This window comes from Eschrichtius robustus, chromosome 2 (genome assembly GCF_028021215.1).
Source record: "Eschrichtius robustus isolate mEscRob2 chromosome 2, mEscRob2.pri, whole genome shotgun sequence".
Classification (NCBI taxonomy): domain Eukaryota; kingdom Metazoa; phylum Chordata; class Mammalia; order Artiodactyla; family Eschrichtiidae; genus Eschrichtius; species Eschrichtius robustus.
Window position 1 is genome coordinate 62,260,438 of NC_090825.1, and position 101,608 is coordinate 62,362,045.

Sequence of the window (101,608 nt, forward strand, 5' to 3'; positions counted from 1 at the left end):
CTTGCCCTGTTCCTGATCTTAGTGGAAATGGTTTCAGTTTTTCACCATTGAGAACGATGTTGGCTGTGGGTTTGTCATATATGGCCTTCATTATGTTGAGGTAAGTTCCCTCTATGCCTACTTTCTGGAGAGTTTTTATCATAAATCGGTGTTGAATTTTGTCGAAAGCTTTTCCTGCATCTATTGGGATGATCATATGGTTTTTCTCCTTCAATTTGTTAATATGGTTTATCACATTGATTGATTTGCATATATTGAAGAATCCTTGCATTCCTGGGATAAACCCCACTTGATCATGGTGTATGATCCTTTTAATGTCCTGTAGGATTCTGTTTGCTAGTGTTTTGTTGAGGATTTTTGCATCTATGTTCATCAGTGATATTGGCCTGTAGTTTTCTTTCTTTGTAATGTTTGTCTGGTTTTGGTATCAGGGTGATGGTGGCCTCGTAGAATGAGTTTGGGAGTGTTCCTCCCTCTGCTATATTTTGAAAGAGTTTGAGAAGGATAGTTGTTAGCTGTTCTCTAAATGTTTGATAGAATTCACCTGTGAAGCCAGCTGGTCCTGGGCTTCTGTTTGTTGGAAGATTTTTAATCACAGTCTCAATTTCAATGCTTGTGATTAGTCTGTTTATATTTTCTATCTCTTCCTGGTTCAGTCTCGGAAGGTTGTGCTTTTCTAAGAATTTGTCCATTTTTCTTCCAGGTTGTCCAATTTATTGGCATATCGCTGCTTGTAGGAATCTCTCATGATCCTTTGTATTTCTGCAGTGTCAGTTGTTACTTCTCCTTTTTCATTTCTAATTCTATTGATTTGAGTCTTCTCCCTTTTTTTCTTGATGAGTCTGGCTAATGGTTTATCAATTTTGTTTATCTTCTCAAAGAACCAGATTTTAGTTTTATTGATCTTTGCTATTGTTTCCTTCATTTGTTCTTCATTTATTTCTGATCTGATCTTTAGTATTTCTTTCCTTCTGCTAACTTTGGGGGTTTTTTGTTCTTCTTTCTCTAATTGCTTTAGGTGTAAAGTTAGGTTGTTTATTTGAGATATTTCTTGTCTCGTGAGGTAGGCTTGTATTGCTATAAACTTCTCTCTTAGAACTGCTTTTGCCGCATCCCATAGGTTTTGGGTTGTTGTCTTTTCATTGTCATTTGTTTCTAGGTATTTTTTGATTTCCTCTTTGATTTCTTCAGTGATCTCTTGGTTATTTAGTAGTGTGTTGTTTAGCCTCCATGTGTTTGTATTTTTTACAGATTTTTTCCTGTAATTGATACCTAGTCTCATAGCATTGTGGTCGGAAAAGATACTTGATACAATTTCAATTTTCTTAAATTTACAAAGGCTTGATTTGTGACCCAAGATATGACCTATCCTGGGAATGTTCCATGAGCACTTGAGAAGAAAGTGTATTCTGTTGTTTTTGGATGGAATGTCCTATAAATATCAATTAAGTCCATCTTGTTTAATGTATCATTTAAAGCTTGTGTTTCCTTATTTATTTTCATTTTGGATAATCTGTCTATTGGTGAAAGTGGGGTGTTAAAGTCCCCTACTATTATTGTGTTACTGTCAATTTCCCCTTTTAAGGTTGTTAGTATTTGCCTTATGTATTGAGGTGCTCCTATGTTGGGTGCATAAATATTTACAATTGCTATATCTTGCTCTTGGATTGATCCCTTGATCATTATGAAGTGTCCTTCTTTGTCTCTTGTAATAGTCTTTATTTTAAAGTCTATTTTGTCTGATATGAGAATTGCTACTCCAGCTTTTTTTGATTTCCATTTTCATGGAATATCTTTTTCCATCCCCTCACTTTCAGTCTGTATGTGTCCCTAGGTCTGAAGTGGGTCTCTTGTAGACAGCATATATATGGGTCTTGTTTTTGTATCCATTCAGACAGTCTATGTCTTTTGGTTGGAGCATTTAATCCGTTTACATTTAAGGTAATTGTCAATATGTATGTTCCTATTCCCATTTTCTTAATTGTTTGGGGTTTGTTATTGTAGGTGTTTTCCTTCTCTTGTGTTTCCTGCCTAGAGAAGTTCCTTTAGCCTTTGTTGTAAAGCTGGTTTGGTGGTGCTGATTCTCTTAGCTTTTGCTTGTCTGTAAAGGTTTTAATTTCTCCATTGAATCTGAATGAGATCCTTGCTGGGTAGAGTAATCTTGGTTGTAGGTTTTTCCCTTTCATTGCTATAAATATGTCTTGCCCCTCCCTTCTGGCTTGCAGAGTTTCTGCTGAAAGATCAGCTGTTAACCTTGTGGGGATTCCCTTGTATATTATTTGTTGTTTTTCCCTTGCTGCTTTAAATTTTTTTTTTTTTGTATTTAATTTTTGATAGTTTGATTAATATGTGTCTTGGTGTGTTTCTTCTTGGATTTATCCTGTATGGGACTCTCTGTGCTTCCTGGACTTGATTGACTATTTCCTTTCCCATATTAGGGAAGTTTTCAACTATAATCTCTTCAAATATTTTCTCAGTCCCTTTCTTTTTCTCTTCTTCTGGGAACTCTATAATTCGAACGTTGTTGCGTTTAATGTTGTCCCAGAGGTCTCTAAGACTGTACTCTATTCTTTTCATTCTTTTTTCTTTATTCTGCTCTGCAGTAGTTATTTCCACTATTTTATTTTCCAGGTCACTTATCCGTTCTTCTGCCTCAGTTATTCTGCTATTGATTCCTTCTAGAGAATTTTTAATTTCATTTATTATGTTGTTCATCATTGTTTGCTCTTTAGTTCTTCTAGGTCCTTGTTAAACGTTTGTTGTATTTTTTCCATTCTATTTCCAAGATTTTGGATTATCTTTACTATCATTACTCTGAATTCTTTTTCAGGTAGACTGCCTACTTCATGTTCATTTGTTTGTTCTGGTGGGTTTTTACCTTGCTCCTTCATCTGCTGTGTGTTTCTCTGTATTCTCATTTTGCTTAACTTACTGTGTTTGGGGTCTCCTTTTTGCAGGCTGCAGGTTCGTAGTTCCTGTTGTTTCTGATGTCTGTCCCCAGTGGCTAAGGTTGGTTCAATGGGTTGTGTAGGCTTCCTGGTGGAAGGGACTAGTGCCTGTGTTCTGGTGGATGAGGCTGGATCTTGTCTTTCTGGTGGGCAGGACCGCGTCCAGTGTTGTGTTTTGAGGTGTTTGTGACCTTATTATGATTTTAGGCAGCCTCTCTGCTAATGGGTGGGGTTGTGCTCCTGTCTTGCTAGTTGTTTGGCATAGGGTGTCCAGCACTGTAGCTTGCTGGTTGTTGAGTGGAGCTCGGTCTTAGCGTTGAGATGGAAATGTCTGGGGGAGCTTTCGCCATTTGATATTAGGTGGAGCTGGGAGGTTTCTAGTGGATCAATGTCCTGAACTCAGCTCTCCCACCTCAGAGGCATAGGCCTGACACCCGGCCAGAGCACCAAGACCCTGTCAGCCACATGGCTCAAAAGAAAAGGGAGAAAAAAAGAAAGAAAGAAATAACATAAAAAGAAATAAAGTTATTAAAATGAAAATTTTTTTAATTATTAAAAATAAAAAAATTAAAAAGTAATAAAAAAAAGAAAAAAGAAAGAAAGAAAGAAGAGAGTAACCAAACCAAAAAACAAGTCCACCAATGAAAACAAGCACTAAAAACTATATTTAAAAAAAAAAACAAAAACGGACAGACAGAACCCTAGGACAAATGGTAAAAGCAAAGCTATACAGACAAAAATCACACAAAGAAGCATACACATACAGACTCACAAAAAGAGAAAAAGGAGAAAAACATATATCTTTTGGGAAGTCTGACGTCTTCTGCCAGTGTTTAGTAGGTGTTCTGTAGGAGTTGTTCCACATGTAGATGTATTTCTGATGTATTTGTGGGGAGGAAGGTGATCTCCATGTCTTACTCCTCCGCCATCTTGAAGGTCTCCCCCTGTACTTTTCTTGTTAAATTTATTCCTAAGTATTTTATCTTCTTTGTTGCTACTGAAATGGGGCTTTCTTTACCTTTTTCTCTATCTTTTAACTGGTTATTTTTTGTGGACATGATGGCTACTGATTTCTGTATGGTAATTTACATTCTGCCAAATACTTAATTATTTTATTGTTTTAGTTTAATCACTGATTTTTTTTTTAGAGTTTCCCCAGTACATAATCACATAAAATAAAATAAAAAGCATTCCAATCAGTTTGAAAATGCAAAAATTAGGACTGAAAGAAAGGGAGCTCACAACTCACAAGTAGGTATTAAAGTTAATTATTTGGTAGGTGGGGTGCTTGGAACTTGGGATATATGTTTTACATAGAAAAGATATTAGAAACACCTGATTTGCATTCTAACCCCCACAAAACCCATTTAACCTACAGTTAAAAATCTCTTAACTCCTAAAAATCAGTAAGAAAAAGACCAACAATCCCTTTTAAATAGGCAAAATATAGGAACATAATCATTTACAGAAAATGAAATATAAGTGGTTATTAAATATATGAACACATGTCAACGTCACTCAAGTGAGAAATACAGGTTGCAACTTCAATAACATACCACTGACACTCGTGAGAACTTACTGTTTGGGTCAAGTAAGCCCTCATACACTAACCACAAGTGAAATGTGGCACAACCTCTATGGGGAACAATTCTGCATATCTACCAAAACGCACATACACTTTAATCCTGCAGTTCCAGTTGTAGGAACTTATCCTTCAGATATAATCAGTGTCAGAAACATCATATGCATCAAGATATTCATTTTAGCCTTATTTTTTATTAGAAAAAGGTAAATAGTGGGGCCTGGTCAAAATAATTGTGGGATACTAAGCAATCATTTAAAAGGATGATATGGAATAATCTCCAAGATACACTGTTAATTTTTTTAAGTTAGGTAAAGAACATTATGCTTGGTATGTTTTCATTTGCTTAAAATTACATGTATAAATGTGTGTATATATACATATGTATGTACATATACACACATGTATTCGTATATTGAGAGAGAGAAATGCTTACATACTTATAGAGAATCTCAAGAAGGATACAGAAGAAATGATAACATTGGTTGTCTTTGGATAGGCTGGTTGACTGCAGACAGGGATAGGAGAGAAATTGACTTTCACAATATATCCCTTACACCTAAATTTTAAACTCTGAGCATATATTATCTGTTTCTAATAGTATTAACAATTTTGTAATAACATAATTTACATTTAAACAAAAAGTAAAATGAATTTTAAGTTAGTACAGAGTGCTAAGAATAAATATCCCCCAATGAACATGGTTGTAAAGCCTGAAGGCCATACACTGAGAAAATCACATGGATGCTTTTGCTGTACTTCTTTATTTCTCTGGTTTGCAGAGACTCGGGTTCTTGTCATGGTGCTAATTGGCTATAAGCTATGCTCAGAAGTCATGATACCTGTGTTTCAATGCTTGTCTCAACCTGTTTGATTTCAGTGCCTTTGAATATGATAAATTTTGTATACAAAGGCTGAACAATTTTAAACATATCTCTAAAGGTTTAACCGTTGGAGTAGAGATAAGAATGGCAAGAGGTCTTTCCTCAGAGAGAAAAACTGAAGTTTACTAACTAAATGTGGTTAATTATGGTTGGTGTTACTCATTGCCCCATCACTACCTTGAATAGTCCAGAAGGAGATAGACTTGAATATCAGAAAGAATAGCCATACTTTGTTATTTTAGATGTCAGCTATTAAATTATTTTCAAAATATATTTAGTTTTGAAAATTGATCTGGGATGGGTTTGTTTCTACCATATCTAAGTGAGGGGGTGAGAGTCTTCTTAAAGGCTTGTAAGGTCATATACTGGACTTAGAGATGAGTATATAAGTTGGCAGTAGTTACATGCATCAGTTATATGCATGAACTGCTATCAGTGCTAACTACTGCCAAGGCATTAAGAATCATCAAGCCTCCAAGCATGTAGGAAGGTCATTTTCTCTAAGAAGCACCTTCAGTTTATTGTTGGTTTTGTTTTGTGTGTTAGTGTATGTGTGTGTACTGAGAGGAAAAGGATCCATTTAAAAAAAGAAGAAAGATTTCTTTCAACTCTGAAAAATCTCCCAATTTCTGAAATTGAGAGTCTGGCTAAAAACAGCTTTGGCCAACTCAAATTGAAACTCCTTTGACCCCCTCATCTTGCCCGTTGCTTATCACCTCCTACCTCCTCAAAACCAACTAGATGAGAGTAGATAGTGGAAAATAGTACCATTTGTATAAAAAAGATTTTGGTATGGCATTTTCTGTGTGCTTAAGACAGTGCACAAAAGTGTACATAGGTCAATGAATTCTCACAAAGTGAACAGACTCATGTAACCACCATCCTGATCAAGAAACAGGATGTTGGTATTACATTTTGTCTTGTATCTTCTTTCCGTACCCTCAGCTTTCACCCAGCCTGAGCCTTAGTGTTCACACAATATTTATTATATACAACAACTGAATTGCATTCACTTTATCTGTATTGAATTTTTTTACATTGTATACCAATTTCTTAAGCGGTTCTAAGCCAACTCTTTCCAGCCATCCTTAAATATCTCAAACCAATGTGAATACTGTATTAAAAAATAGAGGGTCACATTACATGACCAAAAACTAAGAACCTACTTTTACTAGATAAGAAAGCACAATTAATATATATATGGTCTTTTAAAAAGTGAAACATGTACATAATTTAAATAAATCTAAAAAGGCACACAGTGAAAAGTAAATTTCAACCCCTCCCCAGAAATACTAGTGTTACTCTTCCAGAGGTAGTCTATAATATATAAATACAATTTAAATATTTACATTTTTTCCAATTTGAACCTAAATGATAGCATGTTGCGTATTGTAATACACCACGCTTTTAAAAAAAATTTATTTATTATTTATTTATTTTTTTGGCTGTGTTGGGTCTTCATTGCTGCGTGCAGGCTTTCTCTAGTTGCGGCGAGCGGGGGCTACTCTTCATTCCAGTTCACAGGCTTCTCATTGTGGTGGCTTCTCTTGTTGTGGAGCACAGGCTCTAGGTGTGCAGGCTTCAGTAGTTGTGGCACGTGGGCTCAGTAGCTGTGGCTCGCGGGCTCTAGAGTGCAGGCTCAGTAGTTCTGGCGCACGGGCTTAGTTGCTCCGTGGCATGTGGGATCTTCCCGGACCAGGGCTCAAACTCGTGTCCCCTGCATTGGCAGGTGGATTCTTAATCACTGCGCCATCAGGGAAGTCCATATACCATGCTTTTTAAAAATTATAATGTAAGTAGCCCTTTTAAATGTGTTAGCCCATCCCACGACCTCCTTCCATCCTAGTAGCCATGTTTGCACCTCTTGACCCTTTGGCCAGAGCTGAACAGAGTGTTGGTGTTGTATGCCAGTCATTGTCTTTTGCGATGCGATCCATTTCATGATCTTTCTTTTCCCTGCTCTGTATCATAGGTGGGCCAAACCCTACAAACTACATATCCCAGGCTCCTTTACCTACGTGGCTCCCAGCTAGGTCCATCCAGTGGGAGGCACTTGTGAGAGATTGGAAGGTGGAAGGAAGAAAGAAGCCAGGGTGTTTCTTCCCTTCTGTCTGCTTCAGGCAGCATCTTCACCGGTGTGGATATATCTCTTCTATGGTTCCTGCTCCCACTAGCAGGCCCTCCCTGTATGGTCCTAGTGTCAGCTTGGCAGCTGGCATCCCTCGCTCATTCTCCATGTTAAGTTCCCTCCTCTGAACTACCTGGCAAGTCAGTCACACAGTGAGGCCATATGGAGAGAGGTGCCCTGCCAGCCCCAGGTGTTGCCATCAACCTTAGTGAGGTGCCAGACTTGTGAGCAAAGAAGCTACCCTGGATGATCGTTTTTGAACGATTCTCTGCCCCTTTTACATGACAAAATTATTTTTAGCAATGATCACAAAATGAAATAATAACAACCAGAAAAGAAATGCGAAGAGTGAAAAGTTTCTATTAAACCTTGAATATATAGTCATGCCAGTAATAAATAAGAAAAATAGAAATAAAATAAATGTTATAGTATAAAAAAGCAAGGGGTTAATATTTTTAAATTATATTAAGTAGTTTTGAAAAAGGAAAATATTTATACCCACAAATTGGTCTATTGTAATAAAGTGGTCTGTTGCCTGTGAATAATAAACATTTTCTGTTTGTAAGCTTCGCAGTGACTTCACTGAATTTTTTTCTTTGCATATTAATATTTACCAGACAGTATAGCCAGATTTATCCAGTTATCTTTGCACAAAGTTGATAGAAGAACATTTTTTAAGCTTTTAATTTCAAAAGTTTCTTTTACATGAGCAACAGATGTAAAAAAAAACTAGGAAAGGGCTTTAACATAATGACAAGTTTGGCAGACATTCATAAAAATCTTTCACAACAAACTCCAGGAATTGCAATACTGCCTTTGGTTCTTTGGGAACAATTATAGTGGCTTTCAAACATGTCTATAGTTAAAAAGTTTCCACTAAAATATCTTCATCAGAAAATTCATCATACATTTCTATTACATACAGTAAAAACTTCTGAAGTTTCTCTTCATCTGCTAAAAATCAGAGAAAGTGGCTGAATGGTAACAAACTTTGACGTTATTTGATCTATTGCTTTAGAACAAGTGCCCAATTATTGGTAAAAAAGATGAAGGCATTCAAATACTGCTTTACTGATTTCTTCTAGCAATGTAAGATCAGCATCTTTTGTTGTTTCTCCTGGCATTCTTTAAAATTTGACTTTTTAAAATAAATGACCATTTCTTTAGATTTTGTTTTTGCATAGTCAATTGTCTTCTCCACAAGTTCTGAGTACTGTTCCTTTGATTAGAGTCTGCTATAATAATATTTTATGTAAATAATTTTCCAGTAACTAGTTACTGAAAAGTTACAACTTAGGTAACTATTAAATTGTGCCACTGATGTAGCGTTATATTTTCTCAATTCTTTCATTAGTTTTAACACAATTAACAATTGGGCTACAGAGAGGCAGAGAATGAAAAGCACCTATACCCTATACCAGAACTGGGAGAGAGGGTCTGGATAATATTCTAAATAATTAGCAAATGTTTGTTACCAAAAAGATTTCCTTCATTTCTCATGTAAGAGGAGATACCAAAGATAAATGAATGGCATGTTGAAGAGTTCTGATACATGATTACTTTTATAAAACATTTAAATGTAAATTTGGCATGTTTTCAAAACTTACAAGTTAAGAAATTATTTTAAAATCTATTCTAACTATAGAATCTTATTATGCTTCACATTCAGCTTCTTTAATACCTATTTACTGAACTTTTCCTAGGCAGCAAGTGTGTGTGTAGAACAAATGATAAATGACAAACTACCTTTTATGAAAAATTTGATTTATTCTATCAACTAAACACAAATAATTTCAAGAGGTACATCAAAGAATTATTCCTAAATGGCTTTTTTTTCTTGCTGTACACAATGTTAAGGGCAATCCTGTCAGCTCTTAAAGCTCTTGTTTGACCTGCTTTGTCAAATGCTTGTGAAATGATATTCAGAACGGCACAATGTGATGTCAACTTGCATTAATTCTTTCCCAAAGAGAAGCGTTCAGTATTCAGACTGTGTTTGTACTGGCACAGTTTATGTTTCGGCTTCATCTCAGAAGGTTTACAAGTACCATTTCCTTTGGAAGACTCTGTTCTTGTTTGCAATTTCTCTTCTAAAACAACCTTTGAAAGGACAATAATGACGTCCCATAAAACTGCTTTCAGGGAAGTCATTAAGGAAGTAAATATTTCAAGGAATTGAATAAAAATGTTACATATACCAATATTAAATTTTACTATTTTCTTCCTAGATATATTATGAAAAACTAAAATGATCCCTCATTCAACTAGTATTTTTCAATGAAGTAAATCCATCAACAATACTGCTTTTGTCTTTATGTAAAACATTATTTGTTTTCAGCTAACAAGAACCACATACAAATGTTCCTAAAATTATATAATGTTTTCTACTTCAGTTGTAATAATGATTGTATGTTAGCAAACACTTAAATGTTTCGCTGAGTTTCATAAACAACAATATAGAATAGTAAAAACATTAGCTTCAAATTTCTTCATCTGAAACCACAATGTAAATCACTCATCCATTATTCTATCTTGCTTAGAAAACAAGAGAACGGTTTTAAGATTCTGATGATTTTGAAATAAATTTTTTGGTTTCCCCTATTCCCCAGCAAATCAGTTATAATTTTCAGTGCAATCATATAGCAACCATAATTTAGTTGCCTGCTCAAAGTCTTTTCAAATTTTGTCCTTTCCACCTTTTTTCTGAAGCTGGTTTCTGATTGGTTCCGTCAACACCAAGGGTTCTTTTATGACGGTTGCTGAGTAATTTTTGCCTAATAGTTCAACTTCCACTTGTTGTCCCACTTTACTTAGCTCTACAGGGACGTACGCGAAAGCCAGACTCTTCTGGATGCTGTAACTGTAGCTTCCGGAGGTCGTGTTGCCAACCACCTGAAAAACAAGACCCTACCACCCTCAGCATCTTGGTCACAGCTTTGTATGCTTCCTCTTTAGATGAAAATTCTCAAAAGATACGTTCAACTTACAGAGTTTTATGATATGCTGTCTGTGAGGATAACACTAGGAGGAAAACTTCACTTTTTTGAGAAGCTTAATGAAAGTTTAAAACTTATGAAAAACAATTCTCAAAATACACATCCATGTTGCTCTGAAATGTCTCAGTTTTAAGTAATTACATCTAGTTTCTTAATACCTAGCACTATTTTGCTCAGTTTCATGCCAAGAGATCTGATAGGAAGAAGAATCAAATATTTTCATTTTGAACTTTAAAAAGTTCTCTTCCATCAAACTAGCATGGCAATAATAGATACAAAGGAGAAAAATCTAAAAATCCAAATGCAAATCTAGTCAACTGTTCCTGCTGGTATTTAGAAAATGGCCTGCCAGAATAGTGCTGAATTAAACTCTATTAATATATCAATAGTCAATGTGAAGTGAATCTTCTATATGAATATATACAGATTTAACAATTCCTGGTAATTGCTAGGCATTTAAATAAATGTTAACTTTACCCTCTCTAGCTCTACCATGTACAAAACATTTTGCTAGACATTCTGGAGAATGAGTAGAGGCCTGGTTCCTACCCTCATCAGCTTCTTGCCTAGTTGAGGAATTAACATACAGACACGAGAAACTGTAACCAGGAAGCCAAGGTAGGCAACATAAGTAAGCCAGGATTTGTTCTACATTTTGAAGGTCGGTGGAGTTAGGTGGGTAGAGAAGGGGGATAAAACTTTCCAACATGAGTGGAGACGTGGAGTTCGGTGTGAATGATCAAAATTAACAAGGATGAAATAGGATAACTTGGGATGGCAAACCAGAGAAAAATACTGAACAAGGAATCAAAATTTAGGAGATGAAAACAATAATTTTATGCTACCAAAAAAAAATCTATATAACAATCCTGATTAGAAGATTAGATCTGGTTTCCACAACTCCTCTTATCTGAAGGAAAAGATGCAAGAAAAGGAAAAACAGAGTAAAATGTAAAAAAATTACAATACTGGTTTAAACACCACTTTTTTTTTCTAACATCTTTATTGGAGTATAATTGCTTTACAATGGTGTTTTAGTTTCTGCTGTATAACAAAGTGAATCAGCTATACATATATCCCCACATCTCCTCCCTCTTGCGTCTCCCTCCCACCCTCCTTATCCCACCCCTCTAGGTGGTCACAAAGCACCGAGCTGATCTCCCTGTGGTATGCGGCTGCTTCCCACTAGCTATCTATTTTACATTTGGTAGTGTATATACGTCCATGCCACTCTCTCACTTTGTCCCAGCTTACACTTCCCCCTCCCCGTGTCCTCAAGTCCATTGTCTACATCTGCATCTTTATTCCTATCCTGCCCCTAGGTTCTTCAGAACCATTTTTTTTTTTTTTTAGATTCCATATATATGGAATATGTATGGAATTGTTATATAGATTTTATATAGACCTAATCTTCTAATCAGGATTGTTCCATATAACATATATATGGAATATATGTTACCATACGGTATTTATTTTTCTCTTTCTGACTTACTTCACTCTGTATGACAGACTCTAGGTCCATCCACCTCACTACAAATAACTTAATTTTGTTTCTTCTTATGGCTGGGTAATATTCCATTGTATATATGTAAACACCACATTTTTAAAAACTAAAAGGAAGACAACAAAAGCAAAATGATACATAGCCCGACTTAAAACTGCTTCTCCTGGCTACGCAACATCGCACTAATCCTTACAGCCTTACTGTCTAGCACAGCGGCTGCTTATAGCGGGTGCTCAAAAACATCCATGGACATGAATCAGCCTGGTGATGTTTCAGCTGCCTCAGCAAAGGGCTCACGACAGTCAACAGTCATATTATAGCATTTCTAGTCTCTTGTGCATTTATGACATTAAGTACAGACTACCTATCTCTGTAGCCCCAGTTTTTAATTATCTTGTTGAAACCCAAAATCAGAAGCTCTCCATATAATTTCTGAACTTGTTATGGTGATTTTAAAAAAGTGAATGCATTCATTAGTAAAAGTTTCTCTCTGGCAGATTATTAACTGCCAAGGTATTGCTGAGATAACACACGTTTCAAAATGGCTTTTCTCCTCTAGATCATATTTCCGTGATATAAAACTGGGATTTGGGTCAGGGCGGCTGGAGTTTTAATCATCGCTTTTTTGAAAGACCTTCTTGGTAACTTTGGTTTCACTTCTGAGTCTCTAAAACAGAGATTTGTGTTTGGAGCTCTGGGAAAGTTAACCTGGTTTTCTTGGGCATCTTAAGAAAACAGGAAGAATCCTGAACAAATCTCTTGGTCAGATCCCCTAACTCACTGGATAAAAAACCCACAATCACTCTTCAGAGACTGCGTGCCCCATCTCCTTGGGCCTTCCCATCTCTTAAAATCCCAGCAGTGATTCTTCTTGCAGTTATTTCTGCATTAGCAACTTTAAAGAAATAGCATGTTTATTTTGTGAGTGCTATCCTTAAAATATTTATTGAATGCTTTGCTTTCTGTTCAATTACTTTCATTTCTCCTTTAATTTCTCTCTAATCCAGGGGTTGTTAGTCCAAAGTATTTTAGAAAACTGGCCTTTCCTTTTATCTTATTACTAAGTCTCCAGGGAAAGGTTTTCCCTGGCATAAATTCTATATCATTCTACCTTAAAATCTTCCAGATTCAATTAAATCCATTGCTTCGTTTTGCTCAGTGAATCACAAGAACAAACCACCTCACCCTTTGCCTAGTAGATTCTCATATTCTTTGTGAAATCAGACAGCCTTCTTTTTACCAATGTAAACAATCCTCACTTATTTTTAGCCTTGTCTCATTCTTCTCTTAATTATGAGACTGAAAGACGCCTGTAACAGACTTAGAGAAGATAACATGGTAAATAACCTTTGAAAGCGGGAACATAATTTAAACTGGATGATATATTATGTTTCTTTGGCTGTCCCTGTGTGTTTTAGTTTATTAATAATGAAAAAGAAGACTTTCTAAACTCTTCAAACTTCTTTCCTCTAAAACCTTTTCTTCAAAACTTACTTCCCAGCAAAGCTGCTTTTATAACTAACTAAAGCCCCTCTCCTGCCCACACTTAAGCCTTGATTTTTTTATATAAAGCCTTACTTAAAATCATAATCCCTCCCTCTAGCACTGCCCATCTCCCAATTAGACTTTACTTTTCCCCAAAGTATTCATCGCCCTCTGACATGCTATTTATTTTATGTTCATTGTTTATCTCTCCCTCTCCTGGAATATAAGTTCCATAGGGGCAGAGATTCTTGTCTGTTTTGTTCACTGCTGCATCCTTAGTGCCTAGAATATTTCTGTCACATACCAGAACTCAGATCTGTTGAACAAATAAATTAACATGTACCCTATCGCTAGCATTGCAAATATCTGCATGAATAGAATACCAAATATAAAAGGTAGAACAAGTCCAAAGTCAGGAAATAAAAATAAAAAAATATTTCATATCATTCTAGAGATAAGGAAGATCAAAGAGTGTCATCTACATGATAAAATGATGATCCTACTAAGCATCAAAGAACAGACAAGCTGATATCAGGAAATTTAAGAGAAATATTACTAATAACTAAAATTACAATTGCATTAGCAGCTCTATAAACAGATGGCACGTATAGGAAAGATGAAAAATATAATGTGTAAACTCAGTGCACAAATGAGGCAAAGGGAATACAATTTAAAAATGGAACTTGGAGGGGATATATGTATACATATAGCTGATTCACTTCATTGTATAGCAGAAACTAACACAACATTGTAAAGCAATTATACTTCAATTAAAAAAAATGGTGCTTGGGTTTCCAGGGTTCTTCTTTTTTTCCAGCTTTGTTGAGATGCAATTGACATATAACATTGTATAAGTTTAAGGTACAGGTTTCCAGTTTTTTAACTTGGGTATGGTCGCATTTAAGATGACTAAAAATCTGTCAGTTCATCATGGTCGATGTGGGGTTGCATACAGAATGTTATGACAGAGCTTCTCGTTCATTCCATGGCCAAGTAAAACAGACTATCAGTAGAAGTATGAGTGCAGACCGTATTAGGAAGACTGAGATAGTTGGATGAGAATAGAGTGAAAAATGTAGAACAAAAAGATGAGGTGAGGGAAGTGTAACGACCACGGAAAAATTAATTAGAGGCGGAAAGAACCTTAGACATTATCTCACTCAGTGGCTTCATTTTGTAGATGAGAACACTGAGACCCAGAGAGGCTCAAGCAGTCAGTTAATGGCACAGGTGGTTATCAGTGGAAATTGTGGGCAAATCTTAAATCAGAGAAAGAACATATTAAGAAAAGAGGGCTGAACCAGAGATCTAGAACAGAAACAGGAAGTGGAGACTGTGAGGTAAGAGTGGGAACGGTTCAAACAGAAGAGCAAACAACACAATTAAAGGTGAGGCATTTGAGAAAGAGCTTCAGATCTGAGAAAAGATCTATTGGCTTCATAGAATCTAAAACTATAACATCCACCTGTTACTCTGATGTGCAAGAACTGTGGGTATATAATGAAGTGCTTAGGAGAATACAGTGGGCCATCAGAGACAAAGAAGAGAGCAAATGGGGGTATTCAGCATGGCTCAGAAGAAAGGATAAGAATTCAAAGTCCAACTGTACCTGGGTCAGAAATCAGCTTCGTCAATCACATGTCATAGCTGTGTAACCTCAAGCAAGTTACTTAATCTCTCTGAGCCCCAAAGCCTCATCTTTAAATGGGAATGATCATACATATCTGGGAGGGGTCTCGTAAAAGTAAACGAGAGAGGGACTTCCCTGGTGGTCCAGTGGTAAAGAATCCGCCTTCCAATGCAGGGGACATGAGTTCAATCCCTGTTCAGGGAACTAAGATGCCACATGCCACGGGGCAACTAAGCCCGTGAGCCATAACTACTGAGTTCACGCGCCTCAAGGAGAGAGCCCGTGTGCCACAAACTACAGAGCCCACGGGCCCTGGCGCCCGCGTGCCACAACTACAGAGCACATGAGCCCTGGAGCCTGCGCACAACTAGAGAGAAGCCTGAGCGATGCAATGAAAGATCCCGCGTGCCACAACAAAGAGCCCGCATGTCGCAGCTAAGACCCAATGCAACCAAAAAAATAAATAAAATAAATAAATATTTTTTAAAAAGTAAATGAGAGTACACAAAAATATCCAGCACTAGTAGGAACTCTGTAGATGTTAGTTCCATGTCAAACTGACCCCTGCCTCAGCTCAGATGGCCATATCTTTAGTAATCCAAAGGCTGAGATTGACACCACTGGCTCTCCTCTCCTCCAGTGCTCGTTTTGTCACTGAAGAGATGGGGAAAATGAAAACAAGTATTCAGTAGGCTGTAGTGCGTAAGGAAAAACAAAACCCAACCTGGGAATAGAATCTCTGAGTATTTGGGTGTTGACCAAGCAGACCCTGCTCAATACAGAACAGATGTTTAGATGAGTCTTGAAGGCCCTGTGGTTGCCACATGGTCTAAGCTGAGTGTCCCTGCCTGATAACACCAGCCAAAACACAGCAAAACATTGAGCCAAACTGGGTTTTACAAATAGTCATAAAAAGTGGAGGAAGTGAAATTCTATTGATAAGTTATCTAACTCTGGCTTCACTGAAGACCAAGAGAGACAGTGACATGCAGCATCCCAAAGGGAGAAGAAGGTAGTCTTACTCCCCTTGAAGAACCAAAGGATTTCCATTCCTCCCTTTATTTACTAAGGTTTAACCCTCTCTTGTCATAGATGTTTTCATTTGGAAATTGTTTTCTGCTAATGTGCTAAGGTACGAATTGCTTCCTCCTGAAAGATCCCTGAGAAGCTAAGTCAGAATACTAAATTCTCTATAAAATCTCTCTCTTGCATTCACAGATACAGATGTGGTGAGCCAAGAGGTCATTTTACCTTCTCAATCATACCTTCCTCATTGTCCAATGTATTTCAAGTCCTGCAGTTTATTTTCTTTCATTAAACCATATAGAATATTATGTTTTCCAAAATGAGCAGCATTTCATTATCCTTTCAGTTAAGTAATTTCTGTTTCTTGAATGTCACTTCAGAATTCAAAAGAGTGTCATCTCACCAATAGATAAATAACTAGCAAAAAACTGTAAACGGAAACAGAGGCAAGGAGTTTCTGCTGCAGAGACACTGCAGTGGCCCCTCGCTATGGGTCCTCAGCCCTCACCTTGCCATCATACCAGATGCTTTCATTTCCCTCCGGATCAACATCGTCCGTTGCCAAGGTGAGGCAGACCAGTCTCCGTTTCAGCCCCTTGGCTTTAATCTGTTTCAGTGCTTGCTTTCCTATGAAGTCTGCTGGCTGCAGAAATCCAAGATAATGATGATGAATGAATACTCAGACACTGTGACAAGGTTAGAGATGCAAGCATTTAAATTTGCCTTTGCTATTTTCTCGCCAATTACACATTAAATAAAAATACAGATTGGATCAAACATCTAGACAAATATTTCTTAGTCCCTGAATGACACCCATTCTTTCAGAAGAGGTTAGACTTAAGGGTAATAACTTGTGATAACAATTTTACCAGAACTACCTAGGCAGAAAAACGTAAGGCATGATATTGAGATGGTGGGTTACAAAAGGGACCCTTGTATCTACTGGTTCTGGACAGTGGGACCAGTGGGCAGTGATCAAGGCGTGACTCAGTTTCTACCTAAAGTAAGCCTTTCCTAAGAAGGAAATTCACTTTTTTGAAATGTGATGCCAAAGCAACTCCAAAATGCCTGCAGTTTTTCCTTCTTCAGAATAATGGTCCCCGGAATGCATTAACCTACTGGGTTACACCGTTAGTTCATTCAAGAAATTTATTGAGCCCCTACTGTGTGGGAGGTATCATGCCGGGCCCTGGGTTACAAAATTAGTCAAACACAGACATTCTGATCAAAAAGCTTATTCTGTAATGCTGCGCTTTTCAACATTTTTTTCCCCTCCTTCCCCACAACACATGACAGATGACATTCCTACTCCTAGTGCAGTCCCCTGGGCACAATCAGGGTTATTCCCAATGCAGCGCAAGTGAGTGAGAGTGACACTGTTATACAGAGGACGTTGAATCCATTCTTACACATTAAGAAAAGTAGGGAGCATGCAAACTTTCATGTTTATTAGTAACACACCTTACAACTGAGTAGGACAAACAGGTGAGCCATGACTCCTCAGTGGAGACACTTAGCTGATAAAGGAGACACCATTCTATCCAAGCAGAATGCCAGGGACACTTGACATGTATGAGAAACTAGTCAGAGGCTAAGAGCAGTGAGAGTGCAAAGGAGGGAAGGCTGACCCGGGGTGGGGTATTGGGGTAAGGCTTCTACATAAATGTGCCCATCTCTTTTCTTAAGGAGCCAAAGGAAGAATTTGTGATATCTAAATCACATCTCTGGTGAGTTAGATTTATAATGTGGAAGACAAAATTCTCAAAACAGTTCTCATAGACTATTCTCTGAAAGAAAAGGAAACAATAATTTTGATTTCTTCACTGGTCTCAGAAGAAAGGAAGCACTCTTTCATGCCAAACATGTCCTCTGCTACCAACATGTAGGATTTATACAGCTCTTTCTGTGCACATAACATTAAGGATTAGGTTCAGCAAGCCCCTTCACCTCTCAGTGAAGCAGCAGGAGGGGTCCTCACACACCCTCTGCCTGAGACCCTCCCCAGCTCACTCCCTTACTGACTCAAAGCTTCTAGGACAAGCCCAAAATGCAGTATGATTTCTATGGATATTGCAACTTTTGATTGCTGACTGCACAGGAAGCTAAAGAAAGTTTCCATTGGCCAAGGTTAAAATAATTGCAAAACAAAAGTCCAGTTCTTTCCCCTCTGCTGTGATCCAGATAGTGAGAACCAACTACAAGCTTTATTATGAAACCAGATAAAAATTCAAAGAAGACTGGAACCCATGTTATTTAAGACAGGACTACTGGGGGAAAACAAAACAACAAACACAGGAAGAGCTTGATTCATTTGAGTTCTTATGTAGGATAAATTCATGATAACACAAGTCATAACAAACCAAAGTTCATTATAGTTAAAACATGTTTATCTAAATACAGAAAGAATGCTACAACAGAATTTTTTTGCTATCTTGGTATATTTTTAAAAGAAGACTTGCTATCATGGATACATGATGACAAGGGATGCTTTCTAGTGTTCTTGTCTATATAGGAAGCCAATGATTGCAATGAAAAAAAAAACCCACTTTATCGTGTGGAAAAGCACACAATCCTGGAGTGGCCAAGCACTATATAGTGTGTTTTGTGGAGTGCTGGGAGATCCTGAATAACTTCCTCATCTCCTATTATGAAATCTGAATCTTTGCTGATAGAGATTCATTTAGATCTTGAAGGTTTGGGGTCCTCCTGAGTCCCTATTAAAGAATTTTCTTTCAATTATTTACTCAGCTGTTGTTGTGCCCCTGCTATGTATCAGGTACTAGATACAGGATATTCAGAGCTAAATACAACAGGGTCTTGTAGCCTCTGGGAGGTCCCTGAGGAGATGTGACCCTTTCCCTCCACATCACAATACGCCCAGCGCTGAAATTATTTTATCTCCTCAATGTTTTAACATATCAGAGGAAAAAAGAATGATTTGAGATTACTGGAAACATGGTAGAATATGACAGCGATAGTATACAAATCAGCTATACCAATTTGAAACACGATTCACTGCTGCTTCTGTGAGTTTTATGAGTGTGAAAATCACATTTTGGAAATTTAAAACAAGAAATGTCTAATGCATGTCTAAGGCAGAAATGCAAACAAACATTTGCTATGATGGAGGCATGTACAGTGGGACCTCAAGAAGGCGTATGATCAGTTCTATCTAGGGTGAGAGGGGGTCTGGGGCAGCATTCTGTCAGCAACAGTTTTATAGAGGAAGCAGCTTGAACCGAGTTTGAAAGATGAGGCTTCATGATAACTACTGTCTGCATACCCTTCTCCAAAAATCCTCACGCTTTTAAGTCGATCTTCCCAACAATCCATAGATGGTGGATCTGGGGTCTAAAAGAAGCGGGTTAATTTAGCCAAAGACACTCAACCAAGATCTCAGAAATCCCAGCCCCATTCTTTTCATCTATTTTGAGCTGTCTTCACTGAGCCTCTTAAGCCAATATCTGCCACACCTTCACAGGGACTGTGGTGAAAGCTGGCCGCATCCAAAGCTTTCAGAAATGGGCACTCTGGGGGGTGCTGGACGAGGACTGCTGGGGTGGATGCCATGGGGGTGCGGGGAATAAGATGTGCTGGAAGGGGAGTCTGCCAAATTCATAATTTTACCAAAGTCTAAGCAGGAACATAAGGTATCAGTTAATCATAAGAAATAGGAAAGATGGGCACCCCAGAAAACTTCCTTTAAAAGAGAAAAGTTATAGTAAAAAAATTCAAAAAATAATTTAATTCATTATCAATTTAATTAAGTTACTAATTTAATTCAAAAATTAAAGTAGTAAGTAAGTAATATTAATAATATTTACAATTTATTAGGCACTTGCTATGTGCCAGACGCTATGCTGAGGGCTTTACAATCGTGAGCTCATTTAATCCTCATTAAGATTCCTATAAGACAGATCATTTTATCCCCAGCTTATGAAGAGAAGGCCCAACAAAGTTAAGGGTCTTTCCTGAGGCTTGGTTATGTAAGTCAGCACCTTTAGATTTTATCCATACGCATTTTTTAAATGGCTGTGCCTGGAGTCTATCACTGGCAGGAACAGCTGATGTAAATACTCTAAAGAATGTTTCTTTTAAATTATTTTGAAACACAAATATCTGATATCACTTATATGTGGAATCTAAAAAAAATGATACAAATGAACTTATTTACAAAACAGAAACAGACTCACAGACATAGAAAACGAATTTATGGTTACCAAAGGGGAAGGGGGGAGGGAGGGATAAACTAGGAATTTGGGAGTAACATATACACGCTACTATATATAAAATAGATAAACAACAAGGACCTACTGTATAGCACAGGGAACTCTACTTAATATTCTGTAATAACCTATATGAGAAAAGAATCTGAAAAAGAATACATATATATGTATGTATTCTGAATCACTTTGCTGTACACCTGAAACTAACACAATACTGTAAATTAACTATGATTCAATAAAATAATTAATTAATTAAAAAATTATTTCTAGGTAGCCTGAACCTATCTTGAATGACATTCACTACACAATAATATTTTTGTACCATGTGAAAGGATTTGAAAACAACCTGAAGGTTAATATTAATGAAATTTAACCTCTATATCTGTATATCCCTGAAATAGGAAGTGACCTTGTCAGCAATATCATCCTTAGACATGAATGAAAACAATACTCAAACAACAACAACAACAAAAACCTAATTAAAAGTAAGGAACACATACTTAAAACACAGATAAGAGGTGACACCTGCCCCTTGAGACAATTCTCCCTTCCCAAGCTAACCTTGGACCTGACTTGGGAAGATTTAAAAGTGGGGTTATAGCATTTCATTCTCATTTTACTTGGCTTTCCTCCCAAGATTGTAGACTTTATTATATAGTTATTATTTATAAATGAGAGAGGAAAATGTGTCTGAAGGTTAAGTGCTGTGATTAAAATTGGTGCCTTCAGGATGACCTGAGAACAGAAATGTATTTCTTAATGAGTCACTACCAAATTAACTATATAAATAGCTGTTAATGTCTTTGAGAAACATTTCTGGGGCACTGAGATTATACCTTAAAATAATTTTGGCTTATATTTCTAATCTATTAATTTTTAAGAAGCAGTAAGAGCCATTAAAGCAGCCACCTGTGATGCATCCTAAATATAACATCCACATAGATGAAAACATTAAGTAGATTTTAAGTGAAATGTAACTCCTCATCTCTTACTAGCTTTATTAAAAGCACACATATTATCAAAAAGCACATGGAAATGAAATAAATTAAACCAGTATATTTTGGGTTGGGATTCTCAGAGCAGTGGAGAGTTTTCAGATGTGTAGCTAAAGCGAATTTGACAGCAGCAGTGGAAGGAAGGTTCTGATACGAACTCGGGGTGGTGGGCTCTTACAGACCAGGAGAGAAATGATAAAAACCTAGTTTTGGACCTCTTGTGTTCCATATTTAGAGTCAAAACCCATCAGAAAATTCAAAGCAGTCATCAGTTTGATTGAATTTTTGGCCAAAATCCTTTTAATCTAAATGTCAAAAGTTTCCAAAGGCATAAGAGAATCAATGTAACATCCTGGGTCCTAAGAAAGCCCCCCTTAGAAACCAGGCACAGCACTGGTTGTGGAATGACGCTCCTGCGTTTGCAGACCTGAAGAGAGCTGCAGAGAGACCCGGTGGTCACCAACTACTGTCAGTGGCAGAGCAGAGATGAAAATCTGGGTGATAGATTTCTGTCGCTGTCCCTCAACACATTCCTGAAAAGTTCCTTATTTAAAATGAGGCCAGGAATCATTCATTAAAAACAGTCCTCATGGGACTCCCTTTGGAAAGCACGTGCCCCTGACTAACCTGCGGTCCATGTGAACCTTAACTTTGTCTGGTCATTTGTCAAATACCAGGTGCATCTGTGTTTGTCTCGCAGTTAAACTGATGAAGCCATATACTGGATTCGTTCATTTGGGGCAATGGATCTGACCGGCCTACCACCCCATCAAGACAAATTATACCATCATTCATTTCATAGTCACACAGTTAGAATCACAGAAGTTTTTAAGCAGGAAGAAAACGTAGTCCAAGGTCATTTTTCATAATTTTTTTCATAATTTTTCAAAATTAAGGCCCAGAGTTAACGTTCTTGCCCAAAGTGACAAAGTGAGTTATTACCAAACCTCGAATCCAGGCTTCCCAATTCTTGCTTCCTTTTCCTCTATGCAGAACTTTGTAACATTCCATGTAAGTTTATAATAACCACAATTTCTCTATCTCTTTATTAGCAAAATATTAAATTATGAGTGTAGCAAGTCCAGTCTATTATTGACTGGAAATGAATACTCTCACATTCACAGTTTTTATTCTTTGCTCTTGGCAGTTTAAAACAAACAATTTATCTAGCATTTTTCTAACCAAAACCACTAATCAATTAAGTATTCCTTCTCAAAAAAGTCTTTAATATAACTAGAAAATGGACTCTATTAACCCAAAGAAAGGTGTGGATACACTGAAACCTGGAGAAAATATTTAAAATATGATTCCCAAGCCAGGCCAATAATTCGTTAATTAGCATCCAAACCAAACTAGATGTTTCAAAATGAAAATAGCCCCTATTGTGTTTTATGAATTTTACTAGATTCAATATTAAAGAAAATATTTACTTTTCAGTCTTTGAGTCTTATGATTCACAGGAAAACACTGGAATGGACTTGTGGCTTTGTCAGATGTACTTTTTTTTTTTAATTGGAACATAGTTGATTAACAATGTTGTGTTAGTTTCAGGTGTACAGCAAAGTGATTCAGATGTACTTTTATGCTTAACTGCATTAGCAACAATTAGAACATAGAGTTTTCATAATAGCTTTCATCTCTCTAGACTACAGTGAAGAACAATTGCCCATTTGGTGTTTTAAGTAGAGCACTCAAGCCTAAATGCAAAGTAAATAATTATTATTTATTTCTTAAAGGAAATAAGAAAAACACAAAGAAATGAAGCTGGAGTCTTCAAAAAATTGGAAGGTTTTTATCTATAGTTGGTTTTCCATAAAAGATTTGTTTTAGATTCCATTCAATAAGATGGAAGGGACCTAACATTTATTGAGGTATCAAATGTTCTTTAGCTCATCTAATATTTATAACAAACTTATAAGGTGGATATTTTCTTCATTTTACAGTTGATAAAACTGAAGTGCTTTTAGGTTAAGCAACTTTAGTTTTAGAATAGGTTAGTGGCAGAGCCATGGTTCAGACCGTTCAAATACTTACTAAACCTGTACGAATTATTGGACACAGAACCAGCCCTGAGGATTCTTGGCCTCTGTCCCCAAGGAGCTCAGAGTCTAGCTAAGGAGGCAGCCAGTATTATGGGGTGTAAAAATATCATGGTAGAGATAAGTACAGGGTGCTATAGAAGAGGGGTCCCAGCACTCCCCTGGCTTTAATTGCCACCTATATATCAATGATCCAAATCCATACTTTCAGAGCAGAGGTCTCCAAACCAATGTGCTCAGCTGCCACCGAGACTCTCCACTTGGCTGTTCCATAGCCCCCAACCTCGCAAGTCCTTCCAACCTCTGAATCACACCCCACCTGTGTTTCCTAGTTCATTAACAATATCCTAGATCCTACTTTCCACTCCCTTCACAAATAGTCCTTCATGTGGTCTCCAGCCTACCTTTTTATTATCACTCATACCTCTTTCTTCTCTATCCTATGGCCACTGCCTTAGTTGAAGCCCTCAACATCTCTCCACTAGATTTCTTCAATAATTGGGGAAAGTGATCTTCCAGTCACCAGGGTAATTCCCTTTTAACCTGTTTTTCCGTCACCAGAATGTCACTCCTTACTCAAAATCCTTCAAAGGCTTCTCAGTGTCTCCAGGATACACCCCAAATTCTCTAGCCTGGCAGATGAGACCCTTCCTGATGAGGTCCCAGTACTTCTCTGGCATTATCTGCATCTGCTATGTGCCAGCCCTGATAAGTGTTGGGGATAAAATGGTAAACAAGATGTATTTTGTATTGCCAGAACCTGTACTCAAGAAGTTTATGTCAAAAGATCAAGAAAAATGAACAAAATAATTGCAAGCTGTAACATATCCCATAAGGAGGATGTAGCCACAAAATTTCTTTTAAAAATTATCAAATAAAATCCAATAACATAGAAAAACATAATACATCATTACTAAGTGGGTTTTATGCCAAAATTAAAGTTGGGTTAACATTTGAGAATAAATGTAATTCATCATATAACAAGTAAAGAAGAAAAACCATATGATTATCTCAATGGATGCAGAAAAAGCACTTGCCAAAATCTAATATTCCTAATTCAAAAAACAAAAAACCCAAACTTTTAGTGCTAAGAACAGAAAGGAATGTCCTCAGCCTGATAAAGAGCATCTATGAAAAACCTACAGCTTACTCTATGAAAAACTTACAGCAAACATCATACTTAATGATGGAAGACTGATGATGAATGTTTTCCATCTAAAATCAGGAAACAAGATAAGCATGTCTGCTCTTACCACTTCTATTTAACTTTGTTGCAGTTTCAACCAGTAGAGGTTCTAACCAGTACAATAAGGCAAGAAAAAGAACTGAAAGGCATCCAGATTAGAAAAGAGACAAAGAAAAGCTTTATTTTCATACAACGCAATTGTCCATGTAGAAAATCCAATGGAATCTACAAAAAAAAAAAGAACTACACAAAAAAGTACTAGAACTACTAAGTGGGTTTAACAAAGTTGCAGAATGTGAGATCAATATACAAAACCCATTGCTTCCTACACACTAGCAGTAAACAACTGAAACTTGAAATTAAAAATGCCATTTACAATAGTATCAAAATACAAAATACTTAAGGATAGATCTGTAAAAAGATATGCAAGACCTATAAACTACAAAACATCTTTGGAATTAAAGATTACCTAAATAAACAGAGAGATATACCTCATTCATGAGTTAGAAGACTTGAACTGACCTATAGATACAATGCAATTCCAGTCAAAATCCCAGCAAGCTTTTTGATTCATGGAAATTCAAAGGATGTAGAATAACTAAAACAACATTGTAAAAGAACAGCAAAGTTGCGGGACTATCACAACCTGATTTAAGCTACAGCAATCAAGACAGTATGGTATCATTATCAAGAAAGATAAATAGGTCAATAGAACACAGGAGAGTCTGGAAACAGACCTAAACATATATGGACAACTGTTTTTTGAGAAAGGTACAAAAGCAATGCCACTTGAACATACAGCCTTTTTCAACAAATGGTGCTGTAAACAACTGGACATCTATATGCTAAAAAATAAACTTCAATCCATATCTTTTACCAGATAGAAAAATTAACTAAAAATAAATCACAGCTCTAAATGTAAAAAGATGATAAAACATCTAGGAGAAAACAGCAGAAAATCTTTGTGACTTTGGGTTAGGCAAAGATTTTTTACATACAACATGAAGAGTATGATCCACAAAAGAACAAATTGATAAGAACTTTAAAAATTCAAAAATTAAAAACTTCTGCTCTTTGAAAGTCACTATTAGACAGCTATATGTACACATATATCCCAAGTTCCATTTTTAAAGTTTATTCCCTTTGCTCCATTTGTGCACTGAGTTTACATGTTATATTTTTCATCTTTCCTATACGTGCCATCTGTTTATAGAGAGCTGCTAATGCAACTGTAATTTTAGTTGTTAATAATATTTCTCTTAAATTTCCTGATATCAGCTTGTCTGTTCTTTGATGCTTAGTAGGATCATCATTTTATCATGCAGATGACATTCTTTGATCTTCCTTATCTCTAGAATGATATGAAACATTTTTTAATTTTTATTTCCTGACTTTGGACTTGTTCTACCTTTTGTATTTGGTATTCTATTCATGCAGATATTTGCAATGCTAGCGATAGGGTACACGTTAATTTATTTGTTCTACAGATCTGAGTGTCTAGCTGGTATACTTTAAATGTCAATTTATTGCATGTTAAGCTGTTAAAATAATAACAATAAAATAAAAGCAATCTAAAGAATTACTTCAATTCATTCCTAGCCCAGGGTTTCCATAGACTTCCAAATTAGAAAGCAGTCAGCTAAATAGCACACTTAAGCTTTTAGGCTGGAAATAGAGTATTGTTTCATAACAGAAATTGGATATATATGAGGACAATGATTCAATGGTTGTTAGTTTAATGTGCTCTGACAGATGTTTCAAGAATGATAAACTAGATCTCAGACTAGATTTTACTTCCTTTTGTTCCTCCTTTTCTTTTTTTCCCCCTTTATCATTCAGCAACAGAAATGGGTAAGAGACTAAGGATGGCTTAATTAAAATAACACAATCGTGTGGCTCATATAGATAACATAGCAAGTGTCTTCGACCACTCTGCAAGGTGGTATTACATAGAATTTTAGACACGGAAGGGAGCCCTCATTTTACAGACTAGCAATCCCAGATGGAAAATGAAGTTAAATAGCTTTTCCAAGGTCACAGAGCTAGAATTTGGTGACATTTAAAAAAAATTCATTCAAAAAAAGAAAAAGAAAAAGATTTGGGGCAGAATATATTAACTGGTAGCCAATTGTCTGACCAGGCTGTTTTTCTGCTTTCCTGTTTATGCATAGGACCATAAGCAGGTATGAGGTTAAAATAACTAAGACAGTGGTTCTCAATCTTCATTGCATAATAAAAACAAGAAACCAGACCCTACCCCCAGGGTTGATCCAATTGGTTTGGGCAGGTCAGTGTTCTCAAACTTCAGCGTTCATCAGAATCACGTGGAGGGCCTGTTAAAACAGATTGCCAGCCCCACCCCCAGAGTTTGATTTTGGGGGTTGGAATGGTGCCCGATAACTTGCATTTCTCATAAATCCTGAAGTCACATTGATGCTGCTGGTCTGTGAACCACACTTTGAGAACCACTGGGGGTAAGGCATCAGGTAATTTTTCTTTAAGTTCCTCAAGATGGTAACGTTCAGCCAGTTGAAAATCACTGGCCTAAAAACAATCATTCTCAATCTTTTTTGGTATCACCTGGGGAATTAAAAAAAAATACTGCTGCCTGAGTCTCTACCCCAGCTCTTCTTTTTTAATTGATCTGGGATGCAGCCTGAGCCTTGGGATTTTTTAAAGGATTGCATGAATAAAGGACTCATACCTTCAGATGATTGTGACATGCAGCCAGGACTGAGTCACTGAAAATTTTTTGCCTCCTCAAATCTTATTACCATTTACCTAAAATTTCCCCAGAGCTGGGTACTTTCACCACCATCACATATTAGAAATTCCTTTCTAACTGGTTGTCTATGAACAATGATTTATTTCCACTTCGATGTTTTACTAATGCTAATATTTATTGAATACTTGGATGCAGTCGGCCTGGTGGTGAGGGTTTTGCCTCTTTACCATCCTTTTGTTTTGCTTTGCTTACTGAATGGTTATGCTTTAAATCATCTTTCCTTAAAGAGAGACCCTGTAATTTCTAGAATCAATACTGTCTTCTAAGTTGTGGTTAATATATATCACGTTTTATTCTGTTTCTGCTGGTTAGAAACTCAAGACAGGAAAAGAGAGGGAGAGAGAGAAAGGGTGGGGGGATCTTATAGAAAAAAAAAAATTCTTCTGATCTTAACACATTACCCTTAGTATTTGCTTCTCTGTGGCTCTTGGCTGGGGTTATCTGGAAATGGATAGATTCAGTAATTCCAGGAGGAAAATTCCAAGAATACTTATGACCGCAACCTAAGGCAGCTGATTTTCCTTTTGCTTTTAATTAATGCATTTCTTTCATTTCCAACTAAAAAAAAAAAGCCACTAATTTTTTCCCCCAAAAGTAACTTCCTCTGGAACAAATTATAATACTATTAAGCACAATGATATGACTTGTTTCAGGTAAAGGGGCTTTAGCTGAGAAGACTTAAAAGGAAATATTCAGTTATTTTTACCTGTTCCACAGCTGTGCTTAACGCTTCCTGTCAGGACCCTATGCTCACTCTTTACAAGACAGTACTGATACGTGCTACTACACAGCCCTCCTCATGCAGAATAGTATTTTCAGAATTAAGGTTAAGAATGCATCCTACAGCTTTAGTTCCCAAAGTTCCATTTGTTCCAAGCTTCATGAGATCTGAGAGCCGTCAGGAGCTGTATCTTTAACTTTTAGACCTGTGGCCTAGCGAGGTGATTAATAAATGGTACTTAATTAATGTTAACTAGATGAATGAATGTATACACATGTCTGTATTTGCTTCACATAAGCCCACACCATAGGGAGACCAAGGCTCAGACAACTCTAAGAGTTAAGGAAGGCAAATGCCACCTTTACGATCTAAGATGTCTTCAATACTCCATTTTTCTTTTCCCTACTTTTGTACCAGTTTTGATAAGAACACAGTTCAGCCTAATGAGATCAGATGGTCCATCTCCTCACCCACCCACTTTCCTTCTTAAAATGGCCAAAGCAGCTATTCTGATCCTACCACAAAACACAAAATTACTTATCACAAAAACATAACTGTGGGAGGTATTCATCGATGAAATGTAGCCATGCAGATTCTATGATACATGTTGCCAGAAAATTTGGGGGCAGTTTTTCAAGGCCGATAAGCCCCTTATGGGAAAGGACCTGGCTGGGAAAAGTGGTGGGTGAGAGAGAACTGCAGGGAGGTCAGAGTTCAACCTGGGCCAACACACAGGACAGCACCTAGGTCACTTCTCTGCGCTTCAGTTTCCTCATCCTCAAAGGAAGAGGTAGTGCTGAGTGACCTCCAGTGGTCCTCCTAACTCTGACACAGCCTGCATCTCTATATTTCTCTTCATATTATGGCTTACACAATCACTGTGGAAACACTTAAGGGCCGAGCAGGGAAGTCTACATATTTACTTTGAAGGATAAGAATTGATTTTAAACTATTGTAAAATGTCAGGATTTAGGGTTTTGTTTTGTTCTGATTGGTATTAAATACAAATATTCCCCTGTATTTGCTGCTTCAGTTTTCATATAACATCAATTTTCCAAAGCAATATGGACTTGCATTATATTATTCTTTAAAATGTTGTATGAAGCCAGGTTGGGTAACATTTTTGTTTTGAGGCACAGGACTTGAATTACCAAGGGACACAGTTCAGTTTATAATATAAATAAGTTTTCCAGGAACCTGTTTTACATTAGAGACTGCTACAAAACTAAGATAAAATTGTTGTGAGACCACCAAATAGGCTTGAAACAAAGTTGATCCAACCTATTCACCTGTCTTGGAAATTAGCAAGCATCGCTACAGTTAGGTTGATGCCCACTAACGACCTGAGTCATGGTAATTAAAGAAGACTGGCTTGATTAGGTCCAGGTCCTTGTGCTACATGGACCTTCACCCAATGAAAGCATTAGAAATTAACTTTATGACACCAAAATGAGAACCAACAATACAGAAATCATAAAAATATACCATAAATCAAAATCATTATCTATTAAATTACTTAGTTTTGAGCTGAGCTTTGGTTACTGAAATAATTTAAAGGAACTAATAAATATGCAATCCACACTACACCTGCTTATAATCATAAAGAGTTTTAAAAATCCATTTTAAACATGAAGAGATTGTTTGTGCCTTATTCCCAAACAATAATACCCAAACACTGAAGCAAAAAACCCAGCTATCTATTTACCTATTGGTGACCAACAACAGAACTTTAGTGCTTTCAGGAGTCAGGCCATTTTCACCCTTATTTTACAAAGCTAAACCAAGACTTCTGTTATCAGAAGGAGCAATCTGCTGCTAGGGTCTGCCCAAACTTCAAGCACCTGCTTTCTCTGGTCTGGAGACAGATGGTACATCATAAAAATAAAAGTCATGGGGAAAATGCACAGAAAGATATTCCCTTTAAAACCCTTTAGGAGGTTCTTTTTTCCTAAAATCTAATGCTATAAATATACATGTTTATGTTAATATCTTAGCTTAGAATATGGGAACTGATTCAGGGGCATTAAAAAAGTTTCCTTAGCCTGATTCATATTCATGTGTTCACATATTTCCATAGAGTGGGGAAACAGCCTTTACATTAGCTGATTAGCACCTAAGGCAGCTTAGGCCAGAACAGGAATTTTGGAATTCTAACAAATATCCTGAGCGAAAGCAGCTGCCATCCTTATCCTTCAATATTACTGCTAACTGTACCTCCATTAAGTTCTTTTATAATAATTAAGACACCGCTTAACAGGTGCCTGAATCAGCTCAGGCTGCTATAACAAAATAGCACAGCTGGAGTAGCTGAAACAACAGGAGTTTACTTCTCACAGTTCTGGAGGCTGGTGAGTCCAAGATCAAGGTGCTGGTCAATTTGGTTCCCCCATGAGTCTCCTCTTCCTGGCTGGCAGACAGTGCCTTCTCACTATGTCCTCAGATGGTAGAGAGACAGAAACCTCTGATCTCTCTTCTTCTTCCCATAAGAACATTGATCCCAACATGGAGGCCACACCTCATGATCTCATCTGAACTAATTTCCTCCCAAAGGCCCCGCCTCCAAATAGCATCACATGGGGCTTAGGGCTTCAGCGTATGAATTTTGGAGGGACACAAACATTCAGACCATAACAATGGAATAACCTCATTTACATTTGTGGGATTTGTATAGATGAGCTAGGGTGTAATAAATTGGCCTCATAATATGCTTTTCCACAATAATTATGTAGGGTGGTGTTTCTCAAACTTTAGGTGCATCGGAATCCCCTGAAGCTTGTTAAACACAGATCTCTTGGCCCGACCTCCAGGGATTCTGATTTAGTAGGTCTGTGCGGGGACCTGAGGATTTGCATTCGTAACAAGCTCCTAGGTGATGCTGACGCTGTTTGAGAACCACTGATGCAGGGGTTCCCTTTGGAATGTTAATATCAGTTATGATTCTTTGGGCCTGCATTGGCTTCTCAGTAATACCTGTTTTATGCTGAACATATTTGAAATGTGTCAGTTTGCTTATACGCAGATGTTGCAGTTACATACAAAGATGCTCAATAAGCAGATGGATAGATCTGCTGGGGTGAGGCTTCTTCGTGTTGTGAGCACCCAGGGAGAGTCAATTAATGCAGTACGTCTCATTTGCCAATTGTGACTTCACAAGTCACCAAGATTTACAAGAGTGTCCGCTGACACCTTATCCTTACTGATTTTTAATCTTAGAATTTAGATCTAGTCTTTAAAGTTGCTGGATTCTGCTATCTTACATCTACAAGCACGTTGCAATTGTTTGAACGAATATCAAATTTTGACAAATATTAATATGAAGCATTTGAGCAATGCTTACTATACATGTTCAACTCATTTGTCCTGTAATCATACTTGGCTAAATTTTAAAGCATGGCTCTGTCATGAAACAGCATAATTTTAAGATTTACTTCAAGTACGCTTTGGAATGTAAACATACCTTATTTAGTTTTACAAAATATTGCAGTCCAGCTTCCAAGGGATTTGTATCACAGTTCATCTAAAAGGGAAAACACGCATTTTAAGTCTTAGATGAGCGCAAATTGTTTTAATAACATCACTTTCATATATACTTTTTAGGGAAGAGAACACTTTTTCACTATGAATATAGATTCTGAAAAAGGAAAATTGTGGACTGGCCTCAAAGTAATTTTTTTAAATCTAAAATTCAAATGTAGCCTTTCAGCAAATACTGTTATTTCAATAGCAAATTAGAAACTAAAATTCACAGTTTGTTTCCAAGGCTCTCTTTGCATAACAAACATCTGAGGGATACCACAACAATGATGTCTTCCCAGAAACAAGACTTTCAGAAGCTTTTATCTAATAATTTTACATAAATAGGTTTTGAAAAGGTATTAAGTAATTTACTTATCTTACAATCATCCAGAAATTGGGATAAGTAGAGGAAAAAGCAAGTGGTAGGAAAATGGCTTCTACAGAGTTCAGGAGAGGGAAAAGAAAAAAATAGAGATTGAATCTCAATCTTTTCAAATTGGTTGAGTTATTACAATATAGTTCAAGGGGAACTAAAGCCACTATTTGGGACTAGACCTGATTTTTGTTTGCTTGTTTATTTTGTTGTCGTTGGTCTCTTTTGCTCCAGGAGAACTGGTCTAAACCTCATAAAAAGTAGCCAAACTTAAAAAAAAAGACAACACAGCCCTCGTATGAACTGGATGAGTAATATAAACTTGTTTTACATAACATAACATTTTGGCCTCATATTTCCTAATCCATTTGAGCACCTCTAAAATTATTTTTTACCTGCTCAAAGTTTCAGAATTCCAGGAAAAAAATGAAAACAAAGCCCAGATGCTTGATTGATGTATTAACACTAGAGGGCGTGCTGGCACTGCTGGGAAATCGGAGGGACAGGGGATGGAGAAAACCATTTCAGAGGAGGGCTCCCAGGGAAAAGGCAGGGAGGCGCAGAAACGCCTGACTGCACAGGCTGCTTCAGCTGCTTCATCCCTTGTGGAGTGTGGAGGCAGAGCCATCCTCTACTTTTCTCCCTGCAGCAGCCTCCGCTGAGAACCCCACCCACACCCGGCTTGTAGGCTGAGAATCCTTGTAACACAGCACCTCTCCTGTAAAACAGTGACTTGCCCCAGGGCCCTTGTCTTTCAGGGGCTCCAGGAGGCTGCCCTCTCTACCTCAAAGCCCACTTGCTTCTGCCCTTGGTCTAGCTGTCCAAGGAACCCTGCCTGCACTTTCAAACCCACTCTGCCCTCAAATTTATTGTTATATCCTAGGCACTTTTGTAGACTATCTAATCTCGACAATAACTCTGGAGGAGAAAGATTGGCCCTATCTTATAGAGAAGTAAACAGACTCTAGAGGGTTAAGGCCACACAGTTAGTATGTGGTGGAGGATACATCTGAACCCAAGAGACCCTACCCTGAAGTAAGTACATCTTTTACCACTGCCCCTTATCTCAACTCCCAGGCCTAAAACCTTAACGTCTTCCAAGGAAACAACTAGAAAATCTGAAAAAATTAAGGGGTCTAAAAATAGCCTGCCATATTGGAGATAAAACAGAGAATAGAGCCACTTTTGTGTAATCTGGACCAAGTTGTTTATTATTTCTTAGTGTGATTGTGTTTTGAACAGGGATTGTGCGTAGAACTGCCAACCCCTTGCCCAAGAATCACCAATAATACCTCCTTCAGGGAGAGTTGAGAAGGTAGATGAGATCATGCCTATGAAAGTGGTGTGTCACTACACAAATAGAAACCCTGAGTTCCCATTATTAATGGTGGGAGTGGGCTGGACCAACACATCCCAGACCACCAACCCCGCCCCCCCCCTCAGAAAGACCCCTTTGGTTGCTACTTCCCCAAAAGGTGCGGGATAAGAAAGAACTGAGGATGGGCAATGTGACAGAGGAGAAGGAAGAATTTGAAAGGTAGTCCTCAAGTCCCGTGCGGTAGGCAGGCTCCCTTGGGATAGCCACAGCTCCACACACAGTCAGAGACAGATGTCCAGGGCTCTCTGCTAAGCCGGAGGAATTAGGGCAGAATAAACATTATGTCATAATTCCACTGAATTTGCAACTGGGAAATTGAGGAGAAAAACCTCTTTCCCTAATTAAATAAAACTTTGGGGAATTCCCAGGTGGTCCAGTGGTTAGGGCTCTACGCTTCCACTGCAGGGGGCATGGGTTTGATCCCTGGTCTGGGGAACTGAGATCTCGCATGCTGCACGGCACGGCCAAAACAAAAAAATTTTTTTTTTATAATACATACTTTCTCTTACAGCCAGAGCCAATGTTAACGCAGTTAAAAATAACCCTTATACAAAAATCAGATACAATACACGTAAAATTTTAATAAAGATGCTAGCATGTCAAACCTCTGACCCCCAGGCTCTGAAAGCTTTCTCCAGTCTTAAGGCATTCATGGCATAGGTTCCAAAGTTGTCAATTCCCTCTTTCTGGCCTGCATTCATGATAATGTCATAAAGTGCCGCAGAATCTTCTCGTCTGTGGTACAGCTCCCAACCCAGCTCACCTGAAATACACCCACAAGTGCCCACCAGAGTAAGAATGATGATCATTGAGTCTAATGTGCATTAGCTAAAACACATCAATAAATGGAGAGATTCCATTTATGCAATATAGACATTGTTGAGTTTTAAAAGACCAGTTCAGAAAAAGGTTGCAACCAAACCCCACTGCAAAGGAGCCTGCCATATCACAGACGCTTTTGTGCCCAATCCTGTCCCCTGCACAGAGGGTAGCATCTAGGACATCTCCTGACACAGAAAGACTGTGATGCAGGAGTTACTCTTGCCCCTTGACCTCAGCTTCATAATGTTAAGTGAGGAATTAGCATGGCAGAGTTTATCAAGAAAAGGGGTTCAAGGTTTAGACACCTCAACCCCCAACTCCTTGGCCCCAAATCACAAGGCTTAAAGATAAAGGCAACTGATGACAATTAATCAAATGGTCTTCGCTGTGGGATAGCCATAGTCTCTAACGCCCCCCACTCCCCCCTTCTTCCCCATTTGGTCATTTCATTCACCATTAGAGCGGTGGGCAAAAAACAAAGAAAATGAAACCCAACCCAAAGAGTCTGCTTATTTTTTATTCTGCTTATGTTTTATTCTGGTCACCATTTTGCCAAGGTTGGGCAGAGGAAGGATGGTGAAAAGGGACAGCAGAAGCCCAGGGAAGAGCTATGGCCTTTATACCGTGTGTTTGCCTCACTCCTCATGTCAAGGGCTGATGGTGAGGTGTTTCTCCAGGACAAACACCAGAACGTGAGCAACACGTAATTGAGTGAATGCCTGGGCACCCAGTACGCCTTCTGTGAAGGGACAGGGAATCTAGAGGGAATTAGAAGTGAGCCCAGGGCACCAATGGGGAGCATTCATTCATCCCAGTTTCCAAATATCTACTATGTGCAATGTCAGCTGCAGAGCAAGTCTCCCCTAATGCACTTAGAGTCAGAAAGAAAGATGATCAGTGATAATGCTTTAAGAGAGGTGCCTGATACATTCACGCTGTTCTCTATGGGAGACTCTATCAATGGGAGACCATTTTGAATGTTCCCAAACAGAATCAGCTGGCCTGAATATTCTGTCAACCCTTCCAACTATTCCAACAGCCATCTTCTTCCCACTTTCTTACCTACCTTTCCAAATGGTAGACAGCTAGCTATGAGCCTGGAACAACAATTGGAAATCTGTGGAAGGACTCTCTCAGACTAGGAGTGAATAAACAGAATTGTCAGAAGAGTCAGGCAGGAGAAATCTTTCTCCAAAGTTAAAATGACCAAAATGAATGTGTGTGTGTGTGTGTGTGTGTGTGTGCTGTGTGTATGTGCATGCATGCACACATTTCTGGTAACTGCTTTTAAATTTTAGAGACTTATTTTAGGTTGTTTTCCAATTCTTACCAGTATAAGATATCCTGATAGCAGTGACAGGAATGTTGGAAACCTTTAAAGACTTGGTCTGAAGAAACTTGAAAATATCATCACTAAGATCTTCAGAGGTCAGTTTCTGAAGGACCTTTCTTGCATGTGGCCCTGCGACGCCAAGGACTCCAAGCTCATCGGTTATGTTTTTAATTTCAACATCATATCCACCTTTGACAGCCTCTTCTTCAATCCATCTGCATTTGAGATTCATAAACATCGTGTTAAATCTTGCTTGAATAATGCATGTTAGTAACAGATTATTTCTCGGAAGAAATGCTCTGTGTCTAGAATTGCCAGAAAGTCCCTAGAATGTCATTTCATATAATCACCTAATTTTTAAAGTTGAGGAAACTGAGTCCCAGAGATGTTAAATGATCCTCTTTAAACTACCCACTTAAATGTGTGGGTAATTTTTCACAGTACAGAAGGACCCTTCCGTTTAAACAAGCTCTGCCACACGATTCTTTTAAATAGTGACAGCCCTGTTGCATTTAAACTGATGATTCAATCTTGGGAGAATTTTCTCTAATACCTGTACACAGGAGGCATGCTTGTGCTGCTAAAGGTTAATAATGTGCCTGCCACCAGACACATACTTGCTTTGACAATGACAAGGAAAAGATTAAAACTCTAAAGACTGAGTCTTGATGAGTTATTGGAACCCAGTTATAGGGTTTGTTTATAATTTATTGAGCAGTCCCTGGAGCTACACAAGTCTATCATAAAATGATCATCTGGATTGACACAAAGCTAAGCTACTAAGATGGCTCCCAAAGCACCTTGGAGTGGAGGATATAATTTGCATCATTTTACAACTAGAGTGAGAATCTGTCAGAGTAAGATGTTTATTAAATAACAATATTCCAAATATTTTTGAAATACTGAAGATTATAGATTTTAGAGTACACTAAATAGTAGACTAAAGATTCGTGTGAAGGATTGACTTGGCAGGTCAATGATTTAGATGCAGCTTTGTGGCACAAAGCATGAAAAAGGAAGAAGAAAAACCAGGGAGGCAGTTCACTAAAGTGGACCAAATGTGGGCATCAGAATCAACAAGGCTGGCTTGAGCAGGTTACTTTAACCCAAACTTCACTTTCCTCACCTGAAATAGGGAATAATATATACCTTGTAGATATATCTGTTAAAAGAATTTATTGAGATAATGTGTAAAAATGGTTTTGACATATTGGTGATGCCTAACAAATGGGAGCTAATATTATTAAAACCAGTAAACCCCATGGATGGATTACCTTTGGGAGGGGGATGGTTATAGGGGCCCTTCAAATAATTTCCTCTAAGAGACATGAAGTTTATTTAAAACAATAAGATTTTAAGAATTAAAGTTGTACTTTCAATTACGGGTAAAACAAACAAACAAACGAAAAAAACCTCGGTGCAAGATTGGGTCAATATATAATCCATGTAAAATTTTCTTACTAGGTGTACACTTACCTAAGATCATGAAGTTCTGATCCAGAACCAGTTATTAATAGAAACTGCCCAGGAGACTGGTGAGAAACTGTCAACTCAGCATATACTTGACCTTTTGGTGTTAACATGTGACTTATATTTGTAAAACCCACCTACACAAAAGAATTTTAAATTACCTCAGGATGAAATAAAAATCTTATGTGTCCTTTTAACACCACATGGAAATAAAAATGTGGGTGTCAACAATGAAAAACATCTGAATGCTATCATTTATATCAATTGTGTGAACTATCTGTAAACTTAAACCCATTAATTTTGAAGTTTTCAGTTTAAATGACCATTATAATTACTTGTCATAAAAATTACACTTCAGCCAATTTGGGGGTTCCCATTTACACAACTAAACAAAGTCATAAGGTCCTTAGATGATAATTCATTTAACAAAAATTTAAATTTGAAAATTAGCTAGAATACCCTTGGTTAGTTGAAGGGTTCTGGTGTTCATACAGAAATCATTAGGTGAATTGAAATAACATATTGGTTTTTTTGAAAACGAGAGGTAGAGAATTAAGTAGGCCAGAATCCTGGACCTTGTACCCCTATAAGGTTATTTACCTTGGGAATGACATTTGCAAAGAGATGGTCCAACAATCTAATGGAGTCTTGGCCTTTGATATTAAACTTGCCAAATGGTGACAGGTCAATCACCCCTACTCTTTGCATAACCTGTTTATACTCAGAGCCCACAGGATCAAACCAGTTTGTGCGGTGAAAACTTGGCCTGAAACACAATGTTTGTCATAAAACAAGAGTTACTCATTTTCAAAAAATTACAGAATAAGGATATTTTAATACACCCTATTTGCCTAGAAAATTTCATTTGGGGGAAAAGTGCCACCTGTTCTACAAATCATACATATATACTGGAATCTGATTTTTTAAGTTACTCATCTATCCCTTGACCCATTTCATAGTGAATGAAGTATTAATTAACTAGAAAATAAGCTAGGCCATGTGGGTTCTCAGATCTGGAAAAGAGCTTAGAAGTTAACCAATCCTGTAGTTCTCAACCTTGGTTACATATTAGAATCACCAGGGGAAGCATTTTAAAAATACTAATTTGGGGGACATAATTAAACCAGAATATATGAGGGGTAGAGCTATCTTGTTTGTTGTTTCTCAAACATTTATGCAAATACATCACTTGTACTTGTTAAGATGCCGATTCTGATGCAGCAGGTCTGGGGAGGGGACCTAGATTCTGCACTCTAACAGGCTTCATGCTGGTCCACCTGGAGTAAGCAAGGATCTGGTCCAACATCTTCATTTTTTAGAGAAAAGGCACAAAGTGACTTCCAAAGTCTTTGCATTAGTTAATGACAGAGCTGGGCCTGGAACAAAGGTCTCCTAACTCATTATGCAGGGTCGTTTCTACTTTACAGAGCTGACTATTAATGTGGTATTTTAACTTCAGAGCAGGATGCTAAGTCTGCAAAAAGTTTTCAGTGGTTTAATTATTAAAATAGTAGAAGAAACAGGCCAGGTCCAAATAGCACAAGGTGAAGAATAGATCTGGCATTTATCTGAGCCATTTAGGAAAAACCAAACCAGTATTTTGCCCCCAGGTAATCGCCACTGGCTGACTACAGAGTCCAAATTCATTAATCAACAACTGGCCCTCTACTATACTTTGGACCTTTTAGATCTGATCTTAAAGTAGACATAAAAACCTGTTTAAATAAGCAAAATGACAGGTCAAAAAAAAAAGAGAGAGAGAGAGAATTGGACTTCCTGGTGGTGCAGTGGTTAAGAACCCACCTGCCAATGCAGGGGACACGGGTTCCGATCCCTGGTCTGGGAAGATCCCACATGCCGCGGAGCAACTAAGCCCGTGCACCACAACTACTGAGCCTGCACTCCAGAGCCCGTGAGCCACAACTACTGAAGCCCGCGTGTGTAGAGCCCGTGCCCCGCAACAAAAGACACCGCAATGAGAAGCCCGCGCGCTGCAAAGGAGAGTAGCCCCCGCTCGCCACAACCAGAGAAAGCCCATGTGCAGCAATGAAGACCCAACACAGCTGAGAAAGAAAAAGGAGAACTTAATGTGAAAAAGAAACTTTGTTTTCTCTTGGTTTATGGATTCTCATGAGAAAAAATATATAATCACTATTAATCCCAAGTACAACAATGGTATGCAATCCAAGTATAATGGCAACAACTTTAGAGGAATTCAGAGAATTGTTTTAGTGATATGCTTTACGTTTTAGCTCAAACTAAAATAGTAAGTAAATGACCTTTTCCCCTAATTTATTAGCAGTGCATATAATTTGCATGATTCAATGCACACACACTAGAAAGCAGTTGCTTTGAGCTATTCCTTGACAAATAGAAAATCCATATTTCCATACTGTTTCCATACTATGTGACTTGGCCAGGCATCCTAAACCAGGACAAACCTTTAGGAGCCAACTGAAGCCGTGTGGGGATTTGGAGAGGGTGGGGAAGGTTCTCTGAGCAACTGGAAAACGCCAAGCAGAGGCTTCATCTGGGCTGGTTATAGGTCTCGCGAGGCCACATGGGTCCTAGATGTGGGCCAATGTCACGTGGGATAAACTAAGGCCTGCACTGCACAAAAAGTGATTTTTGTGGGAAAAGGCTCAATGCTCTTTGGAATGGGGTGGAGTGATGCGGTGGGAGGGGGACACGGCACTTCTCTGGGGTCCCTCCATTCCACCCCCAAATTTCATTCTGCGGTGAGAGTGACAGGCAGGTTAAGTCACTCACTTACCTGTACCCAGTGTCCTGGCCTGGTTTATAGAACCAGTGTGGCTGCTCCCAGCCTGCATGGAACCCCATGGAACACTTAGGCTCCAGGGTTTTATAAAGCCCACTGACTCGCTGAGTTGGCCTCCCGGCAAACCGTTCTTCTTTAGGGTAACCAACTGAAAAAGGAAGATCGGTGCTCTGAGTAGCATAGAACCAAAACTATAAAATATTTTGAAGGGATTCAGAAAATGGAAAACACAGCACTTAAAGTCTAGAAGCATATATATATGTATATAAATATAATATATATAATATATGTATATATTATATGTATAATATATGTATATATTATATGTATAATATATATGTATAATATATATGTATATATAATATATATACGTATATATGCATTAAATTTATGTTTGAAAAAAACCCAAAGCTGTCATTTATATTGATCATCAAAGGGTAAAGTAAAAATAGATTTAAAAGTTAAAATCACTTATGCATTCCTCACATTAAAGATATATATTCATATAGATTCCTTTTTGTGTCTTAGAAGCACATGCTTTTTAGACTCCCTAACCATTCCCCCACGATACACAGAATAAAAAGCTTCTAAAGTCAGAAGTGATGTAAGTCAATTCTGAACACACTTCATAGACAACAGTAAATTTGCACTTTACCAATATTGTTGAATCCATATGACTCTCTTGCTTTGGCCTCGGTGTACTGAGTTGTTGTCCATTTGCCATAGCGATTGGGATCCAATTCTATCAGATCAAAAGGAGGTTCTCCATGCAGGATCCAGTCACTGAGATATTTCCCTACCCCACCAGCATGGATTATGCCATACCTTTCAAATACAGAAATAAATACCCTGTTACTAACACATATTGTTTTCCAACAGTGAAACATGTCCACATATTTAACAAGGCCTCAAAGCTACAGTGTTCTGTGCTATTGCTATTCAGAACACACAATCAACATAATCTTCATGCTATCATTTTTTTTCCTCAAAAAAAAAATGTTTCGGCATCCAAATTAAATGTGCCTGACTTAATAGCTAGTTTCTTTCCACAGTTTCAAGAGCTGTATATCTGCAAAATAGTCTATGACTCTTAGCTAGTAAGGATGCTTGCTTTAGGAAAAGGGAGGAGAGGAAGCACACAGGCAGATGTTGTTGGTACCTTATCAGCCCTCTTGAGCTATGATTATCCTCACTAATAGGAACTTTGCAGGAGAAATATGTACACTGTAGAGTGGCACACCCGTCTCTTCTCAGACTCAGTTTAGTTCAGGTTCCCATAGCGATGACCTCTGCACAAGGATCTTGGGCCATTATCATAGAAGCATTCAGACAAAGAGGCATTCACCCAAGGACTTGTGGGAAAGAAGAGGAAGAAACAATGGCTCCTGTATTTTGCAATTTGGGTCACTTGGTGGGGAGGGTTGGCTTGTTTTCTATTTCCACATGAGGATGCTTTAAAATCAAGAACATGACTGTGGCAAATAATTTAATACCAGATGGAGGGATCACAGTTTAACGTCGCCCATGGGCAGTCCTACCCATTCATTCTTGTGGATAAAGGAAAGTCTTGATGAAGGACTTTACTGTGGGTTCGTCTGTGGTTTAAGTCAAGAGAAGCTTCTGAGGAATTGGATGAGCAGGGAGTCACCGGCAGGGGACCAGGAAAAGGAGCTACACGAGCAGACTTCAAAATGCAAGAAATTCCAGTACCCCAGATGACAGCTACTTAGCCAGCATCGCAGCTTCTAAGAGCATGGGAGGACCTTAGCAAAGACTGGATATGTTAACTAACTTTTTCTACAAGATACCAGTTTTTCTACTTTATAAAAATGAATGCTTATATTTGCTATAAGGATATTTCTCAAGCAGAATAAAAAGACAGCAATTTATACTTCTCTGGATAGTTTTAAAAAGAGACGTGGATCATCCAAATCACCCACAAACAACCTCATTAAGTTTCAAGAAAGCAAAAAAAAAAAAAAAAAATTAAATACATGCTTAAATTAATTGTGAAATATATGCTTAAAATGTTTATTCACTTAAACAGTCCCAATGTATGATATACAACACTTGCCATTTTTGAGAGCTAGAGATACTGTTTATAAGACTTGAAACTATTTAAAGTTCTTCTGATATTCACTGAGTACTTACCATTTACCAAGCATTGTTTCCTTCTAACATGTACCGGCTGATTTATTCTTTAGCAACTCTATTTTACCAATGAGAAAACCAGCCTGCACTCAGGGGTTAAATAAGGTCACGCAGCAACAAAGTGCAGATTCAGGATACAAACTCAGTCTTCTGCCCCCAGTATACACTCCCTGTTATTGGACTTTACTTCTTCAATGCTTCTCAATCTTTTTTCAGCCAAGACACACATAACAGAATTTACATCCTTGGCAGACTCCTTGGGCATAGCTAGGGTTGTGCTTCGGTTTCCTGTGGTCTCACTGCTACACCATCATGTTCTTTCCAATAAATGAGGCAGAGTGCTGTTATTTGAGGATAATACTGAATCAAATCTATTTTTAAAAAGTAAATTTCTGCAAACTTCAGCTCTATAACCATTATTAAGTTATATGTAAAATCCCATACAACTGAATGCTATGAAACATCTATTGAGAGCCCCTGGTGTAGTGGTTGAAAGTGTAAAAGCATAGAGTAAGAGAGATCTGGGTAGGATTTTTGTTCTGCCACTACCAGCTGTGTGACCTTGGGCAAGCTGTGTAACCACCCTGAGCTTTAGTCTCCACATGTGCACACTTTATGGTGCTGGTGGAGAATTAATTGACATGGCATTTAAAAGCACATAGTAGGCAAGCAGTACATGGTGGCTGTGGGTCCTTGTATAACCAACAAGAATATGTCTCTTCCCAATGGATAAGATTTTCATAAGGAAGTAACGTGTGAAGTGGAAGTGAAAGGGAACTTGAAGAGGAAAGAAGAGTTAGGCTCTTCTTCTAGGTCTACCATTAATCTGTAGAGCCCACTTCTTCTGCATGGCCCAGCTGCTATGCTTTTTGAGGGTTGTATGCTTTTTTATGATAACTGTGAAACTGTCTCTCCTCTCTTTAAATTTGCTGTTTATAATCTGTTCTAAGCCAGGAGAACTAGATTCAATTCAATCCAACTCATTAAACATTTGGGGAGCATTGTGTTAGTCACCTAGAAGCAGAAGAACTTATTAGATCTGGTATAAAAGTAAAACAGCTTTGACTGAGGGTATTCTGTGAGTAAGGTAAATGAGCACTGGCATATATGTAGACAGTTTGCAAATACCTATTCTCTCGACTGGTTGGACTAGAATAACAGACAATGCTGAAATGCTGAACCCTGGGCCCCTCTCCAGACTACTGAATCAGAATCAATAGAAGGGGTGTCTGGGAATCTGTTTGCTTGTTGGTTTTCCAATTCCACACACCTCTTATGGATTCTAGTGATAACTAATAAGAATTTCACAGATAAGATGCAAAGGAGGATGAAACACATGTAAGTGACTAACCACAAAGTTGAGATTCTGCTTTTTAACAAGCCCTGGTGCTCAGCCAGATATGGAAATCACTGGCTTTCAGAACCATGGGATGGATCACTGATATAAACTGGGAGGGGTAGCTGATGTGAGGATTCCACCATGTTACATAAGAAATATCTTAGCAATCCCAACTTTTAAATAACAAGAAGGCCTTTTGGGGTCAGACCAAATTGGTCAGAGAGAGTGTGGCACTTTGTCCACCCCAACCTGTTATCTTCCCCATTCACCTCGCAATGTCTACAACCTGGGAAAATTACCCAGAGCAATCAAAGTAGGAGTCCAACATCAGCCCCATACAAGTAGATACAATTTCTAGGTGATAAGTAACTAGTGTTCTAAAGAAAGCAACTTCCTAATTTCCTTAGTGACAGGTGTTCTATTAAAATACAAATATCATGAGGCCAGGAATACTGTCTGCTCTTGTTCACAGATAAAGAGCAATGATCTGCAAATATGTGTTGACTAAATCAATAATTCAGTGATTAAGCTAATTGCAGAATCAAAAAGAATAAAATGTTTAGGAATAAATTTAGCAAAAGAAGTACAAAACTTACACTCTGATAACTACAAATCATTATTGAGAGAAATTTTAATTAAAAATCCTAAACAAATGGAAAGACATCCTTTGTTCATGAATCGGAAGACTCAGTATTAAGATGACAATACTCCCCAAGTTGATCTACAGATTCGATGCAATCCCTACCAAAATCCTAGGCGGCTTCTTTGAAAAAATTGACAAGCTGGTCCCAAATTTTACACAAAAATTTAAGAAGCCCAGAATAGCCAAAACAATACTGAAAAAGAACAAAGTTGGAGGATTCACACTTCCCAGTTTCAGAACTTACTGCAAAGCTACAGTAATCAAGACAGCATGATACTGGCATAAGGATAGACGTACAGATCAATGGAATAAAGTTGAGAGTCCAGGAATAAATCCATACATATATGATGAATTGATTTTGACAAGGATGCTGTGGTACAATAAAAAAAATAAATATTTGGTCTTTGTCCCCAGTTCCTGGCACAGAGCTCCTAAAACTTTTGGAATTTATATTATTTTGTATGCTAACAGATAGCTCCATGGAAGGGGGGGGCGGGCAGGGGAACTAGATAGCTTCAGAATAGGGGCTGGTCACCATAAGTTCAATCACCAATGGTCAATGATTTAATCAATTGTGCCTGTGTAATGAAACGTTCACAAAAACTCCTAAACAACAGTGTTCAAAGAGCCTTTGGGTTGGTGAACCCATTGATGTACTAGGAAGATGGTGCACCAAAGAGGGCATGGAGGCTCTGCACCAGACCCCTCCCTCCCATACCTTGCTCTATGCATCCCTTCCACTTGGATGTTCCTGAGTTGTATTCTATAGAATAAATAGGTAAAAGTAAGTAGGGTTTTCCTGAGTTTTGTGATTATTCTAGTGAATTATCAAACCTGAGGAGGGGGTTGCAGGAACCTCCAAATGTATAGCCATTCAGTCAGAATTACAGGTGATCCCTGGAAGCTGAAACTGGCATCTGAAGTGAGGACAGTTTTATGGGACTGAGTCCTTAACTAGTGGGGTCTGCACTAACTCTTGGAGTTAGCAGCAGAATTGAATTGAATTGTTGGATAGTCAGTTGGTGTCAGAGAATTGGAGAATTAAATGTCAGAAGTGGCATCAGAAAAAAGACATCATAGATGCCAACACATTTCAATGAGTAAAGAATAGTCTTTCAACAGTTGGTGCTGGGACAATTGGCTATCCTCAAATGAATCAAGCTGGGCACTTACCTCATAGCACGTACAAAAATTAACTCAGACTTGATTAAAGACCTAAACGTAAGAGTTAAAACTAGGGACTTCCCTGGTGGTCCAGTGGTTAAGACTTTGCCTTCCAATGCAGGGGGTGTGGGTTCAATCCCTGGTCAGTCAGGGAGCTAAGATCCCACATGCCTCAAGGCCAAAAACCCAAAACATAAAACTGAAGCAATATTGTAACAAATTCAATAAAGACTTTAAAAAAAATGATCCACATCAAAAAAATATACATTTAAAAGAAGAGTTAAAACTATAAAACTCTCAGAAGAAAACACAGGTATAAATCTTCATTAACTTGGATTAAACAATGGTTCCTTATATATGATATCAAAACTACATTCAAAAGAAGAAAAAAATTCACATTCTGGACTTCATCAAAATTAAAAACTTTTGTGTTTCAATGGCTACGATCAAGAAAATGAAAAACCCACAGAATGGGAAAAAATCGCAAATCATGTATGGGATAAGGGTCTTGTATCTAGAATATATAAAGAACTCCTACAACTTAACAATAAAAAGACAAATAATCCAATTTCTTAAATGGGCAAAGTATACAAATAGACTTTTCTCCAAAGAAGATATATAAGTGATGTACAAGAGAAACACTCCCACATGAACATGCCTACATATGGACTCTATAGGGGATTTCCTAAGCACTCAGTTACATTATACCTTCCAGCTTCCTATCTTCATCTGGTTTTCTCCCTCTGGATGTCCCAAAGACCTAAACTTAACACTGTCAAAAATGGAACTCATTATTTTTCCAATTATTTCTTCCTTTGGCCCCAGCATCCAACCAGGAGTCAAGTAAGAAAGGTTGCCATCATTTGCTATTTTTCTCTCTCCCTTAAGACCTAATGCAATCAATCACCAAATCTAAATAATTTTGTTTCCTATCTCTCAGTGCCCACTGCTGCTTCCTTAGTTCAGACCCCAGCCTCTCTACTGTATTGGAAGAACAGCACCCCAACCAGCCTTCTGCCTCTGATGAGACTTACTGCCTTGTTCTCAGCTGTAGCCCAGTGCCCAGAACTAGACCTGGTACAAAGCTGGCCAATCATCAAATATCAGTTGAATAAATGGCCAAATAAAATGGGGAAGAAAAGTAAAATATTAGAAACTGTGGTATGATAGTTAAGGTAGGCTTGACGTTAATATTCACCAAATTAATGGGACAAATATTAGAGATGAAACATCAAATGGGTAATGGAACCATAAATAGTAAGCAACCAGAGGAATCATAAAGAAACAAAAATCATGTTGAACAAACATGAATTATGGTGAAAACTGCATCAGACATATTACACATTTGATATTTGGTTTATCTTTGTCACATTGTGTTATGAAAACATCCTTGCAAAAGTGGGGCAAATTGACCCATCTGAACATTCACAACATGAAAGGAAACATAAATAATGGAAATGGCAGGAAATATGCAAAGAGAAAATTCTAGGAAATCATTGCCCTTCTGTGTACAAATCTTTTAAACCTATACAAGTCAAAGTTTTAAGACTAAAATTTTTTATTCCTCACATTTCATTGGTCATAAAAGGGAGAAGACTGTCTCTCTCCCATTTTCCATTCTCGGCCTGAGATAATGGGATAAGACTTCTCTAAACTACATAACTCTATAGTAAATGTTGAATTACATAGAGATACTCACCCAAAGCCTATAGCCACCCAGTAGTTTCTGACCCCCTGATGGGGCCCTACCATGGGCAGAATGTCAGGAGAATAGGTGATAGGACCATTGACGATATTGATGATGTCAGCCTTCTTCAAGACTGGAACCATTTCCATGGCAGCCTCAACGTGTTCCATGATTCGGTCTAGATCAGACTCAAAGAGCTCCTTTCCAAAACCTGAAGAGAAATGCCATTGTGGTCAGGATGCCACAGCTGCCCTGACGTGTGCTCCAAAGTGATTTAAATCTCTGAATCAGCTTACATTTAAAGATGGCCCGTTAGGAAGGTATTGTACTTTCTTTTTTAAGCCTAACCTTGATATTTACTATCAACAGATGAGTACCGTTATGTTAGTATACTATATTACTGAGAAGAATAATGTTATTTCCTGCAACAATAAATCATGAAAGTTAACCTTTTTAACAGAAAATTTTAATTTATGCATATTAGCAGTTTCCAGCATTTAGGCCAATCACCATTTTAAAAAAACAAACAATAATAATTTGGTTTGTCAAGAGAGGTCTTTTATCCTTCAGTTAACCATAGAAGTCTGCTTCATCCTCTCAGGTGAGGGCAAATGGGAGTTTGCAAAGTCATGTCAGGACACTGGGGATAAATGCAAAACCACTTTAGCATCTAGGATGACGAATTCTAGACACCTTTTAACTCTTAGCGGGGAAGGAATGGCAGGGAGGCTTCATTCCCCTAGCCCCCTTCTATACACATCCGAGGGCTGGAATTCTGTGAAGAGAGTCAGGGTCTTGGAGCACAGTCACCCTCTCAGTCATAAAAGGCACTGGGATTGAAGGCAGGGCCACAGATGAGCAGCTGAAAGAATATCGCCACCAATACCAGGGATGCTCCCGGATAGCAGCCAGCCAGCTCTTTCTTGTCCCTCCTGTGGACGGCATGTCAGGTCAGGGAGGCCTGCAGATCACTAGGGTTAGACCAGGGCATGTGGACGCCCAGGGCCAGCCAACAATCTGGCTCTTCCTCCAACTGGAATTATTTAAATATTTGTTCAATAAATATTATTAAATATTTGTTCAAGTATTTATTTGGAGGAGAGATTGCCAGCATGGGGGAAGAACAGAGAAGGAGACTCCCAGGTGGCAGATTAGCCCTCCCTCTGGGATCAGGAGCTATTCCCCTCAGGCCCGAATGTGCAGAGCCCACCCAGCAAAACCGAAGCCCTCAGTTGGCTGGCCCAACTTCTGTGGAAGGTGGTTTATCATTTGTAGTAATATGGGCACAGATGTCCTTTGAAGAGTAGGAGGGAGGGATTCATTCCCTAGCCCAAGTAGCTCATCAAAGTATAATTCTAGAAAGCACAATTACCTCCATTTCTTTATATTCCCTATAATATTTGTGTGCCAGTGACATTTAGCTCCTTTTATAGATTAAAACCTGAGATACCTCCTTAGGTGACCCAGCCCTTCACCTGGCTCTGAAGAAATGTTTCATGAAAAACAAAAACAGGTCCTTCTCTCCCTTACAGAACTTGAAAGAGAAACTATGGTACCTCCTGAGTTAGCACTGAGGCCTAAGACTTTTCCACATCCATTTATGCAGCACAGGAGGGCTTCAGTTCGCAGTACCAACTTATCCTGCTCTGCCATAGACTTTGAGGCTTTCATTCTTAACAGGCTGGATGTCCTATCTCTGCTACCTGTTGTTTTTCCAACTGTCAAAGCACAAGAGCAGCTATATCCAAATCTAGAAACTAGACCAAGTAAGCAGGGGAGTAAGGAGAAAAGGGGGATGCAGGAGGTTGGTGTGGGCAGGTAAAAATTACCTGGGGCCTTCCAAAGCAGCGGGGAGCATCTTTTTCAGCTTTTCCACCACCAATTCTCTTTCCTTATCCCCTGCTGTGATTGTTCAAAGGGATATGAGAACAGAATTTACCTCGAATCCCTCACTTCCAATGTCCCAGGTATCTGATAGTCTAGTATCATGGTGTCATCTTATTCTACAGCCAGCCCAGAGTTACAAGGAAGATAAAATAGATGTGTCTGCACACACTTCTATTTGCTGAACCCACCTGGAGGTACTCCACTGGTGACCCATGAGTCCTGAACTTTCATCTTCTCTTGACTTTCATATGGACCAAACAAAAGCCCATCCCTTTCCTGTCGGAGGTAATAAGATCCTTCCAGGTCACGGAGCACCGGGAGTTCTCGCTTTAAAGCTTTCACTTCAGGGATGGTCGATGTGACAACATACTGATGCTGAACCGGAATGAGAGGATGTTCTAGTCCAACCATCTTACCTACTTCACGAGCCCAAAACCCTGAAACAAAAAAAACATTAAAAAATGTCACCACATATAAAAACATACCACAGACGACATTGATACAGCAATTTCAATTAAAATAAAATATTTAGAATACTTCAGTGTTCATGGCAAAGTCTAAAGAATGTCCTAACAATGCAAATGAACTTATCTACAGCACAGAAACAGACTCACAGGCATAGAGAACAGACTTGTGGTTGCCAAGGGTGGGGTGGGGGAGGGATGTCCTGGGAGTTTGGGGTTAGCAGATGCAAACTCATATACATAGAATGGATACACAACAAGGTCTTACTGTATAGCACAGGGAACTATATCCAATATCCTGTGATAAACCATAATGGAAAAGAATATGGAAAAGAATGTATAATATATATCTGAATCGCTTTGCTGTACAGCAGAAATTAGCACAACATTGTAAATCAACTATACTTCACTAAACTAAATTTAAAAAAAAGAATGTCCATAAAAACTTTACATTTTTTTGTCATTGCAAAATTGAACGGGAGAAGAGAAGACAATATTTTACACTACCCCAGAGTTTTGAAGAATCTAAGGGAACTCCATTCCTGAAAAACAATTTTGCCCATAAGCAAAGGTGTGCAAAAAAGAAAATTATCTGAAGGAAAAAAATAAACAATCCAAATATATAGAATGTACAAATGTTGATAAGAAAGACAGTAATGGACTGACCTTACTTATAGAGCAGGGACAGTCAGGCAATGGAAGAGGCCCCAGGTCGATGTGGTCAACATAATAATCATGCATAATAAAGCCCTGCTAGTCAGTCCTCTATCCCCCAGACCCTCCTCTCCCCAAATTGTTGAAGCCTAAAATTCCACAAACACACAATGGTTCTGTTAACTTAAAATTTGAAAATGTATACACTTTGGGAGAGATAGCCTTTTAAGTTTTCTCTTCTTTTAAAAGTTTAGTGTGAGTATGTTTGGAAGATCCTTTCTTGCAAAGGCATGAAGGCACCTGGTGTCCAGAGCAGGGGGGAGGAGGTGCCACAGCAAAGAGGAGAGAGCTCATAGATAAGTGGGAGTTCCCACAACCTATGTTTCTCCCTTCATTGTACAAGGGGACTGTCTTCTTGGGGGAAATGAATATTATTTTTTTTCCTTTGCAAAAGATGGAACCAGATAATTTGTGACTGAAAGACCCTTGATTCTCCCCCTAGGTGACTCTTCAGGCTACAGATGTGGAGCTAAAGTCCAGAACGATAAAGAGACATGCCCAAGGTCACACTGGGAGACCCTGAAATGGTGGTCACATCTTATTGGTTTTTCTTGCTACAGAAAGACTATTTTAAAAATCCAAGACTCCTTCACTTGTATAAAGGTATTTGACAATCTAAAATGATAAAAATGATTAGTTGGCAGGGATGCAGGGTCACCTGACCCATCAATAAATTATTGGGGGGAAGGAGGGTTCTATTTGCTTGTTTGTTTGTTTCATAATAATTTTGAATAATCATTCAAATGATTAGGGAATCTTCCTTAAGTTATTTCTTTAGAGGCTGCATTCTCTAAATTTTTAACCATTTCTGTTTCTCCTTCTTTTGGCAATTTAATAAGGAGTTCTGAAGTCTCTGTCATTATGAAGTTCAGAGCTAGACACAAATCATCAATTATGAGTCTAGGAACCCTGACTACTGTACTCTTACATGGCATCTAAACATCACTCTTGCATTCTGTTGTTTTGTTTTGGCCTAACGGCTAAGTTGGTCACACTTGGATAACAGCCCCAGAAATGGGTGTCCATTTGCAAACCAAAAATCTTACCTGTGGACATTAGAGCTGTTTGCTGGTCTTTGAATAATTTAATGACTTAATTTATTCTTACCTAGGAAGATGTGAATGACCAATGTCAGGACTTTGTAGGATAATATAGTAAAGCCACATATTCTAGTTATATGCACTGGAGCAGTTTTAAAATATAAAATGCCAAAATATTTAGCCTAGCAATTCAAACTACTGCAGTGGTTAATATACTTGCTTCAATTAAAAACATAAATTGAAGAAAATAAATCCTGTCCTATTCAAATATATTTATAAATTTCTGAATCTAATTGCTTGCTTATTAATATACTTCATCATTAAAATAAAGTGGAAGTGTATACATAAATATCATATAACTATGTTACTCCAAACCCCATAGCAAGCTCGACACTGTTTTTCCCTATGTGGTGGTGTCTGTTGGCATTCTCTTCCTCTATATGTCAATCAAGTTAACATAAAACTTGCCAGGATTACACTTCAACCCTTGCTAGATCACCCACCCAGCAAGTTCAAAGGGAAGAGAAACAAATGTGGAGGAATCCTCTATAATCTACCATTATCACCTGAAAAAACACTGAAGAGAAGAGTCAATAAAAAAGTGATCATTAGAAATGGCTTCCAATTTTTAAAAATGCAGTGACTGACAGAAATGGAGTTAAAATGAACAGTACAGGTTGGTGGACAGGTTTACTTCTACTAGATGGTTTATACAGTGACAATGATGTTTATACAGTGACATTCTCTGATGCAAAGTATTGGTAAAATTAAGCAATTCTTTTTTGGCTGAACACTGGGCTTCATCTTGGCATGACCCAATCACATTTCTAATTTACCATATTAGGAAAATTCTTAAGTAAAGTTTACAAAGTTATCTCAGGCTTAATGAGTCAACTGTAAACAAGGTCAAGAGAAACATTCCTCACCATGCAAAGAAAAAGCTTGCATCACAGTGAATAGCTCCTGTCCTTGCCTTCGAGCTGCCTCTGGGGCTCAGGTTTGACCCAAGGTAGAGTGAAGCTGTGTTTAAAGCAGTACTGAAGGCAAGTTAGCCTATTGCATACCAAGAGGTCAGCAGGGTCAGAAACTCTTCCTCAGCTCTGCTTGCTCAAGAATAAGGTTTCTACATTCCCTCTTCTGTAGGAACACTGATATAGCAGTGTTTCTCAAAAGATATTTTACAGACTATCTGGTACAGACAGTACAGTACCTGGAGTACTTGTTTAAAATACAGCTTCCCTGGGCTTCCCTGGTGGCGCAGTGGTTGAGAATCTGCCTGCCAATGCAGAGGACACGGGTTCGAGCCCTGGTCTGGGAGGGTCCCACATGCCGCGGAGCAACTAGGCCCGTGAGCCACGACTACTGAGCCTGCGCGTCTGGAGCCTGTGCTCCGCAACAAGAGAGGCCGCGATAGTGAGAGGCCCGTGCACCGCGATGAAGAGTGGCCCCCGCTCGCCGCAACTGGAGAAAGCCCTCACACAGAAATGAAGACCCAACACAGCCAAAAATAAATAAATAAAAATTAAAAAAAAAAAATACAGCTTCCCAGCCAGACCACCTGGGAAACTTCCCACGGTGACTCTTACGCACCTAGGTTGAGAACCAAGCTCTTTGGGAAGTCAGTTTACCAGCAGAATGGATGCTGGATGACTGCAGAGCAAGTGAAAGGATCTGGGGAATCTTAAGGCTGGTACCAAGAAGCTGTGACACTTGACGCTAGTGTTTTCCAGACCAGGGCATAGACTTTCAAGGAAATAATTATAATAATCATAAAAATGATCATTATTATACTTAATTTGTTCAGTGCTTTCTATGTGGTAGGACTTTTCTGGGTACTTTACATCATTTACGGATCAGAATAACTTGTTCAGATGGCAATTATTATCTCCATTTTACAAATGAGTAATTTGCCCAAGTCACACAGTTGGCAATAATGTGTCTCTGGTCGAGATAGCCCCACTGCCCTGGACAGTGCTGGAGACACATCAGCAAACTGACAAATTTCTGCTTTTAGACTTCCCTTTCCATGGATATCCTGAAGATCCAGCAGCCTTCTGTTATGACCCCATGTAAAGAAACTTTTAGCAGGTTATGGTACAATTGAGTAGATAAGAGTGGCCTTTACATCATTTACGTTTCGGTTGTATTTCCAAGTCTATATCCTGGTTACTTTAATTAGGTTTCAGAGCTTCCTGAGGGCCTCACCTGAATTTATGAGACATCCTGGACTCACTGAGTAACTCTGGGAAACAGTCCATCAGACACACATTCTAAATCATGTTAGCACAATGCCTTCTGCAGATGGTTGCTTTTATTCGTAAAATTAATCTTTGTTAGCTTTAAAGTCTAGAAAGGGGCATATCCAAAACTTCACCCCCAATTACTGAGGTTTACTTTTTGGGGAACTTCTATACTTTAAATAAAGTTTTTTTTGAAAACAGACATAAATAACTAAACACACACCCCTCCACACCTTCCACGGACTATTTATATGTGATCAGTTAGATTTTCTCCAATAACTTTTGCCCAGTGGAAGAGAAGAGATGGAGAAGAAAAAGGAAAAAAAAGATATGGGCCAGAGATGTGATCTGAATGATGTAAAGAGCTGAGAATTGAGACAGTATAGTTCTTCATACAACTGTGAACAAGGAGCTGCCTGGAGTTACCAAGACCTGAGGATGGAACTCAGACGTGGCTGAGTTAAAGGCATCAGGAGCAAAGAATGAAGAAGGACGTCCTGAAGAACAGTTTTTCTGGTGCTGGTCTGGGATTTGTTTTCTGAGGGCAGCACCAGAAAAACTGTTCTCCAGGACCTCCTGCCATTGTCCTCCTCTGCCCTGATCACCCCACAAGATTGCACAGCTGCACAGAATATTTCATCTGGTAACCAATGTCCTGGGCTTAGGTCAGACCTCTTTGGAAATTATTCTTTCTCTTCAGAGATTCCTTATTCTTCACAGATTGTGCTTTAGAAAACAAAATATTACAATGGCAATGAATCGTGCAAATAAATATTTATCCATTTTAGGAAAACAATAGATAAATGTGTTAAATTAAGGTCTTCTATGTTACTTGTCAAAATATCAGTTGGGAGTGTGTGGCTGCCTGAAGCACTGTGTTAAGAAAAATCGTGGGGTTTGTCCAAGTCTCTCTGAAATGAGTGCAGTGATCAATTAGCAATGTCTGACACGGGTGCTGGATATGAAGTCAGAGCATGTTTATTTAGTATTTGCTATCACTATGAAAACAGTCAAATGTTTTTAGAGGCTGAATTCATGAAACCATAAGAAAGCTGCAAGATTACAAAGAATTTTTGCTACTTGTAAAAAAAAAGGATGAATGATTTCATTGCCTTAGATCTTCTAGCAGAATTTAGACCAGATGTACCCAAGGACAGTGGGGGATGGGGGGTGCCTGATGGGGATTTCCTTGGGGGCGGGGCAAGTGAAATTCAAAAACAAAGTAAAGTTTTATGCCTTTGCTCTTATTTATTAGGTAAGTCATTTTACATTATTTGGAATTTCAAATGATGTTAAAGAATGAATGAGATTTTATGCTTTTCAAATGGGGGGCATGGGTTAGAAAGATTCAGAAATACTAACTTAAACTCTTAAATACTGAAGACATGACTTTTTCCAGGGCCACTAAAAATGGTTTGTTAAAAAATAACATCAATCAGAAGTTACGATTTAGAGGAAAGAATCCTAAGGGTATTTGTTTCTGGCATGTCCTCATGGCGTATCATCTGATCTGATAAATAATAAAGATTGTTTTCATTTTGTAAATTTAAGCAATGACTCAAAGAGCAGAACATGAGAAAATCAGTAGCTGCCTCATGTTTATTTTAGGTTTTAAATTAACCATTATGAACTATAGATAAATATAAATTATTAGCCCAGTTTAGATTGCACAAGCAGTTTCATTTGCACGAGGATTTATTTTTATGTGTGATATTTGAAAATTACTTCATAGGCAAAGAACCTGATAGAAAGTATGTTAATTCAAGAATCAAAAGACCCAGGTTCAAGTTCTGGCTCTGACAAAACTGTCACTTTGCCAATTAGTATAACCTTCTTGGACCTTGGTCTCCACAAATGGAAAATGAGTGAGTTGTTAGATTATCTCAAATATCCCTTTTGGCTTCATTACTCTGAGTCTAAATTGTAACAGAGCAACCTAAAGAAAAGATTATGAAATATATTTAATAATGTGCTGAAAGGAAAAGGGTTAAAAGTTTTTTGAACAGAGTAAAGTAATCAAAATAGATGAGAAAGAACACAAATAATCAACTCTGCTCTAAAAAGCAAACTGAGAGCCAAGAGGATGCTCGTGAATTTGAACATTAGAAGTTGGTTATTATTATAAAGAAAGTGTGAACACAGGAAGGAAAAAGAAGCATAATTTGGCAAAACATTTTCCGGAGCAGAATAAAATGGAGCATGGAGAAGAAAACCAACTCGCTATGGATAACCAAGGACAGAGTTGTATCTCACACAACAAGAGAAAGGTGATGGAGGGAGAGCTTTGTAGCTCAGAAACAGACAAAATGTTCGCCATGGGAGTACCACGGTGTTTCATAACAATGTTCATGGTATAAAACATTACGTTATGACAAAATATCTTCTTTCTTTGCCACTTGAAAAAAAAAACAGTATTTTTTTTTTTTTTAAATGACGCTTACCTGCAGCATTCACAATTCTATTTGCTCTCATAGATCCCTGTGGTGTTTCAACATCCCATGTTCCATCTGACTTGGGTTTCAAAGAAGTCACCGGTGCAGGATATTTTAAAAGGGCACCATATTTCCTAGCCCCAGCAGCCAGGGCCATAGTTAGAGAGTAAGGATCAATGTGACCATCTCCAGGATTATACAGTCCAGCTAAAATCTAAATCGATCACAAAAGAGTCAATATTCAAATGAATACATATACTCACTCAGTGTAACTGTATCCTGCCAGCAAATGTTTAGCAAAACTGGACTTGAAAAATGCATCATGGCATCAGATTGATCAGTCTCCACTTTTTTTTTCCTATGTCCAAGCTCAGAGCTAGGCAGGACTCACATTGAGACTTAAGTAGACAGGCTATTTGACAGAGGCTTGCAATTGTCTCCAACATTTATTCTCCCCTCCCCCACAAAGCAATGGAAACCAAATGTTTATTTAGACACATAACCACTAAGAACAAAGAGTTTCCAATAGTTGGCAGCTACTAGTTCCAGATGGTAGCTAAAACTATGGTCAATGAAATGCAAATGAAAGTGTCAAATGAAAGTGTCATGGTCACATGAACCATTTTAAGGAGACAACTGGCATATGCCCTTTGTCCCTTCTTTGTCCCTTCCTCCATTCTGCTGTCTGGAATGCAGACATGATGGCTGGTGCTCTAGCTGCCATCTTGGAGTGAGAACAAAGGAGTCACATCCTAGGAATGACAAAGCAATGATCCAGAAGGCGACTGGATCCCTGAAGTCTTCATGGATAAGAGCCACCATTCAGCCCTGGACTGCCAAAATGAAAGAGAAATAAACGTCTATCTTGTTTAAGCATTATTATTTTGGTTTCTAACATTTGCAGTCAAATCTAATACTAATTGATTAATTATTTATATTTAATTGTTGAATACTGATAATAAATTCACATGTTAAATATATATCTGGTGTCAGGAAAATGTATACTTGATTCAGTCATCAACAACTAGTTCTTAAATACCTACTTTGTGCTAGGGCTTGAGGTACTGTGGGGGAAACAAAGAAGAATAAAACTCAGATGAAACAAGGAGGGAGCACTGAAATAGTACAGTTAGTTCTCACCCATTCAACAAAAATCTATTAAGCACCAAGTATGGTCAAGAGGATTTTGTCAATTTTTTTTCTGCATCTATTGAGATGATGATGTATTTTTGTCCTTCATTCTATTCATGCAATATTGCATTGATTGATTTTTAGATGTTAAACTAACCCTGCATAGCCAGGATAAATTCCACTTGGTTATGCTAAAAAAATCCTTATTATATGTTGCTGAATTCAGTTTGCTAGTATTTTGTTGAGGACTTTTGCATCAATATTCATAAGAGATACAGGTCTTTCTTTTCTTGTGATGTCTTTGTCTAGTTTTGGTATCACAGCAATACATTCTAGCCTCACAGAATAAGCTGGGAAGTGTTCAATTCTCTTCTATTTTGGAAGAGTTTGTGAAGAATTGTAGTAATTCTTCTTTAAACGTCTGGTAGAATTCACCAGCGAAACCATCTGGGCCCCAGCTTTTCTTTGTGGGAAGTTTTGGATTACTAATCCAATCTCTTGTTATAGGTTTAGTGCAAGAGACTTTTGGTTTTACTGGAATTTGTATTACTGTAGACTTCTAAACGTCACTTTGGTGTTTTATAATGGATATGTCCTTATGCAGTGACCCTAGATCTATTTGATTTGGCACCCTGCCCAGAGCCAGAGAATACTCTTCCCACATATTTCCATTGCCCAATGTCCTTGAGAAAAATCTGTGATGGTGAGAACTTCCAGCAGAGCATCCCAAGATTGACATATAAACAGATATAAGAATATCCTTCCTGGCAGTGGTGGCAGAATTTTAACGCAGACAATGCAATGCAACACCAATCTGCCACCACATTGGCATCACACAAAACTACTGAAAAGGGAGTGCCAGCAACCTGTCAAGACTCACAGGGGCTAACAACCCAGCTCCCAGAGCAACGCTATGAACCCTTAGGCGTCAGAGATACTACACTGGGGAGAAACACAAACCTCTGCTTCCCTGAACAGCTCCACCTTATACCCTTAGGTAGCATATGTACAAAGGAGTCAGAGAGCCTGGGTTCAAATCTCCTCCAGTTCTTCCTAGCTGGATGGGCTCGGGTTCACTATGTAAACTATCTAAGCTGCAATTTCCTGTTTGGTAATAATCTATACCTTCTATTATTATTGTGAAGAGTAAATGAGATTATACATGTAAATGGCTTTGCATAGTACCTAGTACATTAAGTATGTGCTGTAGTGTTAGGTAGTGCAGTATTAGTCATTGTTATTATTATTCAAATGGGATTATCACCCAGCAAAAAAACTAAATTCCCAAGTGGATTTTCTCAGCTAAATTTGGTTAGATTAATACCTGTCAGGGTAGTACAGCTATGAGTTAGGTGATATCTGTGTAGCAATATAACATGTATTTTTACCTTTGATTTTGTAAAAAAAATGTCAGTAACACAGTCTTTCTATACACACATTTGTCACACCTGGTTATTGTCTTCTCTGCATTTCTCAAACAGAAGGTTTATTATAGAAACCTCCAGATCTGGGGGACACAGTAATAGAGAGGTATTGAAAATGTTTCCTCAGTTGTAATAGGTAGAAAGCTAATAAGATTTTTCATTACCTTTACTGTATTTAGCAAACATAATAGCCCATCTTATAATTTACCCAAATTCCAGCATTAATCAGCTGATTTTGACATTCAAAATGTGTGCACAAAGTTTTTCTAATTAAGTTTCTAAAACAACATTTTCTGATCTTAATTAAAATCAACAAATGGTAAAAAAAAAAAATGCCCTTAGGATAAATACCTTATTCATGTTGAGTAAAGGAAACATCTCTTGTATTTTTTCAGGTTCAATAATATACTGTTCCGTTGCATGCCAGCCAGTCCGAGTCATTTGATATTTAAATTCATCTACCCTTACAGGAGTTGTAGCAATTCTGATACTACCTGGCTGATGGAATCCCACCACCTGTGACGATAATGCCAGTAAAAACTCATAAATAAATCATTATTTGGCACTCAAACATGGTTCTTCTCCAGCACAATGAAAATGAAGGTGTGTAAGAAAAGAGATTCACTATGCAGTGAAAGTGATAGCTATATACCATATTTACATCATATGAAAAGATGTTCATTTTGCAAATATTTACTAAGTGTCTCCTCTGTGCCAGGCACTATGCTAAGCCCCAGAGATGCTGTTGTGAACAAGAGAGATGAAGATCCTGCCTGGATGGAGCTTACAGTCTATAGGTGAAGATGGACAGCTAAATGCATAATTACAACATGAGATAGTGCTCACGTACAGAGTGGAAGAAAATTATGTGAAAAAAAGAAAGACAAAGGATTTGAAGAGGGAACATGAAGAATCAGAATGTTGCAGTGAGGAGATTAAGTGTGAATTGAAATAAACATTCATCTGGCATTCATTGAAGTCCTTTAGTTGGCCAAGCACTCAACAAGGCCCTGGGTGACGGCGATCAAAGATGCAGTCATTATCTTCAGGTTGCTTGGAATCTGTAGGGAAGACCAATCAGTAAAGCAACAATCACAATTGAGAGGGATTCGTATTATAAGAGGTATGTGCATACATGTTCTTAGAACCAAGAGATATGCCCTCAGCTCCACCTGACTGCTGGGTGAACAAAGTCAAGGATGGCTTCTCAAAGGAGACGCCCCCCGGGAAAGGGTGGAAGGTGAATGCTGAAATGGGGACCAGCGGGAATGCTGTCTCAGGCAGACAGCCCAGCTCATTCTAGAACTGTACGTAATTAAGAATAGCTGAAGCATCTGAGCATAGCAAAGAGTGGCAAGAAAAAACATTGGAAAGGCAGGCAGGGCTTAGCTAATGAAGGCCCTTCTTCTTCTTTGGCTTTTGTCCTGTAGACTGTGGGGAGCCATGTGATGGTTTTAGGCAAGGGAAATAGCATGAAAATTTTAAGTAGACTTCAGTCTTAGTCTGTGGATACTCTTTGCCTGCCACTTTACTTTGAAAGTACTAATACAAATGAGAAGAGATAAAAATAAAAGTGAGGGGCTTTTAGTGAAGTACTTTTCAAAGGCATGTGACAATCTGGCACGAACAGTTGTCAGATCCTTTGCAATCCAGTGCAGAAAGGCTGTGATATCTTAGTTTCTAGATATAGCAGCTGACTAAAGATACTTTTGAAAGCTGCTTTTTATTCTTTTCTCATTTAAAAAATCAGGAGCAGATAATTACATGGGTAATACACTTCAAGAAATTAAATTGATTGAAAAGCAAGCTCTAGAGGTTCTCATCTTAAACTCTCATCAGAATCTTCTACCACATTTCACATGCCATGGCTGTCACTACACACAGCGATACATGATGATATCAAAATCCTTCAGTAATCTTATGTATCTCTAAGAAACTGACCTAAAAGACAATTTCAAGCTAAATGCATTTACCTGTCCGGTTTCTTCTTCCAGTTTCTCATAAAGTTTGATGCTATCATAATGTATTTTCTTTAAGTTTATTCCAGGATGAAAGTAAGTTGTTAAACCTGCCTTAAAAGTGGGGAGGAAAGGAAATACCGAAAAAAATTAACATTCTCAAAATGTTGATAGTTTATCTGTTACGAAGTAATTTACTACTGGCAAGAAATTGACAAGCACCAGCCAGTCCTCTGGGATGAGAAGATATCAGCACCAGTTTGAATGCACACTGCATAAGGCTCGTGACAGTTATAAGAACCCACTTGAACCACATAAATAATGTGAGAGCCAGCCAACAAACATATATAGTAAGTCCCTAAAAGTTATTAGGGAAAGGACTGTTTGCAGATTCAGAAATGGGATGACTTAGATGGAATCACTTAGGTTAGGAATGTACGCTATTAGGAAGAATATGGGGGGACGGCATACAATGTGGATTCAAACCAACAAAGCGTGTGTTCCCTTAAGGAGAAGGAATATGAACAAGCAAGCAAAAAGTTTTCCTTGTCCCGATCCCCACCATTCCCTTGAATCGAGCGGCCCTCCTATTCTCTTTCTTGAAATTTCCAAAATTGAAGAAGTGGAACATTCCTAGGAATCAGAGCCTGTTGAGTGGTGAACAGACCTTTGCCGTAGCTTAACCAGTTGATGAATGAGCACATAGATTATACCCCGCAAACATTTCCTGAATAAATATTGAATCATCACTCTCAGGAAAATATCTAAATATTACCTGCCAAACCCATTTTATCAACTCTGGCGGATGCAACATAGTATCCAGACAAAGAATTCTAAGCAATGATATGAAGCAGGTTCTCTCAGTTAAGTGTCTGGGGCCCCATTCAGCAGCTAATTTATCCTGGAAAGCTCATCCGAATACAATCTGTTTAAAATAAAGTCTGTTTGGGAGTATTTACAAAGTTCTTCATGTTGGGCATTTGGTTCTCCTGATATCACTTATATGCAGAATCTTAAAAAAGTGATACAAATGAACTTATTTACAGCACAGACATAGACTCACAGACATAGAAAACAAACTAATGGTTACCAAAGGGGAAAGAGCCGGGGGAGGGATAAATTGGGAGTTTGGGATTAACAGATACATACTACTATATATAAAATATTGATAGATAAACAGTGAGGACCTACTATGTAGCACAGGTCTTGTAATGTCTTGTAATAACCTATAATAGAAAAGAATCTGAAAAAGAATATATATGTATAACTGAATCATTTTATTGTACACCTGAAACTAACACAACTTTGTAAATCAACTGCACTTCAATTAAAAAAAAAAAAACCCGCCATTAAAGTTCATCAGTGATCCTTTATGGACCAGAATCCTCCGTGCCTATCAAGTACTTGTTCAAGCATTTGGCTACTTTTCTGAGAAAAATGCTGGCCCAACGTCTTAGGTCCTCTCATAGCACAGCCCCATAATGAGGCAACTGTGAGTCAGGCTCCCTAACTTTCAGCCAAATATCACATCCTTCTTTACATGCTTGGTATCTAGTGTGATATGAAGTTTTCTAGTTCAATAATAGAGAATCTCTGGCCTTCAGGTATCTTCCAGAGAACTCAATTTTGTTTTCGATATATCTCATGTCAGTTGAGAAAATGGATATTCACAAGCCTGGGCTAGGGTTCTGTTCACCATTCACTCCTCAAGATTCTCTAAGTTTAACCTAGGTTAAGCCAGACCACCCAAAAATGATATATCTACACTACATCAATCTTCTTCCCCACCCTGGAAAGCTGTTTTCATAGAATGAGTTAATGATCTCTCTTCTGAAAGAGTCACATCGGTTTGTTTTGTAAAGCTCTTACTCAAAACATTTAGCTCAATATCCTTTTTTCAGGGAACAAATTCTTCTAGGAATTTCTGGTCAAGGAAAAATTGGTCTTTCTTCCTGAAATGCTGTAAATATTTCTACTGAACAATTCATACAACCCTAGTTTCCTTGCTGCCAGGACAGTCAGAAGCAAATCCTGAGCTCAAATTTTTATCAGGTATAAAATTACACACACACACACACACACACACACACACACACACATATATATGGTATAAAATTACACACACACATATATATATATATAATTTTTGTATTCCTTATATTTTTTATCAACCGGTTTTTGTCTTTTAATCTGTGTTTAAAATTTGGGGTCAACCGTATCTGTGCTTTTATTATGAGTTATTTGAATGTAATGTCCTGCATGGTATTTATTGTTAATTTGTGTGCCAGTCCTGTGGCATGGGGTGGAAGAAGGGTACAATGTTTTTCCTTTCTGGGCTTCAGCAAGGATATTTTAAGTGGGAAGTTTGAAGAAGAAGAACAACACTGTTCTTATCCTTCAAGTTTTATAGTCTGATTGGGGTCATGGAACGTTCATACATGAAACAATGAAATCAAGAGCATATGATTAAGTGCCAGAGCACAGAGAGAAAGACACAAGAACTAAGGGAACTAAGAGAAGAGAAGATGCTGGGAGGATCACAGAAGGCTTCATGGAGGACAGGCAGGGGCTTACTTTCGATTTGAAGAAAGAAAATGACTATAGTTGGTGGAGAAGATAAAAGAGGGAAGATGAAACACAGACAAGAATAATCATTAAGACAACAAGGTCCTATTGTATAGCACGGGGAACTATATTCAATATCCAGTGATAAACCATAATGGAAAAGAATATTAAAAAGAATATAAATATGTATAACTGAATCACCTTGCTGTACAGCAGAAATTACCACAACGTTTTAAATCAACTATACTTCAATTTAAAAAAAAGAATAATCATTAAGAACTATAACCCTTTGAATAAAATAAGAATTTATAAATCCTTGTTGATATAAATAAATAAGTAAGTAGGGAGAGTGGAAAGCTCTTCCTTCTAGCAGACTAACAATAAGTATGAAAGGAATGATGCAGTTAGAAAAATCATCCATAGATGCTAAAGCTAGTGATGTTCTCTCTCTCTTTAATAATCCTTCCCGCTCTGTCATGAGCCTCTACAGCCTCAAAAAGCCCAGTGACTGGCCTCAAGCCTTCCCATATCCCAGTGCTTCCATGCACTCGCATCCAATAAAAACATCTGAGCATACCCACTAAAATATGTGTATTTCTTTACTCCCACATGACATATAAATATGTATTACTATATTAGCAGAGATCATAAAACACACAAAAACAACTGGAAATGAATTAAATATTGTAAATAATTCCTACTTTATTGATTGTGCAGAAAGGTTTTTGAATTTTAAAAATTTATTGTGTAGAAAAGCTTTTGAATATTAAGCTTATTAATATTTTAGCAAGGGCTATGTAATATTTTATATTACTAAAATATATATGTTGGATTAATGTTGGTAAAACAGCGACTTGAAGGTCTAATTTCTTGGTGTGTTTTCTTTTGCGATGGTTTGAATGGCTGTGATAGCTGAAGAAGCTATCTGTCAATGATACAAAAATGTTAGTGGGAGAAGTGCCCCCTCTTGGCTGTACACTCTGTATCTTGACGCCACTTCTTCCATTCCCATCACTACCTACCAAAAGGTTTTTACTGAAATTTGACTATTAATGTTTCACGTTCTCTTGTCCATCAGCTGTTATAAGTTAACTGGGAGGTATTGCATTTTACATTTTAAAAAATGGGTACAAACCCACTGAAACTCCTCATTTGGGAAAATGTTAAATGGGTTTAAACTTAACTTTAAATTTATCTCTTGCATGTATGAGAGTTTTTTCTAGGTGATACATATCATTTTGGCCAGAAAAATCTAATAATGATACCAACATTTCCAAACACCCCTTCTCAAAATGCTTTCTTTCCAACAGGACTATTTTCCAAAAATTATTTTTCACTTATTGTGAGCATCACCTTGACTTTGAAGGAATAAACTGCATCTATTGTTTTGTATGTATCTACTACGTAGAATGACCGGCAGCCACTTCCATTACTACAAAGATCACCAAATTGGGGACACCTGTCTTTCTGTAAAAGAAAAACTTTGTTTTACAACTCTTTTGATTATTGTTATGGGATAACCAACAAACCTCTGTGTAGTACAACACTCTCAAGGTCATTCCCTCTCCCTTTCATCACAAATAATATTATTTAAAGCCTTGTTTCTATAAAATCGATCATAACATTGATATCCTATAGCATGTGATCTGCAATACGTCATGACAGACTGAAGACAAAAGAAAGAATGAGGACACTCCCATTGTACAGCACCAACCTCTCCCTTAGGCAGCATTGGTATCATACACAATATGTCACCCACATCAAAGGTGAGGGCTATTTATAAAGATTAGTAAAGCTTAATGTCTTTCTTATATTTTTAGATAAAAATAAATAGAAAGGTCTAACATTGTCTTCCTACGCCCCAAATGGATAATCTTGCATCTTTAGTCCTCAGCCCTCCAAAACATCCACTTTGGCAGCATTCCCAGGGGCAGCCTCTCCTGGGGACCCCATATGCCAAAACTGCTTCTTGCTCCATTCTCTCCCCTTTCCTTCCATCCTACAAGAAACGTTCTATATTAGCAGTAGTATTGGGTGCTGACAAAACAGTCTCGTTAAAATCCAGCAAAACCTCAAGACTATTGGATTTGTGATTCCATTTTGAATATTCACATTGCAAGCTGTGCCCTCCTCCCCAGCACATCTGATTCCTGCATGTTCCAGAAATGTTTAGCCTTGAGCACACGTTATTCTTCAGTGAGACTGCCTTTATTTTTGTAGTCTGCCCCTTCAGCTGGCCCCCCAAAACGTCCACATCCTCATATCTGCTCCAAAATTTCTCTGTGTTAAAAAATGAATGGATAAAGAAAATGTGGCGTATATATATATAATGGAATATTACTCAGTCATAAAAAAGAAGGAAATTCTGTCATTTGCAACAACACAGATGGAACTTGACAGCATTATGCTAAATAAAACAAGACAAAGAACTATAAATACCAAATACCATATGATCTCATTTACATGCAGAATCTAAAAACAAACAAACAAACAAAACAATGGAACTCAGAGATACAGAGGACAGATTGATGGTTGCTAGAGGCAGGGGTGGTGAGGGGGGTGAAATGGGTGGAGGGCGTCGAAAGGCACAAACTTCCAGTTATAAGATAAAGAAGTCCTGGGGATGGAACGTATGCCATGGTGACTACAGTTAACAATACTGTACTGTATATTTGAAAGTCGCTAAGAGAGTACATCTTAAAAGTTCTCATCACAAGAAAAAAATTTTGTAACTACGTGTGGCAGTGGATGTTAACCAGACTTATTGTGATCATTTTGCAATATATACAAATATCAAATCATTATGTTCTACACCTGAAACTATTATGTCAATTATACCTCAAAAAAATTCTAATCTGTGGCATTTCTTCAGGATGCTCTTTGGTGGGAGACCCCCTTGTTTGCAAGAAATCCTCTAATCAGCTTCCTAGGGCAATCCAGTTTTCTTTTCCTTTATTTGTAGAGGCCCAAATAACCTGGCTTCTGATGCCTGAGTCCATCTTGAGCTCACACTGCATTAATCTCATTTTGTGAACCAGAGCCTACTACTTTGTTCACAAAGCAGAAAAATGCCTTTTCCACTCATTCTGGTATCTCTCTGCTTAAGGGGAAATTATTTTGCACAGTTGACTTTTAAGAAGAAGCCATCACCTTAAAAACTTTGCCCACTTTTCTTAAAAGATCTTAGGTTAAGGATATGTTGCTTTATTGTTATTATTATTATTCATGGGATGTTTAAGAAGTAATATTCAGGGATTCTATTTATTCTAGTTATTCTAGTAACTAAATTGCATGTTACATCAAGTCAATCCACTATAAATGAACAAAAAAGTAATTAAAATATTAAAGTGTACACCCTCCTTAACAATCCGGAAGTGTTAAAAGGGTGTAAGCCCTCCCCCTCAGGATATTCCCACTTGCCAAAATTTCCCTCTGCTCACATGCTCTTACCTGGACAGCCTCATGGCCCCCTTGCTCCCTCACTCCTGCCCAGTCTCTGCTCAAGTGTCACCTTTTCGAAGTAGCCTCCAGGCTCCTCCACCCCCATCATTCTTCATCCCTTTACCCCGCTCGACTCTGCTGGCGCTGATTACTCTAGAGCATCATTTGTGTTTTTTCCATCTGCCCCACCAGAATGTGGCTCCATGAGGGCAGGGGCTTTGTTTTGCGCACTGCTGTGTCCTCACCTCCTAGAACAGTGCTGGCCTGACACAATATAGGCTCTTCATAAATATTTGTTGAAAGACTGACCGAATGTCCACTACAAAGAAGTCATAGGAGAGCTGTGGGAGAAATGCAGGCTTTCTGTTCCATGATAAAAGGAAATCTGCATAGAAAGTCTAGTTCAGGGAGGGGAGAAGAGCCAGAAGGGTCAGTAACTTCCTGGACCCCTCTCTGCAGGTAGCAGGAAGCAAGCTGAGGGAGAACCGGTGACACAAGAGACAAATGTGCCTATGGAGACTCAGAAAAGACACTCAGGGAGGACCAGATAGCTGGGCCTCTCTCCCAGACTGAGGGGTGAGGGGGCTGGCAGGAGAAGAAAGAAGGAAGAGGAGTAGGGCTTGATGCCGCTTTTCTAGAAGTCTCCATCCAATTGGTGGGTGTGGTCTGACTATGTGACCACAGGAACTCTGGGGTGAACTGGGCTTAAGTCTGGGCATCAATCTCCCCGAAACTCAGCTGGAGGCAGGAGATCCAACTCTATCCCTTACCATGAGCAGGTTCTGGGTGTCAAAAGGCCCCTAAAAGCAGGGTTCCCTCTTGTCTCAGTAGGGGAAAGCAAATGATGGAAAGGGGTGTTGAGCAGAAGCTAACACTGCCCAACTTTTTTTTAAATTGAAGTATAGTTGATTTACAATGTTATGTTAGCTTCTGGTATACAGCAAAATGATTCTGTTATACATATATATATTCTTTTTCATATTCTTTTCCATTATGGTTTATTACAGGATACTGAATATAGTTCCCTGTGCTATACTGTAGGACCCTGTTGTTTATCTCAACTCTTCCTCCAAACAAAAATGGCACCTGCAGTCATAAAATCTTCCTCTCCCATCTTAGCTGACTTCAGAAGTAATTGGTTTGGCAGTATGAAAGCAGTGTCAATCACCTCATTTACCTGAGCAGCTTTCGATGTAAGCCCAATTATTATACAGCACTGGAACAATTATGCATACCATTAAATAGGGGAGATTGACTTGGTCGTGTGTTTCATTTAACACAACATGAAAGCTGTGTTGTATGTTCTCAGCCCTCATAGTTAAGCCATCATGAAGCCAAGCTGTTGTCTCACAGCACTAGCTTAAAATCACAAATCAATAAACATAAAAGGATCACTAAAGCCAGGTGAGGGGACGTAGGTAAAGGTCTCAGGCCTGTATTCAGGATCACCGAGCCACTATCCTTTGGTACAAAAGCTAACATTTACTAACCACTTATCATAATAACTTTACACATATTAATTCAATCTTCATCACAACCCTATTAGGTAGGTACTATTAATATTCCCATTTTACACATCGGGAACTAGAAACTTAAGTAAGTTGCCAGAAGTCACATAAGTAGAAAATGACAGAGTCAGGATTTGAATCCAGAGTCATATGTTCAAGATTATCTTCTCATGATTATCAACATCATAAATGTTGATCACCCCCTTAAAGTATACCAGCTAAACTGCAATTGCACCTTCCAACGCTATGGAAAGGGAACTCACTCTAAAGAGCTCTCAGTGGGGAGCTGTGAATGGGAAAAAAATCAATTGCACAAGTGACAATTCAGTGCATATGACAGTGTTGAGATGGTTTTCTTACTGCGTGCCAGGTAGATCCAGCAGTGAGCTCCGATTTCTCCAGGAGGACCACATCTTTCATGCCTGCTTTGGCCAAGTGATAAGCCAGACTCACACCAACACAGCCACCTCCAATTATCACTGTTTCTGCTCCGTCTTTCCATCTTGTTTCTGCACGTAAGGGTGGGTTTTCTTCTCTGGAAGACATTTTTTTTTAATAGTAGCTTTACTAGGCTATAATAGTTACAGTTTTTTTGGTTTTTTTTCTGACTAGTGTGATTCTCCTTACTTATTCTTCCAGTACTTAACATCTAGTGCCTGTGAGAGTTACACGTGCTGACAATCATTTGGGAGCCTCAACCTGACTTAGGCAACCTGGTTGGGGGAGGGAGGAGGAGGCATCTGAACCCCATTCCCCTAATTCTGACCCATTGTAGATACTTAATAGAGCTAAAGAATTGAACAGATGACTTCTTTTTCTCCAAGAAATCTAGAGAATAATTTTTCTCAGTCTACTTTAAAAACACACTGATAAACATTTTATTCCATAAAAAAAAAACCCATAATCATCATGAAGTCCATTATCTATAAATCTTGGATCACCTCCTCCCTCCAGTGTTTTCCAGGCTGAAGAGAGCCAGATGGAGTACAATGCTCTTCCTCGCTCAACGTCCTCTCACCGTGCACCTGCTTCTCTAATTATAAAGATTGCTCAGTGGCTTGATATATTGATTTGCATGTCTGTCTTCCTAGCTAGATCATGAGCTTCTCCAAGACGCATTGTAAAAAGCAAGGTGTAAGTAAGTCAAAGAAGACCATATATACACCTGCGTTTGCCTCCCCATAGACCATCTCTGGATAGATACACAAGGCACTACTAACAGTTGACTGGGGAAGGGAATGGGGGTAGGAGAGTCTTTGCACGAGGAACCCTTTGATAGTCTCAGTTTGAACGGTTGTGCATGGAAAAGAACACACATAATTCGAGAAGAAAGCCGAATGCCCACTTCTCGGGGTCGGAAGCACCCCTAACCCGAAGACCGCCTCAGCCCTGCGCTCGCACCCCGCAGCTGCCCAGCCGCGGGCCTCCGCGCAGACCCGGCCCCACTCACCCTTCGCGGCCGCAGACGGAGCGTGGGCGGCCGAGCGAGCCCCGCAGCGGGAAGCCCCGCAGCCGCAGCGCGCCCGAGCGGAACATGGCGAGGTCGAGGCCATAGGGCGAGGGCGCGGGCACCTACTCCCAAGCCAGCAGACAGCCGGGGCGGCGGGGCCGGCGGGAGGCGGTGGGACCCTCCCCCCGGCGAGGGGCGGGCTTCTGGCTCCGTGCGCTGCCCGCCACTCAGCGCCCGCCACAGCCGCCGCGCGATGGCACTGGCCGGAAGCCCCCGAGCCAAGAAGGTGAGTTTCGGGGAACCCGGGAGGTACTCAGCCCTCCTGGCCGCGGGGCTTCACCTCAGCCCCTAATCAAGCTCTGCGGTCTGGGCGGGGCACCTGGACGGCTCTGAGCCTCGGTGTACCCGCTCGCGAATCACCTGGACGACGGTACTGCCTAGGTGTCAGGATGAGATAACAATATTGGGTAGCATTTATGGAGCCTTGACTCGCTGCCCTGCACTGCGCGAGCCCTTCATGCAAATTAGCTCCTCTTCACGTTTATTCCCATTTTACAGGTGAGGAAACTGAGGCTCAGAGTCCGTCAGCTAGCTCAGGGTCACCGATCTAGTCCAGGTGGAGCAAGGGTTTGAAGTCTAGCCTTCGGACTCAGGCCGCGCTCACATTTTCTGCCCTCCGCCCGCCCGCACCTACAGCTCTTCGACCCAGTGGCCCCAGTGCTCGTGCCCCTCGTGTGTTTGGGAAGGGCCGTTGCCTGGTCTCCCAAGCCTCGGACTGGCCTGAAACCGGTCCCGGGATACCCCTAGACCCGCGGCGGGGATGGAGGGTGGGGTGCGCGGAGCCGGGGGTGGGGTCTCCGCCTCATCTCACGCCGCAGTCTGGGTCTCCCGGCTCCCCTTTCCCGATCTGCTCGCCAGCTGTCGCCCTGTTCCCCCATTTTTACGCTGGATGTGTGCGTGGTGGGGAGAAGGGGTGACAAAACAAAATTAGGAAAAGGTCATGAACTTGGACGCGGGACATCTCCAAACTCCTCGAGGCAACCCACCTGTGCTCCCTAATTCAGAAGAGAGGGTGGGGAAGGAAGGGGGGATGTGCACCACCGTTTTATTTAGTAATACTAAAAAGATAGGAACAACCAAGATGCCCTGCAACAGTGGGCTCCGTCAATAAAGTGCATCCACTTAATAAGTTGTTAGGCAGCCAATTAAAAAGCTAAGTATGGGAACAGGCAAAGTGCTTTGCAATGTTAAGTTACAAAAGGAGGTATATCACAGACTGATCCCAACTACATAAAAATATTTATACACACACTGTAAGGAAGGACACAATAATGGTAGTAGTTACATAAGATGTGGAATATAGGTTTAAAAAACTTAACAAAAAAACATATTTTGGATATGTTTTTCTGATTATAAAGGTAAAATATGGGCATTGAAGCAAATGAGCATGATAAGAAGAAAAAGAAGTAAAGAACATTGTGCTGACTTCTTTCTCTGAACTTTCTCTAATACTATGTTCACTTTTACAGTTCATTTTTTTTAAAGGTTTTTTAAAAATATGCTGTCCCTGTTCTATTTTTCCTGGCCTCTGCTCTTTGCAACACCAAGATTATCATATGAGAATCCATGTTAATGTGTACCTGGGAGTTAAAATGTTAGTGGGGCAGAGCTAACCTCACCTCTCTGCTCAGCTAACAGGTGCATTTTAAGAATTCATTTAACTGCTACAGAGGACACCTCCAATTGCTTCTTTAATCCAAAAGAGCAGTCCTGGTGGCAATTTCAGGCAGATAGACCTCTGGCAGCTTCCTGCCCTAGGGTGAAGTTGGTCTACTCCTCTGTGTATGAATAGAGGTCCCCTGAAGCCAGATCTTAAATCCAAGAGGTCTAGATACTGTTATCTGCAAAAAGAGGACATAAATGCCTCTCAGAGATCACCGTCAGATCCAAGGCAGAGTCACTGCCACACTGAAAGGGAAGATGGAATGAAAATATAAATATACTGCAAATAATTTAGTGTTCTTTATTTTACACAGTCCTGTCATTCTAGAGCTGGCTTTAGATCATACAGGTGTAGCAGTTAACTGAGGTGGTAAGTCTAGCAGTGAAGGAGGGGCTAAAAGATGCTCTGAATTCAAATATTGATAATTTAGTTATTTTGCTAATGGCTGTTTAGAAAACTGGCAAAATTTAAAATGTTGGACAAACATCCAGATAACAGATCAAAATGCCTTACCTTTACTTGGTATCATGAAGGCAACAGTCAAAATTTGCACTGTCATTTTCTTAAAATCCTAGCTAATTTTCTGTTAAAGAGTATCATCTTTTTCCTCCTTGTCAGGACCAAGCTTATAGCATATGTGAGGTATGTGCCATTTTCAAAACAGTCCTGTCCATCTGCTAACTCTTGGCACATTTTATTAAGGGCCTACTCTTTGTTAGGTGCTGTATGAGGTGGTAGAGATAGAGCCTCAAGCATCTTACAGCCAAACAGAGGTGACAGGAAAGTAACCACGTACTGCAGCACAGGTGATGGATGCAGGAATAGAGGATGTATGAACTTAAGCAGGAGACAAAGGAGGATGTAATCACGAATAAGAGTAGGTCAGGCAAAGCTTTGCTCTGGCAGCAATGGGAGATAGTTTAGAGTGGGCTGGAGTGAATTGGAGACCATTTCAATAGCCCAGCGGCAGTGAGGATGGGGGGACATATGTGAGATGTGTTGAATAGATATGCTTGGTGTAACCCTATGACAGATTGGAGGTGGGAGGTAAGAGACTAACCTATAACACCCAAATTGTGTGTTAATGTTTTTCCCCTCTAGAATTGTTTGATGCGTAGTATTAAATCTGATGAAGTTAACCTGGTTAACTTCATTGAAATGTGTTAGATTTTCAAGATGCAATTTTAGAAAGATGACGATATCTCTGATTCTCTCTTCTATGTCCCTCTGCAACATTTATTTATTACACTGTGCTGTGATAATCTGTTGACCTAATGGCTTTCCCCAAGGTAGCCAGACTTGGAGCTTCTTGAGGGCAGGGACCATGTCTTATTCCAGCGTTTACCCCTCTTGCCTAGAACTGGACCTGGCATGTGGGAAGGTCTGAATGAAAGCTGAAAGTTTAAGTCATTTTCATATTTTGAAAGTCCAAAATGAAAAGAGCAAATTTCATTTTATGGAGGGAGTAGGGAGAGAGGTGAGAACCGTAGACTACATTAACATTTCTTCTACATTCAGCTAAAATTCATCTTTAGATATAAAGCATGGAAAAATAACCAGAGTCAGGAGCTCTCTCTGTCAAAATAGTGTTTATGGTTAACAGAGCTGGGCTCCACTCCACTTCCCTCCACAGGAAAATGGAGATGTGGTGGAGATGGTGGCCTGGTGCTTAGCCTCAGGGCAACCGCTTCTAATGTACCTTCCTGGGCTGCAGATATGACTGGTTAGAAGGGGCAGCGGGAGCCTTTCCTCCCCCATTTATGCACTGCTCTGTGTCCAGCTGTAGGCAGGGCTGAGAGGAACTGGCTGGTATTTTCAACAAAAGGCTGTATCTTCAACTAATGCAGTCTATACAAGAGGGATAGGGATCCCCATGGGGGTGTTTGCAGTTTTTATAAATCGCAGGGAAGTTCTCTCTGAAAGAATGACACTTGACCAAAGACCTGAAGAAAATCAGAGGGCGAGCCATTCAGGTATCTGGGGAAGCACTTTGTAGACAATGGAAACCATAGCCTTGGATAACTGCTCTAGATTCATCCTTGTATTCAGATTATGGGTGGGCTGACTAGAAAGGTGGTAAATAGAGACTAGGTTAGGAATTTAGAAGGTCTGATGTCTGCTTTTTCACTCACTGAGCTCTATGATCTTGAGCAAGTCACTTAGCCTCTCTGAACCTCAGTTTCCTCATTTATAAAGTGGGAATAAAAACTATCCACCTTGGGGCTTCCCTGGTGGCGCAGTGGTTGAGAATCTGCCTGCCAATGCAGGGGACACCGGTTCGAGCCCTGGTCTGGGAAGATCCCACATGCCATGGAGCAACTAGGCCCATGAGGCACAACTACTGAGCCTGCGCGTCTGGAGCCTGTGCTCCGCAACAAGAGAGGCCGCGACAGTGAGAGGCCCGTGCACCGCAATGAGGAGTGGCCCCTGCTTGCCACAACTAGAGAAAGCCCTCGCACAGAAACGAAGACCCAACACAGCCAAAAATAATAAATAAATAAATAAATAAAATTAAAAAAAAAAAAACTATCCGCCTTGCCTAGCTCCCAAAGTTGTTAAGAGTGCCAAATGATAACGTGTCTGTGAACATGCTGGAAAGTGTAGGGTATAATTATAAAACAATAGGATTATGTCCAGTGGTTCACACACAAAAGAGGTTTATTTTTCTCACCTAACGAGAGGTCACCTAACGGACGGTCACCGTCCACGGCCTCTGCAGCTACTCCAAGATGTCATTAAGACACCAGGCTGCGGTTATCAGCCTGCGTGTGGCTTTCAGTGGCATGGCTGCAAGATGATGGCTATACCTCCAGGGCTTAAGTTGACATTCCAGACAGGACAGAGAAAAAGTGACAAGAGGGAAGGGAGTGGGCATCTGTATCAGGAAAGCAAAACTTTTCTGGAAATCTTCAGCAGACTTTCACTTATTTCCCATTGGCCACCGCTGTGTCACATGGCCACCCCACCCCCTCAGCAAAGGAGCCTGAGGATTTTTTTTTTTTTTAAGCTGGGGACATTGTCTCCCCAAACAAAATATATTAGCAAAGAAGAGGAGAAAAAAATGCACATTAGGTGACTAGCAGTGTCTACCACAAACATCTTGAAAAACCAAAATAACCATTATGGAATCAGCACTTTAACTACAATTTGACTCAGATTAAATTGTATTTGAGAAAAAATAGTCACAGAACTTTGCACAAAACAAGTACCTGGACTGTCCAATAATAGAGTATTCTCAATTTTTCTGAAATACTATTAGGCACGGATGATTTCAACAGAACTGGAGCTGTGAGAGCATTGTACCACCTTTCCTAAAATTAGAAACTGCTTTAAGGAAAAAAAAAAGAGGGGTCTTAGGTGATTTTTCTTTCTCTTCTTCAGGGCATTTTGGAACGTCTGGATAGTGGGGAGGTTGTGATCGGAGACGGCAGCTTTCTCATAACTCTGGAGAAGAGGGGCTACGTGAAGGCCGGGCTCTGGACTTCAGAAGCCGTAGTAGAACATCCAAATGCAGGTCGGTGCCAGCATCACCCCTGAGTGTTTATCTGGGTGACATTTTGCTTAAATCTGACTGAGAGAAGATAAATAAAAGCGAGCATTTTCTTTTTTTTTAAAATAAATTTATTTATTTTATTTATTTATTTATTTTATTTATTTATTTTTGTCTGCACTGGGTTTTCGTTGCTGCATGCAGGCTTTCTCTAGTTGCGGCGAGCGGGGGCTACTCTTTGTTGTGGTGCTCGGGCTTCTCATTGCGGTGGCTTCTCTTGTTGCAGAGCACGGGCTCTAGGCATGCGGGTTTCAGTAGTTGTGGCATGCAGGCTCAGTAGTTGTGGCTCATGGGCTTTGTTGCTCCGTGGCATGTGGGATCTTCCCAGACCAGGAATTGAACCCATGACCCCTGCATTAGCAGATGGAGTCTTAATCACTGCACCACCAGGGAAGTTCCGTGAGCATTTTCTAAGGACTGTTTCACTTGCCAAAACTGCCAAGATGTGGAGACAGTGGCAGTACACGAGCTGAAGAAAGGGCTTCTCTCTCCTTCCCCCCCTCCTCTACACACACACACACACACACACACACACACACACACTTGCATCTTCATATTCAGGGAGTGCTAAAATATACATACCAATATTTGTTCCATGAATATTTACCTTGTGTATATTCAAGAGTTTCCTTAACATAGTAAAACTGTTATTGCTTCAGATTCATCCTTCTGGCTAATTTGCATACGATATTAAAACAGTACATTTGGTAGGGACGATTAATGGTAACCACCAGCTTAACAGAATATAGACAGTAGGCAGCCAAGTTCTGTTGGGCGGAGGGGAGGGACAAAGAAATAAACACAGTTATACCTCATCTTCCTAGCTGAAAAAAAAAGAGTTGGAGGTAGAAACTGTGATAGGATTGGTTAGTAACATCAAATTGGAACTTTATTTCTATGTTTGCTCTTTTTCGTATTTGCTGTTCTAAATGAAAGTGGGAAATAAAGCCAAAGAAGATATGGGTGAAACGGGATACAAGCTGGGAATGGAACTTTTGATTCACTCTGATTTTATTCATATATACACAGTGTATCACACAAACATGGGGTCATGTCTAGGTCCTTCTACTGACCAGCTGAGTGACCTTGGACAAGTCATTTGACCTCTGAGGATCAGTTTCTTCATCTGTCACACGGGGGCATGACATGGGCTGGTGGTGAGGACTTGTGAATTAACCCACATGAAATGCCCATATAAGTACCCACTGGCCATGATTACCGTTTCATCAGACACCCAGAGTTATACGGTAGGACAGAGTTTTGTCTTTCTGGTGTTAGCAGGAAGATTTCATCTGACCCAAGAAGAACTCATTCTTAATTTTAGAAAATCTTCTTTGCTCAACCAGGAAGAAAGTGTTGAAATAGCAAGGATAAAGACTGAGGTGGGGAGGAGATGAAGAGAGAGAGAGGAAGGAGTTTCTGATGGGCCAAGGAAAGCTCCTTGACTGCGTCTCCCCAGCTGCTTGCTATTGAATACACTTGATGGGGGCGCCACCCATATGCATTCTGCCCACTGTGAGAATTCCCTCATCCTACTTTGAGGGCTCCCCAGTGCTGACTGTAAGTAGACGAGCTACATCCTTCATGACACTGGCAAATGAATAAACCCTCTCTAGACCAAGAGACCAAGGGACAGTTGGCCAACTGGGCCTTAATGTCTGCATGTGACTGCACCAGGCCATGGGGCCCACTGGCAGGTCAACATGAGGCTACTCTAAACAGCCCCCATTTGGTATGGACTCTGCCTTGTCCCTAAATTCTGCTGACCTGAATCTGAATTTCTTTATAAGTACCAGGTTTGAAATTGTGTATGATTGAAAGAGATGTGAGTGGATGAGCTGCCGCTGAAAATGATAGCTTCTGTGATTTTTACTTTTTTAATTTCAATGGAAAAAACAACTCCTTTGTAGTTCATCAGCTTCACATGGAATTCTTGAGAGCGGGATCAAATGTCATGCAGACTTTCACCTTTTCTGCCAGTGAGGACAAAATGGAAAGTCAGGTAAATGATAATGGGGCAGGTGGGAGCGGGGAGGGGTGGGGAGAGGGATCATCTATAATAAAAATAACCTCTTGATGGGAATCCATGGAATTGACCTGATGTGTTACTACACTTTATTACAAACTCCTCCACATAAAATATCTATCCAGTAATTAATCATGATGTAAACATATATGTACTAAATAAATAAGCATTTTCTGTCTCTTTATCTAGAGGAGGGGGTAGGACTGGGAGAAAATATGCCATTAGAAGGGCATGGCCATCCTTCTGTGATATGTTCTTGTAGGGAAAGAACACTTTATAGATGCTCTTGTTACCTTCTCATTTCACATTCTTCTTTCCTGACTTGTCCATGTGGAGACAGGGCGGTCCTAGGGAACACAGCACTGGCCTAGGAATGAAGAGAATTGGGTTTTATACCCAACTTTGCCACCTATTGGTTGTGTGACTTTGTGTTAGACACTTAACGACATGGAGCACTGGTTTTCTCTGCCAAATGGAGGTAACTGATGCTTACATGCATAGGGTTGTTGAGAAAAGTGGGTGAGGATGTGGAAGTATTGTGAGATATCCTGCAAATATAAAGTATTAATACTTGTAAACGATAATGCCCATTTATTCATTCAACCAACCAACATTTATTGAGTACCTGTTATAGTCCATTCTCTATGCTAGATACAAAGATGATACAAAGGCATAGACACTATTCTGAAGTGGCTCACAGTCAAGTATGGGAGACAAACAAACGAGCATTTACTAAAATCCAGTGTGGTAAGTACAATATGGAAATACAAGCTCACTGGGAGTAGAGGAGATGATACCCAACTCTGCTGGTCTTCTTGAATTGCAGTTTAAACCAGTGACTTGTGCTCATGCTACTTGCTCATTGCCCCCTTTGATATCTGTTATATCTCACCTTTAAAATGCCAGGCTCACCATGTGTACTCTTGCTGTCTAACCTCAGTGGGAAGCTGTAAACACCGCTGCCTGTGACCTTGCCAGAGAAGTAGCCAACAAAGGTGATGCTTTGGTAGCAGGGGGGATCTGCCAGACATCGTTGTACAAACACCACAAGGATGAAGCTAGAATTAAAAAACTTTTTCGACTACAGCTAGAGGTTTTTGCCAGGAAAAATGTGGACTTCCTGATTGCAGAGGTAAGCCTAGCATTAAAGGGGCAGGGCTGGAAGGAGCTGTGGAGGGGGGGATAGAGGCTGTCGGGGAGTAAAGCCTAGAGGGTAGGCAGCTGCTCAGGCCTCACCATTAACACTCAGTGCCAAGTAGTAGTTTCCTTGCCCTCCTCCATCCCTGCCTTGCTCACTCCCATCTCTCTGCTTTCACTAAAGCTATAACATCTGAGCGATATTTTGAAGTTAGAATCAATAAGCATTTTCACTGACTGGATATGAAGGCCCGGAATATCCTCTTTCTCCCATCTCCCTATTTCCCATCATGATTACTACCATCTAGAGTCAAGGCCTCAACCCAGCTCTTCACCCCCAACAAGGACAATAGCCTCCCAACTGCTAGTTCCCCAATCGCCCTATCGAACTTACTGAAAACCTTGCTACGTCAACCTTCCCAAGGCTTAGGGCTACCCAAGCCTGGCTAACCCACCTGGAAAAAAATCATCTACAGAAATGAACACAAACTCTGCCCTATATGTTCTCCAGATGGATGAGAACACAAGTTTGTTTTTTAAGAACCTCTCTTTTGACTTTCTCTGCCATTCCTCACACACTGCTTCTGCAGAATATAAGTCAAAAAGGAAGAAACAGGGAGATTTCTGCTAGCTTTTCTCCACTTAATTAAATTAAGTTCAGCTGTTCAATTGTGGCACTTATGGGGTTTCCTGGGAAGCACCCCTGCAAATGGCCTGGGTTTACCAGACAAGGTGTCCTGTCTATCATTGGCAAAGACACTCAGTAGCTACCCCTCCCTTCTCTGTGACTCGATGTTCTCATCTGGGGAAATAATCATATTTCCCTTCTTACTTTAGGAGCACTTTAGAATATCTAACTAGAAGTGAATATAAAAGTATTTTGAATTGTAAAGCATGATAAACAATTATTCTGCAGAGATCACCCAAGTTCCATAAAAAATGAGTCCAAAATTTATTAGCAAAACTTTTGTTCCTTCAAAAGTATGATTTTAAATACTCAGTTACTTTAAAACCTTTTTTTAGTATGATATCTGAATGAAAACCTATATGTTATTGTTAAAGGAATTAAAATATTTACTCATAAAAGTATTCTTTAGTCAGTCTGATAGAGACACATTTCTTAGCACATTTTATCACATATATTTGGTAATTTTTATAACTGTTTTTGCAATATTTGCGGTCTACCATTCAAAATCTGCTTTATATTTGGACAAATAGAAGAACATGAAATTTCTCTTAGTATTTTGAACATGCTGAAGAAGCTGTGTGGGCTGTGGAAGTCTTAAAAGAAGCCAGAAAACCCGTGGCAGCCACCATGTGCATAGGCCCAGAGGGAGACATGCATGGTGTAACACCTGGAGAATGTGCTGTGAAGTTGGTGAAGGCAGGTAATGTGGACCCATGATGTGATAAGCAGTTCAGTTATTGTTTATGAAATGTTTCTTAACGTTGGGAGAGCAGTTCGGAAATAAAAACATTAATTGGAATCCATCTCTTTATCTGTAAAACTTAGGAGGTAGAGGGGGACAGCTAATTTCTAAGACACCTTCCAACTATTAAAAAAGAAAATAAAGATCTTTGTGTCTGTTTTTGTGCCAGTACCATACTGTTTTGATGACTGTAGCTTTGTGGTATAGTCTGAAGTCAGGGAGCATGATTCTGCCAGCTCTGTTCCTCTTTCTCAAGATTATTTTTGCTATTCAGGGTCTTTTGTGTTTCCATACAAATTTTAAAATTATTTATTCTAGTTATCTGAAAAATGCCATTGGTAATTTGGTAGGGATTGCACTGAATCTATAGATTGCCTTGGGTAGTATGGTCATTTAAAAATATTGATTCTTCCAATCCAAGAACACTGTATATCTTTCCATCTGTTTGTGTTGTCTTCAATTTCTTTCATCAGTGTCCTATAGGTCCTTTGCCTCCTTAGGTGGGTTTATTCCTAGGTATTTTATTCTTTTTGATGCAGTGGTAAATGCGATTCTTTCCTTAATTTCTTTTTCTGATGTTTTGTTGTTAGTGTATAGAAATGAAGTCAGACAGAGAAAGACAAATATCATATCACTTATATGTGGAATCTAATAAAATGATACAAATGAATTTATTTACCAAACGGAAATAGACTCACAGACACAGAAAACAAACTTATGGTTCCCAAAGGGAAACAGGGAGCGGGGAGGGAAAAATTAGGAGTTTGGGATTAACAGATACACACTCCTATATATAAAATAGATAAACAACAAGGACCTACTGAATAGCACAGGGAACTACATTCAATATCTTGTAATAACCTATAATGAAAAAGAATCTGAAAAGTATATATGTATAACTTGACTGTACATCTGAAATTAACACAACATTGTAAATCAACTATACTTCAATTTTAAAAAATAAACAAGTAAATAAATTATGAAACAAGTAAATAAATGTATTTTTTGCATAGGGGCTTCAATCATTGGTGTGAACTGCCGATTTGGGCCCTGGACCAGCCTGAAGACAATGAGACTCATGAAGGAAGGCCTATGGGCTGCAGGGCTGAAAGCACACTTGATGGTGCAGCCCCTGGGGTTCCACATGCCCGACTGTGGCAAAGGAGGGTTTGTGGATCTCCCCGAATATCCCTTCGGTAAGCTCAGGCACATATTAGAGACCTTGTGGTTTCTTGTGACAAAATGGAAATGGCTATAATGAACAACTACAGTACAGACTTACGATACAAGACTGTATAAGACAAAGACATTCATTGTTAATCAAAAATTAGCTATCTGAGGAATTCATACTCTAAAATTTATAGTTTCTTCATTGAAAAAAGAAAATACCCCTTGAGCATCGATTGTTTGAAAATAGAGATGGTAACAGAAGTGCCATAACTATTGTATTACAGCACTGGAGCCCAGAGTTGCAACCAGATGGGATATTCAAAAATATGCCAGAGAGGCCTACAACCTGGGGGTCAGGTACATAGGTGGGTGCTGTGGATTTGAGCCCTACCACATCAGGGCAATTGCAGAGGAGCTGGCCCCGGAAAGGGGATTTTTGCCTCCATCTTCTGACAAACATGGCAGCTGGGGAAGTGGTCTCAACACGCACACCAAACCCTGGATTAGAGCCAGGTAGGAATTTTTTAATTAACTTACTATTTTCCTCTAATCTCATTTTATTTATTGTTAGCATTATGCATGCACATGGTAACACAAATTCAAAAGTATAGAAGTATACAAAATGAAAGGTAAAAGCCGCCCATTTCTGACACCCATCCCATTCAAGGGGTAACCTGTTTGCCATTTATGTTTTGAAGTCTTATTTCTCTATTTCTTGTTTTATCAATTTTAAGTGGTAATTACCCTTTATGAAAGCTGAGGGATTTAAATCACATAATCTTCCCCCTTGCCCTGATCTCCTTTTCACAAATTTGACTTATTACATTTTTGCTTGTTCTGTTGGCGATCTTTACAAGTTTGAATTTCATATTTAACTACTTGTTTTTTAATCCATCAGTATGAGGCAGTATCTTTTGATTCCACTCTCTGTAAAATAAGAATTGCCTTCCTCCATTTCCCTCTACTTTTCCTCCCTCATCTACCTCTTGGTTTCTTTAAGGTATACAATTACTTTTACATCATCAAGGTTTATAACCAAACACAGTATAAGCAAACACAGTGGCAATTCAGTAATTAAGTGTTCAATTCCATGTGAAATCAAGACTTGGAACATGTTTCAAACTGAAAACCTCCTTTTTTCCAGCAGGAGATTTCAATATGCAGGAAACCAGGGAAGGCCAGTCTGATCTTTCTCTTTCTCTGTCTTATGCTTCCAACCCTCCTTTCCCGTATTGCTAATCATGGTTTCTGACCTCTTCAGATTCAAAGAGAGAGGAGAGCAGATGGAAAAGGGAGTAAACTTGTATTGCTTAATTGACACCCTATTAGGAAGACCACATTCTCTGGGCCTGGCACATCCTCATGAGTGTATTTATAGTTCTTCAGAGGCTGCCACTGGGAACTTTTGTCTATATTTCTCATGCCACAGGCATTGCATTTTTCTCTGAAAAATTTTCTCTGCTTCGCCCTCAGATCCGAACTTTCTCAGCAGGTCACTATAGATACACACTATTTTGGGGAGTCTCATTTTCCTTCCTGGTGTTTCTCTTGAGCCTGATTTTAAATATGCCCAGGCTGGCTCCCTCTCTCCTAATAGGCTCAAAACTGGCTAGAAGACTTTTCATCCTTCCTTTAAGGAGACAAACTGAGAGTGTGGTCTGATCCCAATTTAACCACACTCTCTTCATTCACAAAGTAGCTGACCCATTGGTCTCTGTGATCTAGATTTTCCAGTGTAGAGTCAAGTGAGTCATCTGACTGGCTCTTAGCCACCTACTTTGAAACTTCTGCAGAGTGTCTGTCTTGCTTTAATACCTGATATCTATCACATCTTGTGCCACCAATAAAATTTCCAATCTAATATCCTGGTACTCTGATCACTATTTTCTAAACATGATTCACTGCAGAACCAAGAGAAAGAGAAATAAACCTATTTTACAAAACCTGAGCCCCTTGTGAGAGAACGTTCCAAGCATCAAGGTCAAATTGATTCTCTCCCCTTAGATTTCATCCATAGTCCAAATTCAGGCCATACTTTAATTTGCTTCATAGTTGGACTTTCTTTGTACAACGTTTGGTTTTATAGGAATTTCTAATTAACTTTATTTTTTATTGTTGAAAGAAGAATAATAGACCTTCACCTTCTCTAAGGTATTCCAATATCTAAATTATACTGTTTGTTACAATCAGTCACTTTATTATTGAAGGTATTTTTCTGGGGGCTCCTTGAATTACTGTTCTGTTTTGAATCATTCTCTCTCTCTCTCTGTCGCTCTCTCTCTCACCTGTCAATCTTTTACATCTTTTAGAAACTAACCACAATTTCTGCTCTTCTCTAATCAGAGCTGTTATGTCTCTAATCCATTTTGTACTTCTTTATCCATTTCAGTAGAATTTAGAACAGTCTTCATTTTTGAACATCTAGGACAACGTTCCTAACGTAAATTAATTTAGATTGTAGAAGTAGGCAAGAAATCATTTAGGCAAACATTTCTTCTGGGAGGTATGGATATTTATCCAGGAAGATTTTTTTTACAGGTCTCATGCTTAGAAAAAAGAAGTACTAAATAGAAATATAGGGACTTCCCTGGTGGCATGGTGGTTAAGAATCCGCCTGCCAATGCAGGGTACACAGGTTCGAGCCCTTGTCTGGGGAGATCCCACATGCCGCGGAGCAACTAAGCCCGTGCGCCACAACTACTGAGCCCATGCGCTGTAGGGCCCGCATGCTGCAACTACTGAGCCTGCGCGCCTAGAGCCTATGCTGCACAACAAGAGACGCCACCGCAATGAGAAGCCCGTGCACCGCAACGAAGTGTAGTCCCCGCTCACCGCAACTAGAGAAAGCCCACATGCAGCAACGAAGACCCAACGCAGCCAAAAAATAAGTTAACTAATTAAATAAAATTATTTTAAAACAGAAATATAATTAAAAGGTGAGGAAAGCATACTTTGATGATGATTAAAATAGTTCAGATAAGTGAGAAATGGCTCATTTTAATAAACACTGTCTAGGGATCCTTAAAATTCATTAGCAATTTCAAATAAAACATTATTCTATAGAATAAAGCCAGACATTCCTTGTACCCTAAACTCCCAAACATACTGATGTTCACAAAAATTTGTGATTACCCAGAAACCTGTAGACACCCCAGATTTCTGACATTTTCATCATCCAAAAATATTGGTTTATTCATTGTTTCATAGGTAAAATGGAAAAAACTATTAAAATACATTTAACACAAAGGTCTGTGACCAGGAATCTTTGTGTTCTTTCTTTGTCTAAAAACAAGGCACAAATACTGACAAATTAATTTGTATTCTGTTTTTGGTTACTTTTTGAAGAATTATACTTTGTCTCATTACGTTTAAAACTGGTTTCATATACTTGTCATTATGTTAAAATATTGAGTAGAGCTAGAAGGACCCTGCTAGAAATTTCCGAATGAATATAATTCACAAAAACATGTAAAATTCAAACACGTTGTTTTTTTCTGAAAGGTGGTATGAAACCCAGTGATTGTTATTGAGGATAGAAATGTAGAAAGACTCCTGGAATTAATGGATATGGGCATGGTTTTTCCGTCTGTTTATTGAAACTGAAATTCTACTTTAGCCTGATCATCCACCAAACTTCTGAGTATTTAGCCAATATATATATAAAGTATTGGACTTATAAAATAGACATGAATCTTTTAATTGATTAACTATTTATTTTTTAAAACACAGGGCTAGAAGGGAGTATTGGGAGAATCTGCTGCCGGCTTCAGGCAGACCTTTCTGTCCTTCATTGTCAAAGCCAGACGCCTAAGGAGTAATGAAAGAAAACACTGAAATAGCAGAATGGAAAGAAATCCCCCTCAAGACCCATCTGGAACCCTTCCTCGCCTCTATCCTCAGGCCACCCTGATGTCTTCAGCTGCTGAACAGCTAATGTGCTGTCAATTCAACATAGGATGCGTATTGCATTCCTGCTGTGCGTAAGCTCCGAGCAGGATGCTGGGGGAAATGCAAAGCTGATGAGAAAGGCTTCTCGTCCTCCAGGCACTTACTGTCCAGTAATGCTGCAGGACATGCTTTTGAAGGGAATCAAGAATAGTGAAACTTGTCTTTTAGGGTGAATTTGAGATGTTAAAATAACCAAGTCTGTGCGCAACAAACCCAGTGATTAATTCCGGAGACTAAACTAGGCACAGTAGGAGGATAGAGCAGCATTCTAAACTAAAATGAAAGTAATGAGTCTGCCTTTCTTAAATGATTTGTATAATGACTCCAAAGGCAATCCCAAAGGAAAAGATGCAAAAAATGTTTTAGGATTTTTTGAAATCATCATATAACCTTCCAAAGTGATTACTTTCAGAGATGATTTTACTTAAAGGTGTTAGGTCCCAGAATTTTTTAAATGTGTCTATATAATCACAAATAGCTAGATTATAAACTACTAAGGACAAGGACAATGTGATATGCTTCTTATATTTTTCCTTAAAGTATTTATCATTGTGCCAGGCATACTAATAGATGCTCAATGAGATACTTATTGTTGATTGTTTAAAATAAATAAAAATAGATAAACAGTTTTGGAAGACCTTTTTAAAAGTCAGAGTTCAAATCTATCTTGGTCTAATATTTTCTTGACTTACGTTTGAGCTATTTGCTACGTGCCAATTTCTATTTTTCAAAACAATGTATCAATTTGTAACAATAAAATTAAAAATAATTTACCTTTTATAAAAGTGTTTGAATACTTTAAATTTTACGGACATTCTTTGGAATAGTAATAACAACAAGCATTTACTACTTATTATGTTCCAGGCTCTTGCTTCTCTCTCTCTCTCCTCTCTATCATATATATATATATATGACAAAAGCCAACCTAGATTTATGAAACACACAGGTTTCATTTTGGGTTAGTAAGTGCAATGCTCAGAATAGAATGTTGAGATGGAAGTTGATAAAACTTCCAAGAGACAAACAGGTAACAAATAAAGTCCTTAAAAAATAGATTTCCTAGATTGAAAGGTTCAAAATTTATATAGTAATTGGATCACATTTTATTATAGATAATAATAGAAACATATTGGGGAAAAGTATTTCAAACCATGTGGTTCTAACTCCAATTTAATAATTATGCCCCAAAATAAAGTCAGAAAAGTATGCTCAGTCCTCCACTGTTATTGCCTTGGTCTGACAAGACTAGAAAATGCATTTAGATAATTAAAAATAATGGAAAAGTGAAAATTATATTTTATGTAGATGAAATGGTTATATAGCTAGAAATCTCAAGAAGATCATCTGGAAAGCTCTTACAAACAACAGGAGAATTCAGTAAAGTGACTGGTTAAAAATTTTATATACAAAAGTCATTGCTTCTCTATGTACACTTGACAACGATTTTGAAAGTATAGTGGAAATAAAGATCTATTTTATTTTTTCAGCAAAATGATTAAATATCTAGGAATAATATTACAAAAAATGTGTAAGAGCTGTTGAAGGAAAGTTAAGGATGCAAAATAAGACGAATAAATCTACACACATACTCATAAAGAGAAAGACATTATTTTAAGATACAAAGTTGCTCTAAATTGATTAATAAATGTAATATAATCCCAAGGGGAAAAAATCATGAGTATTGAGGGGAAATAGACATGCAAACCCTCAAGTGCACATGGGGGTGGGGGGTATATTCTAGGGGTTATGAGAAAATTAGATAAAGAGAGATAGTGAGGAAGGTGTGGCCTTGCCAGATAACCACTATATATAACATAGTAATTAAAGCCACTGGATACTTGTATTAAAAAAAAGTTCAGTGGAACATATATGTATATATAAAAATGCTAATGTATAATAAAGGGGGTATTATTTCAGGTCAGTAAGGGAAAGCTGGATTGATAAAGGAGGTATTTCAGGTCAGTGAGGAAAGCTAGATTGTTTAATAATGTTGGACATTTGGTCAATCACCTAGGAAGAAAAAGTTGGATCTCTTAGAACAAGTTCAAGGTTGATCAAAGTTTTAAACATAAGTCCATAAGAGAAAAGCCATAAAAGAAAAAAAAAACATAAATTTCACCATATGAAAAATTTAAATGTGTGCACAAAACCCAAAATACTCTAAACAAAGGTAAAGTCAAATGGGAATAATGTGTAAGGCGGGTTAGTAACCACTATTCCAGTAAGGGGGTCTTGAGCTGTCTAAGTTCAACCATCCTCCCACCTATGTAGATGTTGTGAGGAGGGCTCTCCTATGTGATTGGCCTTCAGAACTCCACCCTGTTTTCTTGGGCTTATCGGTGTTTTGAGAGGGAGATGTACCCAGCTAGGGACCAAGCAAAGCCTTGGGGTCAGTACTAACATCATCACCCTTGCTTGACCATCACTCTTTCACTGTGGGATATGATGCTGTGAGTCAGGTGCCCCATGAAGCACAGGGCACCTGGTAGAGATGATGTGAGGTGCTGGGTAGTGAGTCTGCAGGCACTGACAGGGAGTTCAGGCAGCTTCTGAGCACTGATACATTATTCCTTAATGTGGTGCTTAAGGAACCACAGGCCCAACTTGACTCTTTCCTTCCCAGGCAGCAGGTCCTCTCCCTTCTTCGGAAACTTCTGGGGATCAATTCTCAGCTCCTGTGGCCCACATGCAGCTCATAGTGTCTCCCCTCTTCCCCCAATGCCCAAAACCTTTTAAGTTTTCTGAAAAACCTCTTTCCCTCTTGCTCTGTTGATATAACAGGATATTAGACCAAAAGTAATGGAGAAATGAGGTCCACTTTCCTAAAGGCACCCTTATTGGAGGTAGGGAAAATATTTGCTCTTTATCTTTCCAGTGCAGGAAAAAGAGGCGGAAAGAATAATAATTTATTCTTTCTTTTTAATCTGTAAATTATTATGCATAATAATAATTTACAGATTAAAGCAATCTGAATGCTAGTATCCTGCCACAAATATTTACATACATTTGATATACCAAGGGAGATTTTCCTTAACCTATAAATCAGAAAATAGATTTCCTTAACCTATTAAATATAGGAAAAGATATGCAACACATTCAAAATTAGGTAAATGCATGTGAAAACAAGAAGATACCTTTTTTCACCTATCATTAACAACAACAACAAAAATGATAATATCTTGTGTGGTTGAGAGTGTAAAGGAAAAGTCACTATCGTACATATGCTTTTTGGAGAAGTGTAAATTGTACAAGCTATTTGGAAAGCAATTTGGCCATATCTATCCAAATTTAGAATTCACACACCCTTGGATGAGCAATGTCATTTCTAGGAATGTAGCCTACAATTATTTTCATATCTGTGCAAAAGCACAAGTCTGGAAACTGCCAAAATATCCATCAGTGAAATACTAGTTAAGTGATTTATGGAATGTGTACAGGATGATAAACCATGGAGCAATTAAAAGGAATACATGCTATGATACCATATGCTATTGCTTACATGTGGAATCTAAAAAACAAATGATACAAATGGACTTACTTACAAAGCAGAAATAGACTCACAGATATAGAAAACAAACTTATGGTTACCAAAGGGGAAGTGGGGGAGGGATAAATTAGGAGTTTGGGATTAACAGTAGATATTAACACACTACAATATATAAAATAGATAAAGAACAAGGACCTAGTGTTTGGCACAGGGAACTATATTCAATATCTTGTAATAACCTATAATGGAAAAGAATCTGAAAAAAATATATATGTATAACTGAATCACTTTGCTGTACACCTGAAACTAATACAACATTGTAAATCAACTATATTTCAATTTAAAAAATTTAAAAAAATTTTTTTTAATTAAAACAGATACAGAATACCTGAGCTCAACATGTACTGAAGAGGAAGGACCTCCCAGATAAGTTCTAAATGAAAGTATGCTCCCATCATACATGTATAGAATATTTCTGGGAGGAATGCTTCCCTCTTATGAAAGGAAGACTAGTGATTGAAAGTATGGTGTAGAAGGAAGACTTCATTTTCTTTGATACCTTTCTTAGTGTCTAAATGTGTTAATATGGGTAGTTATTACTTTTTCAATGAAATAAAATTTTTTTAATTTTTATAATTTTAAAATTTATATCAAGATTTCTGATTGCAAGAGGGAATATCAGATATCATGAATTTCCTGTTGTGATACAGAATGAGAAACACTATATCAGCAATGATGTACCAGCCAAAGGTGCTTGAGTGGAATCTAATCAAGCCTTTGGATTTCACTTCCAATTTAGAGGAAATACAGGTGATCTAGGAACAAGGTAAATAATTCCACAAGGAAACAATCAGATGAATCATATATGCTATAGGATAGCTGGCCTGGTCCATTCCACAGATCTGTGTGTTGGGAGTGTATAATACACGTGTATAAAACAAACCAATGCAACTCATGGTCTCGTATTGGATCCTAGTTTTGACAAGCCTACTATAAAAGGCCTCTTGGGTACAAATTATGAAAAATTTAATATGGACTTGGTATTAAGGAATCAGAATTAATTTTGTCCTTACTTTTTAGAGATAAATAAGAATTTTTAATGCATACTAAAATGGTGAATTACTATTTATAATTCACTTTAACTATTTTAACATAAAAATGAGGGTTTTCTTAAAAAGCAGAATTCCTATAGGTTCTGATATGGTATAGAGAAATTAAGAAAAAGGTCATTGTAAAAAGTCAAAAATGATCAGTGAAACTAAGAAAAACTGGTTTGAACTAGCTCTTTCCAGTTCCATAGCAGATGTTTACTGTACTAGGGAGTTACCAGGAAGAGTAGATGGCCCTCTGATAAACCCTGCAGTGCTGTGTGTAGAAACAGCGACGCAGACCGGCAAATTGCTGGCATGGAAACCATCACAAGGGATCGAAGAGATGTGCTGAAACTAAGAGGCGAAGTTCAGTTGGAAAAACAATTCCTGCTTCACAATGAACACAGCCACGATTTGATACCCTTAAGCAAAATTGTAAGCAAAGTTAAGCAACCCATTTTGGCTGTACAGCCAGCTGCCTTGAAGTCAAGCAGATATTTTGTCTAATCAATAATGAAAATGCTGAAGAGTGTCAGAAGGGTGCAATTTTGCCTGACATCAGAGTTATTTTATTAGAGTTTTGAGCAAAGTAGATGGGGCATGCTGACTATGGCACTGCTGACACTCTGGCAGTCACATTTCATTTCATTCCTGCTATTTGGTCAGAAGAGAAAGGAGAAGAGGAGAAAGGAGGGAAGTAAAAGTTATATTTTTCATCATAGGGATTCATATGAGCTGGCCTCTTCAAAACAGTGAAACTGGAGAAACAGCTCTCCATGTGATGGTGACTACATACCGTGAAGATTCTGTGCTCTCAAACCAATTATATTCACTCATTCATTCATTTATTCACTCAGCCACTCACTCGCCCATTTGTTATTCAAATAACATTTTCCTAGTGCTTGACCTCTGGTAGTTACTGCACCCCTCCCATGTGCTTCCAAAGTACCCTACATTTATCATGAATAAGTACAATATAGTTTTAATACTCTCTTGATCATTCCTGTTTATTTGCCTGTCCCCTACTAGAGGGGTCAGAGAAAATGTCTTGTTAATTGATGTATTCCTATTACCTGGCACATTATAGAACTCAAAAAAGATGTGTTGGTTGAATGAATGAATGAGTGGGTGAATGAATGTACAAACCAAGCTAGGGTCAAGGGATGCAAAGACGAATAAGCCACTGACTTATGCTGCCTTGTTGAATTCTCTTGCCAAAAATATTTTGAAGAACAAGTACCTGACATATGACAGACCGGCATCAGATTGTGTTTGTTTGAAAAAGCTGAAGCTGGGGAGACTGGTGCGAGAAAATAGGGGGCATCAGGAATCGGAAGGGCATGCTATGCAAGCAAAATGGCTCGGGGGCAACCCCAGGAAGGTCCTGGCTGGAGTAGATGGAGGAAGCGTTAAGGTAGAGGAGGGAGTTGGCACTCAGGGTCATTAGCAATGGAAAAAAGCACACCTTTAAAAATGCATCATTGCCATTTAAAATATGGAAACCACTTTGAAGTCTAAGAAAATGTAAAGCCAACATGGCCATTCTGTTTCTTGAGAAGATGAGTGTGGGGCACACTATTCCAAACTACTTTTAGCAGCAGCAAAATGATAAATCATACTTTTCTGATTAGGAGATGAAGAAATATTGGTTCCCTATTCATGAAAGTTGGGCTTCATTCCACGCTGAAGAAGCCTTACAAGTTGCTATGATGAACAGATATACCTATATGTTCTGATTTCAGGGGCAATAAACACCCGCCTACACTCCCCTCTAAAAGTGCTTATTTCTCTTACCTACTTGTTCGTTCATTCATTCATTCTCTTCCAGAAATATTTATTAAGGCTGTTATGAGCCAGGCACTGTCCTGGGACTACACAGGGTGATCAAATGGATTGGTTGGTCCGGGACAAAACCAGTTTTAGCACTGAAAGTCCTGTGTCCTGGGAAACCCCTCTCTCCTGGGCCAAAGTTGGTCATCCTAGAGCCTGCATCAGTGAGGTGAGGTTGAAATATTAGATAGAGAGGGCCCTTACTAAAAAGGTTATTTTCAAGAAAAAACTTGGAGGAGGTAAGGACAACAACACATGGATAGCTTGGAGAAGAGAAGTCCAGAAAGGTCAAAGCCCGAGGCAACCAGCTTGCCCCAGGTTTTCGAGGAACAGCCAAGGCGTCAGGGTTGCTGGGGACACAGTGAGAGAGGAGAGAGTGACAGGAGCTGAGATCTGGAAAGTAGGGAAGTCACATTATGTCAGGACTTGGCAATCTTAACGAGGATTTTGGCTTTTACTCTGATTCATATGAGAGGACACTGGAGGGTTTTGAACCAAGAGAGGACAGGATTACTTTGGCTGTTGTGTTGAGAATAAGCCACAAAGAGGTCAGAGCAAGGAAAGAGAGGTGTAGGATTTAAATTGTCGTTTTGAAAGTTCTGGTTTCTCTCAGCTGTGCCCAAGGAAACTGAGGGAAATGTTATGGTCCATTTTGGGGCTCAGTTTTATCTTTAAAAAAAAAAAAAAAAACGGCCAGAGGGAGGAGTCTTTACTCTTTCCTTATCCAATTGTGACTGCTGATTCTCAATTTTATAACGAGAGGGAAGCAGTTTCAAACATGATGTTATCTAAATTGAAACTCAGAGCGGTGCAAACTTACTGCCATGGAGTGGTGTTAAGAATGTGCGGTCTGGGGCCAAACCACCTGAGTCTGAATCTCAGCTCTGCTGCTTACTAGCTATGTGGCCTTGAACAAGTGGCTTAGCATGGGGAAGCTCCTTGTTTTCCTCATCTGTAGGAATAAGGACTATACCTACTCTTAGAGTTGTTGGGACAATTCAATGAGTTAACACATGTGCCTGGAGCAGGGTAAGTACTCATTCATGTTAAACATTATTATAATTATTAAGTCATCCAGCAATAGATGCTCAGCTTTGAAACAGATGTGAGCTTTCAGAGACAGGGCTTGTGACTTACTAATCACCGTATCCTTTTCAGCCCTGAGCACAAGATTTGCTGAATGAATAAATAACTGTTACTAAAGCATCAGTCATATTATTTTATGGACTAACAAAAATTGAGTTTAAGAACAGATAACTTGAAGATTATTTTTTGTCTTGGAAAGTAAATACTTAGGTCCTGGACACATAAGAGATTACTTTGAAAATAAATTCTATCAGTCAATGTTCTTGTTTGCCAGCAACAGAACCCACTCTACCAAGTTTAAGCAGGAAAGGGTTTATTAAAGATTATGCAGAAGTTCAAAGAACCTCCAGGAGGGCCAGAGTCAGCCTGATCCGATTAAACAACATTCAAACTAGTCCATGGTGACGCCACTGCTGACACCAGATACAAAGACCACCCCTTCCATCACTGCTGCCGTGGCCACACCCATTCCAGAATAGGGGTCCACTTGATGCCTGCTTCATCACACCCACTGCGTCTCACTCAGACTCTCAAGTTGGTGTATGTGATTAGGAGGGCCTCAGTCACAGGCCTGCTACATCCTAGCTGTCAGGAAAGCTGGGAAAGTGAATTTTGGGAATTCTACCTTGGGAAGGCAAGACTCCTAAAATGGGAAAATCCCCCTAAACATAGGAAGGGTATTCAAAGATTGGTAGGCAGCCAGACAACAGGACCACATTAAGCAAGAGAAATCAAATATTCAGTTGACTAGAAATACTCTTATGATACTCTCACATTAGAATCTAATCATATGTATGAGATATATATCATATTGAATGTGTAATTGAGGTTATAAACTGAAATTACAAGTTAGAGATAATGACTGAAATAAAAACCAGAAAGAGGGGGAAATTCTGTTTAAGTTTTCCGTAAACTTTAACGACTGTGAGGACCTCATTTAAAATAGAGTATTTACGTATAACTCTTGCACTTGCTCAATTTATTTTTCCAGATTTTCTTTCAAATGGAATACTAAAATAGAAATATAGCATTTTAGAGCCCAAGGAGAATAGCTCTTCTGGTTCGACTCTATTGTTGTTTGATGAGAGGAAGCTGAGGCCCAGGAAAGTTCAGTGATTTACTCAAGCGTCATTGTTGAAATGAAATTATGTTGAAAGCCAAATAGTTTTATTGTTTCTTGAAGAACCCTTTTTCATAGCCTCCCATAATACAGTGAGGAAGCAAGTTGCTTTGATCAAAAGGGCCCAAATCTTGGCTCTCTTCACCATCCAGACAGAAGGGCTGCTTGCACTTGCTGTGTTCTTCTGAAGAGATTTATTCCTGCTTCCTCCCAAGGATGCTGTATCCCAAAGCCTCAGACATGAAGAATGAGATGAATAAAATCAATTTCCACAGAGGCTATAATGTGGAAAATACTGCTCCTTTTTCCCTGCTAAATCAAACAATTGAACCAGCTTTCCCTACAAATCCTCTCCTTTCGTTGTAGCATCGCAACATTTATTTGACAAATATTTGTTGGAGGCCTACTTTGTGTCAAGCACCATACTCGGCGGTGGCCTGAATCTATTAGCATCAGTGCTTTGGGATTAATTTGGAGAGCATGGAAGCTTGCTCCATATAATTAGTCTCTTCTTTAAAATGTGGTAGAAAACCCCACCAGTTGTCAGTTGTTAAAGTAAATAAATAGCCTTTGGAAAACGTTCTGATTCTTAAAAACATTTTAAGGAAGAGAAAGGAACATTTTAAGGAGGATATGATGGTGAAAATAAATTTAATTAATTAATTAGCTAATTAATGTAACTAAAGGCACCCAGGTATGTTCTGTATCTCTATAAGCATCCCCGCTGGATAGTGGGAGAGGAGGACTAACAGGGGATGGCAGCAAGAGGCTGGGTCATCCAAAGAACCAGTTAAAATTTTGTTGCTTGTTTCTTTGCCTTCACAGTATCAATTGCCACAGGACAAACTACTGTTTATGTTGATGTGACCAAATGTTAGAGAATGGGGTGAGATAGTGCAAAAAGGAGATTAGGTAAAGAGTAGAGACACATGTTCAAGTCCAATAAAGGCTCCAATAAAGATATGTGTGATCTTCACAGGTCACTAAATCCCTCTCAGCCCCAATATCTAAAAAACAAACAAACAAAAAGAGTCAGGAAAAAAGACAAACTAAGGAATGAGAAAAAAAAATTTTGCAAATCATATACCTCAGTAGGGTTAATATCCAGAATATATAAAGAACTCCTACAACTCAACAGTTTTTAAAAACCTAATTAAAAAATGGACAAACACTTGAACAGACATTTCTCCAAAGAAGATATAAAAATGGCCAACAAGCATATGAAAAGATGCTCAACATCACTAACCTTAAAGGAAAAGCAAATCAAAGCTACGATGAGGTACCAACTCATTAGAAATAGCAAGTGTCAGTGAGGATGTGGTGAAATTGGAACCCTTGTGCACTCTTGGCAGGAATGTAAAATGGTGTAGCCACTGTGGAAAAGAGTATGGTGGCTCCCTACAAAATTAAAAATAGAATTGATGGAATAAAATTTATGTTTTAAGGCAGGACAAGAAAATTTAGCATAACATACTCTCTGCCTGTACTGGGTCCTCCCTTATGTGCGATGTGCATCTGCATTATACATTAACCGGACCTCCTCAAAGGCAGGAATGCCTGTTGACCATAAAGATCATGGCTTTTTTTTTCTTCTTCTGATGACAGCAATGTAACTCCTTAGAAGATTAATTTTTCCTTTCCTAATCCTGTAAGGGGTCATGGTGACCTGTTGCTTGCTTAGTACAAGCTTATCTGGATTATGCATCTTTGGTAAACTTTATGTAAAAATGTCAGTGTGTCATTTTGATGTATAATCCTTTTTCTCCAAAATGTGTAAGACTGTGCCTTCAACTTCTAACAAAAGGATCAGTCCTCAGAGTTTTCTGAAGACTGTCTCCTGGGTTATAATCCTCAGACTGGCTTCAATAAAATTCTCTATTTCGCCTTTGGATTGACAATTCATTAATTTTTTTGTTAACAGAATTATCATATGATTCCACTTCTGGGTGTATGCCCAAAAATTGAAAGCAGAACCCAAACAGATTTTTGTATACCTATGTTCATAGCAGCATTATACACAATAGCCAAAAAGTGGAAGTAACCCAGGTGTAAATCAACAGATGGATGGATGAACAAAATGTAGTATATACATACAATGGAATATTATTTAGCCTTAAAAAGGAAAAAAAATCAGACATATGCTACAACATGAATGAACCTTGAAGACATTATGCTAAGTGAAATAAGCCAGTCATACGAGGAAAAATGTTATATGATCCCACTTATATGGTGTTCCCAGAGTAGCCAGATTCATAGAGGCAGAAAATAGAATGGTGGTTGCCAGGAAATGAGGGAAGGTCAACATGGGGAGTCATTGTTTAATGGGTACTGAGTTTCAGTTTGGGAAGATTTTTTAAAAGTTCTAGAAATGGATGGAGATGGTGGTTACAGAACACTGGGAATGTGTTTAATGCCACTGAACTGTACACATGGCAATAGTTAAAATGGCAAATTTTGTGGTATCTATGTCTTACCACAATTTTTTAAAAAAAGAGTCAAGAGAATAATATCTGCCTGGAGTAACAGAGTGTTATGCAATCAAATTTGGGGCCTTGTACAAATAAGCAATAAGCACCCAGAACTAGTTCCCCTAATTTGACACTGTGGAGAGCTCCAGACCAGAATTTCAAGCCACTGCAGTGTCTACCGTTTCGTATCCTCAATCCATCAGGTAACTCTAGCAGACGGCTCTGATGCCCTGGCTCCCATTCCCTCCACACCTCTGACTGAAATTCACCTGTGGCTGCCGAGGCCAGTTACCTGTGGCTCAGGCTCACCTGGCCAGGACAGCGCCCTCCTTTAGCTCTGTTAGAGTCATCCTGCTTGCTGGCCCGAGGCCCTCTCCCATGCAGGCTGCAGACCTCTCTTCCCACAGGAAAACAACCAAAAGGGTGAGGGTGTTAACAGCCTCAGGGCAGCCCTCAATCAAGTGGAAAAAAATCCAGTGGGTTAATGCTCCAGCATCCTGTCCCTCCAAGTAGACAATGCGCATAGACATTCTGGTTAACTCTCAGGAGGTCCCACAGCAGAGGCAAGGCAACCCCATTGCCTATAGCCAGCAACTTCCTTAGGGCACCACACCTGGGCTTTACCCCATCCCTGTCTTACTCTCCTCCTCTTCACTCTGACTTCCCAGAGTCACATCCCAGATAAACTACCTGAAACCAAATCCAGATCTCAGGAAACCCAGTTAAAAACCTTATGATCCTTAATATTTTTTTATGATATTTAATTTTATATTAATTTCTTTAATGTTTTATAGCTTAACTTTTTTTTAGCAGTTCTTAGTTGTGTTCTAGGGTATGTTAACAAATTTATAAATGTTTTGAGACTTGAAACATGTCTTCCTACATTGGAAGGTAGTTGGGTTCCCAAGCCAGCACGAAGTTCCTACTCTAAAGTTAAATAGGAAGGGGTGGTCAGGGAAGGATTTTCCAGGCAAAACTTTGACCTGAATCTTACAGAATAACCAAGAACGCAAGGACAAGCACCGTACATGGAAGAACTGGAGAAGAGAAGACGGTCTCAGCTTCTCACCCAACTGTATAGGCACATGGTTCCTTATGACTTTACAGGGATTTCTAAAAGCAGGCTGGCTTGGATCAAAAGACTAACTCTTCTGTCACCCCCCAGGGGTGCTAAAGGCAGATTGTTGGACACTCAAAGCAGAAAAGCAAGAGAGGTAGTATTCATTTTATTTCAGAAGAAAATAAGACTGGATGGGTGAAGCTATTGGAACTTCTCTAGGGCCTTTTGCTTTCTGTGGTCTGACAGACTAACTCCAGAGCAAGCTGACCCGGTGTGCGATGAAGGTGAAGGGAAGGGATGGTTCTGGAAAGCAACTATCTGAAGGAGAAAGAGAAGGAAGAGGGGAAATTCCAAGCGATGGTCATGAGAGAGATCGAAGAGGAGCTCTTGTGACCTGGCTGCGGTCACTGGGTAGGACCCATTCCTTTGTCAATCACTTGCTACCTAATTTCTTCTGGCTAATTCAATAAGTATTTATGAGAGCCAGGCACTATGTTTTCATCTAACAATTATTATTTACTTATATCCAGAAATAGATAATAGACTCTTAATTTGTTGAACACCAATGAAAAATCATAACAAGTACAAAAAGTAACATGTATTTAGAACTTCTATATCCCTACACTTTATACAGAATATCTAATTTGGTGAGTAAACCAAACTTCTTCCATCTATAGCTAAAACTGTCCTCAGGTAACTTGCAAAGAGAAGGAAATAAAACCCCAAGCCCAGCCCTGAGGGGCAAGAATGAAGTGATTTCAGGGTGGTCTATTGCTACATTCATATTTATCCTCACAGAATTGGCTCTGGGCTCCCCAGTTCTGAAGTTTTGAAATAGAAGCCAGGCATTTCTTTTCACCACCTATGTGGCTACAGTAGTTTCAGCCTCCATCACCTCTACCTGGAATACAGCTTTTGCCCTTGTCCTTCTATAACTAGTCTCACCCTAGCAGCCAGAACAGGGTTTCTAAAATGTAAGTCAGTTGAATGTGGGCTGGCCTTAGTGACTGGCTTCCAAAGAATAGAAACTGGAAAGGGGAAAATATTAACTTTATAGTGGAGAAAACTGGCAGACCCACTTGAAACAAGTGATCAGGTTAATATCACCTTATCAGGTAGATATCATGTGGCCCAGATATGATGGAATGAAAAGGGAACATCACTCCTATAGCATTCTTTCCCAAAATCCATCACTCCATTTTAATCATAAGGAAAACATCAAACAAATCTGGACTGATAGATATTCTACAAAATACCTGATCAGTAATCCTCAAGACTGTCAAGGTCATGAAAAACAAGGAAATCATGAGAAATTGTCCAGACTAGAGGAGACCAGGAGACATGACAACTAAATGCCATGTAGTAGCCCCAACTGGATTCTGGAACAGAAAAAGGACATTAATGGAAAAACTGGTAAAAACTTTTTAAAGTCTGGAGTTAACGTAATAGGAGGAAACCAATGTTGGTTTCTTAGTTTTGAAAAATATACCACAGTCATGTAAGATGATAACATCAAGGGAACAAAGTGGGTGAGCCAGCCTACTTGTAGAAATCCTCAGAACTGGGTTATAAAAAGCTGTGGGTTGATACTGGGGCCTATATTGGGGTAAGAAGCTGAACTACCTGTGCTATCTTTGCAACTTTTTTTAAACCTAAACTAGTTTAAAATAAAAATGTTACTTAAAAAGAAGGAAAGAAACATAATGGAGGGAAAACCCTCCAAGGGTCCCTAGCTCTTACTGGTGCCAAGTCCTTACAGGGGCCTGCCACCCCTGTTTAAAGTTGCAACACCCTTCCTGGAATGACCTATCCCCCATCCCTGTTTTATTTTTCTGCAGAGCATTTAACCTTTCCTAACATATATATCATTTACTTATTTATTTGCATATTGTCTGTCTTCTCTCCCCACCTTACCCACAACATACCAGAATGTAAACACCAAGACATCAGGAAATTTTGTCTCTTTTGTTCACTGGGGAGAATAAAATAGGGCTCAATACTTGTTGAAGGAATAAATGAAAGCATGGATCAGTGAATCCATTCTACCTGAAAACCCTTACGACTGTAACTCTAAAACTCACCTTCAATAGTTCTAGTTTCAAAACTAAAATGACCAAGTGGAGAAAGCAAGTAAATGTCTGATAATACAAAGTTAACTATCTTCCAGACTTGCCACAAACATGGATACCTTGGAGATACTGTGGATTTGGTTCCAGACCACTACAATAAGCAAATATCACAATAAAGCAAGTCATATGAGTTTTCTGGTTTCTCAGGGCATATGAAAGTTATGTTCACACTATACTGTAGCCTATTAAGTGTGTAATAGCATTATGTCTGAAAAAACAATGAACATACTTTAATTAAAAAATATTTTATTACTAAAAAAATGCTAACCATCATCTGAGCCTTCGATCTTTTTGCTGGTGGAGGGTCTTGCCTCAGTGTTGATGGCTGCTGACTGATCAGGGTGCTGGCTGCTGAAGGCGGGGTGGCAGTGGCCATTTCTTAAATAAGACAACAGTGAGGTTTGCCACATTGATTGACTCTTCCATCTACAAATGATTTCTCTGAAGCACACAACGCCGTTTGATAGCATTTTAACCACAGTAGAACTTCTTTCAGAATTGGAGTCGATCCTCTCAAACCCTGGGGTTGCTTTATCAAACAAGTTGGTAAATCCTAAATCCTAAACCCTAAATCCTTTGTCATCATTTCAACAGTCTCCACATCATCTTCACCAGGAGTAGATTCCATCTCAAGAAACCACTTTCTTTGCCCATCCATAACAGGCAACTCCTTATCAATTAAAGTTTTATCTTGAGATTGCAGCAATTCAGTCACATCTTCAGGCTCCACATCTAATTCTAGTCTCTTGCTATTCCCACCACATCTGCAGTGACTTTCTTCACTGAAGTCTTGAACCCCTCAAAGTCATCCCTGAGGGTTGGAATCAACTTCTTCCAAACTCCTGTTATGTTGGTATTTTGACCTCTTCCCATGAATCACAAATATTCTTAATGGCATCTAGAATGGTGAGTCCTTTGCAGAAGGTTTTCAATTGACTTTGCCCAGATCCATCCGAGGAATCACTATCTATGACAGCTATAGCCTTACAAAATGTATTTCTTAAATAACAAGACTTTAAAGTCAAAGTGATTCCTTGATCCATGGGCTGCAGAATGGCTGCTGTATTAGTATGCAGGAAAAAAAAAAAACCATGAATCTCATTGTACATCTCCGTCAGAGCTCTTCGGTGACCAGGTGCATTATCAATGAGCAGTCATATTTTGAAAAGAATCTTTTTTTCTGAGCACTAGATCTCAGCAGTGGGCTTAAAATATTCAAGAAACCTGTTGTCATCAAATGTGCTGTCATCCAGACTTTGTTGTTCCACTTATAGAGCACAGGCAGAGCAGGTTTAGTATAATTCTTAAGCACCCTAGGATTTTCAGAATGGTAAATAAGCATTGGCTTCAACTTAAAGTCACCAGCTGCATTAGTCCCTAACAAAAGAGGCAGCCTGTCCTTTGAAGCTTTGAAGCTAAGGCATTGACTTCTTCCTCTCTAGCTATGAAACTCCTAGATGGCATCTTCTTCCAATAGAAGGCTGTTTTGCCTACATTGAAAATTTGTTGTTTAGTGTAGCCACCTTCATTAATAATCTTAGCTAGATCTTCTGGATAACTTGCTGCAGCTTCTACATCTGCGCTTGCTGCTTCATCTTGCATTTTGATGTTATGGAGACAGTTTATTTCTTTCAATTTCATGAACCAACCCCTGTTATTGCAGACTTTTCTTCTGCAGCTTCTTCACCTCTCTCAGCCTTCGTAGAATTCAAAGGAGTTAAGGTCTTGCTCTGGATCAGACCTTGGCGTAAGGAAATGTTGTGAGTGGGAGGGGCCGTGAGTTGGATGAGGTTATAAAGAGTTTGGAAAGTTTTTTTTTTTAGAAAAACAGTTTCCTGAAAAGGAAGACTAGAGTCTCTCTAAAGAGTATGATCTCTGACGTCATTCGGCCTGGGCTGAAATCCTCCTCTCAGCTCTGTGCTTGCTGTTGGCATGACCTTGGGAAGGTTCCCATTTAAACTGTGTGCCTCAGTATTGTCATCAGTAAAATGGGAATGGCAAAGTACCTACCTCCTGGGTTTACTGTGAAGATTACATAATGCCTATGAAGCACTTAGCATGGCTAACTCCACGTAGTAAGTGCTCATAAATTTATAGTTTCTGGTTTTGTTTTGTTTTAAGAAAAAGAAGCAAAAGAACACATGACCAAAGAAGACAGACTAATTATCCTGTTAGAAAGCATTAAAGGAAAGGCAGGAGAGGAGAGAAAATTTCAGAGCTAGAAAGAGAACCTGGGAAGCAATTACCTTGCTGGGAGGATAGTCTGGGAAACTGGGGGTGTCCAGAATTCACAGGAACATTGGCTAGAGAACTCTTCTGCAGAATCCAGGGGACTGTACAAGATGGCAGATCTGTGAGCTCTGAGAGAAGCATTTTTGCCCGTGGTGGAAAGAAGTCCTGAATAGTTCAGCAAAAATATAACCCGCTATTTCTCCAGGAACTAGGAATGGGCAGAAGCTGGAGGCAGGGACAGGAGCCAGAGGTATCCTCTCAGCCAGTCTAAGGAAGTGCTTGCTGACCACAAGAGGAAGGCAGAGAAAGAACATGGGAAAAGGTTGTTTTTTGCTCTAAGCCTACACTAAGCCAATTGCAAAAAAGGAATCTGAGAAGTCACCTAGCTTCAGCTTGAATTTTACGTAAGCAACCAAGGCCCTAAAAAGAGGAGTAATTGTGTGATGTGGTTTAATGTGCCTGGTGTGTTGGGATCATGTTGGGTGTAGCCATTGCAATGGACAGAGGGAATGAAGTTCAGTTGAGCCTTGAACAACAAGGGTTTGAAAAGTGCAGGTCAACTCATAGAATGATTTTTTTCCAATAGTAAACACTACAGTAATACATGATTTGCAGATGGTTGAATCTAAGGATGCTAAATCATGGATACAGAGGAACCGCTGACAAGGAGGACAGACAAGAAATTACAGGCAGATTTTCGACTGTGCAGAGGGTTGGCTCCCCTAACCCCTGAGTTGTTCTGGGACCAACTGTGCTACCAGAAAAGATAAAGCGAGGAAAGGCTGTGCACCCAGGAAAGAGGGTTTTAGGTGAAAAGCCCACCCCTACCATCCCTTTACAATGATCCCAAACAGTGGCAACAAAAAATAACAGATTAGTGGCAAAAGAAAAATATAAGGAAAGTGAAACCTTCAGTTTGGGGGCTATTTGGGAGAACCCGGACCAAAGGACATCTCACATATATTTGATAACCTCCAATATTCCTTCTATTTACAGCAGAGGTTGAAAACTCACATGCCTTCAAGGTAAGGTAAATATGTGAACCAATCAAGAGTGGAACAACTGGGTGTTGGGCAG

The 101,608-nt window shown here is 38.9% G+C and overlaps 2 protein-coding genes across 3 annotated transcripts; one reads left to right on the forward strand and one right to left on the reverse strand.

Annotated features, from left to right (window-relative positions):
• Positions 1-9,291: 9,291 nt before the first annotated feature.
• On the reverse strand, positions 9,292-69,137 carry DMGDH (dimethylglycine dehydrogenase). Of its 2 annotated transcripts, XM_068535557.1 has the most exons (16): positions 69,045-69,137; positions 67,955-68,129; positions 60,096-60,194; positions 58,474-58,638; positions 55,577-55,781; positions 48,866-49,114; positions 46,803-47,001; positions 40,462-40,631; positions 39,801-39,954; positions 37,628-37,793; positions 37,034-37,164; positions 35,555-35,772; positions 34,008-34,165; positions 31,593-31,652; positions 16,692-16,826; positions 9,293-10,434 (listed from the first exon to the last, which is right to left on the reverse strand). In XM_068535557.1, the coding sequence occupies exons 1-16, from the start codon at positions 69,128-69,130 to the stop codon at positions 10,219-10,221; spliced, it is 2,586 nt and encodes an 861-aa protein (XP_068391658.1). In that variant the 5' UTR covers positions 69,131-69,137; the 3' UTR covers positions 9,293-10,218. The 2 variants fall into 2 exon arrangements, with proteins under 2 accessions (XP_068391659.1, XP_068391658.1); XM_068535558.1 differs by lacking the exon at positions 16,692-16,826 and having other exon boundaries at positions 9,292-10,434.
• Positions 69,138-69,276: 139 nt separating this feature from the next.
• Positions 69,277-84,756, forward strand: BHMT2 (betaine--homocysteine S-methyltransferase 2). Its single transcript, XM_068535556.1, has 8 exons — positions 69,277-69,330; positions 74,149-74,281; positions 76,228-76,319; positions 77,284-77,475; positions 78,721-78,868; positions 79,924-80,106; positions 80,365-80,593; positions 83,810-84,756. Exons 1-8 carry the CDS (start codon positions 69,298-69,300, stop codon positions 83,889-83,891), a joined length of 1,092 nt encoding a protein of 363 aa, XP_068391657.1. The 5' UTR covers positions 69,277-69,297; the 3' UTR covers positions 83,892-84,756.
• The last annotated feature ends 16,852 nt before the right edge of the window (positions 84,757-101,608 follow it).

What these genes read in the sequence shown, in the direction of transcription:
- DMGDH (XM_068535557.1), bottom strand. Translation starts at nt 69,130, where the DNA reads ATGTTCCGCTCGGGCGCGCTGCGGCTGCGGGGCTTCCCGCTGCGGGGC. An exon ending in ATATGGATTCAACAATATTG is followed by an intron (nt 39,955 to 40,461) that starts GTAAAGTGCAAA and finishes TTCCTTTTTCAG; the next exon opens with TTGGTTACCCTAAAGAAGAA. An exon ending in ATTTTGTAAAACTAAATAAG is followed by an intron (nt 16,827 to 31,592) that starts GTATGTTTACAT and finishes GGATTTCTGCAG; the next exon opens with CCAGCAGACTTCATAGGAAA.
- BHMT2 (XM_068535556.1), top strand. Translation starts at nt 69,298, where the DNA reads ATGGCACTGGCCGGAAGCCCCCGAGCCAAGAAG. An exon ending in AGGACAAAATGGAAAGTCAG is followed by an intron (nt 76,320 to 77,283) that starts GTAAATGATAAT and finishes GTCTAACCTCAG; the next exon opens with TGGGAAGCTGTAAACACCGC. An exon ending in TGTGAAGTTGGTGAAGGCAG is followed by an intron (nt 78,869 to 79,923) that starts GTAATGTGGACC and finishes TTTTTTGCATAG; the next exon opens with GGGCTTCAATCATTGGTGTG.